Source organism: Mchenga conophoros, linkage group LG9, assembly GCF_057382185.1.
Source record: "Mchenga conophoros isolate Kocher_MC1m ecotype Shallow Benthic linkage group LG9, M_conophoros_male_GT1.1, whole genome shotgun sequence".
NCBI lineage: Eukaryota > Metazoa > Chordata > Actinopteri > Cichliformes > Cichlidae > Mchenga > Mchenga conophoros.
Window position 1 is genome coordinate 29095465 of NC_140534.1, and position 122284 is coordinate 29217748.

General features: G+C 41.0%; 3 protein-coding genes and 1 non-coding gene across 10 annotated transcripts in view; 1 reads left to right on the forward strand and 3 right to left on the reverse strand.

The window, feature by feature from the left end:
- Positions 1–590: 590 nt before the first annotated feature.
- LOC146567504 (uncharacterized) lies at positions 591–85196 on the reverse strand. Its single transcript, XM_085287415.1, has 23 exons — positions 85142–85196; positions 79319–79442; positions 77837–78016; positions 52550–52669; positions 45771–45941; positions 40825–40908; positions 40445–40609; positions 40247–40330; positions 39415–39582; positions 37301–37531; positions 36978–37208; positions 35027–35128; positions 34694–34770; positions 34231–34375; positions 32714–32951; positions 26699–26783; positions 24023–24113; positions 11459–11568; positions 11054–11128; positions 10059–10152; positions 9921–9961; positions 4747–4849; positions 591–1899 (listed from the first exon to the last, which is right to left on the reverse strand). Exons 2-23 carry the CDS (start codon positions 79421–79423, stop codon positions 1516–1518), a joined length of 3084 nt encoding a protein of 1027 aa, XP_085143541.1. The 5' UTR covers positions 79424–79442; positions 85142–85196; the 3' UTR covers positions 591–1515.
- Positions 85197–96412: 11216 nt separating this feature from the next.
- trnal-uag (transfer RNA leucine (anticodon UAG)) lies at positions 96413–96494 on the reverse strand. The gene has a single exon. It is a non-coding gene; the product is annotated as a tRNA-Leu (tRNA).
- Positions 96495–97161: 667 nt separating this feature from the next.
- On the forward strand, positions 97162–104746 carry pex2 (peroxisomal biogenesis factor 2). Of its 3 annotated transcripts, none has more exons than XM_085287416.1 (2): positions 97162–97244; positions 103198–104745. In XM_085287416.1, exons 1-2 carry the CDS (start codon positions 97241–97243, stop codon positions 104184–104186), a joined length of 993 nt encoding a protein of 330 aa, XP_085143542.1. In that variant the 5' UTR covers positions 97162–97240; the 3' UTR covers positions 104187–104745. The 3 variants fall into 3 exon arrangements, with proteins under 3 accessions (XP_085143542.1, XP_085143543.1, XP_085143544.1); XM_085287417.1 differs by having other exon boundaries at positions 97185–97244; positions 103201–104746; XM_085287418.1 differs by lacking the exon at positions 97162–97244 and adding an exon at positions 97273–97570 and having other exon boundaries at positions 103201–104745.
- Positions 104747–120730: 15984 nt separating this feature from the next.
- zfhx4 (zinc finger homeobox 4) overlaps positions 120731–122284 on the reverse strand; it is an 84532-nt gene continuing 82978 nt past the window's right edge. For all 5 annotated transcript variants that reach the window (XM_085287421.1, XM_085287423.1, XM_085287424.1 and 2 more), the window contains one exon: positions 120731–122284. This exon is cut by the window's right edge and continues 2801 nt beyond it. The gene's annotated coding sequence lies outside the window, so the exon portion shown is untranslated.

The following is a 122284-nucleotide window of genomic DNA, read 5'->3' on the forward strand; positions in this document are numbered from 1 at the left end:
GATGTGTGGGTAGGTGCACACGTGTGTGTTTGCACATAAAAAAAAGGATATTTTTGAGTGTGACACGGCAAATGAGGAAAACAAAGCTAACAAGGACATGCAGCTCCGCTCGAAATCATTAAAATGTATGACATCCTGACCAGCTATACAACCGCTATATATATATATATATATAAATATAAAGAACCAATGAAGGATAAAAAAAAAGAAAAAGTGGGTTTGGAAGACAGGAAGGTGGACACGGTGACAGAGAAAGCCAAGATGAAGAAGCTAGTTGTGGCCTGAGACCTGCTTTTCCTAGAATTCTCATTATCACAGTGTTCCCTCTTTATAACTTTGGATATGCACATGCTTCCTCTGCGAGGGTTTATTTGTGCGAATGAGAGTTGCTCTTATTCAAACACTTGAAACATGAATAGAGGAACGCGTGCCCTATAGATCTACATGTTATCCCAGGTCCCAAACTCATTTTAGATCTTTTAATGGAACGATTTTACTTCCTAGAAAGGTACTTACCCGTATCAGCGTCGATGCCTGACTCAGCAGTCGTATAATTTTTTTTACAAAAGCCTAATTAACGAGTACCACTGCCAGTTATTGTTACAGTACAAGCATCCAACTGGCAGAAATAATATATTTTTGGCACACTGACATGCAAAACAAAAGTGGGGAGGAATATAAAGCCGCTTGCAAATATGTGTTTTTATTTTGCTACCGTCACAATACGGGGCACAGAAAAAAAATCAATAAACAGTTTTGAAAGTATAAAACATAATATCAGACAGCTAATACACCCAATCACGCGAGCACGCGCTCACCCACAGTCTCTCAAAGAGACACAGAAGTACACAGACACATAATGTACTCAAACATAGAGACGCACGGCCACATTCACCGCAGCAGACGCGGGATACGTGGTGCACAGCTGGAGCATAATCAGAGGCTGCGTTACTGCCATTTACATCAACGTCTGAACCACGCCTGTGGATGGATCATGTGCTGTTTCTCATTTATCCAAGCGGGACTCATCTTCAGATCTACTGTTTAACTCTATCTACATTAAGTTTCTTGTTTTGATTAGTTCATTTGTGCATTTAAGGTGCAAAAATCTGGTTATAGCTCAAGTGAACTGTTGGGAATTTTCAAATAAGTGCATTTGAGATTTTGTGCTCACTGCTGCAGTTTTGCTGCAGAATAATATTATTAATTGAAGATGTAATTGCTTGAAGCACTGAAACATTTTTGAGGACACAGTCAGTTATCATAATTTTAAGTCTATCTAAGTAATCTGTCAGTGTGAATGTTTTCTTGGCATAAATCGTTGCATGGAACAGCAGTACCCTTATAAATATGGCTGAAGAAATTCCATTATTTTCTGTTTCCGAGCGCCCCCTTAGGCACAAAGAACTGTGGGACTTGACTTTGACCTGCAGGACATTAACCTCATCCTGGGTATGCTCCCCAGCGAGAAGCTGAAGGTCAAAAGCCATGGCAGGTCAAAGTCTTCAGGGGGCTTCATTTTGCCGGATTCCTGCTTGTCCCCTTAGACCCGGCATCTTCCACAGAGGCGGAGAAAGCGCACTTGGAAGACGGCCTAATCAAGGACGCTTTATCCGAAGCCTTGGACTCACCTGGTCTCCCTACTCCGACTGTAGTCGGCTTGGTTTGAGTCCCATTAGTGTCCCCTGTCACTGGGACTATACTCAGAAGACGGGGCAGGTCCAGGGATGAGGGAAGGGAGGCACAGATAGGAGGGCTGACACTGAGAGAGAGTGGGAGGTGGATGGTGGTTGTAGGGGGAGGAGGAAGGGGCCCACTCCTCTCCACTTGTCTATGCATGGACCTCTCTTCTTCCAGCTGCCTACGCAACCGCTTATTCTCCTGACTGAGATTGCCTAACTACAGAGAAAAAAAGAAAGAAACATACACAGAGAAGCACATGTGCAGACAAAGAGATTAATATGTTTGTGTAGCCAAAGGAACAGTGGCACATTTTTGAGAAGTTTCCAAAAAACACGGCTCTCCTTTAGCCGAAGCAGTGGAATCACACAACTCGAATCAAAGTTAGCAATAAATATCAACCATCAAAAGTGAACAGCTATCGTGCTCATCAAGTAACTGACATTCCATTATGTGATTAATTCATCATCTTTCACAGTCGCTTTCATGCCTGTTGAAACAGAAATGCAAATGGAAAATTGCAAGGGGGTGGGGGGGTGGGGTTCAGGATTGTATTGTGTTCACAGTTTGAAATGGTTGCAAGAGGGAGTCATGCGACAGTGTAAATTTCTACATGAAAACAGCCAATTTGAGCGATCATTAGAGGTCGATTTGACACAAAATCATCCGTGACACAAAACAAATCGCACATCGTCAGGACATGATTGGGCTCCCTGAAACACAATTATAGACTAGCTAAATTGAGGATTTTTTGTTTTATTTGTGTGTGTGTGTGTGTGTGACAAGGACATTTGGGTAAAGGCAGCGTGGAGTGTGAGTTAAAACATGGCTTTTAATACAAAAAATAAAAGCATTTATATTGTTGTAAAAGCTCGGTAATTATATGCAAAATGTGCCAGTCTAAAAATTGCAATAAGGTAGATAAAAGAGAGAAAAAGATATGAAATAATGTATTTTTAGCTGTGAGTACGAGTAAAATAAGAAATTAAAGGATGTAAAGACAAAAAAGACTCATCGGGTAATGACAGTTGCACTCATCCACATCTGTTTTTAAGTGTGTGCGTGTAAAAACTACGGTTAAAGAATGATGTCACATTAACATGTCTGGCCATGTGTGAGTCTGCGTGTGTGTGTGCGTGAAGGAGAGAGAAAAACACAAACGGAGATGAGACAGACACATTTCCGGATGGTTCTGCTAATATTACCCGTCCAGACATCGTACGCATGCACACAGACACAGAGAGACACACACATGCTCAATAAACTCTGAGCACGGGTCTTAGGCTTAACCCTCGAAGAACCAATGGCATGTCGACGTGTCAAACGATCATAAGATGCTTTACTATCCTCAACAGGCAAAGCTCCTGCAACACGTCCATTTTCAGTCATGCCAAAAGCAATAACAATTCTAGATGAAAAACACAGAGTCTGACATTTATAATTAACTGCACGCGACCGGTTTAATTTTTCTCATCTTTTGTGGCTCTGGATGCTTTTCTAATTGTAAGGCGGGGGGGTTGAAATTAAAAATCACAGCTTGTCTTCTCAACCTTAACTTTCCGTGGGTGAATTGGTGTGCATATATGTGGATGAAAAGGACACAAGGATGTGTATAAGTAGGGGTGAAGGGAGTTAAGCATGTGTGCGTGTGTATTTTTCCACTGTTTGTATAGTTTTAATGCAAATTATGGCAATTACAGAACTATAAAAGAGTTGCATAAAAACTGTTCAGCTGCTTAATGCCTGTTTTAATTGTCGCGTGTAGCCACGAGACAACCTGGATATCATCAGAAGAACGATACCCTGCTGCTGATCGAGTCTCGAAAAGAATCTCGATTTTTAGTCCTCTCGTGTTCGTCTTCATCTCTGTTAATTTTCTGTGACGTTTCAAAAGTTTGCATGAAATTGGCTTGACAGTCGGATGGAAATCATGCATATGTGCTCCGTATAATGCCTTTCGGCGAGTGAGAAAGCGCCGGCGTCAAACCAGTTTGTTACTATGAGTAAATACGACTGATTCAAGGAGACACAGACCTGATTTGTAACCCAACGCCTTTCATAATCTGAGTCATTCCATTCAACTTCTTTACTGATAGCTCTGTGTGCGCGCGCAAGTGCGTTCACTGCAGAGTGAGGTGTTTACATCCTCTCCTTTCCTGACTGCCTGCGTGTATGTGTGTGTGTATACTGTCCATGTTGGATCGATGTGTGTAATGATTCACACTAGAGATTAAGAGGTGCTATTACACACCTGACCTGTTCAACAACACCTCTCTCTTTCTCTCTTGTCTGAGTTCTCCTCTGCGTTTCTCCATGTTCCTCTATCCTAAACCCACAGCTAATGTCATTTGCTCTTCACTGAAACAACACTGCATTAAAACTTCAACAAGTACCAGCTTTTGTCATACCCCGTCAATCAGCAGGCCACTTCACAAACTAACAAAAGTCGGGTGAGCCGCTCCCTAGGCCCTGGAGTTTTGGAGAACTGAGGGGGCTGAGGAGTACTTTTGATTTGTCTCTTCTTTGGTGATTTGTTGACTCTTGTGAAGCTCAACACAGTAAAAAATGTCAGCATTTCCCAAGAATATTCCTCTGTGTTTTTTCCCCCACATTGTTTTATCACAGCGGGCCATTTCCCTATGCTGTCATGGAGAGATCAGCACGGCTGTATTGATATACATCTCTCTCTCAGTTTCATGAAAGGGAAATCATTTACCAGTGGAAAGGAACGTCACTGCCTTTTCCCGATACGATTTGTCCCCCCCCCCGCACACACACACACCCCACTTCCCCACACCACGTCCCTACATCCCGCACCCCACCCCGCTGCCGATTTTTCACTTTTATCGTAGGAAGAGGAAATGGATGTCTGCGTGCGCCTCTGTGTAAGTGCGCTTGTGTGTTTGAAGTTGGACGCATGAAAGCTTCCTCTTCTGTGTGAGCTCAACAGCAGGTGGGCCGGTGTGTGGGTGTGTGTTTGTATCTGTCGGGTAAAAGGACTGTCAGGACCCGGTGTGTACGTGTTCTTGTGTGTGTCTGTGTGCGTGCGTGTGGACGAGCGCTTACTTGTTGATTTAGCATTCCGATGGCCTCCAGGTTGCTTTGCAGTCTGGTCTGCATGTCCTCGATTTTGCTGAGGTTTAGAGCGACGCAGCCCTTCTTTTCCATGCTGCAACACAAGTGTATGCACACAGGCAAACAAACATACATGAAAAATAAACTCTTTAAAACAGTACAGGGAGTTTAGCGGTCTGAGAGAAAAAACAGAATAACAAAACTCTTTCCTTCTTGCAGATCCTTTAACTGCCTTGTCTGTAGTTTAGCTTAAAAAGCACATTAAGTTTACACTTGCTTCTACCTATTCTTGCACAATGACATGCATTTGCCTGACTGAACAGTTTCAGTCAAATGTCCTCGGAAATCTGCGGCATAAAGAAGTTGGCGTGCATCATCTTCATTATAACTATCTTCATTATAACTTATTACTAAACTCAAAGATGGGTGAGCAAATGGGTTCCAGAAATCATTAAATTATATAAGAAAGTGCATATAAAGCTGGGGAAAAAAAACAAAGCAGCAAAAAACAAAAACAAAACAAACGCAAGCGCAGCCAGGGAACATTAAGAGTACAAGAAGCCATTTAAGATTTTAACTGTTTATTAAAACCGTTTTGGGAAATGACAAACAAATGTTAGGGTCTCCTATCTTCAGACCGAGGGCTGTCTAAGGAATGTCTATTAAATTAACGACGGTGGATAATGGTGCTCTGTACGGGCTGAAGAGCTTGCTGCCCCCGCTTTACGCTCTTTCTTTCATGCCCCAGTGAACCTGTCCAGTTAGCATTTGGAAAAAAAAAACCTTCTAAATACTTTATTGAAGAGTTCTTAGCCCATTAAAGTACCACTGTACCTCCCCAATGTTAATTTTCTTGTAAAAGAGCAAGCTGGGATTTTCTATCAGAGCAGCGGACGGGAAGATGGTCCCATTTTGCCTCAACTGAGAAGATGCACGCACTCATTGAAACGCTAATAAATAGTCCCATTGTTCCTGTAGATCCGTGCGCACGCTCACACACACGCGGTCATAAACTTTTGCCCTTATTAGTCGCAACTGAAACCATTTAAGATGTGGAAGACACTTGAGGAAGACACAAATATTTGAATTGACATTGTTTTCGGCTCCCGTGCATTTGCAGCTAACAAAGGCAACAACAAAAACAGTAGATAGTTATAACGCTGCTTAAAAACGGTACCCAGCAATCTCTTGACTATTTCCTTCTCTGATTTTTGAATCATTTATATGGATGTAATATTATTTTGCATTTCTATGGATCATCATACAACTCTGAGTTATAGCATGTAGCTTCGAGACTGAACAAAAGAAATGGTTGCTCCAAAAAAACGACACAATTTTTTAATGGCAAAAAACAAACTACAATTATAAATATATCTAGATAACATGAATATTTTTGATAAGTTCCCCCAAATATGTGCAAGAGAAACACAAAAAAAACCAATCCATACATTCCCCAGCTGACAAAATATAATCTGAGTCCCTGCATATTAGCCAACTAACTAATTTAGCTTGGCCAATATAAGTGAGAAAACCTAATTTCCTGAAAATGACATTTATAAACTGAACATAATTGCCACTGACCCTTGCAGATCTTTTAATTTCACACCCTAATGATGATACAAAGAACATTAATAAGAGAAATGCAGAAATTTCCTTTGATCTTTCAAATTTTGAATGCCGCTTGAAAGACGAGTTCCATGAGTTTCCATTGCTACAGCGAAGGGGGAGAAAAAAAAATAACAGAAGACACAAACTTTAACCACAAGCCAATTCCATAAAATCCAAAGCGCCACATCTACACATTTTCCTCAAATGATTTAAACGCTTTCCTACGCGGTAATGTGGTCTTCAGCAGATCATGAATCATCTCCGCTGCTGAGACAACTGTGTGAGATTTATGCACTCGATGTGAGAAACCGGCGAAGTGCCGAGCGCTTGGCTTGGCGCCCGTGTAAACATGTGTTCCTGTGTTTACACGCAAACACAGATGTGTGTAATTAGCAGCCTAATCCAATCAGTGTGTGTATAATTACAGTCATTAGTGTCAAAGCCAAGCGGCCATGCTCTCTAAACCAGGCAATAAACTACGTGGTTCCTCTCCTGCTCCAGTCTCACTCATCTTTCTTATTTACTGTCCTCATTTTTGCTGTAAATTTTATGCAAGGCTCGGCTCTCTTTTCACACAGCCTCCCTCTCATCGCCGCTTTCTGCTTCTCTGTCACTTTGGTTCTCCTTGTTTGTACAAATCCTCTGCTGTGATCACTGGGTGCTCTTAATTGGAAGCACATCGTTAGCGGTGCAACTGATGAAGCCTGATGCTTTATGAGCGCTTCCCCCACATGGGTTGTGTCAGGCAGCCACTGAGTCAGTGCTGCCAGAGGCAAACAGCATCAATCTCTGTTTCCGCCACTCACTGCATATCAATGTGTACTGGTATCATATTTTCAGATATTAGCAGAAATCATTTTTGGGTTGTAATGTCTGTTGTCAGAGTTTATCCTTCTTCTTTTTCTTCTTAATAAGCATTTCTGCAGGAGAGAGGTGGGAGGGAAAGGAGGGGCAAGCAGCATCGAAACCCATCAGGCCACACGCAGCACTTTAGAGGGAGGTACAAGACACTTGTATAAGTGATTATCATGAGGGGCTTTAATGAGATTGTTAATTGACACTATGATGTTACTGCGCAACAAGAGTGTAACAAACCTTTTTAGTATCACCGATCCAGGGCATTAATTGTGCACATAACAACTCCTATCATTGTTTTTTAGTTTGAGCAATACTGCTTTTACCCGTAATGGCAAAATAGCTTTTTACTTTAACACTCGGCTACTTATTTACACAGTGGAAATGAAAGGCAAGGTGTTAGTTTGATAAGAGATGTAATTTGGTCTCCGTGGCCAAAAACCTTTGACATATGGACTGTAGATTGTACATTGTTTAGGATCAAACTCTACAATCTGTTCTATGTCCAGAGCCACACCCCTGCATTGATATTACTGTCCTCATAACAAGGTTTCTAAGGTAAACAGATAAAGTTTTGCTTACTTTTTAACTCTTTCCCCCAGAAAAATGTGGCCTTCCCTGTACCCACCAAGACGACTTTTGGCACCTCAGATGAATAATTTGACGACCATTAGAATAGTTTCCGAGTTTTTGCAAGAGTAGCTGCATAGGCAGAGACCACCCTCACTAACTTTCAATGCACACCCAGTCATTTTGTCCTATGGGGAGGCCTGAAATATAACAGAAACAGCTCGGTTCAGAAGCGTTACTCCTAGTAGGCTTTTAAGGGATTACAGTGCAAGAAAAATATATATTTGAACATCTACAATTCTACAACATCTGGAAAACAGCTGCTGACGAGGATTACAGAAACGGCTACTAAATGGATTTGGATAGACACGATGTAGTGTAAACACCGTTACACAAAAATGTCTGCTCAGACAGACATGCTTTTTGTCAAAACATCACCTTATTAACAAGCGCTTATTAGATCTGCATGTCTAAATCTAAGTTTTCCCGTCCGTTATGGCAGCAAATTGAGCTACGAGTTGGCTGATGCTTGGAGATTTCCTTATCCTTCATCCACTAGGTGGATTTTGAGCAGAAAATGCAAATAAATATGCCAATATCATTTTTGACTCTTAAGATTTATATTTGCATGTAAAAAAGCTTCAGTTTTGCGTAATTTGTTGAGTTTTACGTAATTTGTTGAGGTTGAGAAATGCAGAAAATTTCGTTTACCGAGCTAACACAATTGCGGTCCCCTCCATCAGGCCTCTCCGCGCCTCCCTGTGGGCTTTACTTTTTCACAAAATAACAAATGCAATGAAAGGCCTTCTCATTCAAGCAGCTTTATAACAGTAGGTCAGGTAATCATAATAAATTTCTTTAATAAAGGCATATCTAATGACAAAACCTTCACCCCGTGTTGACTGCTGTCAGTGATAGTGACAGCAGACAGACATTGTTAAGATACCCCCTGTCCCACTAGTAATGAAATTTACACTCTGAATGTATACGGCTGCCTTGCAATCATGACATTATCTATTGCTTTATAGAAGTGCAATTTTAACACATATGGCATTTTTTGGTAGGTGCGAGTGTGGGGGAAGGTGTGGGCATACTAATAAAATAAAATAAATTAGGAATCAACATAATGAAGGAATGGAATAAAAAAGGGGGGCAAAGGAGGAAGAGGGGCTGGATGGGGGTGACACAATGGAAGAGGCTTTCATTCACTGTTTTTATCTCGTTCCGTGTTATTATATTCGCTCAATCAAAACCCTCTCTTATGCATACATCTATATGAACTGCCTCTCTCACTCTGTCCCTCTCACTTGCTCATTCGCAATTATGAGGGAAAGACAAAGAAAAGCGATTCATCTTTCTGTCGCGGCCCCTTAATGATATCATTAAAATGACTGACAGCTTTGAATAGCACTGGAAACCTACCCCAGTCAAAACAAATCTGATCCGTTTTGGAAACAGAGTCTGGTGGTTTGTTAGGGGAGGGGTGCAACATGAGCACATGTTAAAAAAAAAAAACGGGGTGAGGTTAGAATGGGGCGTGGGCGGGGGAGCTGTTAATGAGGGGTACCTTAGGGGGGCTCACACTTGGGGTATGGGGAGAAGCGCTGCAGGCAGGTGCCCCCACAAACACCCCCTCTCCCGTATGCGCGCACCCTCTTTTCTCACTTCCATCCTACACCCAATCCCATCTGTGCCACGTTCGTTTTCATTGGCTTAATGAACATAATAAATATATCTCCTCTCTATTGATGAATGCTATTTGGCAGCCACGGGGGTTGCAAGCAGGAGAGGATGGGCACTTGATTGAAGTGTAATCATTGTTAAAGGCCCAGCATGAATAACATATTCAGATCGACGAAGAAGAAATAAAACAGCAGCACGTGTGCACACACGGGCACTGCTACGCACAGGTGGCCGGGCCCGCGGGGCGTTTCATTCACAACTTGGCACTCCTGCTGTTACTATCATCATCAGCTTTGTTCCGACCAGATTGTGTGCGAAAGAGCCAAACGTGGTGGCTTTTGTTACATGCTAAACTTTGATCAGCTGCTGAATGCAAACAAACGTATGCCTTTAAATGTGTGGTCACACACACACACATACACATGCCCACATAAATGTAGATGACTCACGTTTTCCTGTCTTGCTGTACTCCCCAGTCCCGGAGATGGGCCTGCAAACAATTATAAAAAACAAACCTGTTTATGATTGACTCGCTCTTGTATCTCCTTATTTGTAGTTCATTGCTTTTCCACTCTGCCCCTGTTCACCTTGAAGAGTTCCATGTCTTTCTCCTTCTCATCCACCGCTTCTTTCAGTCTCTTTACCTCCGCCTTCAGTGTGTCATTAGCCTCCTGAAGGCATCTGACAAAAGCAGAGAGACGCGTTAAACAGAGAAATATAAATAGAGAGGAAGAATAGCAGACACCTATTATCATCAAGAGACTCTTGTTAACATTGCTGACAAAATAGTCTTTCAAGCAACACCAGTGATGTCCGCGTTTCTCTCTTTTCCAGAGCAGCCTTTAACTAGCAGTTCAGACATCATCGCATACACGCATATACTGTAGTCCATTATAACACAATTCTTTTTGCACAGCATTTATCACTTACCCTAGTGACTATCTATTTCAGTATCTTGCTGTGCCCACCAATTTCAGACCTATTAAGAATTCTGAAATTGTTTTATTTGCAGGGGGGCGGGAAGCAGACATTTTCCGGTTAGGGAATATTGAAGGACTGTGTTCATTATGAAAAGGAACCATTGAGGGAGATGTGATTTCGACAAAGGTGTATGGAGTCTGTTATGCACAAGAGCCACATGGTAACATGACAAAAACATAAGCACACACGAGCACACATGAACGAGGACACGTGTGAGTGGAGACAGAGGAGAACATGGTTACGGTGGTGCTGGGTGGGGATTATGAACGTATGGCACTATAGCTAGACAGCTTTGATCTCTGGCATGAAGAATATGTCACGCCCATGTATGCGTGTATTTATGAGACATGACTAAACAGAAACACTGTCAGGTGTGAGTATGTCAGGGAGTCTACCTGAATCACCTCAGCATATGCACACACACACACGTACACAGACACACTTCATGCTGCCTCACTTCCAAACCACCGCCGACCATCTTCAGTCATATTCCCTAAATAAAGCGATGTACAGGGTTGAAACGCATTCATTCGAACATACTTGTCTACAAACGCAAACAAATCTAGCTACTGAAAAATATCGCTGTGCCAAATATACTTACTCTTTCTCTTTAGTGATGACAAGCAGAGCTTTGTTTTGGGCTTTAATCTGGGCAATAATGCTCTCACTGGAAGCCCTTAGTAAGGAAGACATATTTTTTAATGTAATTCTACACAAACTAACACATCAACAGTTTTTGGCTGTCCTTTAGTTGTTTGAATATAAACAAATAGATCAAAATGCACCATTAAACAGGTTTAAATATATAAAATCAATATTTTCTACAACATAAAGTATTTTGTAGATTGACCTTGAACTGTAGCTACACATAACAGTACACTATATGATACACACATATTTTATAGCATGTGCCAACTAAGAAAACATTAATAACTTCCTTTTATTTCCTTAAATCCTCTGTTTTTATTTTTTAAATTCACAAAAAACATGTTGGGAGTGTCCATACTTTTGCTCAGTGATCCAAAGGTTGACATTAGTCATGACCAGCTGGCTCTCGTGCAGAAGCTTTGCATTGTCAGACCGCGTCCCCTCCATCTCTGACCGGAGCGTGATCACCTACAGTCGATACAGTAGCCAAGAATTATCCATCAAAACTTAAGCAGTTGCAATCTTTTCAGCATTTCCTTATTGCAGATATACTGCCCCCTTTTCTATACTTTACCCAGCAGATTAGTGAAGTACACACCGATATTCACGCTAACCAAATCCCAAGTAATTTAAACAGGTTAGCAGCTTAAAGTATTTTTTTAAAATATTAACATCCTGCAGCTTCACACATTTATGGACTGCATGTCTCTGTCTTGTAAACAGACACGCCTGTGCACACGCTCAGATGCAAACATCATATTAAATATGAATGTGGGGTGGAGGGGAGCAAAGGTGTGATTAAAGAAAAGCTAAAAAGCAGGGTAAGTAATGCTTTAAATAGAGGGGGTGCAAAAAGGGTGAGACTAAATGTCAAAAATAGAGCATAATGGCAACACAAGAGAAAAATTAGGTAAATGGAGAATAATGGAGGATGAAAGAGATGGCATTTGCAGACACAGGTATAAATAGCAAGGTGAGGTATTAAGCAGGCGGGAGGGGAGATGGAGGATTTGGTGGGTGGGTGGAGGGGCAGAAGCAGACTGGAGGCGAGATTGGAGAAAGGGAAAAGATGGGTGTGGGGTTAACAGGGACTGGATGGCACTGGCCAAACTGCTGACTTTTTCATTCTGCTTATCAGTCAGGACCTTTCCAGGCCTAAACTCTGGGGACCCTGACATATTACCCTTATCGCCATAGAAACACCTTGATATGCCATACCATCTTCCCACAAAGACTTGAGCAAACACAGAAAAAGTTTCCAATATGTGGGCCGTGATTTAAGTTTATAAAAATGTCAAATGATTAACCCGAAATGTCAAAATATCAACTGCAGGTATGAGATGAATCAAGCACGGTGTGCATCTGTGTGTATATCTGCATGTGTATTTTCAATCTCACACGTGCACAAAATATATATTTTATTATTTTATATTGCCAACGTGTTTCCAGAAAGTTAAAGAAGATTTAAATTTAACACATAGATAAGACTGATTCTGTTGTTGCGAAAGAAATTGTATTCCCGAGCAATCAAACAAAGAAAAGTGATTAAGAATCATTATAATTCATTTTATCATCCAGTGACTTCAAGTGAGCATAACAGGACAAATAATGGTAGTGAAAAGTGAAGGAGGCAATGATTAGCCAACAAAAAACTATCAGCATTAAAAATAAAAGAGATTATTGTCTGTAGCGTCCAAAAACTTTCAGAACTCGGCATCTGTTTCCTGATGATTGAGCATCCATTAAATATGTTTTGCCCATATCCAGATGGGCTGCAGGAAAACAGAAAAAAACCCACACTTTTAGTTGCCTGAGGTCAAGGTTTTTAAAATATTAACGAGTTTATCTGACAGAAGTCAGTCAGCCCAGGGCTACAAACAGAGGCACCAGTTCAAAAGTTTACAACTTCTAAAGCTGATGAATTTTTCACCTGCACAAGAAAATACGAAGCAGCAGACAACACATCGGGTTTTGTTTTTCTTTCACTGTAAAAATTCAAATATGTTGCAACACAAGGAAATCCATGAGACACTCATTTGTTTAATACCTTATGCATCCACTGAAAAAAACAGAACTGACATGCATAAGAGTAAGCAATGAGGCTGTGAAGACACCAGTGACACATAATTAATAATTCAGTTTGCGTAACATGATGAAAAATTGCGCTTTTAATTAGGATTGGATTAAGGAAGGGTTGCATTTCAGCAAATAAGCGCTGAAGAGAAACCGTGGGATCGGTGAAATTACATCAAGCAAATCATTCAATTTTGAAGAATAAACTGAGTCAGGCTATCGATTGTAATTACATTAACAGTGGAGTAAATATTGTCACTGTTTGTGACTTCATCTTGTGTTTTGTCTCGTGCTCTGACGCATATTCACATGAAAAAAGTTCTGTTTAAGCCGTCTTGGCAAAACCCCCGCATATTAACACACCCATATTAATTATAAGCGCAAATATATCAAGCTATACCATTCAAAAGATCAAATAACACCCACCCACGCAACACATGGGCGCACGTACACTGGCAGGATCTGCGGCATGCTGTAATGACAGTAATTACCTGCGGTCTCACATTAACATCTCCCTCCTGACTGTCTGACTGGCTCAGCTAGTGGAGGGATGTAAATCGCAGCACAACTCTGATGTTGCGATTAGGTCTAAATTACACATCATCACTCTGTTTCCAGCAGTGTCAAGGGAGGCAGAGAGAAGGGTTTGTGAGAAAGAGGGAGGGACATTTGTAGAAAACGGATGGTGTGGGGGGGGGACAAGGAGGTGCCACTGCAACAGTGGGGAGGAGTAAGTCAGCACACCTGCTTAACATTTAGATTGGTTTTGTTGCACAAATATTTTAGCAGATGATGGGGGCTAAAAGGGGCAACAAAATGCATTTATAACCAAGTTTGGTGATACCTCTTGTCCTTTCAGCTTTATACTCCAGAATATGAGTTGACTACTCCTGCGCTGGTGAAAGATTTCAAATCTTTACAGCTGCTGTACCATTTCTTTTTTAATTAATTATTTTTTTTATTTATCCTACCAAAAAGAAAAAAGAAGAAGAAGAAAAAAAAATGCCCGAGTCGTTCCAGCCTATGCTTTTCAATAGATGCAAGCTAGACTTTGCTGGACTCCAACATTTTTTTCTGAACCTATACATCTGAATGAACTTTCATGACAAACCTGAAAGCATACCTGCAGATGGAAAATATAAAAGGAAGAAAGAAAAGAAAGAGAGCAAATGATTGTAGAGACTTTAGAAGTTAATAGATTTTCCATCTTTTCTATTCTCCATGGAGCTGTGGACCGGTATCACATTGCGCATTGGGCAAAAGTGTATTTTCACTAAAAGCCACCAAACCGTCCAAGGTCAGGGGATAAACATGCGTCAAAGCAGACTTTTCTTGGTAATGAGAGGAACATAAAAATGAGTATAAAATCAGAAACAGATAGCCTAGTTGTTGCTTCTACAACCATCAAACCGCTAGAGCCGAATATGAGCCATTACTCTGTTCCACTCAGCTCATCAGAGCACATCCTCTCATCAAATTAATGAACACATTTATTGTTAAACACGTTTTTATAAAACATTCATTCATTCTGTCTAATTAAAAGACCCAACAGGCCTGACATCACTTAAATATGCATACTTATCACTCACATGGTCTGAATTAAAGATCCACAAGTTCGTGCGGGGCTCTGTGTGTGCACTGTATGCGTGCATGTATGATGGTAAAAGAGAATGAGGCTTCCTAAGCAGGCCTTCTCACTCTAGGCTTAATGGTGGTAATCGTGGCGTGACCCAACATTAAGACAGTGTGTGCGTGTGTTTATGTGTGTCCCACTCTCCCTAATGGTGACGATGATGACATGTTCTCCATTAGACTAGTCAGTGGGCCACAGCAGATCTAGCATATTAATGATGCTGATGATGGCTTCTTTAATTACCTTCGTCTGCTGCTGCGTGGCCTGACTCCTTTTCCCCGATTCCTTTCATCACACACTCTCCTACGCATGCTGCTGGGTTGTTTATCAGTGGTTGCCATTACTGAAATCCTCTGTCTTGCATCTAGCCTGTGTGTGCACAGCTACATAACCAGCCTTGGTTGAAGTTTAACAAGCCCCTTCAGGAATCAGTAGAAAATAAGTTTAAACTTGTAAGGCATACAATGGAAATATTTTACCAAGTTCAGTCAATACGCCAGCACTAATATAATATCAAACAACATCCAACCTTAGAAATAATTCAATTTTGCACTTTTATTCCACAGATCCTGTATAAAGGAGGGTAAGCTAGTCCTTGAGGCGTAACAGGATTACTGACAAAAAAAAGAAAAAGAAATGTGCAAATATTGTCGTGCAGCGTCTAAAAAAGAAAAAGAAAAAGTCTACGTTTGATGAAAAACTCAAACAACAGAAAACTTTAAATGCGTTATGGATTGAAGGGATTCGCAATAGCACAATGAGTGGTGTTTAGTTGTCCGGCTGACCGGGTCGCACAAGTGCTTAAATAACAGCAGCAAAACAAAAGAGCAATTTTAGGGTCTGAGGTGCATCCGTGCTGTTTTGTTTCAGTGATGAGTTTGGCAAAGCACAGAGTTACGGGGAGGAGGCGCTGCCCCAAAGCATCTTGGGGGAGAGGGGAGCGGGAGATTGACAGACGGGTAGGTGTGAAGTCTGCAGTGATGCGGATGTTGTAGCGGTCCATTGTGGCGAAGAGAGAGCTGAGCAAAGAAGCGAAGCTGTTGATTTACCACTCGATCTACATTTCTACCCAAACCTACACACGTGAGCTCTAGGTAGTGACCGAGAGAATGAGATCATGGTGGTAATAAGCTTCCTCCAAGGGGTGGTTTGGATCTCCCTTAAAAATATTCTAAGAACCTCAGCATAACTCGTTCACATCGAAAGGAAACTGTTAAGGTGGGCCGGTCAACAGGCTAGGATGCTTCCTGAATGCCTTCTAGGTGATTGCTTGGAAGCCGCGGGGAAGACCGAGGCCATGCTGGAGAGATTACATCTCACAGCTGGTGTGGAAACTGGAAGAGCTGGAACATGCTGCCAAAGGTGTGTGTCTCTACTTAGGCCGCTGCCGCCATGATCTGCACCCAGATAATCGGCAGAAAATGGATGGATGGATAAATATAGCATACATTGCAGTACGTGGTTTGCTTTTTAACTGCAAGGCATTTATACATAATTCATTATGTTCTCCTGCACACGCAAACACACACACAGATCCACACACGATGACTAATAAATAAAAATGTGCCAAGGTCAATCTCCTCATGGATGCTCTTAGTCCAGTGTGGTAGCTGAAAACTCAGCGACGTGGGGCTATCACACAACACAGCTTGTAATAGAGTGACACAACACAACTCTTGGAATCTGTGAGGGCGAATTTAGCAGAGCTAAACCTTGTTGCCAAGGTGAAATAATTAGATGTTAACCTTGAATAATTGCAGTATTAGTATTTTCCCTTACTTTTATTTGATTAATTAAACACTCTCATGTTTGATTTATTTAAAAAAACCAAACTAATTTCCACTCGTTTTAAAAGTGTTGTAAATCTTGACCAAGGTGACAAACTGTTTATAAAGTAAAACATGAAATAAAATAAAAGAGCTATGACTGATGTGAGTCTGCCTATTTTGTGCTTGAACGAAAAGCTTAAGAAATCCAACACATTATCAATAAAACAAAAACCAAAGGTGACAGCAAGGAGGAGAAAAAAAACCCTTTCAATACACCTTTTTCTTATCGCCTCGTCCTTCCAGTCTGAGACTAAATTCTTCCTGCCATATGTCACCTCTATGAACCCGTCTGTACAGGAACTTTTCATGGTTTTGTACTGAGACAGAAACACAAACGTACAGCCTTCTTTGGTAAAGAAGGATATTGGGTGACAGCTAAGAAGGACGTGAAAAGTTATAGCAACAACATGCGAGGGGAAAAAACATGGTTAGTTTTCCTGCTTGACTGTCCTTTCCATCTCTCAAATGAATTACAACAGTGTAGCTTAATGAGCTGTGTGGGATGGTGATGGGACACACATGCACACACACTGTGCAAATACAAAGTCCATTCCATGGTTTAACAGTCAGACAATTGGGCAACTTCTCTTTATTCATCAACTAAACAAATGAGCTTCATTTGTCTGTCCTCATTTCGCCATGTGTGTGTATGTTTGTGTGTGAAAATGGTGATCAAGCGCAGGTCGTTCTGAGCTAATTAGTCCAGGCTTGGGGGCTTCTATCAGGTATAATGAGTGAGATCAGTGAACAGCTACAACCGTTACGGCGAACCGACATCTCAAGTGTCTCTAAAATTTGAAATACAACACGTTTGTTTTGCATCCACTTAGCCAGATTGCAAACAAAAACCACAAAGATATTTACAGGCTTGCACATACAACATGCTGTTTTGGTTTTTTTTTACAAAAATCTGGAAACAAAAAGTTACGCAGTTGAAACTAGTTTGAGTGGTCCTATTGTGACTTTTTCTGGCTCAAATGAGAAAATCTTTCCATATTGCTTTAAAAAATATTTTTTCTCATTTCCAGGATTTCAAATATGGGTGTTTTGTGAAGCCATGAATCTAAACAACCAGTCTTTGGTGCCTAGACCTTCAAATGTGGACTTTTTAAAAGAGAAACATTACTTATCCATGTCCGTCCGGTGTTGCTATGGCTGACGTGTCAAGGCACTGCCAAAGATACCTGTCCGCATTTCTGTGCCAGCAACAGAATAGCAGTATTTGTTGCCCTGGGGTGAGAACGCACGAGTACTGGATGACATGATTTGATGGAAAATTTCTATTAAGCAGTTAGGACCACAAATTTACAAAAACATATTGGCAAAAGAAATGAATAAGGCCCTAATTCTAGCAGTCGAGTCCCAGACAGTTGATTCTGTTCATCTGGATGTAGCGTTTTCAGTGGGAGAAACGTTTCCTCACTCATCCAAGTGACTTCTTCAGTCTCAGCTGACTGCAGGTTTCCCAACCTTATAAACTGTACATTTGCATAAAGCTCTTCCGTGTTAATCCAGGGGTTGTTTGTTCTCACTGAAGTATAAATCACATATAAATCAACCAAAACCATATATTAATAATTAAAACCCTTAATTTAAATATGTTTTAAAATATTATATTGCAGACAATGATGGCTGGATTGACATAAAAAGACAAAACAATGGCTTTTGGGGGAAAAACTTCCCAGACCTTCATTACAGTTATCCTATAAAATGTACCTCAACTGGATTTAGATCACATGACTGACTCTGCTAATGCAGATTATTCCAGTTCTTTACCTTTAAAAACTCCCAGGTTGCTTTTAGATTGTGTTTTGGGCCACTGTCCATCTCTCCTTTGAAATGCCATCTAGTCAACTTCGCTCCAGTACAGCTGAAACCAAGCAGATAGTGTATCCCTATACAGTTCCGTCTTCTGTCACATCATCAATAAACAGCAGTGATCCAGCGCTGCTGGAAGATATGTATGTCAGTGTGTCACACTGCTTCCACCACACTTTACAGATGAAGTTGTATGCTTCCAAGCCTTCTTCATACTCATTTTCCTGCGATTTCCATATAACTTCATCTCCAAAATAATGTTGTTGCAGAGCTGGTGTGGCTTTTATTTTCAGTGCAATATCAGCTTGGTTGATGCAGTGTTTAGCACTGTCAGCTCCCACGCTCCAAAGACATGATTGTGAGGTTAATTGGTAATTATAAATTGGCTGTAGGTGTAAATGTGAGCATGAATGGTGGTCCGTCTCTCTGAGTTAGCCCTATGAAGGACTGCGCCCACCTCTCACCCTGTGACACATCCTCATTGGTTAATACAGTTCATGCTGACTTTAGTCATACAACTATTAAAAGATTATGTTTAGGGAAATTCCAATATTACGTGGACCTAACTGCACATTATAGCGACATTCAACACACCCTTGCGCAACTTAAATTTATATTGTGCATTCACACACTGATTGGTACAAATCTACAAAGTATTTTTACACATTCAGATGCAACTTTGTATTTTACGCCCCCCCCCCCAAAAAAAAATACTTCATAACAGAATTTGTATGCAGTTAAATACTGCCTAATGATTCATTGTGGGAAAAGGTGGTAACAGGAGGTAGCAGGATGACTCTTTGTTCCCTTTTTTTTTTGGCAGTTCTATGTTTTTCTCAAGGATTTTAACAAGGGACCAGACTTCTCTCTGTAATCACTAGGCAAGCGCCCCGCTGCCTCAGAGTGATTAAAATCTACTGTCTAATTGTATTTGTACAGATGACATCAATAGTTGTAAAGATATTTGGGCAACTAAAAAAGTTTAAGAACATGAAAACATGCTTATAAACTTTGCTATCTGAAAACTTCTCTGCAAATTCTCATTAAAACTGCTTGAAATCTTTAACTTCATGCTCAAAGAAGTTGAGGTAAACACACTAATGACTATGATTGTGTGTGTTGTGTGTATGGCTGAGTAAATGTGAGGGAGAAGGAAAGAGGGATGATCTGATCAATCACAAAAACATGCCTTGTTTTTACCCTGATTGGTATTTGAACTGGACTCATGCAGAGGGACAGGACTAAGCAAAGTGTGCATGTATCTCTTCGTGTGTGTGTGTGTGTGTGTGTGTGTGTGTATGTCCTGAGCAGCATGCATGGAAGTGCAAAACTGACTAACATGCGAATCGTTAACTTGATACCAGAAAAAAGATACTAAACAAACCCAGAAAACGCAAACAAGACTCTTTCGCGCACACCTACGTAGTATACACTGTGCATACAAAGACATACATAGAGAAAAAGACAGAGCTATCTGAGGTTCAGCTTCTGTGCACCAAGGCAATTTGTAATATAGATTTCCTCTATAAGCCACTGTAGAGTACCATTTACCATTTCAAACCCTTTGATTTTTTTTCACCATTGGATAATTCATCTTCTGCCGCTCAATAACCGAGATTGGGACCTAATGAAGGAGTCATAGTCACAACGGCCATCACACAGGTGTTTAAACACAGTTTGGAGTCAAATTCACTGAAAAGCTCATTGGTTTTTGAAATGATGGAGGACACGAAGCATGCAAAGGAAAAATGCAAAGGATTGTGAACAAGGGTGGGTCAGTGAGCGCATAACATATACAAATACATACTTTTTGATGCATACAATAAAAAAGTATTAGAGTGATTAACTGAATCATTTACAACCAGATGTAATCACTGTACTTGCTCATACAGTATCTTGAACTTAAACCCAAAGGTTACTGAAACATTACAGTTACAGTTACAACAACACCGGTAGTATTGGGAGCATTTTTATTAGCTGAGCAATGTGTTTCAGCCACAAGCCAAAACATGCACATACTACTTAGGCTGCATGAACTTTTACCACTTTAGTTACTAAAGCAGAAAGCAGACTTTAGGTTCCATGCCAGAAGGCTCTACTCTGTTTCTCCTAATACTAAAAGGCCAGAGAGGAAGTCCATTATTGATATTGGCAAGATTCTGAACTCATCTAACTTGTCAGTCCATTAAGGTCACCTGATAGGGGTTTGCAGTGTCTGCTTTACTATCTTAGTCATTAGATGCTCATGGCTGTTGCTCCTTGAAAGGCTGTGATGAAATACTATGATGCGATGGGTAAGAGCTGGATGTGAACATTTCTTACACTTTCATATTAATCCATTAAATATAGGGCTATAGCCTGTTTGCTCAGCTTAGCATGAAGTATGGAAACAGAGGGAAACAGCTAGCCCAGTTCTTTGGAGGCCCTGTAGAGTCAGGCTAGCTTGTAAAGTGTGCCCACAGTTTTGCAATCCTGTGTCCACAAAGTTGTGGGATAAAAGAAAAACAAAAAAGGAACTGGAGTTTGGGATTGGATCAGCCAAGTAAGTCCACTTTAAGAAATCTTAACAGTAAAATCAAGGAGTTGACATTTCACAGCTTTCATTGTGTGTTTAATGTGTACTTCATGCCAAAAACAAAAGCTTCAATTTGAGGCAGTTTAATAACCTACAGTTCAACTAGTCCAAAAATCTGTGTGAAGACTGCAAACTCAGGCACAGATTACAACATGAGTTAGATAATGGTCTCAGAGGCCTCTATTCCCAGGCAATGGGACCTAGCTAAACAAACAGCTAAAACATGAAAGCTCGCTTAGCTCAATAAATAAATAAACATCACAAAGAAAAGTATCTTGAAAAATTACTGTATAGATAAAAACGGGAATCAATCAAAAGTAAACATGATAAAATAAGGAACTTAAATCAAAAATCAACGTGGGTACGGTCATATAAGGTGCATTGCTAGCTGTCCCCGTGGCAGCGAAGCTGAAACAGATGCTAGAGAAGGTTTTCAGCTGCATATCCAGTAAGCGGTGTACTTTCCATTAATTATCCACAGCTATTCACAACAGCCACAGTCATTTTGATGACCTCTGCATAAGCTCATCGAGGAACCCAAAAATCCAAACGGTGTGTTGATTCCAATGAGATTCAAGCAATTACAGCGCTGATGAATTCCCTTGGCAAGTATTATGGATGCATTCCAACAGCTAGCAGTTCACTATCCAAGCCACAGAAACTTTCCTTCTTAGGTAGCATATCAATCCCTCCACGTTTCTTCTAACCGCTAAGATTAATGTCTCTGTCCACACGAAAAGTCTTGAAGCCAGGTAAGGTCACACTGTGGTCCACTAAGTATGTGCACCAACATCTCACTGCAGTGCTCCAAATAGTACATGGCACAACACTCTGTGCTTTTCCTCAGAGAATGGTCTTAATCAGCTCGCCAAGCTCATCTGTATCATTGTCTAAACGCACCAAATACCCCCTGATGATCGCTGGAACAGCTCCATCATTGAAACCCCAAAGTTTCCTGTGTGGGTCCTCCAGGATTACAGGCCCTGCACTGGGCAATAGAACTGTCAGCACTATCAGCTGGTGAACAGCCCCCACTGCAAGAGTGTAAACTGAAGAAAAACCTTTAGTAGTACACTAAACTTGACTTTGCAAGACTTGCAGAACAAACACTAGATGTTTCAGCTTAGTATAAATCACAATGAGCAAAAAAAAAAACCCTAAAATGTTCCATTCATGCATCCATTTTCTTAACCGCTTATTCAATTTAGTCACAGGGATCTGGAACTTCTCCCAGCTGTCATAGGGTGAGAGGAAGAGAACACCTTGAACAGGTTGCCAGTCACATCACAGGGGGTTACACAGAGAAGCAGACAACCACGGACACACACTTACACTCCTACGGCTAATTTGGAAGCCCAGTTAACTTAACATGCATGTCTTTGGACTACCTGATGAGAACCCATGCAGGCACAGGGAGAACATGCAGCAACCTGCACATAAAAGCCCCAGCCGCCGCATTCAAACCCAGAGCCGTCTTACGGTGAGACAGCAGTCTATTTTTGAAACTGTATTTTTTAATGATGGAAAGAAAAGGAATTTACTGTATTTATTTGTGAACATTTAATTGCTAAATTTTTCCATAAGAATAAGAAAACTTCATCTTGATGGATTAAGTGCAGATAAAATTAAAACCATGGGGACTGGGAGAAGAAAAACAACTTATTTATCTTATAAGATGTTTCCATATTTTTGAGGAATTTCCCGAAACGTGTCAGCATGAGGAAAAAAAAATCCTTTAATATTGCAACTTTTATTATAGAAGAAAGAGACCTTTTTTTTTCTTGATAATTCTTGCACTAGCAGTCATTGGCACGTCTGCTTCAATCAATAGTCTGACATACCTCTGACAAATGTCATGCAAAATTTTTGATCACAGACAACAGAGAAAAGAGAGCCAGCCACGCAGCAAAGGCAGACATGAAAGAGTTTTCAACACTCGTGAAATAGATGAAGAACTCTTCGCGAGCGCTGACATGGCTTGTGACTGACCAATCAGCTGGCCTTAGTTGGTGTCTTACTGGCCCTGGGCTATCACAATTGTCAAGCCATGGTGCACTAAACAGAAGAAAGGAGAGCCGTGTTATGTGGACTGCATTATTCACAAGGACAGAGTGGAGGAAAAAAACGGAGTAAGGTGAAGGAAAGTGAGTGAAGGGGAACAAAATGAAAAGAGAAGAAAACAACAGAGCACATGAGTGAGAGAGGACAGAAAAACAAGAGTGGGAAAGAAAAGAAGGCATGAAAGAGAAAATGAAATACATAAAGAAGAAACTTGAAGGTAAAAAAAGGGAACAAAACACATAATCAAGGCATGAGAGAGCACCGTGGTGTGGGGAAGCTAACGGCTGGATTCAGAGTTTGTCAAATCTAAATGAACATCACTTCCCTACACTGGCTATGGCCCTAATTATCCATTCTGCCTTTGTACAGCGGCAGCTCAGCTCTGACAACTGCTCTCCCTTGAGATTCCCCCCAGCTCCCAGCTAGAACATTAGGGAATATCAGGGAATATTACACCTAGGAATTAACGCTCCAAATCACCTTGCTAGGTTTAGGTCCCGCATATACCCCTCCCTTTCTTGGACAAGATAATCCTGGCTCTAGCACCGGATATATGCCACTAATCATCAAAAAGGCAAGGGGTGGGGGGGTTGCAGGGAGAGAAGGAACAGCAAGGAAGATCTTCAAGGGAAAGGGAGAATAGAGGAGATCATGAGTATTAGTATTCATGTTTATGTAGTACAGTACACCTGGCTTAAATGTTTCATCCAGATGGGTCAGTGAGAAAAATCAATAGGCTGACTGGTAGAAGAGTTAGATAATCGCATTTAAATAATGAAGCGGTAAAACCTGGCATAGCTGTAATTTATGTACACACAGTATCAATTCATTTTCTTCTCAGCAAACACCTCACCTGCGTTGTGCCCCGAGCCCTTTTTAAACAAACACCTGAAATTATTTGGGAAGACTGAGGTTTGGTGCGTATTTCTTCACCTGGTCCAATGCATCCTGTTTCTCTCTCTCTGCTGTGAGTTTCTGATGGACAGCCTCTGTCAGCTCCTTCTTCAGCCCCGCAGCCATTGACCTGCGAGCGAAAACAAAACAGCCGAGCTTAGTATCATCCTAAGACGAGGCTTATCAACGAAAAACAAAACAAAAACACAGCTTAAGTGAGTAATTCGTTTTTGGTTAAACTGATTTCATTATTCAAATGTATTTTACAAATACATTATTTCCATTAGCGCAAAAACAAACAGAGACAGAAAATCCCGATCCGCGTTAGTGTTTAACGCAGGCCCCGTGAAGTGTGAGTATGTGTGTGTGGCAGCCGAGCTAAGGGAATGTGAAGGGGATCAATATGAAGGGGTCTATTCCTGCCACGCACCGTGCATCCGTGCGTGCGCGAGTCAGTCAGTGTCTACGAGTGTGTGTGTACGTGTATGCGAGCGAGATTGTGTGTGCCGGCTGCCCTGGCTACAGCCGAATCAATACGACAAATGATTACCATTTCCACAAACCTCCCTCCACAGCCTCACTTCGGCCGCTCTCGGGCCTCGACACCCCTCCGCCAACACTCCACACAGACACACACACACATATATATGTATATATGTATATATGTATATATATATATATATATATATATATATATATATATATATATATATATATATATATATATATACACACACACATAAACAACCCCCCTTCCCTCCGCTCTTGACCCATACCTCTAAATTGCCGATATAAAAATGAGAAATTGCAACTTTATGAATAGTAAAAGCATCCGGGCCTTTTACGGCCAAAAGTTTTTTGACCATAATCTGAAGTTAGCATATTATTGATTTTACAGTTAAAAAAAAGAATGACTAGGCAGGGAAAGACCACAAAGTCAGCATCTGTCTATTAGTTTTTATTGGCTTCTGTGTTAAAACGACTCATCCAAAAATATCAAAACCTTAATAGAAAGCCCAGTATTTACCCAACTAAATCTTTCTAACACTGGTGATAAATGTGATTTATACTTCATACTTAAGTTCATTAATCAGTCTATTAAGTGCTAAAAAATGCAACTTTAACTTACTACCACTTTTGTCTGTTCTGTCTACAACTTATTATTTTCATTATCGTTTAATCTGCCAATTATCTTTCATTTTTAATTATTTACACTGTCTAGAGCAGTTCCCAAGGACCCAAAACCTAAAGTGTTTTCACATGATTATAGGTTTTATCCTCTCAGAAAGACAAACCCCAAATGATAGAAGATCAAATTTTTAGATTTGAAAGGCTGGGGAAACTTGTTTTGTCATTTCAGATAATATTTGATTACTTTATAAAAAATGTCACGGATAGCTGTTGCATTAAGAGATGGCCGATAGCAGAAGGGTGACAAAAATAAGAGAGAAACAAGAAGGCGATATCTCTAGGCCACCAGTGCTCTCCTTAGACCCTACAGTTTTCCTTGGGTAAGAAGTGAATGATGAAAAAGTAATGATCAAAAAAATTATGAAATATGAAACCTTGATAGTTATGAAGGCACACCAGCAAGAGCTGGGCAATTTTAATTAATTTTCTTCTCAGATGATTAGAAGGCGATAAAATGAAGAATAAAAATCCGTATACGTTTGTATAATGAAAGGAAATCGTAGCCGACTACACTCAGAATCCCTCGCTAAATGTTCCTCAGCAACTTTAAAGCTGAGACTAATAAAGCAACTCATTGGTAGCAAAAGTTGAAGCAAAAGCCGTACAGCCAAAACAAAAGGAAGAGAAAATGTCTGACAGATCGGTCCGTAGAGAGAACATATGATAGGATGAACAGAGTGGGAGAGAGAAGGAAAGAAAGAGAGGAGGCGTCCTGTGGAGAAAGAAGGGGGATTTCCCACAGCACAGATGGAAGCCATTAGCATGGTGCTGTTGCTTAAAAACCTTTCATGTCTTTGCAGTTATTAGATAATACCCGGTTAACAGTAAACAGCATGATTCTGCAAATGGATATAATATGCAGGCACAGCGATTGTTTTACCATACAGCATCTAAAATTGGTTAAAATCTAATAAAATGTAATAATTCAGAATGTAACCTATAAAGTCTCCATACTGAGTTTTAAATTGTCAGTTGACGAGCAAAATGTTCCATGGCTCAACTTAACCAAGAAACTCCCCGAGACGGAGACCGTAGCGGTGAGGTCATGTCGAAGCCAAAGCCGCAACCACAACTATGCGTGCACAAACAGCAACACACAAACACACACTCGACTGGGTGATACATGCTTGCTGATGTCATCACCGCAGCTCTGGTGAAACAGAGAGGTCAACCAGAGGTCTCACCTCTGAACTCTGCGACCCAACATCTGCTTGCTCACCTTCTCCCATCAATACATGTTTGTATATATTTTCTCTCGCATTAATCCAGGAGCAGATAAAAGGGAAAGCAGTTCACATGTTCAGGAACAATGTAACATTTTGCTTTGCAGGCTCAAACAATGTATGCATTTAGAGCTCAGGGCTGTTCTGTTCAACACATGTTCGGTTAAAAAAAAAAAAGCCTACTGTGCGTCGCACGTAAAAAAGTCGAAATGTTTTTGATTACCGAGCTTACGCGAGGGACGGCGGGAAATGGGATGAGAACGGAAGCCGCTTTCCCTTTTTCCTTCTCTTTGCTTCTTACCTTATTTTCTCCTCTGCTAGCTTGCCTTCATTCAGACACCCCTCCATCCGCCTCACCTCCTCTGCACGGGCTGCCAACTCCTCCACTGAGCAGGAGAGAGAGAGAGGGGAGACAGAGGAAGAAGAAAAGTGTGCGATAAAGAGCAACAGTTCATTTCAGACACACTTAGTTGGGATTCATTAGAGAACAGGCCTTATTCAAATAATCACACAACCACAAAAAATGCAAAAAGAATAGTCATAAAATTGCCTCAGATAGCTCTCGATGCAGAGATGATTTTGTTTTTTGAACTGGATTAAAGAAATAACTCTCCGAGATGACTACACACTTGCACGACACTTTACATCTCCTAGCAGGCAAACGTTAACTGGATGATTTACAAAACCTGCATACGGAGGTCTTTATTGATTCTTGTCAAGTTCAGCACGAGTGGGAAAACATGAACTGCGAGTCACCTTCAAAGCGAACCAAGAACTCTGCCACAGAAGAGGCACTGAATGCCTTTCAGAGGCGGAGAGGGAAGGGAGGAACGAACACAGTGCACTGCTTACAGTTGGTCGGCGAAGCAACCTTTTGTTGAGAGACAAAAGGGGTGCTCCCTGGTTTCGTCAATAGATGGCACTCTTTACCTTGAGCAGGCCACTTGAGCTCATACCCCTGACTGCAGCCCTTCAATCACATACCCTTTTCAGCCGTCTCTTCCATCTACATGCAATAAAACCCCATTGTCCTACACTTAGTAGTTTAGCACATTGAGGGATGCATAATAAACCACTAGTCAGGTTTCTCAGCTAGGTTTGCTTTGCAGGCCCTGTTCAGTTTGAATTTAAAATTTAGGATTTGCCCCCGCACTCCCCTCTTTTTTTTGTTCTGTATGCTGTTTTGTGAGTCAATGTTTCTTCATAGCTCTTAAAACCTTTTCACTAAATTCAGTATTCATTGAATATAACATAAACTGTCAGCCATCGGTGACCAAGGCTAGTGAATATTGAGAAGGTCTGTGCGCTGAATATGAAGAGGTGTGTGCGCTCCTGAGTCTGTGTTTATGTGTGCACGTGTGTGTGCGAGTGTGGGTGTTTGTTGAATATTTACGGAGCGGACCTTGACTTTCTGAGTGTGTATTTGGGTGTGTGAAATAGAAATATAGGAAATGTGTATTTCTGTAAGCTTTTTAAGGCCACACAGAATGCTAGGATAGAAGTGGTGGGAAAGACTGAAGAGGAGGAAGCCAAAACCAATACCATAAAGGAAACAATACAGAAAAGAAAATCCACATTTAATAAAACTATGACTAATTTATGGTTTTGTTGCATCAAAACTGTTTAAACTAAAGCCCTAGGAAAATTGAAGCTGCAACTGGAATTGCTAAATATTTAACGATGCGCTTTTATTTGTGTATCTATGTGCATGCATGTGCCCTGCCTTGGCTATTTTACCGAACCTCAAGGTGAAAGTTTTGCTATGAATCTCAATAATCAATAAAGTGGAGATGTGAAAACTTGAGATGGGGATCAAATTCATATTCAAGGCATTCGCTTTTCAGGTGACCTCAGTGACACCTTCCACCAGGGGAAGCCACAGAGAGAGCAATTAACTGCATGCGCTGACCGTTTACACAAACTCTCTTATTTGTGCCTGAGCTCGCATAAATAAAGATGCGCACAAAACTGAAATACACACTGAAAATTAAGTGAAAAACAAATTTGTAGAAATACGAGGGGAAAAAATGGGCACAAAGGAAGCTGGTCCAAACACATACAAGTCCTTACTTAAATGTGGTATATATTTAGCTTGGCAAGACTTGATGACCAAATACTGACTATTTTTTTCCACATAAAATGAGGATCTGCAGAGGGGGTGTGGATTTTGACACTTCTCTCTTTATCTTAGTAAAAGCAGAACTGTGATCCATATCCTGAGGTCTGAGGCCCTTAGCAAACTGTTTTGAGTGGCTTCATGAGCTGTGTCCGTAGTTCACAATTTAAGATCTTCAGTCCTTCTCTTTCTTAGCTCTTTGATTCTTGTCTTCACAACTTACGGTGTGACATTAGGCCACAATGTAACTCTCTCCCGATCTCTCCTTCTCAGTGCCTTCGTAGGAGCTTCAAAGCCCATCATGCAGCATCAGCCTATAATCACAGATCTGCGGTCAGATTACCCTGCTCTCACCGCTAACCTTTAACATGAGAAGGATGAAAACCTTGCTAACCCTGAATCAGTGGTTGGGGCTAGGCCCGGCCCTGCCTGGCCCTCATAAAAGCTTCATAAGGCTTCATGGGAGCTTCCTTTGGCTTTGTTGGGGGATTCGGAGCCGGCTAAGGTGCTCCCGAGAGATGTCCCAAAGCCTCCCAAGACTCTTTCTCTCTCTTTCTGAAGTTTCATGGGCTTGCAACACTGCTTTTGGGTATAAGCCAAAAGGTGCAGACACACAGCCGCACACTGTCATGCACACAAATACACCACAAGAAGACCAAAAAAAAAAAAAAAAAAAAAAACACACCTCATATGCACACAACAGTGAACACTCACAAAGACAAAGACTAACACACACAAACACACACGCGTACACCCCAACACACTCCCCTCTTGCTCTCTCCTCTTCGCTTTATTTACAATCCTCTGGCAGCGGTACAAGGGCCCGGGGCTATAACACACGGCACCTAATGCTCAAACTGCCAGGTAATCTCATGTCTGACATCCCCCTTTGATAGAAACTGATCAATAGACTCTTGTAAAGGAGTCATTTTCTCTGATGTTTCTACCAACCACTTCTCTCTATCTCTAACTCTCTCTCCTTTTCACCCCCCCCCCCCCCCTTCTCTTTTATTAGCCATACATTTATAATTCATATTTCAGCGGGGCTGAGTTTGCTCTGAGACAAAGAGGGAGGGGGGGGGTAAGGGGGGGGGGGGGTATGCTTCTTTGTGTAATAAAGAACAATAGTGGTGAAATGATGGGGAGAAATGCCAGTGTTTGCTGCTGGTTCCGGTGAACAACAGTTTTGGGGATCGATAGAGTGTGAAATGGGATTATAGCTAGTAATAGAGGTGAATTGGAGGAGAGAGGCCTGTGCACGTGTGTGTCCGGGGATCCAGACTGGATAGCAGCAGCGCACACACACACACACACACACACATGCACGCACACACATTCACACGTACAAACGAGTGCACGCACAAACGTGCAATAATGATTTCATCATCTTTAGGCAGATGCACATCAGCAGCACAGAGGGGTGGTAATATCACATTTCTGTTTTGGTGGAAGTGTGGAAATAAGGATATAGTGTTTTTGTTTATGCCGTTATTTCATTTGTTGTCACACGGCATCACATTTATTTTGCATTATAACCAACCTTACAACACATCTTATTTAAGATGTAAGATGACTCTACTAGTCGGGTTTGAATATTTTAAAGATCCATCCCCGCCCGTGTTTCACGAGCAGATGCTATGAAAACACCTACTTAAGAGTACGCCACATCTGATTTTCCTGGAAAACAGATTACGAATACAATCGTCCCTTCGGTACACCTTTATGTGCATTTTCTGTAATGGCTCGTGTGCACTGTATGTTCGAAATAGTGCAATTTTCCGCATGTATCACACACGCCCCAGCCTATTCCGAGAGCCATAAGTGACAGAATGACAGTAAATTTGACACAAGCACCCATACGCCAAGTTTAAGGACTTTTTTCTATCCTTTTTAATCACTCCTTTCTTTCCAGTCTCTTCATCCTATCCTGACACAGTCTGATTGAATCCAGCTGCCTTCAGACACTTCAATCTAATCCATGTGACACTTCCCTGGTTTCCAACTCATTCTCTTTTCCTGCTTCTTTCCTTCTGTCTGGCCACAGAGACCTTTATATAATATCCATTACTCCCAAACTACATTTATATATTAAACTGTAGAAAGCATATCAACAGCATTAGAGGTAAAAATGCTTTGTTAAAAACACCAAAAATGGCAGTTTATCTCGTTAACTGTCTAAATAGCAACATCAAAAATGACTTTGGACTGATATGATTATTACTTCTGAAAACCTGATACTGGCAGCTACTGTGTTGATAATTCATTGATTTTTAATTTACCAGATGAGTAATTTTGTAATTTTACATAACAATTTACAGACGACTGGGTTATAAAAGGCTAATAAGTTATGTAGAGTAATTTAAAGCATCTTAAATATGCATTCCTTATTAAATTATTCTGGTTAGAGTCACCTCTAGCATACATTTTCTTGTTAACTCATAATTGTATACCTGTTTCTGCCTGTCCATATTTTTCTTATCATTCAAACCTGTTCACGTTCACAGTCCAGTCCATCTTAGATGAGGTCTGCTGTTATTAAGCAACAAACAAAATCATCACCACTCAATGAAATGTTTTCATAATACAGAAAGAACCTCGACGAGGGCTTCATGTTAATAAAAAGGCCCTTTGTTCATGACAGTAATTTCTCAAGCTGACTCCTCACCCAGTTTATTCAGACCACTGCTATATCCAGGTAAACAATGCCCCCTTTGTTATAATAATGCATCTTTATTCTTCTTAAGTTATTACAATAGGCTCTGCATTGCTGGATTGTATTTGCTGAAGGTAAAAGCTGAATAATATGTGGTTTTGTGTGTAGAGTAGAGTTGAGGGAATGCGTTTTGATCACAGACAAAGGCCAGGCTACACAGCGTTGTCCTTCTGTCTCTATCTTGTTAATGAGCAGTGTTCAGTGAGCAAGCCAGCCACTGTCTGCCACAGAGAGAGACCTCAGATTCATCTCTCTGCGGACAATAGGTGATTGTGTGTGTGTATGTGTGTTTGTACCTTGGAGAGCCAGTGTGTATGTGCTAATTAAAGCAGTGGGAGTTGGAAGAAATGGCTGCAAGCGTGCGCATGTGAGGTGTTTGCCTGGCGTGACCGTCGATGTGTACGTTAATTCTTAATGAGACATTTCTGTGCCCAGAGAGACCCAGCCATCACCATTCCTACACTGACGCACTACTACAAAGGCCACCATTGGCCACACGCACACATGTACAGACACACACAGAAACCAGATCATTACCATACAGCTAAAGCAGTGCACCATTAAATCAAACCTCTACCTACAGCGTGTGTGTGTGTGTCTGAGTTAACATGGTGTGCAGACAGCTAGCTACAAAATCACCACACTGCTGGCTAATTTGAGCTAACTGATTGAGCTAACAGCAGTGCGGGTGGTTCTGCAACAAAAGACAGGACAGGCTGCGTACTGTAGCTCCTCTGGTATGTGATGGGCTTCTGATCGCCAATAATGTCCAAAACCTTAGCAGCGGGGAAATGTTCATAGAGTGCTAATAATAAAGGCAGGGTGATGAATGGATCAAGCAGTGAACTGACATAAAATCTTTGCTTTTGGTCATGTTGACTTGCTTGTTAAAAAAATGTGGATGCTGAATCAAGCACTGGTGAAATACAGGTTAATTTTCACATGATACTGAGTATAGTGTTAGTTCAGGCAGGCCACAAAGTCAAGCATAGCCATATTCCTGTCAGATCAATTGATCTCCATGCTTGCCCACAGCTGGAGGCTCAACTAATGCATCTAGCTGGCAAATCTCATAAAGGCCACACTGTGTAAGTGTCTTTAGGAACCTACGGCTTCTTCTTATCTACATGCCACATTGCAACCCACTTTCATCCCCACTCTTCCTTTTCATGCTATGCTGACAGATTCATATAATGCGTGCAGTAACACTGTCATTGAACCCTACTCTGTTTTATGTTGGGGTCTGGCTCTTGCTCTCTCCGACTACAGACATCCACGAATGCGCGCCGAACAGCAGAGAAGTCCCTGAACAGTGACATAATACTGAATATTAATAGCATTCTTCTTATAAATATATTAGTCCTAACTGAAATATGTATATGTTATCAACATGAATATACGGTTGACGGAAAATTATTACTTTATGACTAACTGCATACATGGATCAGGACCAACGGCAGCTTATCAGTTTATGGACTGATTGCTACCTGTAACTTGGTGACTGCTGCGCAGCTCCTCCAGCTCTTTCCTCAGCTTTCCGATGAGAGTGCTCAGGGTCTCATTCTCTCTGATAGCACTCTGCAGCTTCTGCTGCTCCTTGTGTAACGCCTCCTGAAGCATCTGGGCCTTTCTTCTCTCCACATCCACCTCTCGGCTCTTTCTTGCAGACTCTTGTCTGGCCTCCTTCAGTTCCTCATCTGACTGCCTGAGGAGTGTCACCTGTACCTGCAGCGTACGGGCCAAAGAAACATCCAGCGTCTGTTCGGTTTAAATATGTTGCACAGTTGTGTTTATAATGTGCTGTTGCCATGTAACAGTTGCCATCAATAGACCTCTAAATATATCATCAGAAATCACTTATTATTTGCTTTGCTTGCTGCTTACATTTAAAGAATTTCCAAAATGGTATCGCATCATATTGTATGGTCCTGAATAAAAACCGAAGATAAAAGATATATATATTTCCATTTAATCTAAAGCTGGAAAAGACAGAAGGTGGTGGAAATGATGGTGGATATAATAATAATAATAATAATAATAAAACAGAAAAACATTATGAACCAATATAAATTCTGTGTTTCTGTAAAAAACACACACATTTAGCAACCCAAAAAATACACTGTCAAATACAATTTCCTTAAAAAAAATGTTTTTAGTGTTAATGGCTCTGAACTCAGCCCTTGTATGTATGACTGATCACTCATGTAAAGGATTAGACTCTTGTATAATTATGTATATATGCATAATGATAAAAGTTAATAATGTGTACATGCATTATGCATGTGATGAATGTAGATGTATACTTCAAGATATGTGTACCTACATGACACGGACTCATTATGTGGTATTCCACAGGGAAGTTGTGTGAATGAATGGGCAAGACCTGACAGCAAGAGAACCTGCCGCTGTGTGTGTTTGTGGGAGTAAATGTAAGTGTGCGAGCATATGATTTTGGTAAGAGTAACACGTGTTTTGCTAATATGTGACAAACACAAATTAACGTGCGAAATCAAATATTACCGTTTCCACCTACCCATACACGGCTAAGCAAGCGTACACACAAACGCGCGCAAACATAGACACTCACACACTCACACACATATAAATGATGTGTCCAAGACTGCCAGGAATGCTGGCGTTCTGCCAGGCTACAGTCACCACTTTGAGTAATTTGAATATTTAGTGTCCCATTGAGCTCTTAATTGGAGTCAATTTCACCAGCCTTGGCACCGTTTGGTGCTTTAATTAATGGCGAGGCAATTTGTTTCTGCCAGACAATCGCAGGACAATCACATGAGTGGTGGGTGTGTGGTGCCCGTGGAGGTGGTTGAAATACTCCTCTTTGGGAACTCAAACATGTCCTTAGATTGAAATGACTGCATCGCGAACATTTAAGGAGAATGGCAGATGCGTCTGAATTTAAAAGCAGACGGGACAAAGGTCAAATTAATATAGCTCTCACTAAATTAGAGGACAGGTCAGCAGATATGCATTATTTTAATACCTTTTGGGCGTTCGCCAGTTCAAGCTCTAAGGATGCCACTTCCTGTTTTGAACGAATCACTTCCTGTTCCAGCTGTTTTTGATTGCTCCGGTGAGTTTGCTGGGAAGCAGCGAGACTTGGTTTCAGACCCACCTTTTCCTGGACTCTAAGGTAAGGAGAGCAAAAGATAATTGCCTGAGCAAACCGGTCTGTAAAAAATGTGCTGCCCAAGTTAACACAGCGTAATAATATGTAGACCAGATAGCATATTAATGATTACTGAAATTAAAAAAAAAAGATTTCAATAGATTTTTACATTTGCCAAGTAACATAATATATCTACTGTGTGCCATTTAGTAAGCAGACTGTTGCGAAAATGAGAGCGAGTTGGGGGTGGAGACTGATGAGAAGGGCATGAAAGGAGAGACAAGGACAGAAACCGAGCAGCAGAGGAGAATGAGAGTTTTATAGACTCTGTTATTACTGTCTCTCTAGCTCTGACTTCATCTGAAGAATAGTGTTTTCACACACCGCAAGGTGTTCAACCTGTGCCGCACAGCGCTGAAACACACACACACAAAGAAAAAATGAGTGCTGGAATGTAGCAAAAACTGTTTGTCCATGTAAATATAAAACAAACTTTAAATATAAGCCTACATTTACATTTACCAGCGTTACTTCTGAATACTGGAATGTCAACAAATCTTATCTCTCAGCTGTTATCACTGAACATAACTGTGGCAGATATATTTTAATGTTTCATTATGATGATAATACACAGAATGCATAATCCCAGCAGTGCCATGCAGGATATTACCTTCTGCAGCTGCTGTCTGAGTCTTCCTAGACTCAAATACTCCTCATCAGAATGAGAATGGCTCCGACGATAGAGCTGCAGGTCGCACTCCACAGCAAGTTTCTATAAGTAACGAGAGAAAGGGCGAGTAAGTGATATAGATAGTTAGAAAAAACATTTTTTTAAGAACATCCCGCTTGTTTAAATCTTATTTTAATCGGTTCTATAACCCAAAACACACCTAAACAGAAACTTAAATAGAAACAAACCACCAAGTCAAGACACAAAAGGGCGAATGAATTGAATGAATTGCATTTCAACAGATTACACTTATTTTGGTTTACTAATAAATGGCAGTGGCATTGATGGGCCATTAAGGAAGCACATTATTTTGTGTTACACTCATTTGTGTATTGATTTGCACAGAGAAACATGACCTTGGTGTTTCAAGCACATTATACAAACTGTAAAACAACAAGTTCGAACTTAGCACGTGACTCTAGCTCATAGGAAGTACTATGAGCAATCGCGCTCATGAACATCTGCATTGTTCTCTTAATTACAAATGTATATCTCTTTGGAAAAAAGTGAAAGTGTTACACTTTGTTTTTTACTCCCGAGAGCATCGCCAGGAGTAATGCTCTCGCTTTTTTTTCATAAATTGCTTAATGTATCACTACCCTCAATCTTACCCTATTAGCTGCTGTCCTTTATACAGGCAAATTATGTAAGTAATTCAAAAGTAGACATCTTTATAGGAAAGGGAAGAAATCTTACTTATCTTCAACTGTCCATCTTTATGTTATAGTGAAATATTCTCTAGTCGAATATAAATTGACCAGTAGAGATAGAATTAAGATACTACACTCACAATTTGAGCCAGTCCATGGTTTTCTTCTCCATTTATCCCTCAAATGTGAAACGCTATAACTTCTAAACTGCTTTTATAGTCATGTTTTCTTTCATTTAAAACTGTTTCATGTTTTCCACACTGTATTTCTTCGTAAACAGGGAATAAAGGCAATGGTGATTTTAGGGTTAGCTAAGCCCAACAGTGACATGAGGTAGCGCATTAGCAGGATGTGAAGCTCCATAAGAACTCCTAACCTCTTGATAGGCGCCTTACAATCAAAGTCATTAGCCAGTGTAATAAAGGGCCTGAGATACAGCCATTCTTCAACAGCCTAACTCTTTTATAACCAACAGATTAAAGTTGATTGGATTAAAATGACATTCTGCCCGTCTGACCTTGGCGGCAGCAGTTAAGTTCATCCAAATTAAATTTCTCCGTAATAAAGATGATTCATTTGTTGCCTGACGTAGTAAATATAAAACAGAAAGGGGGGAAAAAAGAAGAAGAAAAGATTAAGTGACACACGCCAGTGCACAGATGCACAAATGCACACTAGTACACACACACATATACATGCGTGCCTACAATGACACAAGCACACAGAGCAATATATCCATGCATGCACTTGTACAGCATGATTGGAGCTGGCAAGCACCTGGGTGCACTTGCGAAAATAGAGAGACACCCATCGGAGTTAACCCCAAAAAAACAAGGCATGTATTCAAAACCTAGTTTTTAAGGAGGTGGGTGCATCCATGAAAAAATACATAGTGAGACAGTAAAGTGTGCAACAGCATTAGTTTCTTAGTTTGAAATGAAAGGCTGAACTGGTTTATGACCGAGTTTTCCACTGATCTCACAGTCAACCTCATTTGTTACGTGACATGATTACACAGAATTAGTGTATACAATGAATCACGCTGTTTTCAGATGTTTCATTAAGTGGAAGGAAAACAACTCTTTTGCAAGAAAGGTTAATACTATTTGTTACGCAAGCAAATCAGGTTGTCCACATAGATATAAAGGATTAACTATGTTCATGTATTTGTACGTGTGTTTGTGTCTGGATTTATCCTTTTGTTATTGCTGTGTCTGCATTACGTAAATGTTTTCCCAAACCTGCTGATTGAGTGTGTCCATCTGCTCCTGAAGGGATCTCATCAGGTTTTTGAAGTGCTCCAGTTTTTCTTCACTCTCTCTTAGCAGGTTGTGACTGGCCTGAAGTTCATCTGTTAGTTGGTCAAGAGCCTCCTGTGAATTCTCCCACTGGCCAACCTTTTCCTGATACCGGCGCTCCAGCTCAGCTAGCTCTTCCTTCAGCGAAGAAGCTGCTAACTGCGACTCTCTTAGCTGCCATTAAAACAGGTAGTCAGACTCAAAATTAAAGACATATTAGACAAAACGTATGTATGTATTTAAAGGCTATATCGGCCATTATTAACCTTTTCCTGTGAATATTGTAGTTCCTCCTCCAGACGTTCCACATGCTCTTGCACCCTGCGCGCCTTCTCTATTGCTGCCGTGCATTTCTGCTTAAAAATCGCAGCCGTTTCTTTCTGCTCCTGGGTGTGCAAATTGGCCTCTTTGAGCTCATCCTTGGATTCTTTCAGCTGATGATTAAGAAGTTCCACCTTCTCCTTCTCCTTATTCAGCTTCTTTTCAACTGTATCAGCCTGAGAGCAAAATCAAACAGAGTACAGATGCTGATGTTGACCTTTGTTTTTCAATAAAGATGATGAAAGCAGTCAAATTTAAAAAGACACAGTGGCACGTGTGAATGTGTGAAAAAAAAAGCAATATGAAGTAGGAAGCAATAAATAATCTTGCAAAACGTAAACTTTTATATTACATAAACTATTACAGCAGCAACCATCATCATCATTATCATTATGCTAAAATTCAAACAGTGAAACCAAAGCCATTACTCAATGCTTCGTGACTAAACGTGCCTTAAAAAGCTACTTGAACAGACCCATGCTAGTTTGTTTAACATGGTGTAATTTACTGCACTGCTCTACAGTAACCTCTGTCATAATGAAAGGGGAACTCAGGAAGTGAAACCGGGCTTAATCCTGCCGTTACACTAGGAATCCTACCGTAGCTCACCTTTCAAGGGGAGAGGTTGAGAAAGTTAAACCCGCTCTAACACTCAGCTTGAGTTCATCCACATTAATCCCGCTGTAATCTGGATCAGAACACGAGGGTTTTACGACTAATGACAGCCAACTAGTTAGATTTCAGCGGTTCACTGCAGCTCGGTTTAACCAGGGATTAACTGGGCCCGCAGGACTAACACTGGATTGAAGGTGGCACGAGAGAGAACTTGCTCATGCAAAAGGAAGAAAGAGACAAACCAGAGGAGAGGAGTCATCGACTCTTACTCTCTGTTTTAGAGTGGAAAGACTGAACAACCTGTGTAGGTGTACGGCCGCGTGCGTGGACTGCTTAAAAGCATTGACTCAGCCCATGCAGCCTCTGTTTTATCTGAGCGTGATGGTGGTGAATGGTGAATGTTTGACGAGGTTGTCTGAGGTAACAGTTTTAAAAATAATCACACGGAGAAGAACCACACGCTATAAAGTGAGACGTCGTACGTCGGCTTTACATATCAAAGCTGTATTTATTACTTGCTCTACTTGTGTCACTGTATTTCTCTCCTTTAATGAATTCACTATCCTACAGGCCAAACACTAATGGTGGACTTTGCATTTCTTTCTGTTACTGGATGAAAGGCCTCATAACAAGACTTAATGGGGACACTATGGCTTTCTTGTGACCATAATCAGGAGCGTGTGCTTTGGGGAAACAAACAACCCTCATTAAACATGATGGAAAACACATCTGACCCTCATGACCTGACAAGCCTCATTTGGCCTGATGTTTGAGTATTCACTGCCGTCACATGACTACCCAAGTTGACCCTAAGTTGATAATAACTTTATTCTTGGTCTACATTTCCCTGTCTGTATTCATGCTTAGTTCCAATTAGATGTGAGAGTTTCACAAACAGTAGAGTCATCGTGTCTTGTTTAGTAATTCAGATGATGTAGATTGGAATATATGTAAGATGACTACAAAATAAAGCTTGTCTGCCGCAAGCGAGTCGGTTTGCCGTTCCTGGCAGAAAACTCTGACTACTTGATTGTCTACCGTGATTTAGAGCGCTCGCACTCAAACGCACAAGTGCATCCGATTTTTCCTTTTATGTTCCTCATTGGATTATCGCAGTAGATGGCTTTTCGGTTGGATTATGTCTCAGCCGACAGACAAGTGAGCACACAAAAGAGTCGACTTCTGCGCCGTTATGGACCTCCGACTTAAACCGTCCTTGAGCTTTGTGACCTCCGGCTCTCGGTCTTTCAGCCTGCTGTGCATTTGGCCGAGCTCAGAGTTGTTCTGCTTCAGTCGGCTGTGAAGCACGGAGCCGGTCCCCCCTCCGGGTTACGCTTCAATTTTGTGAGCCTGTTTCACGACTTCCCGGTCAGAGTTCAACTGATCCATAGATTTCACAAGAAGTGAGCAAAGGTGAAGAGGAGAGGAGAGAGTTTCTCTTTACCTGTTGCTCCTTAATACGGAGCTGCTCTTGTAGCTGCTGTTGTTCTTTCTCCTTCTGCTCTCTAAGGTGCTCGATATCGCTGACCTTTTCGCTTAACTGACAGGCCTCTTCCTTGTGCGCTCTAATCGTGCAGTTTAAGTGTCTTACCTCTTCCTCCAGAGCTGTCACCTGAGCCAAAAGAAAGAGAAAAAAAGATGAAAATTGAAAAGGATGGAGACGAGGAAAGCTTTACGCTGGGATACTATGCACACCCAGACAGACAGAAGAGACAGTGAGGGGGTGGCAGTAACCAAAAAGTGAGTGTCAGGTTTGAGTCAGAGAGTTTCCCAGTTTAGTCTCAGGACCAGCTGGGAAAATGTAGGCACAGCATGAATGAGTAACGATTCCCTTTTCCTTAGCTCCAACTTTCGCAGAGCCTTTGAGCAAGGTGCTACACCTCCCATTGCTCTGATGGAGCTGCTCGATAGCCAACAGTAGAAGACTGCTGCTGGTTTGGGCACTTCCCTTGAGTAGATGTGTGCAACTCTGTGGGTGTAAAGCAAGGAAGTGTTGAAAAAATAGGGGTGATCACTGAACCTAGCCTCGGCATATGAAAGAAAAATAAAAAAAATTGTAGGAGAGAATTGAAAGCCCTAAGACAAATTTCAAACCCAAAAAGCAAAACATAATATAAAAAAGAAAGCGCCTTTTTCATAAAATACTGCTTAAAAACGGCCAAATATGCAGTTTTAAAGGGAAAAACATGGAGTTTCCATTTCTCCAAATTGTATTTTTTAATCTCTAAAAACTGCATGACACAACCTGAAAAGTGAACGCAGACGAGCCACCGCACCTGCTTCTGTGTTCCTCGATGCTTCTGTTCAGCTGTCTTCATTTCGGCTCTGAGCTGCAGAATTAACTCATCTCTACTTCGAACCTGAAAACAGAGAAAATTAACAAAATTAATAAAAACGTGCATTTAAATAAGTTGCACGTCCTGGCATTTTAGCCTCTCCAGTTCCTTTAATTAAACAGACAGAGAGAGATGGACCTCAAGGTGTGAGGTGTGGAGTTTGTGGCTCAGAGCCAAGTCAGCCTCCAGTTTGGCTTTGCTCCGGTCGAGGTGGGCGCACTCTTTGCTTCGGTCCTCCATCAGGATTCTCAGCTCATCCCTCTCCTCACGGAGCTTCTCCAAAGACCTGTCTTTTCGAAGCAACTGTTACATTTGCACATAAATTTGCATCCGCACCAGGGGAAAAAGCTTTAAATGTCCAAAGATAAACATGTAATGAAACAATATTAATTATAAACCCACTCAACATTATCCAACAAACAATTAAAAACAGGATGCGTTAAAAAGTGATTCCATTATCAAATTTCAGTGTGGTTAACAATAATCATGAAAAATGAAACTGATGGGGGTTTTTTTACCTCTTTTTGACACTCTGAGTGTTGTCCCTTACTTTCTGTGAGCTCCTTCATCAGTGTACAAATCTTAACCTCCCTCTTCTGTATCTGTAAGATGAAAGCATTTAATCACACATCAAACACCCATTTTTTTGTTGCTTTTGTTTTTTAAATCGCAAAGCCACAGCCGATCTCATAAGATTCGGACAAGGGAACGTCGTGTTAAGAACATTCGCTGGCGACTCTGTCACCGTTTACTGAACTCGAGATAAAATATTCGAGTTGTTGTTTTCATATTTGTGTGTTTCAGGTAATGGTGGCGGTGATGGGTGAATGACACTGCATACAGGGAAACGGTTGTTGATGCTTCTCTTGAGTATACGCTACGTCTCACAGTAGCTTGTGTTTGTCTGTTTCCTTGGTGACCTTCCCTAATTACCCACTTCTGCTCGATGCCAAATGAGTGCGTGAGCGTGTGCGTCTGCATGTCTGTGTGCGCTTTCATGTGGGTGTGATTCCTTACAAGTTTGCCTCGGGGAAATGTTTTGGACATTTTTTGTTCTCATTTTTCTTCTGTACGTGTTCACCGACTTCCTACCTCGCCACGGTCTTTTTCTCATTGAGGTTGGTGAGAACGGCCAGGTTTGGGTGTCGAGCCAAAAAGTTTCTTTTTAACTCTGGGATATTTTTGCGATGGCTTATTAACATTTTAAAGATGTTAAGTTGTTCTTTTAACCTTTCTATGACTGAAACGTGAATCTGATCATCTCCAAAACAAAAAACAAAATCAGCGGCCAGTATTTGGGAGTTGAAGACCGAGAGGAATAGGATGCTCTAAATTAATTAACCTTTTTTAAATTGACATGAAGGCAAGATTGTATTACTTGATATCTAATCCTGTCTTGTGAGTGATTTTACCACAATATCACTGACAATGCTGACAATAACAATAAGAAAGAAGAAATGCTATGTCTCGATCTAATTTTAACAGCTTATTTGTTATAGTTGAAGCAGACAAGTTTTCACTTCCAATTTGTAAGAGCCTTTCTTTTGGAATTGAGTCAAATGCTCGCTCTCCGTTTCTCTTTCCCTCCCCACCTGCTGTCTGTCATCCATGATCTAGGGATCGTTTTGACCAGAGTTGAGGGCTTGTTTGTAACTGTCCAGGGGGATTGATGGAGTTAACTTGGCTCTTTGGCCTCTCACCTCTGGCTGTCGGTGGCCAGGCTCACCAGACGCACTAAACCTGAGCTATGGCAAGTGAAGAAGAAGAAGGAAGAAAAAAAGCCCTGTGTATACACACCGCTATCCACGCACCAGTTAAATCACACAGGAGCATTCATGTAAACACTTCGACTCATACAAATAGGTAGTACCCTGGTACCGGAGTGATACCGGTGGTGTTTTGCATTCCACAGACATCAGATAAAAAAAACGTGCACACAGAAGAAGAAAAAAAAACTGACCAAAGCTTTTATTCATCTTACAAATACAAGTCATTCCACTTACCCATAGCAAACACTGCACACTCTCTTCCTGCCAATTGTTAAACCATAGCTTGATTTATCTTTGAGTGCGTGCGCGTGCATGAATTCCCAATGTGAGCGTGTGATAGGCAGAATGGATGTTGATAAACACCGGAGGACGTCGTGTCAAAACAGACAACTTGTCAAAACGACACGCTAACTAGGTCAATCACAAAGTTTAAGGAGAAACTTTGGAGTGGAGCTTTGGTTTATGCATATCTCTACCTGGATGTCTATGTGTGTGTGATAAGCTCCTGAACGAATCTGCAGGAGGGGACCTCCAATATCGAAGGTATTTTTAAATCAATGAGCTCTTAAGTGCATCCCAGTCTCAATGTGTTCACACATAACGCACGCACACAACACTCGGCGTAGATAGAATCCCCACTGACAGGCAATGACAAGATAAAGAGAGGGAGGAAAAAAAAGAGGTGCGCAGGTGGGGGGGGGACAACGACAGGAGGGGGAGAAATAATATTTGAACAGTTGGGGGTGGGTGGGGTAGTGAAGAGGGTGGTGGGGATGAAACAGAGATGTGGCAAGGCAAGAAAAGAAATGAGCAATAAGTGAGATCAAGAGAGAAAGCAAGGCGAGAGAGAGCGAGAAAAAAATCTGTAAGCTTTTCTGACAGTTGTAAAGCGCTGTGACCAGGACCCACGTCTGTCCCTGTCCAACCTTGAAGGCTCGAACAACTTTAGTCAACGCCGCTTACCTTCCACTGTACTGCTCCTACTCCGTTCTTTTGTTTGCTTTCACCTCTTTTTCCACTTTAAATAGGAGGGCATCTGAATTAGTTTTCCAAAAGTGCTTCATACACAACTTGTGCGTCCTTGCATTTTAAACTAAAGTCCAAGTGAGGAAGCTGAGGACACACTAGACAGGAGAGTTAGCAGCAGATTAAAAATAAATAGGATTATAGTGCACACATCTGTTTTGAAACACAGCTTCATTTACTGTTCTTTAGTCTCCGCGCGCATAGAGTGAGATATTTTAAGATTTAGAGTAAAGGATCTGAAAGGTCGTGCCTCACATATAGCTCTATGGCGAGATTTTGTGGCTTTTACTGTCCAGCAAAATTGAACGTGAATCCTCAAGTCAAGAAATCCCCCGTTCTGCTTCCTGTGCACATTTGTGATCTGTGATCTTTAAAGAAGAGTTTGTGTGCGTGTGTGTCTTTTGGTCCTGGGAAGGTGAAGTAGATCATTTCTACAAAAAAAGCCGCTTGTGATGTTAATGATTTTATTATTGACACAAGGTGGTGGTGATGGTGGGTGGGGAGGGGAGGGGGAGGGAGAGACAAGACTTCAACCTCATGTCTCAGTCGCAACAACATGTGGCTGTTCACATGATGTTGATGATGATGTGCGAGTTAGTTAGAAAAAAAGGATTCGGGATTAAAAAGGTAGGAAATTAAAGGGATTAAGGAGGAAGTTGTGCCCGTCCGATTCCTGACAAGCCTGGCTTCATCAAAAGGGTGTGTTTTTAATAAGGCTCTAAATTTAAGACTGGACATTTACATAAAAAAGGGCACACATCTGCTTTTATTTGACAAATTTCCTGTGTCATATATGTTGTGTTAGTCACAAAAAAATTAAAAAATACAGTAAAAAAATGTCAACAGCAAACCGTAGCTGTCCTGCAAACATCAGTATCAGTGTTTGGTGAAATGTTGTTTTAACAGAAAAAAAATGATACCGCAGGGAGAGGAAAAAAGATTTAAACAGATGTTTCAGTGGTTTCTTATATAAATCTAATATAAATGCCGTGTCCACGCTGACTTCCCAAGAATTTCGGATAATTACGATTTTAAAGTGACTAGAGTACTTGTTCTCTGCAGCGAGAGCAGACTGCGTTCTCTTTTTATTCAAAGGAAAGAAGTGCAACTGTAAGTGAGAGGGCGAGCGAGTGCAAGAGAGAGTGAATCAGCAGAGTACATTTAAGATGAAGGAGAGAGTGTTGACAGTATTTGTTCAGCTGTGCTAATGTTTGGACATTTAGAGCCGCAGCGAAAAGAAAAAAAAAACACTTAATGCAAAGTTCTCCGTTTCATTTAGATTTGAGAGGGAGCAGGGGCGCTCGCTCGCGTTCCCGCACACCTACTGCAGCCACCGTCCACACAACGACGGAATGAAGTGTGCATGAGGGAATGCAAAGCTGCAAGTGTGTGCGCCCTTGTGTGGGTGTGCGAGAGAGGGCTTGTAATACATCAGAGAAAACCAGTTTTTGTGCATAAAGCAAGGCCAGATGTGAAGCAGAAACCAGATCCCTGAGAGCTGTGGTCCATCTTTTGACTTAACCAGCACAAACATAAAAGACTTAAACACACCCACACGTATACATGTGCACACAGTTGCACGTGCACAGGTAACTGCATGAAATGTATGTGCGCGACAAAACACATGAGCACAAAACCGTTTTAGAAATTATTTAAAACTCTCCTGTATGTGACAGCTTAGCTTCGGTGACTTGTTTTTAAGGAGCTGAACTTCAGTGCAGCTGCTTTCATCGTGAAAATGAACTCCTGTGCACCCCCTAATTAAATTTCTTAAATTTACCCAAACTCCCATATAACATGAGCTACAGAGGAGCATTTTTAAATGGGCACTCTAATAAATGGCTGACTACTGTAACAATAGACTCGCGGATAGCCAGCAAAATTCTGAACTTAACCTTCACCCTAAAAAATACGTTGAAAAAGCGTATTGTCAGTGAAGAGGCATCCCAGTGACAAGGACCGAACCTCATGTGCTGTGTTCTGTTTTTTTACAATTCCGAGCCCTTGAAATTTCCCAACGGCTTTGGGAAAGGCATCTTTGCAACCTGGTTAATTGAAGGTTAAACACAAACCACTAAGCACTAACATATGCTTTTGGATTTCCCAGCTTCGCCACAATCCCAGCAGTAGTGAAGCTGAAATCCCATTTTAGCGGAACAATCAAAATTTTTGCCAAGTCTGTCTTCATCAAAAGTATGTGTTTTTAATAAGGCTCTAAATATCAGAACATCCTATTACCCATTATCTAAAACCTTATTATCAGCACTATTGTAGAAATAGACAATGCCTGTCACAGTGAATATTACATTTGAAAATTTCATATTTAAATGAATCCCTCACCTACGCGACCCATCTTATCAGTCCCATTGTGGGGAAAGACAATGCATTACATTAAAGTGAATATTATATTTAATCTCCCATCCAGTAGAAATTTCGTATCTCTAGATTAACCATTTTTCTTCCAACGTGCCCGCTTTCTGTAGAAACTCTTGCTTTAATGGTGAGGTGGAAAACTCGCCTTTAACGTACCAATTGTCAACAATTTGAGGGGGAAAAACACGCACACGCTTCGGTTTAATTGTAAAACGACAAAGTCAAACAAAGCAAAGATTTTACAAGAATTCACATTTTAATATTTGAATTAAGACCTTGGAGACGAAGCTGATTACCTTCTTTTCACTGGTGCGACGCTCGAGAGCTAATTCCAGCTGTAGACGTCCAACCTCTTTGCTCGCATGGTGCAGCTGGCCTAAGATCTTCTGTCTGTCTGCATTCAGGTTGGTGGTGGTCTGATTCAGGGCATTCGTGATATCACTTAACATACCTTCACTTATTCGTAACTGCAAGGTTAGCAGAGACAGGAAGAAAGGCAAGGATGATGATCTGAAAGTACTGTTTGAGGTTAGGACCTTTAAGCCCACCGACAGACAAAAAGAAAGCTGTGGTGGACCAAAACGCAAGGAGAAGAATGAGCGACCCATTGCAAGAAAATACAAATAAGAGAGGTGGGAGATGAAAGTAAAATTTAGAGACGTTTGCTTCTGGTTTTTCTCCGTACAAGTGAAAGGGAACATCATAAAGGCTTTGTGCCAGGCTAGGGACCCCTACAATTACCGCTTTGACTCGGGACCAATAAAACTGCTTGACTACTCGTCATAAAGTTGTAGGACGCTAACCGGAGCAGTGCTTCTAAAACCTGGAGGCAGAGCTCTCACTGTGTTGTGATCCTTTTGTATCTCCTCTACATCAGATGCATCAAAAAGCTTTTCATTAAAAGAAAAAAAAAAAAGCATCACATGATGTTTAGCTGGGCCACGGCCCCTTTTCTTTGTAACATACAAAATCACGCTGGCAACAGAAAGCAACCTGTTTATTTTCAGACACTTACTTAAACCTTTGACACCGCAAATTTTCAAACTCGGCCCCAGAACATCAGTAACATGATGAAATGAAAATACAGTGTTACACTTATCGCATTTAAGCTGCTGGCACCTTCTGAATACACCAGTGATGTCAAAAAGGTAATAAGGAAATTAAGTTAGTGTTAGAAAAGTAAGGGCATAAAGTCGGCATCTAAGGGCCCGCTGTTTTTATGTCGAATGTATTTCATTTAGCTGGCTGACAGGCACCCACCATGCTAAAACACTAAGGAGCAGACAAATGACTTGGTTTGGCCAAGGACACAGTAAATAGGTTAATTTAAGCCTAAAACACATCACTGCCACGCGCCACTCTGATATACCTAGAGGGGTGAGAGGGGGAGGAGGAAAAGAAGAAGAGAGAATGAAACAGAGAGGGAGCGAGAATAAAAATAAAGAGAGGGAGAGAGAGGACAGTGAGAGAAACCTAAAGGCCATTCCATTCATCATGCGTACGACTCTTTAATGTTCACATTCATTACCACTGATTCTCATTGGGGCAAAAGAGAGAGAGAGGCTGGACAAGGGAGATGAGAGAGGAAAAAGACAACAAAGGAAGCAAAAAAAAAAAGAATGATCTGAAGAAAAATAATTAATAGAAAAGAAAATCAAGCCAACATTTAACCCCTCCCCCCATCTTGTTCCTTCTAATGGCTAAGTGATATTCACACAAACATGCTTCTTTAATGTATGAGGCTACCCTCTGCGGAGCTAAGATGGTGGGGATGAGTTATTAAATATGGAGAGAGGGCAAGAGAGGAAAGGCGGAGGAGGAGGGGAAGAAGGACTGATGATTAACTGTGAAGGAAGTAAAAAATGAGGAGAATTCCCCGATGTACCTCGCTGGATTTGATTTAGAGAACGATGCCCAGTTCTGCTCCTTGTTTAAGAAGATCTCCTCTCCTCTGTGTGCGAGCGTGTGAAAGACAGAGCGCGCTTACCCACTGTGCTCTGCCGTGTGGCTGGGCTGTCTTTGAGGATGGCATTCTAGTTTTCTCCTTTATGACAAATGTTCTCTTCAGAGACTTCTATGTGACTCGCAAACTAACCACATCCTGGGCGAGGGGCTTCGCATGAGCCTCCTCAGCTTGGAGGTTTTCTACCTGCAAATAAAAAAGTGCTCAGAGGCACCCTTTCGCCTCAATCGAAGATTTCCCGTAGCGTTTGCGAAACTACCAACAAGATGTGGTGGTTTCAGTTACAGAAGATAAACAAGATGTTCGTTTCAAGTAGTGCTGACACTTTGTGGATTTTTATTTTTATTTTATATTTGTTTGAGCAACCGGGTCAGGATTTCTGGAAAGATTGTGCTGAGTTGTATTTCTGTAATGTATTTTTTGGCTCTTTAAGCACGACTTTTAAGTGCTGTTTGCATTCATTACATTCAAGAGAGGGCAGGCATTTCTACAGCCAATATTCCCAGTGATTGGTAACTTACACCATATAAATAGCAGTACGGGCCAGAGATGTCATGATCCCTGGCTTTTTGTGCCAGGTTTTTGAGTTGCGTCTTCTGGTTTATTATTTAGTTGGGCTTCTTTACTCTACTTAAGCGCCTACATTTTGAGTTATGATTTCCTCATTTTTGTTCTATGTATATTTATGTTTTAGCTCATTAGTTAGCATTTGTGCTTAGTTCCCACACTGTCTAATGTAGAACGTTGTGTGTTTCTTTGTGTTTAGTTTTGGGGTTGTGAATTCTTAAGTTATAGATTAATGGCAGGTTTTTCCGTTACTTTATGGTTTTAGTTCTTTCTGTATTTCATATTTTTCAGCTGTCCCTCTGTCTCGCTCTGTGTTTATGCCTTGGTCCCCTTGTGTTGCCTTTTTCTGTTCATCTTGTTAAGTAGTAATATTCAGATTAGTATTGGTCTTCTTTGGCTATTCCCTGATGTGCCTTCAGCATGTGCTCTTCTGCTTCCTTGTGTTTTCTTGTGTTGTTGTAGTTCTCTGGGTTATGTTTTCGTTTGGATGTCTAGTAGCAGGTTTGGGCTTTTATCAGCTTTTATTATTCTGCCTTGAGTCTTTTGCATTTGGATCTGCCACCTTGGATCCACCTTGGATCTGGTCAGAGGACCCGGTGGCGCCAGTGTCCGGCAGCCTCGCCTCTGTCAGTGCGCCCCAGGGTGGCTGTGGCTACAATGTAGCTTGCCATCACCAGTGTGTGAATGTGTGTGTGAATGGGTGGATGACTGGTTGTGTAAAGCGCTTTGGGGTCCTTAGGGACTAGTAAAGCGCTATACAAATACAGGCCATTTACCATTTACCTTCACACTACAATCCATAGCCTATTGTAGCACGAAGGAATTTCATCAACTTGAACTTGGGGTGAACTGTCTCTTTACCAGCAATTTATGATTTCATTCATATGGACAGCCAATTTAGGATTTAGCTAACTTACCTAGCAGGCATGTCTTTTTGACTGTGGGAAAAATCTGAATCTGAGAAACCTTGGCAAGCACCAGGAGAACATGCAAACGCCACATAGAGTTTGCATGTTCCTGGAGACCAGGAGAAGCAAAACTGCTAATCACTGCACCACAGTGCCGCTCTAAGTAACTGTTGGTGTGTGTGGTGTGCGTTACTGCACATGAATTTGCGCTTGAGCAATTACTGATACAAAAAGACCAATAATTTCAGAGGACGCAGACAGTGGGTGAACTCCTCACCCCAAACATGAATGTGAGTGTGTGTGGGCCCGTGGTTCAGATCCCACTTAAATCAAAGCCTCTATTCATTGGGACTCTGTTAAATGGTCCTGTGTTAGATTAGCAAGGAAGCTCCGCAGAGAGTCACAGCAAACACACTTTGAGATACCATACCATACCTTTGTATGCACGTGCACGCACTAGTCGAAACGCCTGCATATTTTTATTTCTATCAAACTGGATGATATAAGATCAGGTCATAACAAGATGCAGATATAACCACAAAAAAAATATGGAGCTAAAGACACACTCAAAGTGAACACGGCCACCAGGAGCAGACTGTGGTTAGGGGCATGTGTCTTGGCGCAGTCACAACCTACCTCTGCCTCCTTAAGTGAGCCTCCCAGAAACACTTCCTAGCATTAATATGTCCCACCCAACACAGTGCAACAGTGAGTTAAAGGTGGTCATCAATGCAGTTAAATTATCTACAGCTTTGCTAATGGATGGTAACAATTATAAGCAATGGGCCACCCAGTATTATTGCAATAATGAATTAAAATCTCTCTTTTATCTGGATTATTCGCCCCAGTTTTTTGTGTGACTATTGGGAAATAAGTTTTACAAAAACTAGGACAATAACGTGTTCATTTCATCGCTTCAACCAAGTTCAACATATTACACCAGAGAGCAAAAGTTCTTTATGTTAAACCATCTACGGCGCAAGAGGGATTTCAAATGAAAAATGGACATTTGGCAAAAGAGCACATTTTTACACATTTTAAATATTATTGCCATCAATGTTAAACCAAGTAAAAGCAATAAGATCTAATTAAAAGTCAGCTTCTGTAAATGTTTTACTATACTTACTTATGACTGCAATCCGGACTGTACGACAATAGCCATATTTCACATGCAAGACACAATTAAAGGCAGTGTTCTGTGTCAGCTTAGTTACTAGACAAAGTCTTCGCTAATATCCAATATTAAAACTCGAGAAATATAACGTTTTAAAGGCTTATATACCGGTGATAGGGTGCAAAAGAAGCTTGGATTCATGGTAAAGTGCCCAGGAGCCAAAAGGAAGAGCGATGTAAAGTGACTGATAGTCTTTATTCCTGTTATCTAGTGCCAACATCATGGTGTTTTTTGCTCTTGTGAACAAGTAGAGACTGAGTATTATTTTTGCAGCAGCAATCAAGCCTTTCTTGGAAACGAAGTCACATTTACCTTGGAAAAACATCCAAATTTGAGTTACTCACAGGGCTACAAACAAGGTAATTCAAAAAGCCTATGTTGTCACATCTAATTTGTTATGAGTCTGTATAACAGGATGTTGACATTTTCTTATTCCCACTCACTGCGGGTCAGGCCTGTTGATCCAGCTAGTTAAAGATCTCAGTGTCTGCCAAAATCCCTCCTATAGCTCAAGGTCTACAGGTCTGACTTTCTCCATAATATTGTTACATAATTAATACATTAGGGTCATTTTTTCCCCATCTCCAAATCTGCCACCATCAGAGATGATTAAAAGTTCCCATGTGGTCTCTGTGAAGTCTTAATTCTCCAGCAGAGGAGTATAGGACCTTGGCTGAGAGTCCGGAAGAAAGAATATCAGATTTGTGATTTTATTTCAAATGAGTGCTTAAGCCCTGGACTTTCATATTAGTAGAGCTCCTATTGAGAGAGAACCTCAATCTGATCAAGTCTCATTACTTTAGCAATCAAAGTTTCGCCCCTGGGGTCCTCCCCTCAACTCCTGCCTCCCACCTCCTCCCGTCTCCCGTCTTTTTTTTCTCCCCCTCTGCTCGCCATCATACATTTCTGCCACCAAGGCAGAGAAGAGGAGAAAGGGAGAATGGCTTGCGCAAATCCTTGATTGGCCAAAGTCTATCCTCCATCTAGGATTACAAATAGAAATGGAACATTTGAGGACAAAGGAAGGAGGGGTAAGATGGGAAGAGACAGAGAAGGAAGAAGGAGATAGATAGTGTGTTAGGGAGAGATGTGAGTTGCAGAGTTATGGGCACAGAGAAAGACAGAGAGAGAGAGAGAGAGAGAGGGTGGCTAATATAATTGAATTAAAAAGATGGAGCGGGGCCATTTCTAAGCAGGTGGGAGTGTGGAGTGAGAAAGAGCAGGCGAGATATTAACTTCTAATAAAAGAGAGATTAGAAAGTGGCTGGGAGGACTGCTCTGTCTTTACCTGTGGGAGTGACGGCCCCCACATAACCTTTCACTGCAATATGCACACTGATATTGGCCACCATATTATGAGCATGCTACACACAGACAGACGAATACATGAGCATTCACGCGCACACGCACATTTTTTACCTGAAATAACCACACACACACACACACACACACACACACACACACACACACACACACACACAGTACATACAGTATATATACACACATATATGCAGGAATATACGACATTTGATGAGACGTACAAGCGGGCGCACACACAGAGTGCATTATCAGCTCTCAAGCAGTGATCCAACAGGCAGCAGCTATCAGATAATGAAGACGCAGCTCTTTGGGAAGCTTCTGCCATACAGACAATTAATTAACTAATTGGTCTAATGAGCTTGTTAATGCCACGCTTTTTTTTGGCAGGCTGTGTGAATACATTAACGAGGCTAATTCAATTAAACAGGTGCAGATTTCACAGCTGCCTCTCTCATGAGCATGAACGCACACGAGCGCACACACACACACAAATCCTACAGGTGTTGTGTACATGCTCGCTTCATTTGACTCTGACGTCTTTCTCAGCGAAAACCTTGGCATTCGATCAAAAGCATAATGATATGCAGATCAAGTGGTGTGTACTTGTGTGTGTGTGTGTGTGTGTGTGTGTGTACGTCAGTCAGTGCTTGTGCCTCAATGGGCCGGTGTTCCTTTGAATCAGAAGTACAGCTCAATAAGCTCTACTAGCAATGGTAATCTGTATAATTGAAAGGGTATAAAATAAGTGGGTGGAAAAGTGATTGAAGCGCTAGGATGGCGTAGTTAAATTAGCTAACAGAATCCCAGGGGTCAACCAATAATGTTAGCCAAGGGTTCACAGTGCAATGCAATTCATTTACTCAAAAGCTTTTCAGTACTGTATGTTTATTTGTGTACTTATGTGTTTGACCAAAAAAGACTATGACCCACGTGTTAAAAACACTAAGCATGTCTTCTCTTGAAGTTACTCTTTCCCATTTCTTGGCAGCCTTCGCTCACAAATGCTCTTACAGCGAAGCAGCAATTCATTATAGATAAATAGGACTCATTCATTGAAGAATCTGTAAAATGTCTTTAAATTTTATACAAACATAAAAGAAGCATTTGAAGTATGCGCTTGTGTACCCTTTGCGTGCATTTTACCTTTTGCCTCGTTCCATTCAGCTCGTCAGTTAGTTGCTTAATCCTCGTCTCTTTCTCCTCCACCATTCTCTTGAAACGATTGCGGAGCTTGTCTTTCAAATGCACCATTTTGGCCTTGGTCTGGAGCAGAAAGAACAGTATTATTTAGTCATTGTCATAAACTGGAGTCAAAGTGTTAGTCAGTTTACTTTTAACGTTGCTTCTATCGTTGTTAAAATTGATCGAGAGAAGCAGTTATGAGCAAAAGTGTTGTAGAGTTTTTAAAAAGAATCAAAATAAAGTTTTAGATTCCTGCAAAATGTCACACTATGATTTCGTCACAGTGATTTTCTTGCTCTGCACACACATTAATATGTTTATACACTTAGATTACATTATAATGTACATGCAAGCATTGAGACTGCCTCAAGGCTAAGCTCATGCACAAATGCAAACAAACATTGGAGTGCTGGACTGATGACACTGGGCTTATCTAATGTGAGGTCAACAAGCGACTGTGCTTTTCTTGTGTGTGTGCAGTGTATATGCACGCTGATTTAATGGGTTGTTACACCGATACAACAGAAGTTCCCTCACAGGAAGACTAAAGCACTAAGATTCAAGCCAGAGTACGGTTCTGAACTTACCAGTGACTAATGCATTGCTAATCATTCAATATTTAATCCATACATGAAAAGAAAGAGCAGAAAGTTTGATTCCTTTACACTACCACACGATGGGAAATCACTAATTGCTGGAATATTTTGTAACTGGCAGAAATAGTGTTAACTAAACTTGCCGGGAGATGATACCACTGATTAATTTTCTCCAGCTTCATCATATCCACCCCTTTTCCCTATACATAAGTCTGCTTTCTCTCCCTCCCCCAATCCCCTTCAGCCATTACTGAATACTAAATCAGACCCCCCCCCCCCTTTTTTTTTTTAATTTCCACACAACCTAGTTTCATTTTTCTCCTTGTGTCATTTAGCCTTGACATAGCATAGCATCTTATGCGTTAGGTATGGCTGATGTGAATTTATTGCTATTGTTATCTTTTTTCCATTTGCTGCTTGTCTGTCCAGCTGTATGCTATACATGGCTAAATCATTACCTGTGCATGTGGTACACATATTGATTCCCACCATTAGTAATTTGCAGTAAAATCTTGACAGTTCGACGTGCTAACACAGCTGTGTTTAAGAACCAAACAGCACCAAAAGTGTTCTTTTCGTCAAAGCACAAATATCGCCAGAGGTATTTTGTGTAATGTTTGTTTCTTGTAGATAATAAAGAAGTCTGTGTTTGAGAGTACACCATATGTATGTTTGTGTGTACATGTTAGCTAGGGAGAAGGGAAATAGAGGTGATTGTATACAGCTACAGTGTGTTTTCTGCTGATTTTTGCCATTGCATTCTGCTGCTTATGGACACATATTAAAGCTGTAGCTGCTACACAGTGAACTCCAAACACAGCTTGAAGTTTATACCACAAATGTAAACAAGATTCGTCTATGTACAGTAATGAATATTCCTATTATCCCTGAGTATATAAAATCCCAATGAGCAGTGATCTTAGCATCTTAGCTTTGGCTAAAACCTCTATGGGGGGGATTAAAACTTCCTTAATGCATGAAAAACCTTGTTTTGTGTGTGCAGATACTAAAGTGTCCATGTGTAACTGCAAATAAAATCTCATTCTCTTTAACAATCTCAGTAGCCCACACCAAAAAAATCTCCCTTTTTGTTCTTCTTCTTCTTCATCATCAATCCATACAACTGTTAAAAATCAAAACAACAAAAGCTGAGCAGAAACCGTAACATGCACAATTTGTGCGTGCTCACTGGGTTTTGTCAGCGCGAATAAATATTCATTTATTCTTATGTTTGTCGACAACGCTTTTCTATCCTACCACTAGGCTTCTTTGTCCTGCACTCAGAGAACTTGGGCTGCTCTAAGGTTCTGGGTTTTCTTCTCTTAAGTTGTTGTGTCTTCCTGTCATCATATTACTTCTCATCACCTGCTTGCATAGCCTGGAACCTCGCCCTGGAAACTGGAGAAGTGGGAAGTGATTTGGAAAAATGAGGGCAATAAAAAAAAAAGCACAGGGATGAATGGAGAGATGTGATATAAGGTTATATGCTAACCCAATCAGCAGGCTGCTGTTTGCCGACAGTATAATCAACATATCGGCCTAATGTCATTACAGCTATATGAGAAATAATATTGCGTGAAATGATATTGTGCGGCGCACGCGTGTCTGTGCGGCACACACATGAACTAGCTCCCACGTCCAGATGTATGTAGCCCCCAGCACTTCTTTGGCACAAAAAGACACAAAGATGCAAAATCGTGCATGAATGCAGACATGGCGCAAAAGACTGTCCTTATCGAAAAAACAATTTCAGGATGATTCATTAATTGATCACCTGATGGTTTTCATTGATTACATAAAAAAATACAATTATAATATTATTTCATCCCACTGGTAATTCATTTTTCAAGATTTTAAACAGTAAAACCAAATTTATCAGGAAAAATAGATCACTTCAAATTTAATTACTGTTTTTATTTCATGTGCACAGCATGCGCACGTGTATATATTTGTACAGTCACACAAAAAGGATGCCCACTGGCTCTGACACAAAAGGATATTAGTTAGTGTGTGGCTTCCATATCCTGAATGCATGAGCTGCTGATGGCCTCTATTGATGGACACTGGCGTGAAGCCATCACTCAAGTTATGGAGCTTTAATTGGAGACAGCATAAAACGATAAACCAAGAAACATGCATGGCTGAACAGCCCAATGTAAACCATTAATCATAGCATAGGCAAAGACAAGTGGCCGCCGCATACACACGTGTGAGCAGCTGCAGCGGTGCACGCAGACTGCTCTCGCACCACACACCTTGCATATGTGTGCATGAAACACACGCACACACACACACACACACACACACACACACACACACACACACACACACACAGAGCAGAGACAAGAGACCCAGTCACATATTCTCATGATAGATGACCCATTTAACTTTGATTTCTGAGAGAAATGAGCTTGCCAGTGATACAGGGTTACCCCACACACACACACACACACACACACACACACACACACACACACACACACACAGAGGCGCATACACTTACTCACTCATTCATGATATACATTGATACTAAACATGGGTTACATATATGAAGTCACACAATGCATTCAGTTTATATGCAAATAAGAGTTTGCTTTATTTTGCAGACCAGTGTGCAGTCCCTCTCTCCCACATGTGCGCGCGCACACACACACACACACACACACACACACACACACACACACACACACACACACACACACACTTACTCTGCCTCATATTTGCATGTAAAGCCTTATAATATGGGGCTGATTTGTGATGTAAGCAAGAAGTAAATCGTTCAGCTCTGTCTATCATACCTCTGCTCTCCTTTCAAATATGACTACTCTCTCTTACTCTCTCTCTCACACACACACATACAGAAACTAACACAAAAAGACAGACATATGATGTGTTTTCATAACATTTGATGGTGTTTTTTTAAATATTATATTATATTTTTTTACCTAACAGCTGTAATGCTTGGGAAACAAGTCACCAGTGTCAGCACTAAAAGTTAGTCCCAAACAAGTTAAACAGTGCGTCTCAAATCTTTTTAAACAGCTGAAATTGAATTGCCTTGAAGCTCTTTTATTACTTAACCGCTGCGGCTAATTAACACTGACTTCCACATGCAACCTGGCGATGAAAAATCAGAGAAATCCTGGGACAGTTACAGATCTAGGCGAGGGGGGGAGTGTTTATTAGATAGCAACGGGAGTGGGTAGAGATGTGATTAATTTGAAGAGGGAAGGCTGCATTGAGGAATTTCCTGAAAAGATGAATCCTCACATTTAAAGGGAATATGAGAAGTGACTGCTGCTCTGACTGAAGCAAGAAGGCTATTCTTCCAAATGGGAGAGAAAAGAAGAACTAAGGAAGCCCAAGGTCTCAGTGTCAGTGGGTTGATCAATTCAGTAGGCTGACATGAAACCGGAGGAAGACAGAGATGACAAATATTTCATATTTATTTCTTTTTTTAACTTAAAAAAATTGAATTATTTACCTCATGTGCCTGCTGTCAAATACTCAAACATTTCTTTCTCACCTTTTATACAATGACTAATTATCTCCTGTAAAGTTATATTGTTGCAGTCCAGGCCTTTTCACATTTGGTCCTTGATTGCAAATGCTAAAATTCGACTACACCTTACTACAGCTGCTGTCCAGTGACATATGAGACAGTGTTGATATTTAGACAGATGGATGGTATAAATAGAGGGATAAAAACCTATCAAATGCACACAAACATATAACATGTGCACACACACACACACATACACAAACGCACGTTCCATACAGCAGGCTGCAGCCCCTCAGCGCTCCTCTGTCCTCACATGCTTGGTTTCCCCATCTAATTGCTGCTATTCGTCAGTGTGTGTGCGTGTGTTTTGTGTGTGTGCACATGTGTGTGTGCGTCTGAATTCATACACTCCTGTACTTTGTGTTTTTTGTGTTCCCTTCATAATTTTGTCTGTGTGCATTTACAAACAAGCACGGTGAAAAGAGAGAAAGTAGCATCATCAGACAGACAGGTAAGACTGGGAAAAGAGAAAGGGAGAAAGACAGAAAGATACAGAGGCAGACACACACACACACACAGAGCTGTCACAGTGCCATAGGGCATACAAAACCTGTCAGCGTTTAAAACTACCGGCTTGTACCCTGCCTTGCCAATTGGAATTAGTCTCACATCATATGCCATTTTCTTTGTCAAAAGCAACAGCTATTTTATTCTTACTACAACTAAACACAACAGTTTAAATACAATCAGAATCACTTCACTAAGTACCATAAAAGTCGGCATATTTGTTATTTCCCGAGTCAGTTTTCGCATGGTTCAGAGATTAAGAATTTGATTGTGCATATAAGAAATGCCGTTGCACACAGTGAGGCACGTTAAGCAACAAGGAATAGAAAAATGCACAAATGAAACAAAAGGCCATAAATGAATACAAATCGATATTTGAGATCACTGGCTAAGAAGCTTCCAAATAATACTTGAATACTTTCTTTTTTTGATTGAAGCGAATAAAAAAAAATCGAAGTGCCTGAAACATGCTAATTGCAACGTAACTTGATATGTGATGTTGACATGTTGACATTTTTGTATATAAACAACTGAGACTGATTGCACTCCTTTGTGCAATCATGAAAATATGTGCTGAAGAGTAGAGCTGTTTATGTTCCGTATGGCCAGTGTGTGTCTGTGAAATTATATGACAGTGTCTCTCTCTCTCTCGCATGCTTTCTCTCTTTCCCTTTATATTTAATAAGAAGGTCAACATTATTATGTGTTTTTTTCCCCTTTCACGTGTGTGTGTGTGTGGGTGGGTGGGTGAGGGGGGGTGTTCAACATGATAATTTGTCAGTTTATGTTGTGAGGGGGTAAACAGATAAGCAATCCACAGCACAATCCTTCATCCTGCTCTGATTATAAATCAGCTGGAGCTCTCAAAAGCAATCAGCAAGAGCAATCTGCAGCCGGCACAGACACCTTATCAATCAGAGGGGGCCATCACACTGTCACACTCACACGCGCGCACATAAACTCCCATATTTGTACGGTCCTGCACCCGCACTCACCTACGCATACACTTCGACATAGAGACAGGTATGCCCCAATTGTAATTCTGCATCCCTACCCTGCAGTCTCTTCTTTTAAAACTTCCATCTCTGTTCTTTTACGCCTCTCGTGAAACAGGATCACAACAAGTGAGTCGCAACAAGAGTTTCATCCAGCCAGCTGCCTGGCGGCCACAGAACCGTGCCTAGCGAGACACATCACTCCTAATTACAGTCTGATATTAATAACAGAGAAAAATATTAATCTTGGAGGTAAACACTAAGCCGCTTAAAGGAAAATTGCAAATAAATCAGATTATCTTATAGGAATATCCTCCAAATAGGCCAGGGGGGTAATGAGAAACCTAGGCCCAACCTCTCCCTCGCTCCCGCCTTCTCTCTCTCTTTGTCATTTCCCACTCCCCATTCTCTTGCAGGATTGAAAAAGGTGTGACTGCGTGTACGTGTCTGGGTGTGTGTTTGTGAGCACGTCTGTGTATTTATAAAGCCGCAGTATGATCCACCGCCCCAATCCCACCCCACCAACTCCACCACCACTGGTGTCACCTGCCTTCTTCTTCTCTCTTACCGAATACTGCTGTATTCATTTTTCACCTCCAATTTTATTTGGGTTGGGGTATGGTGGGGAGGGGTGTGAGGGGGGCGCCGCCGAGCAGATTCAATTAGGTTCTGTGATTGGGCCGCTGGCATTCAACGAGGTCATGGAAAGGTTAAGGAATTCAGTGGCACAAACATGATTATAGCTCTGTAGCATTTGATCAGAAGTAAGGTTTGTCACGTCAAAGTGGAGCTCCTCTGTTTCTTGCACCGGGACCATCAGTTTAGCCAGAGTGTTATGTGAGAACGGCTCCAAGTGCTGGTTTAGCCGATTCGTCCAGTGAATGCTAATTGCATGCAGAACACGATGAATAAACAGCATGTTTGGAGATATATACAAAGATATACAGCAGGATTTATGCATAACTCTGTCTTAGAAATGCAAAAAATCCTTGAACTCAAGAAAGTTTCATTGTTCTATCCCAAATGTGAAGCATGTGAAGTATAATTTTAGGCTGTTTTGCTGCCTCGAGTACTACAGAACTTTTCATTACTGAGGGGAAAATGAAGGAAGTCCAAGTCTATCACAATATGTTACAGGATAGAGCTGCTCAACAGTTAAAGCTCAAGCTAGATGCTGGGTGAGGCAAAAGGACAAGGAAATAAATTGGCAACTTAACAGCTCAGTTTCTGAGCAGCCCACTCAGAACCAAAGCCTTGAACAATATTGTGGACAACTTCAAGTAATCTGGTCACATTGGACAAGAAAATGGCTGAGGTGAAGCATACGGTAAATAGTCCAAATGTTGTGTGGGACCCCAAACCCTGTTTTTTGTGGCTGTTGCTATACTTGGAAGTTGAACTGGTTATTAAATTTTTTTATTAAATTTTCCTTATTTACAGTGTAGCTTGATTTGTATTTATTAAACATGCCCATCAGGGATGAGTTTAAAGATGAGAACCAGTAGAATTGTTTGTGTGTTAGCACATTTGGTTTGTGTTCTTTTGGCTCAAATGAGATTCATGTCACCTTTTTGAAATGTTTTTAATGAAAGCCAGCCCATTTCAAAGGGTTCATTGTCACTGCACAAAAGTGCATGTAAGATGTCCTCCAAATAAAGATTAATATGGAATATCAATATTTGTTGCTAATGCCCCTATCATGCTTCAGATAGGACAGACCCAGGACAAACTTGAGAGGTAATGTCTCTCATCTGGACTGGGAATGCTTCTGTGTCTCCCCCAAGAAAAACAGGTGAGGTAGAGACTGAGATTGGAGCATCTCAGACTGCTGCACCAGAGACTTGGACCTGGATGGATGCATGTTCCTACTGTCTAAAATCCATTAAAGTCTTTTGGAAATGTACAGTCATGTGAAAAAAAAAGTTTTCGGGGGTAAATAGTGGCCAGGTGCATCAGTGCTTTTAGTACTCCAGTAAAGTAAAAAAGCACTACATAAGATGTGGTTCATTTACCATTTACCACTTGATTAACTGATCATCAGTTGCTTTAATAAAAACATATATTTGGGAAGTTTGCTGGTCTGGAGCACTCAGATGCATGTTAACACAAAGCTATAATCCTCCCAGCAGTGGACCTCCCAGCAAAATCACCCCAATGTCAAACCATGCAACACTCTGGAAAACAGCAAAAAACCCAAAAGCTACTTCTCTACAGGCCCCGTTTAACATGTGAAATGATAATGTTCATTTCAGTACAATAAAAAGACTGAACAAGTATGGCTTGTTTAGAAGGACTGCCAGGAGAAAGCCTCTTCTCCTGGCAGTCCTTCCATGGCAAAACATGGCAGTAGGTTTGCAAAGTTACATCTCAACAAATCACCAGACTTCTGGAACAATGTGTTTTGGACAGATGAGATCCAAGTGGAGTTGTACACAGTGCCATGTTTGGCCAAAAGCAATCAGCCTATCAGGCCAAACACCTAATAGGGGTGACCACAGGCTTTTGGCTTGTTTTGGAACCACATGATCTGGGCACCTTGCAGGTGGTAACTATGAACTCCTCTGTATTGCAATGTATTCTATAGGCAAATGTTAAGCCTTTTGTTTAATAGCTAAACCCGGGTGAAATTGAGTCATGCAACAGAACAGTGACAGCAGCAAATCTGCACAAATTGGCAGAAAAAAGGCCCAGTCAAAGTCGTCAACCTGACTAAAATGCTGTGGCAGGACCAAAACTGAGCTGTGCATAAACAAATCACTGCAAATGCACTGAAGCAACATTGTAAAGATGAATGGGCCAAAATTCATACACAATGATGTGAGAGACTAATTAAGTAACACAAAAAAACATTCATTCAAGATACATCTGATAACGGTGACTCTTCCCAGGACTTCATAGAGTACTGTGAAAACTTTTCCACGTGGCTTTGGGGGTGTTTCAACTCGGAGTCCACTCCAAGAGTAACAAGATCAGACACATTTCAGACACACCTGATTTTTGACCACTGAGACTGAAAATTGAGTTTTCTCTGGGTGCAGGTTTCATATTTACTTGCAGTTTATTGTCTTACCTTTGCTAGCTTTGGGTATTGAAAACTACTTGGTTAGGTTTAGGAAAGCTCTGCTCATCAAAAAGCGAAAGAGAGTCTCAGCACATGTGTGCACAGACGTTGCATGCTGCAAAGATAATAAGCATGAAAAGAGACAGAACGAATGTCCACAGAAACATTCATTTGCACTTTCTATTTTTTTCTGTGTGTGTGGGGGGGGGCACTCCACACACACACACACACGCGCGCACACACACACACACACACTTTCTCTCACATGCACTCACATACACATATTTAGAGAGTAGCAGAGTAATAAAGCCCACCCTTGCAGTGAAATTAAAGCTAGTCAATGACACTGCCTGCTGAGTACACACTAAATCATTTTTATACTCAGATGAAACAACCAACATAATACTAGCTCGGCACGTGTATCTAATATCACCTGGAGACTCAGAAAAAAATAAATAAAACAAACAAAAAACAAAAACAACTAATCAAATGCCATATTGGATGTGTCAGATTCATGTCAGTACAAAAGATTAATACTAAATATAGGAAATATGGTACAATGGGAGTATGAGATCTTTTTATATTCAAAATGACCAGGCAGAGAGCACATTATGAGATATTGGATTGATAAACAGGCTGTGATGCTGTTGTTCAGTGAGTATAATAGAACTATGACGCTACTCCTGGGTAACCAAAGATTGCAATATGATTTTAATGTGTTTTATAGACACAAGCCCTTCAGTGAAAGGAAATTATGTCAATAAATAAGCAGACTCACATTTTAAAACAAAGGGAATCATAGTCAGTGAAATATGTGCACATATATTATGGTGTTTGGTTATCAAATATGATACACAATACGGTCATGCGTCAACACACACACACATATTCTGACAATAGTACTTGGTGAGCTCTCAACCCTGAGGTTCTGTGAGTGTTAGCGACACATGCTTGTTTTTTATGGTCTTTACCATATGTTTGCTATTTCCATAGCTTCAACTCGAACTTATACACTGCTCAGAAAACATGAAAGGAACACTTTTTTTATCAGAGTCAGTAAAACTTCTGGGATATTGATCTGGTCAGTTAAGTAGCAGAGGGGGTTGTTAACCAGTTTGGTGTAAATACAATTAACAACATGTGCAGTTAGAGGGGCAACAATGAGACAACCCTTAAACCACAAATAGTTTTTAAAGGTCCAAGTCATTGACATTTTTTCCCTGCATCTTTTCTGACTGTTTTTTCACTACTTTTGGCTAACGTCAGTGTCACTACTGGTAACATGAGTTGGTGCCTGGACCCTACAGAGCTTGCACAGGTAGTCCAATTCCTCCAGGATGGCACGTCAATATGTGTCATAGCCACAAGGCTTGTTGTGTCTTCCAAAACGCATGTAGGAGATTCCAGGACACAGGCAGTTACTTTAGGAGCGCTGTAAAGCTTTAGAAGGTGCTTAGCCCATCAGCAGGACCGGTATCTGCTCCTTTTGTACAATGAGGAACAGGATGAGCACTGACGGAGCAACAAAGAACCTCCAGCAGCCCACTGGTGTAAATGTCTCTGACCAAACAATCAGAAACAGACCTCATGAGGGTGGCCTGGGGGTCCAATGTCCTTTAGTAGGTCCTGTGCTCACTGCCTGGCACCGTGGAACATGATTGGCATTTGCCATAGAATACCAGAATTGGCAAGTCCACCACTGGCACCCTCTAATTTTCACAGATCGAAGCACTGAATACATGTGATAGACGTGAAAGGCTCTGGAGAAGTCGTAGAGAACGTTATGCTGCCTGTTCATCGTTCAGTATGAGCGGTTTGGTGGTGAGGAATGGATGAACGCACAGATATCTACAGGTTAGACAACAGCACACTGTCTGCCATTGGGTATCGGGATGAAATCCTTAGACTCACTGTCAGACATGCTGGTGCAGTGGGTTCTGGGTTCCTCCTAGTTCACGATGCCCAGCATTATGTGGCAAGAATATGCAGGCAGTTCCTGGAGGATGAAGGAACTGATACCCTCACCTGAGCTAAATGCAGCACCTCTGGGATATTATGTTTTGGTCCATCCAACGCTGTCAGGTTGTACCTCCGACTGTCAAGGAGCTCAGTGATGCCCTGGTCCAGATCTGGGAGAAGATCCCTCAGGACAGCATCCGTCCTTTCAATAGGAGCATGGTCCAGTTTTGTCAGACATGAATACAAGCACCAATTACTGAGTACCATTTTGAGGTGCTCACAAGAAATTTCAACAAAATCGACTCACTCACTGCATCATTTTTTCACTTTGATTTTCCAGATGTTTTTGAATTCAGCCCTCTGTATGTTGATCATTTTTATTTCCATCAAACAATTGATTCTTTCATTCATAACACATTACCCAGTCCATATCAGTATAGATAACCAGCATGATCTTTCCCATTGAGATCTGATGTGTTTTCAAAGTGTTCCTTTAATTTTTTGAGCAGTGCGTATTAAACGTGTTATAGAATGAAAATGCAAAAGTAAAAAGTACATAAAAACTTCAACAGTTAATTTTTTTGATCAAACAAACTTACAGTGGTTTTCTAAACATTTACATATTTCTTTTCACTCTGACCGGATTTTGCCCAGAAATAAACATGACAGTGTGTGTCAGTTTTCTCATGTCAATCATCTGTCTCACATAAATCACTAGAAGCCACATCCCTTAGTGAGATTTCCCATCTGCTAATGTCTGTCACTTCAGGTTGCAGTCAATAGACCTGTTTGGTACACCCGTCCCTTGGTGGGGTCTAATTGCCCATTGCAACCCTCAAATGTGTCCTACACTCTGCAACTCTTGAGAACCTCCACCAGCACCACCGCCTCCACTACGAAATCCCCATTCCATTCTCAAGATGGGTATTTACATGCCCCACACCGTGGAGAGCAAACAAGCTCATTTAAAAGTTCACATGCTAATGTGTGACATTTAATCCAAACTTTACACGGGGAAAAGGACACGCTACAATAGATTTTGATTCCTTTCTTGTCCCTGAATCTCATCATCTTTTGCCTTCCATATTTATGAGTTGAAAAGGCGGGACACCTTGGTGGAGAGTAGGGGAAGGGATAGGGAGTTGACTGTTTGAAAAGTGGGCTGGGTTAGTGGTGATAATCCAGAGTTCTTTGTTGATAGTGCTCATATGCACAATTTATTGACTGCTCATCCTACTTAAAGCCACAGTTTATAAATCCACCAAATAGCTCCTAAGTTTCCTGCTTCATGTGTATGTGATATTTAATAACTGCAATATTACTAATTAAATCTATTTAATTAATGATTTAATTAATTTTTCATCAGCGTTAGGTGTCTACAGGTTTCTAATTTTTAGCGAGCAACTCCTTGGTTTAACTAATCGCAGTGACAACTGTTTGTAATATCGGCTTATCGAGTTAATTCCATAAATTGGCCAAGTCACAAAGTGAAACTGTTAGAAGTTGTCTGGTAAATGTACTCTGAGAGGAAGCGTCTGCACACTCAGCCAAAAACAATTTTCAAGAGATACACCACTCTGTGCTGTTTTGATATTTCAAAGGGGTGGAAAGAGTGGAAAGTGGAAAAACCAAATGGTTAGCCAAAGGGGCTGCGACTAAGAGGGGTAGTAGTTTCCGCGTATGCGTGTGTGAGCTACATTCTTGGTTCCACCAGCTGGCTGGCTGACACACATCCACATGCACTCGATATTACTGTACATTCCCATGAAGATTTATGACTAATCTAGATTTTATTTGTAGATGCTGAGTATTTAAATCTTAAATCCCGAGTTAGTTCCTCTGTGTGTGTGTGTGTGTGTGTGTGTGTGTGTGTGTGTGTGTGTGTGTGTGTGTGTGTGTGTGTGTGTGTGTATGTGTTGTGTGCACGTGCATGCATGTGTGTGTCTGTTTATGATTTCACAGAAGTGGGTCAAGTGAGCAGAAAGACCTAAAGACACAAATGGATCTAAAATGTGAATTTTCTGAGGCAGACAAAAAGATTTGTGATGTCCAAATAGTCCGCTCGTTTTTGTGTGAGTGCATGCGGATGTCTCTTTCTCTCTCTTTCTCCCACACACGCACTCACACACACATACTCGGATCGACCCGGACAGGCCAGGGATGAGCACACCCCATCTGATCTGTGGCCCGTTCATTCATTAGACCCATGCTCTCCCCTATTGATTTCAGCTTAAGTAATGAGAAAGCTTATCCAAAAATCTTTAGCATTTGGGCTCCAACTTAAGGGAATCAATGGGGCCATTTCCCATTTTGAACAGCACATACGCAGGGGTTTTATGTATGGTGAACGGGACAAATCCTGATGCTGATAAATCAATAAGCCTTTTTGTCAATGGACGGGCATGCTTGCACTCACACATACATGCATATGCGGACACACTTGGCTGATAAATGGTATTTTTGAGGCAATTAAAGTGAGCTGTAAACATATGAAGGCCAATCAATTGGTCAGTGAGGTCTATTATCAAGGCTTTAACACTGATTTAGAAGGGGCTTTAAGTGTGGCACAGTCACTTGTGCAGATCAGCACCTGCATAGATCAGTGCTGCTCTGTGCTAAGCTGCTCATACAACAAGAAAGTATGTGGCTCACCTCTAAAGACTGAAATAAAGAGAAAGAGGAGACTTAGCATTGCTGTATGACATGCAAAATACTTTTTTTTTGTTTTGCTGCTTATGAAGTATTTTAAAGAAATGCCACAGTCAAGTAACACCCTAATTGTAACCCTCACTTTGCACTTTCCCTCTCTTTAAAAATTGGATCTTGCATCGTATTGAAATAAGATAAGTGGAGAGGAGTAGCTGTTTGCTTAACAATTCTATTTTAGCAGGGACAGAGAAGCTTGTTAGGAAGAAAACTAACACATCAGCGCTGCCCCTCAACAACCCATCCCCCAATGCTTCTACTGCGGTAAAGGTGAGACACACGTGTTAGCAAAGTTAACCTACAGACAACATTTCTCTGAGGTAATTGGTTCTGCATTAATATTCATTTGACTTTGCATTTAGTGACTATGGCTCCCTTCACTGCTTTGATGCACTGTGCCTATGTCCCCTGGTACATCACACAACATTAACCCTATAGCTCTGATTATGATTTCAGCCATATATGCATATTTATCCTTGCTACCTGAAATGCAAGCGATTCGATGCTCGACCAAAACCCCTCTTTTCTTCCAGCGTGCACTGGACCTGTCTCTTAATTTATAATTTGAAGTGTATAACATGTCCAGTTCTTTTATCCCCCCCACTTTTTCACTGTGGTTGATCGGGTGCGTGTGCATGCGTTTTGCTGAGGCATGACATTTCAATTGTGCATCCAATCAAATTGGAAAAGAGGCGGTAAGGAAGGTTGGGGAATGATAAGGGGTGCGGGGGTGTAGTGAGGGTTGCAGACCAACCGTTACCATGGTGAATCATTTCTGTCAAAACCACCAAGGTCACAACTGCTGACCTGCAGCGTTATGGGACTTTGGAATAGCATACTGTAAATGGACACAAGGATTTCTCTCTTTCTTTCCTTCTTTACACATTTTGTCCTTACTTTGCATTTTTTCTCTCTCATTATCTTTGTGTACATTTCTCCTTTTCTTTTTCTTTTTTTGCTACTTGAAAAAAAACAAAAAGGCTTCTTGTTTTGCCTTTCTTTATTACTTTCATATTTAAGATTGACTAATTGTACCATTATGAGACTTTTGGTGTTACTGAATCCATTATGCATGGCCTGTGCTGGCAGTGGGTCTGAACACAGCCTGTTTTCAGTCATTATAATTCAGTTTGCTAACACACAGGCATTGTGCTAGTGTAGGGTTAGGGGAGATGGTATGATAAAATATTGAGGGCGAGCAAGGCAGCTGCAGATGCTAGCTGTCATGTGTGAGCGAATGAATGTTATGACAAGCATGTTTAAACATTCATGCGGGGAGGATAGTTTAGGAGGGCTTTTCATTAACACCAATATGTCTTCGTCTCCCCGGTGCAGACACTGCTGGTGGAAGCATGACAACAACAGGGAGGAGAGGAATTAACATCTCGAGAGGAAACTGCCACATATACAGAGAGAAGTAGAAACAATCAGTCCTGTGCGAGAGCACACACAGGCATACACATTTAACACTGGCTGACTCAACCAACTCTAACAGACAACTTTCTCTTATTTACCAGGACAGCTGTGTAACTGTAACATCGTGTTCAGGGCTGATCAAGTAGGTGGAAAACTTCAGTAGTTTCTCACATCAACCACAACAACAGAAATTATTTTGTTCAAATTAAGACTGAGAACGAGGGGGGAGTCCGCTAGGGGGCGCGTTATGGAGTAGACGCGCAAACCACGAGGTCCCATTTATCTGTTAAATTACTTTATGGTTCACCTATTGTGGCCCAATTCAGAGATTTCTTAAGCTCTATTAAGAAAGTCATCAATGTTTTAGCTGTTGTTCTTTCCGTCTTTTTGACTTATCTCGAAGTGAAATGCCTCCTAAGCAGTCTGCTAAAGGAGTGCAGGCTAGCTGCTCAGGGACCGCTAGCAAAACTACCGTTGACCCAGCGACACTGCTAGCTTTCCGCGACATTGTCAAAGAAGTGATTCAAGAGGAAAATGACAACCTACGGGACGAAATTAAACGAGCCATTTCGCCCATCCAAACCACTCTTGACGAATGTACTGAGAAGTTGGGCGAACACGAAGAAGGCTTGAATAATCTGGACAAGCGGTTAGAAGTTATGGAGACATGTTTCGCAGATCTGAGTAACCAATACAAGAAGTTGCTGCTGAAAACTGACGACTTGGAGAATCGGGGAAGACGATGCAACTTGCGTATATTAGGAGTGCCGGAGGGAGCCGAACAAGGGAATCCCACTAAATTTGTTGCTGATCTGTTGCACGTTGTACTGGGTGGTCCCGGCGGTTTGGAGCAGGCTCCGATCCTGGACAGAGCTCACCGGGCTGCGGTTGCGCTGCCCACGGAGGGAGGGCGACCGCGGCCGTTCATTGTTCGCATTCATTACTACCAGGAGAAGGAGCGGATACAGCGCTTAGCCAGACAGAAAGGCCGGCTGGAGTTTCAAGGGAAGCAGATCTTCATCTTTCCTGACTACAGTGCCGACCTGGCCAGACGCCGGGCTGCTTTCAGCGAGGTGAAGGGACTACTACGGATAAAAGACGGAGTTCGCTACGGTCTTCTTTATCCTGCCCGGCTTCGGATCTCGTTTAATGGAGAAACACAGGTATTCGACTCTCCTAAAGCAGTGAAAGATTTCATTGACTCCAAGTTTGAGTCATCTCCCGAATGACATTTCATAAGAACCACCGGGACTTTCATACCATCGTGACTATATTTTTGTCAATCAATAAACGGACGATCTTTGGTTTAGCTTAGTTTCATGTTCAATGTTCATTTAGAAATCTCAGATGTTGGTGAGTTTGCCCTTGTTTCCTGGGAGGTTAAATATATTCCAGTACTTGTCACTTAAAAGGGACTCCGGGGTCAGCTTTGATGAGAAGTGAAACAGGTCCGTTTTTCGGTTACGGGTAAATGCGACGTGGGAGTTTTTCTCTTTCCTTCTCTTAATTATTTTACTCTATTGTGTTGGACTTTGTGACTTTCTAATTTGAATATATTTTGGACTACATGTGTGATTCATAGTTCAGATGCTTCTGCTCATGTGGGGCTGTGGTTATGAATAAGGTGAATGGGACTCTTAATAGAAGCAGGGGAGCTTTGGGAAATTGGTGTGTGTCGTTTGGGGACAACACTGAACACGGGGAGGTGGGTGGGAGGGACTTATCTACTTTTTCTTTTTCTTTTGTTTTTTTTTTTCTTTTTTGTTGTATATTATTTGCTCAGATTATTGTTAACAACAACATTTCAGTGTGCACTCATGATAGGATTGGTATTTGCGTTTGGAACCGCCTTTTTCATCATGTACTTATATGGTGATGACTTCTGTTGATGACACTTCAACTGCTGTGAGTAATGGCTGCCATGTTAACTTTATTAGTTGGAATGTGAAGGGATTGAACCACCCAGTGAAACGAAATAAGGTACTCTCTCATCTTCTTTATCTTAAAGTACATGTAGCGTTTCTTCAAGAAACACACCTTAAGCATACAGATCATGCCAGATTAAGACGAAATTGGGTTGGACAAATTTTTCATTCCAAATTCAATGGTAAAGCCAGAGGTGCAGCAATTTTGATTAATAAGAATACTCCGTTTATAGTCTCTCACACAATAGCTGACCCAAATGGTCGCTATGTAGTTGTGACAGGGTCCCTGTTTAATACTTCACTTATTTTAGCAAAAGTATATGCTCCGAATTGGAATGACTCAACTTTTTTCAATGACTTTCTTAATTCCCTTCCACAGATCAATACACACCAATTGATCCTTGGAGGGGACATGAATATTGTTATGGATCCAGTACTAGATCGCTCCTCAGATAAAAGACTTCCACTCCCTAAATCCTCATTAGTGTTACAGTCTTATTTACAAACCTATGGGGCTGTTGATGCGTGGCGATTTCTCTACCCCTCCACTAAACAATATTCCTTTTTTTCTGCAGTGCATCAAACGTATTCTCGTATAGACTACTTTTTTGTTGACAAAAAATTGCTTCCCAATATCAAGACTTGTAAATACAATAGCATAGTAATATCTGATCACAGTCCTCTTGTTTTGGAACTCAGCTTCCCGGATGAACCCTTTGTGTACTCCTGGAGACTCAATCCTCTTTCTTTGTCGGATAAGGAGTTTGTGGAATATCTTTCCAAACAAATTGATATCTTTATAAGAACAAACATTACGCCTGGCATGGCCTATAGTACGGTTTGGGAAAGCTTAAAAGCATTCTTACGGGGCCATATTATATCATACTGTTCATATACTAGAAAACAGAAACAGAAACGTCTTTCTGAATTGATACACCTTATTTCGCAATTGGATGAGCAACACTCTACAACCCCCTCTCCAGATTTGTATAAACAAAGACTAACGTTACAGACTGAATTTAATTTAATCTCAACCCAGCAGTCAGAGTCTATGATTCTTAAATCTAGAGGAAGATGGTATGAGCACGGAGAAAAAGCATCTAAAATTTTAGCACATCAGCTTCGTAAATCAGAAGCAACTCGTATAATCCCTGAAATTAGGACTGAATCTGGACATGTCACCACTACACCACAAGAAATAAATGAGAGTTTCAAAATATTCTATTCCAGTCTCTATGATTCTGAATCTTTAAACACGCCTGGACTGTTTGAGGCTTTTTTTGATGGAATGACAGTTCCGACTTTAACCTCGGCATTCAGAGACCAATTGGAGGAGCAAATTACAGTGGAAGAAATTAAATTGGCGATTAGCTCAATGCAGAATGGCAAATCCCCGGGTCCGGATGGGTATCCGGTTGAATTTTACAAGACCTTTAAAGACAGTTTATCACCTTTATTATGAGACATGTTCATTGAGTCATTGGTTTCAAAATGTCTTCCCCTAACGCTTCGACAAGCGACCATCTCACTCCTATTGAAGCCAAATAAGGATCCATTAGAGTGTTCATCATATCGTCCTATATCACTCTTAAATGTAGATTTAAAAATACTGTCAAAAACACTTGCTTTCAGGCTAGAGCAATACCTACCATTGTTAATTTCTCCAGATCAGACAGGTTTCGTGAAGGGTAGGCATGGTTTTTTCAACCTGCGCAGGTTTTTAAACATATTACACACCAAGTCAACTACAACCCCTGAAATTGCCTTATTACTCGATGCTGAGAAGGCATTTGACCGGGTGGAGTGGGATTATCTGTTTTATACTCTGCATAAATTTGGATTTGGCCCTAATTTCATTTCATGGATTCAGTTACTTTACTCTTCACCTATGGCACGTGTTAGAACAAATTCGTTATTCTCTTCTTATTTCCCACTTCTCCGTGGTACGAGACAAGGTTGTCCCTTATCCCCTCTTCTTTTTGCATTATCAATTGAACCACTGGCGATTAAACTGCGAGCTGACAGTTGCATTAAGGGCATCTTCAGAGGTGACCAGGAGCACAAAATATCCTTATATGCTGACGACCTCCTACTGTATATGTCAGAGCCTTTATGCTCTCTTCCCCGTGCTCTTGCCATTTTTGAATGTTTTGGTAATATTTCAGGTTACAAGTTGAACCTGCATAAAAGTGAACTTCTCTGTGTCAACTCTATAGCCAGAAAGATTTCATTTTCAGATTTTCAATTTAACGTTAAATCAGGGTATGTGACCTATCTGGGGGTTAAGGTTACCCACTCATACAAAGATCTTTATGAAAGAAACTTTGTCCCGCTGCTTAAAAATACTGAGACAGATCTTCAGAGATGGAACAATTTACCACTGTCATTAATTGGCCGCATCAATTCTATCAAAATGAACATACTACCCAAGTTCCTTTATTTATTTCAATGTATCCCATGCTACTTACCCAATAAGTATTTTATAACACTGAATAAGCATATCTCTGCATTTATTTGGAATGGCAAAAGTCCACGAATTCGTAAAGATTTCATGCAGAGGACTAGGCCAATGGGTGGATTAGCCATGCCAAACTTTCAGTCTTATTATTGGGCAGCAAATATTCGTAATATGCTGTACTGGATGAGTAATGTTACTACAGAGACTCCAGCTTGGCTCCAAATTGAGTCATCCAATTGTGGCAAAATTTGCCTATCAGCTTTGTTGAGTTCAGCTCTCCCATTAGAACTATACACCTATAAACGTAACCCTTTGTTGTATGACTCGCTCAGAATCTGGGTGCAATGTAGGAAAAGGTTGGGGTTACACTTAATGTCAATTAAAGCACCTATCTGCTCAAATCATATGTTCCCACCCTCCATGATGGACTCTGCCTTTAAAATATGGGAAACTAATGGCCTTAGAAATATCAAAGACCTTTTTGTAGATGGGATTTTTGCCTCATTCACGCAGCTCCTGAAGCAGTTTAATGTTCCTCGGCAACATTTTTTCCGCTATTTACAAATTCGTCACTTTGTAAAGAGTCGATTTCCTTCATTTCCAGAACTACCTGAGGAAACTTCTTTGGATAAAATTATTAATATAAACGTTCATAAGAGAGGGGCGATTAAAGAAATCTATGCTATACTATTAGATCTTCAATCTCCTTCTCTCTTCATCCTTAAAGCACAGTGGGAGAAAGACCTTGGGATGACTATAACAGATGAGCTCTGGCAATCTTTTCTCCAGAGGGTACACTCTTCTTCGATATGTGCCAGGCATGGGCTCCTTCAATTTAAGGTCCTACACCGATTACATATCTCCAAGGAAAAGTTAGCCAAGTTCTATCCAGGAGCTGACCCTCTGTGTAACAGATGTAAAGCAGAAACAGGTTCGCTCCTTCATACCTTTTGGACATGCCCCAATCTTCATACCTATTGGGTGTCTATATTTAACACTCTGTCAGAGATGTATAACGTTAAATATGATCCTTCTGCTCTAACGGCTATCTTTGGGGTGATACCTCAAGACATCACTTTGCCAAAACACTATTCGAATTCTATTGCCTTTGCTTCACTTATCGCGAGGCGCCTTATACTTTTAAGATGGAAGCAGGAAGCTCCTCCCACACATGAACAGTGGCTTGCGGAGCTCATGAGGTTTTTACATTTAGAAAAGATGAGATATACACTGGCAGGTTCAACCACCAAATTTCTTAAGGAATGGCGGCCATTCCTGATGTACATGGAAACATTTAAAATGACCACCTTATCATGACCGGATGCCATATCTCTATATCACTATCATAGTTAACTGTACGCTGAATGTCCCTTATACATTTTATTTTTGTATTTGTTTGTTTTTTTGTTGTTTTGTAGGGGTTTCTTTGGTTTGTTTGTTTGTTTTTTCCTTCTCTATTTCTGTTATCTTTTGGGGTATTGTAAATACTGAACAGCGAACTACTGTATGTTCAATGTTTTGTTGTTAACATGCTGCTGTGACTGAAAATAAAATTTATTTTAAAAAAAAGACTGAGAACGAGGGAGATTTCTGTGCCAAATGTGCCCCGCCACCCATGCTGTTAGGTTGTCAGGAGATTTGACCAGGCAGAAACAGTGCAAGTTCTTGATGCTTTCTGGAGACTGGAGAGAAGTAAAGCTATTTGTGGTAATTTCTTGGGAGCGAAGCAACATCTAATCTGTTTACATAACCTTGATGAAGTGAGATCAAGGAACAATTACAGGTGATAAATAGGGATTTAAGCTAATGCTGCTCTGGTGTATAGGGTCCACAATGTGTCCGCGCAGAAATTAATTATCTTTTTTTTTTCTTATTATCAAGCTTATTTAACAAATTTCCCACGTGTGGGACTAATAAAGGTTATCTTATCTTAAGCTATTTGAAGTATCTCTGGAGCTAGTGATTAAAAAAAGGCCCAGATATAACAATGCCGTAAAACAGTTCAACAACACTCTCTTGTTACTTAGGCATGGTATTATGAAAAGACGAGACACATTGTAGCAAACTCAAACTCCATTTAATGGAGTGCAAAATCAATACTTATGCTGATGATCTCATGACGTCAAATCAAGGCGAAGGAGGGAAAAAAGGAGCATCATGCATTCTCAACATAAGTGGCTTTGACTTGCAAAATGTGTTTGCATAACATGAGCTTTAGTTAATGTCATAAATGGCTCTAAATGCTGCAAGGTGCATTAAAAATATGCACAGTCATCCGTTTTACCTACACCTTGATGCAAACATTTTGAATTAATCTAGTTTTCACTGGTCAAGCAATTCCATTTTGATATTCAAATTTGGTGCGCATGTGTGCCTGTGCACGTCTGTGCATGACTGATCTAATCAGTCTTAAATCAGTTAATAAGCCAAGGACACAGAGGAGATGACTCAGCTGATGTGAGCCCGAGCTAATATTAGCATCTCGCCCCCCGTTCTAGACCTGCAATGCATGGAGTAGCTTCTACTGTTTGGGCTTCCCATTACAAAAGTGCACATTTTGGACATTAAGACCAGCAGTTAAGCGCACCGCAGTGAATTCCATTAGCACATTAGCAAAGGTGCCACGACCTAATGCTAAGGTTGGGTGCCGCATTTAAGACCTTACAGTATTTGTTCTCTAAAGCAGCTTAAGTCAAATGTGAGGGTAGCCCTGAAACTGTTCTTAAAACTAAAAGCAAGGCTAATCCAAAAGACAGGCCTGTATATGTGAAAATGTCATTGTTGCCACTCTTCTAAGGGCCCTAAACAAAGTATAAATCTAATGCAAAATTATTCGGAAGCTGTTGTTCTAATTAAACGTCTCCCAATGTCAGATGCAGAGGCCAAACTGGAAGACAGGATGAGTACTGTTCTGTCAAAACTAATAGTCATTTCCAAACCACACATGCTCAACTACATGGCTAAATGTTCAAAAACAGGCACATGCCACAGAGGCAAACAGATACATATACATGAATGCTGCCTATTAATTAAAAGCCAGAGCATGAAGTTGACTTGGGGTAGGCGGTTTGTGACACCACAAATCTAGGAGACTTCCTGTAAGACATAAATCTGTTGTGCTCTCACTCTCTCTATGGCACAGGCACAACAAAGACAGTCTTGTCCGGGTCCCCCCCACCCCCACCCCCATCCATTCATTAGAAGCACAAGCAGCTGCGGCCAGGTTCAGAGACAATCTACATTCTCTCTCTTTCAGTCACTCATTAATTCCCTCTGTCTTTTTCTCTCCGGTTCGCTCTTATTTTTAGCCCTTTTCTCCCTCTCCCTCCATTTCTTGCTGTCCTTCTCCAGGTCCCCCTCTCTTCTCTCTAAACATTGTCTCTTCCACATGGCCCGGATAATGAGTGGTGGAGCTAAACGAGAGGAAACACGGCTCACTATTAGGAGGGGAACGCTGACTGAAGGTTTTAAATAAACGGAGAGAACTTGAGGCCAAATTGTATTTCCAAGGACATAAACTAATGGAACAGCCAGACATTCTCTGAACAAATACACACTCTGTTTAAACAACCATAATAGTTGTAAAAATATACATGTCAATGTAGATCTAACTGAGAGACAGGCTGGCAGAAGGCAAAGAGAAATACATATAAATGCAGATATCCCCCATATATGAAAGCCCAAAAACAAACACTGTTCAATCCTTCTTTTCTTTAGTTTGGAAAGCTTAATATCCTGCATTTAACTGCAGAACAATAAGGACATGAAAAAAGCATAAACGCTCGTCTCTGAAAAGTAATTAGGCAAACGTGTTTTCTTAAGTGTCTCTGATATGCTCTCAGGCACATAAATCCACACCCACACATAAACACACACAGAGAGGAGCCCACCCTGCCTCGCTGTGGGGTTAATTGGGTTATCTAGTCTGATTAGCATAACTAATTAGGATCCTTGTTAACGGAGGAGTGCTATTTATTCAATTAGCGCTCTGTGTGTATGGATCCCCTTCATCGCTGGTATAAGTTCAAATAAAAACGAGGCAAAGCTAAGTAGGCATGAAGGGAGACCTGTGGGCGCCTGTGCGCGTGTTGATTTCATCATTTATCTGTTCGACACACAGATGCTCACCATCAGGTGCCAGGCACTTCAGCCCCACCAGCCCCCCCACCCCTCACTACCACCCCCACCAACACACACAAACACTCCAAGCTTGCTATGCTGTGGCTCTTAAACCCCCTCATCATCATCATTAGGTTTCTGATTAGCATAATTAGCACTGTTAACCAGATGAGCTTGAGTGGAGCCAGGCTGTGCCAGTCGGGGCAGCTGACAAATGTCAAGCTCCTCGCACTTTTCCAGGTTGCGGAGGGGGCTACTTGTTCCTCATCAGGTGGGTTTATGGCACATTTCCATACCCTTAGTGATTGCTAACTGATAACAAATGGTCTTTCCAGCACATTTTGATGCAATGTGCACACACACACACACACACATTAAAAAAAAAGTCAGAGGGGGATGATTTCTCTCTCAAGGCAAGCAGCCCTGTAAAAGTGACACAGCTCTTGAAGTTATATCAGTTAATAGAACAATGCTGAGCTCATACCACCAATTTATTCATTCGTGTTTGCAAATGCAGATGCTGTCTTTTGTTTGTGATGCTCAACATGCGCTTAAAGCCGACAGTAAACACAGAAGAAGCAAATCAACAGCACTCCTCCGGTCGTCAGCAAGTGAAAACTCACAAACACAATCCAGCACTCACAAATAACCAGAGAGAGGGAAATGAAACAGAGAGAAAGAGAGAAGGAGCGCTACATTTACTGAAATTAAACATTTTCTCATCAGCCTGAGGGTGCAGCAGGCCCACTAATGTATTATTCATCCCCACTTCACAAAGGAACATTAATCAATTATGAAGATATGAGGATCTTAAAGTATAGAGGAGAGACGAAGAGCGGCTTGTTCGTATTAATATGCGGCCGCAATCGTGCGCCTCCACCCCCCCACCCCCTTGGTCCTCAAATCAATATTTTGCAGATTAATTTGGAGCGGTTGTGGCGAGATGGCAGGATGGAAGGAGGGGGGGGGAGAGGAGAGAGTGTCTGAGGTCTGAATTAAGGTGAAGTGTTTTGTTGGGGTTTTTTTCTAGGACTTTGTGTGTGTATGTGCATACGCGTAAATATGCTATCTGCTGTACTGTTTTTGGTAAACATATTAAGTCTGCTCAATAAAGGGATGTCCATCATCCAAAAAAAAGTCTTAACATTGAAACACTAAGTTAGGATTTTGATATAAACGTGTATAAAATTGTAAAGAGAGAAACTTCATGTAAATCATATCACTGATCAAAAGAATCTAATCATCCTGAAACTTGATGAAGGTGTGTAACTTCTTATTGGCAACCCAGTTTGCAGTTTTACCCGCTGATGAGTAGTTCTTGTTAAGTTACAGAGTGCATTAATACACTCACCTCAGAATTCAAAACAGCTGCCTTCTTAGCGCACTTTTAAACAGCCCGGATATAGTCTTTTCCATCTTCCTCAAACCCCCTCTTCCACTCTTTATCCACTCCTCTGTCTTCAGTTGCTCCTGCCTTCTCCTCTCATCTGTTTTTCTTAACGCTCCTTTTTTATCTTTTATTTTCTCCTCATCCTCCCTCTACCTCCATAGCACCTCTTTTCTTCTTTAACTCCTCCTGCAGCTCATTTGTTCTTACATTCAGCTTGGAGAGCTGAAGTCAGACAGGAGAAGAAAAGAAAAAAAGAAATGTGCAGGCAGTCACATCTCTGCAATCTGTGGAACAAATGAGGTACCAGTCACATAATCTAAAAAAACTAATCTGAAACATCAAGAGACCCATCGCAACACAACATCCTGCAAGGCAGTAAAAGAAAAAGTGGGTCATGCAAAAAAGATGGCTAAATTGACTGGCACTAAGTGAGCGAATGTATGTTTTATCACACCACACGTTAATAGCTGTTGCATGTGCAATATGCGTGGCACATGCATGTGTATGTGTGCAAACAGCAGTCCCGAATAGTACACGTGTAAGCCTTTGCACACCTGAGCAAGCGTGTCAGCCCCCTCCTGTTGCAGGAGCTGAATGTTAGCTTGCAGTTTGGTGATGCAGATGTCTTTCTCAGCAATCTCCTTCATGTTGTCTTCGTGGATCCGCCGCAGACAAGACAGCTCGCTCTGCAGGTGCACCAGCCTCTCACCGCTTTCCAGCACCTGCGTCGCAGTCTTCGCCAGAAAGGAATTAAAATTTGATTTCCCCCCCCCCAAAAAGAGACAAAGGTTTATTTTCATTGAGAATTATTCACTGGCTAATACTCCTCATACAATTTTTCCAAATTGCTTTTGATTACTTTTTCATAAATGTCTCGCAATAATCTGAAATGAATTGGAATGAATAAAATTACATTTTTATATCAATTCTTAATGTCTCATTTTAAAATAGAAGTCCATGTAATTACAACTGTAAGAGCCTGAGCGATAATTGCCTGGGTTGTGTAAGACAAATTCATAGTTAGAAGTTCACATACTGCAGATTAAAATACAACGTATACTGTAAATATATATCATTTATAGTTTAATTTGGCCACGTGTTCTAGAAAGCTGTTCATTTGATAGTGTCGTCGTGCTAACAAACAGTATTTTTTTAAGTTATGGCGCTCACATGTACCAAGGCTCCGTGTGTGTTTGTGTGTCCTGTAGATCTGTTTGCGCATCTGCATTGCAGAAGCACCAGCTAAACAGAAACACAAGTGGAATAGAAAATATATAGCCATTTGTTGAAAATGTGATTAACAGAACAAGCTCCAGTTACTCTACTTGTTTCTCTACGGATCTGTCTGTAATCACACAAACCACTAATTAGCGGCAGTGCAAATGAGTCAACTCACAAGCAGCATAAACAAACAGTAACCAGCCAACACACACATAAACAACCAACAAGCCTGGGTTTACCACAAGCACAAATGCATGTGTGTATTTCTGCAAGCCTGTGTGTGTTTACGTGTGCCTTAACCATAAGCCACAGAAGACAGTAAAACAGCAGTGGGTATAATTTAGTGACACCCTGTAAGGAGGTGTGGGAAGGTTGTAAAAATCTCTCCCTTTTAATCCCGAACGGCGATGCCATGTTTGTTACCCAGGGCTCTGAGATATGCTGGTAATTCATCACACACGCCATGGCTTCCTGTTAAACCTGACTGCACATGGAGAGCTTGTAGCACAGCTGCCAAACCAATATCGTAAAAAAAAATTAAAAAAAGACTCCTCCACCTTTTAAACAGCCTTCTCAACAAATGCTGCAAAAAAAAGAAACAATTTCTTAGCAAATCATTTAATTGTTTCAACCTTACAATTGCTATGAGAAAAAAAAAGAGATTTGTTTACATTGTCTTGCTTTTTTTGGGGAACTATCTTGAGTCCAGACAATTACGTGCAAACGACAGAATGTCTTGTTTGCATTTTTGTGGCGTGATCCCGGTAGCTCATTCTTTGGAATGTGCTAAAATCAAGTCAAGTCAAGTCGGTTACCTTTTGCTTTCCTTGTATATTCTCTGTGAGCTCCCTCTCCAGATCCGAGATGATCATGTCCTTGGTTTGCAGCTGGATTTTCACATCTTCCGTCTCAGACGTCATCTGGTCCACGGAATCACTGCTATAGCGGAAAAGCATAAGGAAGAGGAAGGAAATCGTGAACTACTGAACAAGCAGATAGATGTAAAACATAGAAGGAAAATATCTCTTTTCAGGTTTATAGTGAGTACAGAGTGCATTATTAAGTGATGTGAATTACAGAGATGAAAGCCACAGCATATTGCAGTGTATATAATTGTTTCCATCACAATGTATAAGCTTTGATCCTTAATCAAATTGTTTTAACAACTGATGCAGGATAAAACAGGAATGTGTAAGCAACATGCAGCACATGTATAAGGTGTAAAATTCAAAAACATCTCATTCAAAAGCAGCAAAGAGATGCTGAGCCTGTTGAAATTTGTGCTAGATGACAGCAACCAGAGCTGATATGTGTTTCTCTCCGTCAGTGTGTGTGTGTGTGTGTGTGCGCACGCGTGTGCATGCATGTGTATAAGTCTGTGTGTCTCCCAGCGGTGAAAATACGTTAACTCTGCCCAGACACCTTTCTGAGTCACCAGTGACAGCTGTCACACACCCAAGATGGAAAGAGAGAGAAAAAAAACCCAGATCATACGGCACTGTGTGGTACTGTTCACAAACACACGGGCACGTACAAAGACACACGCAGGCACACGCACGCACACACAGTTTCATATTTACCAGCCTCATGAGATGAGCTATTCTGATGAAACTTTGCACAGATTAAAAATGTTAAACTCACATTTGATCAAGCGTGTCTACACTTTCACACCAAGTGGAGAAGGAAAGGCAAGACTTGACAAAAGTGACATGTGAGTGGATAGAGAGCGCTGAGAGTTAAATCTTTCACTTTGGCAAAAAAAAAAAACAAAAAAAAAACTTTTCAGTCAAATGGAGTAAAAGCCACAGAGGAAACAGTGAAAGCTGACTTTAGATTATAGTCTGGTTCTGCCTCGATAGGAGAATGGGAACGTGTATGTTCTGCTGTTATTAATCCACTTGATGTCTTTTTATTTAATCGTAAGTAGAGTTTTCCTCTGTTGTAAATAATCACCGAGCTAAGGTGATAATTTACAACACACAACCCGTGATATAGAAGCCTAAGTAACACATAGGTATGTGTAGAAGGATGGTTTTTGGCCCAAAACATGTCATTTAAGACCAAAAGGAAAAGAAATGCTAACATTTATTATAAGATGACTTCTTTAGGTCCTTTTAGTCAGAGGTGCAAAACTTAGGTGTAAAAACAAGCTAATTTAAAACCTATTTTCCTATAGAAGGAAGACACTTGGAAAATGGATGTGAGTGCGTGCAAGCATATGCTCGCTGCAAAAACAAAGATTTTTTTTAAAACCACACTGTTCTTATCTTGTCCAAGAACTCATGAACACACAACTAATGCAGAGTCAAAGGATTAAAAAAAAACAAAAATAATAAAATAACTATAATTTGTGTTACTTAATGACACATAAGCCTCTATTTTCTGCACCATTAATGGATGGAACTGAATTTATTAAGGAGAGGAGGATCCTTCATTTCCAACAGTTTTGCTTCTTTTGGGAAAATCAAAATGAAAACATGCAGCAAATCCTGATCTGCAACAAGTCAACATGCAAATTTATTCATGCCATTCAAGTGCGTACGTATCTGCGTGCGTGTGTGCATAATATTGCAGGTCATTATTATGCATGCAACAAATAAGGCTGCACGGCTTGTTATATTGCAATATACAATAAGTACTTGTGGTAAACAAATGACACAATGTCACACCACCAGAGGAACAGAGAATTCCTATTAAAAGCATTAAGTGTTGTTATGATTACTGTGTGGACAGAGTGAGCAGGTTGAGTGAATGTGACTGAATTGTGCGTGTGTGTGTGTGTGTGTATAACTGTGACTGTATGTGATATTAAAGCAGGCTCTCGATTTCTCAACCTGTCATTCAGCCCTATTAAGCAAGGCTAACAAAATTAGTCATGAATATGCAGTAATAACAAATGCAAATTGCCACCACTCCCCCCCAACACGCTGTGCATGTGGGTGTGTGAGCGTGTATACATATGTGTTTGCCCCCAGGGCTATAGACATTGGCTCTGTAAACCCAATTCTTTCTACATCATTACAGCAACAAGGCATAATTCATAAGAATAATCTGAACATCTATGTAACCTGGCACGCAAAAAAAGGACACAAGTCCTCCTTGAGACTCTCTTCACACGATGGGGTTCACATATAGTACAGCGGGTTCACTTTAACCTTTTTATGTTGTGGGGGAAAAAAGGCTGGGGGTTTCCCGCTCCGCGTTTTATGCTTGAGACACAAGCGCGCACGTGTCGGTGCATGTACACACACCAACATGTAGATAGTCTGTTGCCTCCGTGTCCCCAGGGTGGTGTTTGACACAGCCTGGGCGCTGCCACAGCAATTAACCTCCCCCGTTAATGAGAGGAGTTCTGTCAAGCAGCCAGATGGCACTGCCTGGCACGCTGCCATGCAAAGACACATATGCTCATATGCCCACACAGCTTCATTCACACACACACACATACACACCCAGAGACATGCACATATACACATTTAGGAACATGCACACGCAATGCAATCATGCCCCCCACCGCCCCACCTCACTGTACATCTAACTGTTGCTGCTTGTCAGCATCCCTCACCCCTTCCCCACCCCCCCCCCCCCTTCTTCACCCATCTCCTGCATTGTCTTCTCTCCATCATTCCTCCCTAGCTCCATCTCTGGCAGCTGCTTATCCATGTCGCAGCGCTGCAGATGTCACAACTCATCAGCTGGGAGAACAGCAGGGGAGGAGAAGAGAGAAGATTTTTTAGAGGAGAGGAGGAGTTTTCTTGCATCTCAGTATTTGACAGAAAAGCAACCAACTGGATGAAGTTTCATATATTCGCACACGACTGACTAATCAATGTGCTCATTTCGTGACTTTTGTTAATGTCGGCGACTTTTTCATACATGTAGAAATGTTAGCCGTGGCTTTAATAATCAGCTGTATCGTTAAGAAGTGTGTGTGCTTATATTTGGAAATGGGTAGATACGAGCGCTGCGCGTGTTCTGCTTTGTGTGTTTGTTTGTTAATTAGCGTGGCACTTGGCCGCGGCACGGCCCGCTGTGTGTGCATGTCTGCATGTCCGTACAGCAGCCCACCAGGCCTTCGTATTGATCAGTTAGCTTGGCCTAATAGGAGAAGAGGAGCCTGACCTGGGAAAGTCAATATGGAGAAAAAGAGACATATCCTCCTCCCGTCCTGAGAGAGAAGTGGGAGAGAGAGAGAACGAAAGAGAAGAGATAGATACAGAGGTAGAGAGTCTACTGTACACTGTCAGTGCTGAAGAAAATGGTGAAGAGTGTGTAGCTTTTTGGAAAACCAGCTGGACAACAGAAAAACAACCAGCGCCAGAAGAAAATAATAATATAACAATGATGAACCCACCCCCCTAGTCTCTTGAAGCCCATGTATCTCATCACTCTGTTAACAGAGAAAAGTTTGAGTTTTGAATTAGAACAGTCTCACTGAGGGATACCGCCTAAGTTTCACATAAGTGAAGTTCCTACCTTTCCCAAATGAGAATCAGGATATTCTGTCAGAGCTTTTTTCCTCTCTCTTTCCTAACTAACTTTCAGCATTTGACTGCTTTTGGCAAAGGAAAACAGCACTCAAGTTAACTCCTGTGTAAGAAAAAACTGCTGGAGATTATACTAAGGGGAAATAATTTAAAAAATAATTGGGATAAAAACTGACACTCACTCACACATTAATACACCGATAGATCAATGTGTGTGGGGGTTTATGGGTGTGTGTGTGTGTGTGTGTGTGGGTGGGTGGGTATGTGTGTCGGGGGTGTCTGTGTGTGTGTTATGTACACCATTTCAACTGAAATATATAAATAAATTTGTAGATAAACAAAAAAAACAGAGAAAACGGAAAAGTAGATAAAAGACTTAGGTTTCACCACGCACACGCATACATACACAAACACACACACACACACACACCTGGCTGAGTGATGCTACCCTGGAGGGTGGCTTCAATCTGATGCGTTTAATGTTGACGCTGGTGGCAAGAAACACACACACTCACCCGCTGTTTCAACCTGCCTGTCATTTCATTTCAGGAGACCTGATTTACTCATTTCATTTATTTAATTTTTTTTATTATTATTATATGTGCAGCCATTTAAAACGCTCAAGGTGTGATGCAAAGCCCCACATCTCTGACAGCAAGTACGCTGACTGAGGATCCATCACACCCTTCAGTGCCTTTTACAGGAATGGCATAGAAACCCCGTATAGCCACAAACTCGGCTGTGCCACATTGTGCCAGACCACTGATTCCTGCTTAGCTGGGTGCTTTAATTGGCTGCGCTGCAGGCTGTCAAACCACCGACTGTCACTTTTGACCATATTTGGATGTGTTTTTTTAGCTATTATATGACAGCTTGTGAAAAATAAATATCAACTGCAATAATACCCATGTGTTTGGAAATTAACTGTTTTTCTTTTAGGTCAGTAAATATTATATTGTCACCTTTGATGACAAAGGCATTACTTGTCAGCAGGGGTTGTACTGGAGTTTGAGAGGAGGAGGAGCTCTTGTGTAGTGAGGTCAGGAACACATGATCTACTGCAGGCAGTAGAAACGGGGACAATGTCTTTAGTTAAAATTTGGGCAGATTATTCACTTTTTTTTGTAATTTCAATGACATAATCAATACATTTCAATAACTCTACAGCATACATCATTGCTTTTTAAAATCAGACCACTTCCTGCAATAATCACTTGATACACCATGAAAACATATTGGCATTCTCTAGATGAAACTAACCTATATTTTGACTCTTCTGCTGCGGATAAAAATGCTGACTTCATTCTAAGCATAACTGCTCTGTTGCCAAAGGGTAACTATGAATTTGTGCACAGCAGCTCAGCTGCTTGCTTGGAGAAAAGCATTTGGGTTAATACCTAAGATCACAATGGCATGTCAGAAGATATAAATAATTAATGAAATTACTGCTGCTGCTGTGCCACCTGCGTAACTTGCAGACGGCCAATCTCTTAGTGTCGGGACATCGAGAGATTGAGTTGTATTGTAGCATCAAACAGCTGTGTGATGCTACAGCAGCTGTTTTATAAAGGCAAAGAACAAAACAATGATATGTACAGCACGAGACAAGGTGTAATTTGAATGAGTTTTTATTTGGATGGTTGTTTAAATTGTCCAAATTATCCAAATGCTTCTCAATTGATTTTCCTATCAAACTTCTTACTGGTCAAGTGAGTCCATGTGCCTAGCTGGCAATGAAAAAGTGTGAACTAGATAAATATGTATGAGCACAAAGATTCAAAAATGCTACTTTCATTAGTTTTGTCAGAATGTAAAAATAAAAATCTATCTCTCTGGGAAGATCTAACGTCAAAACAGAACACGTCTTTAGGGGCTTTGGAGCATTGCATGGTGGGAAATATCATATAGGGATTTGCATATTGCCATGGGGACAGTGGTGTTGCAGTGACTCCCTAAAGAGTTCAAGCTCCCTCAGGATAGACACAGTCCCTGAGGCCAGCTCTGCTACCTTTCTCAACAGTGGGGTACCTGTGCATGTGTGTGAGTGAGTTTGTGTGGTCGAATCATGAAATTAATCATTATTTCAGTCAAAAGTAAACTTCTCCGAAGAAAAAAACTGCCTAGCTGATGAGAAGCGAAGGTAATACAAACCTGCGTGGGATGTGAGCCACAGGTCCAGTGACCTCATCCAGCAACAAAGGCTTCAACCCAGCCTCAGACACCTAGGATACACAGAAAATGACATCCTGATTATTTATTTCTGTTTAGTGTATTTGTAGTAACTGCAGCATTATAATGCAGTACCATACACCTTGAAATGAATTTTAATGCTAAAGTAGTACACCCAAGAAATAATACGTTCTCTCTGAACTCTAACATATCCAAATAGTTCAATATTCACTTTAGTACAACCTAAATTTCTGTTTATTAGATATACACTGCTAAATAAAGGAAAATAGTTTTGTAGAAACTGATTTTCTCGGGTGTAAACCGTGATGAAGTCCGACAGCGCCCAGGGGTAAAGGTGTGAAGTGTATCACCCCTGACTAATTGCTAAGAATTTGCATCTTGTTGACCGCAGCAGCATGATAATATTATCATGAGGAAAGAAGACATTAATATACAGCAACTGCATAAATAAAATTGAAGGAAAACAATCATTCCTCATTTTCAAACCCAGAATCCAAGATTAAAATGGAGATAGAACTGATTTAATAATTCGACTTCCCTCCTGAGAGATTTTTTTTTTAAAGAACATCTTTAAAGCAATACAGTAGTGTGGGAAGTCAAGTGCATTGAAAGGAGGACAGAGAAAGCAAGACAGAGCATATGCAGACAAAAGCTTATGCACAAACACAGACAGACACACAATTCTCAGATATAGTTTCAATTCAAAATACCCCTTGCCATTATCCTGTCTGCATGTCTTTTTTTTTTCAAATGAAAATTTGTAAGGACGAGTGAAAAATGTGTCAGCACAGTTATTGTGAGGTCAATTCACACTGTGCAAAAAAGAGAACAGCATAGAAGGGGGGCAAAGGAATTAACTGAGTTCAAAAGAAAAGTAAATAGTTCTGATTGTCCAGCGTTTTTTATTAGGCCAGACTATTAAAAAGAGGGAAGAAATAGACAGGACAGGGCCAAATTAACAAGGGCAATAAGCAACAGCTGAAAAGAGCAAAGAAAAGGACTGCCAGAGAAGGAGAGAGCGGCAGGAGGCTCCACGGAAACAGAGAGGCCCGGCACCGCTGGTAAAATATCGGCCACTCTATCGCCGTGGTGACAGGGGTCACTCCGGGAAAAGGAAATCAATGCTGACAGCAATGACTCACAGGTCAACACATATCCCCCGTGTGTGAGTTAATGTGTGTCTGTTCGTTTGCTTTTGGCCATGAGTGTGTGCGTGCATGTGTGTTTTTCAATTATGCATATGTTAAGTGTGTTTATGTGTATAACCATGCGTTTGTGTGCATGCGAGATAAGATATGGAGCAGTAGAGCACATATGGAGTGCATAAAATATCAAGTTAAACCATCTAAAAAAAGGATCTGAAGCATGTGTAAAGATAAGATTCAGTTCATTTAATGTGTAGTATTTAAGGCCTAATGGTAAAAGACAATTATACAGGTCACCTTTGCTGTTTTAAAGGAGACTAATCATTAAATAACACACAGAGTCTGGATCTTCCATTTTTGCCACCACTTTACTATGAACTTGAAGAAAACTTTAAATTAAGGACATTGATTGGTGAATGATGATTACAGAAAAGGTGTTCACTCACATATTAGTGCAATTTAACCTGCTGGCAGTATTTATGTATGGGGACTCCTCCTGTGTGATGGCACGTTTGAATATTATGTTGTATAATACCAGCATAGCATTACTGGTCTATAAGAAAGTAATATAAAAAGCCAAGCTGTCCGTCCTCTAAGTAATCAATCTGTTTACCAAACCACATCTATAAAAATATACATTTAAACACACACACACACACAAAAGCCACACACGATCATAAAATATTCATATTCTAATGCACCTGCAATGTGACAATGAGAGGACCTGGAAAACGTAGAGGTCAGCGGCTAATATAGGTAGGCTATGTGTGTTTAGGAGTGTGTGCGACTGTGCGTGCAGGCCTTATATATACCCTTGGGTTAGCAGGAGTTACGACCTGCTTACATTATTAAGGTGAGTAGTAGGCTGTGTTATGTATGCCTAAAAAGCCAGTCAATTCATTACTGATGCAATCCCCTAAGTACATGAATAAGCGTGCGGCTTTCTCCTTTTCTCTGCCTCTCTGAACTGTAAAGGAGACAAAATATTGGTGCGATGCAGGGGGCTTTAGATAAATCAGAAACAGGAGGAAATTAATAATAAGAAATAAAACAACATTAGCTGATTAAGTATGTATGAGTGTGTGTGTGTGTGTGTGTGTGTGTGTGTGTGTGTGTGTGTGTGTGTGTGTGTGTGTGTGTGTGTGTGTGTGTGTGTGTCCATCGTTAGTAATCCGTCACCTGTGGTCTCAGCTTTATGAAAAGGCCTGCAATCTATGATAATGAGCCCTGTGAAGGTTATGACCACAGTAAACTCATTTGTTAGCAGTAGGTATATATGTGTGTGTCTGTCTGGCTGGCTGGCTGTTTTATGTATAATATAGCAATGTCATAAAGGAGTGGCGAGGAAAAATACTTTTAAAGTATTGGTGAAAATCATCAGCGACGGGGAGTGAGAGAAAAAGAGGCAAGCAGGAAAGAAAAAGAGAGCACATTACACAGATGTTGCATCACATCAATTAGCTTCCTTGGGCAGTTATTAAAAACACAGAGAGGACTTATACAATATATTCTTCTGCGCGGTGTCCTCGGCATAACAAGCAAAACTAACTTCAAATGTTGTGTCACAATTTCTTATTAGGAAGGCAAACGTCCTATTTTTTTTTTTTTTATCTTTATTTATTTTATCTTCATCACTACAGGTCCTTTCCCTGTTATGCACAGGGAAAAATTGTATTAGATACGATGTAAAGAGATTGCACTTGTAGTTGCAGTATGGCTGGTAAGTACCAAAAATGGTCAACAGTAGGACTTCTACTGTAAGAAATACAAGGAAAGCGCAAAATAGCAACAGTCATTCCCAGACTGATTTCCTTCTTCTCCACTGTCACTCTTCCTCTTTTTGCCTCAATTTTCCTTCATTTCTTTTTCTTTGTTTTCAGCCTCAAACCTCATCACAGTCTCTTGTCCCCTCCTGTCTCAATCATTTGCCCCTAACATACTCCCCCCCTCCCCCCAACACACACACACTTCCCCTTTCTTGTTTCCTTTTCTGTCTGAAAATAGTCATCAATTTTCTCCCGAGCTTTGTCAACTAAAAGCAACAGAGGAGAAAAAAGACAAGAAACAAGCAAAGCGGGAACGTGTGCTCATGAGTCACCAGATCACAACACAAAGCGAAGGCTGAATAAAATAGAATCAAGCAACTCAAGCCAATTGTGACTGGAAGGAGCACGCCAGCATCTAGTTCTGCTACGTCACGACCTGCATGTTCAGAATGAGCGTAGACAAAAAAAAAGAAAGAAAAAGTTTACTTTAATTTTGCTTGAGCCTAATTCAAATGATGCAACGACAGCATACAGGCAAAAGCACATGTCTGCTGCCTTACTGAACATGTTATTGACGAGATACAGTGTGGCATCAAACGTACTGGCAGAGCCTATCCAATATACTGTATGTGCCGAGACGTCCCTTTATAAGATTTTGCCTTCAATTCTATAATCTTTCAAATATAAAATGTCCTATTTTGCCAATTTGTTGCAAAAAGACTGGGAGAGTAAGCTTTATTCCTAATTAGTGAAGTGGCACTGTTGTAAACCTTCCCTCTGCCCAATGGAAGAAGACTAAACTGTAGCAAATCACATTCATACAAAAAGTTGCTGATTTTAATTTTGGCTTGCCCAACCATGAAAGTTGCGTTGACTAAACTTACCGGTTGCTCTTAAAGTAAAACCCAAGTAGAATCATTTCTACACAGTTCAGAAAGCCACTGTCGTCTCCCTGCATCAGACGGACTTGTTACAGTTCCATCCTGTGGCTGATATATTAACAAAGGTTTACAAGGGCAGAGCACTACATATGTAAGTTTGGCCTTATGGCTGACCTTACAATGCACTTAGTATCCTGTACAGGGAGTAATGCTGCAGCCACTCCTACAAGCCATTTATTCCAGCTAACGACCGTCAAGCACTCATAAATCAGCATTAGGAACCTCTTTCGCCTTCTCTCTCTCGTTTAGTCCCCCTTCTCTGTGGCTCCCTCCACTCCTCCGATATTTTCTGCCCCTTCTTGCATGCATTTTTTTTTTACAATTTACCTTTTCAAACCTGTCACTCATTCTCATTCAAATTCAATGTTTTTCATTCTTCTTCCTTTTAACTACATCCACACTGGCAAAGTTGATAACACCATTTGAAAAACGCTTAAATAAACGCATATTCCTTGACCAAACAGACGCATATAATTTGTTATCCAAGTTTAATTTAACACTTCTAGTTAAAGCTGAAGTCTTTGTCTTCTTATGGGCAAGGATTGTGTGCTTTGTGCATGACACAAGGGATGGACACACGGTGACTGCAGGCTGCAAACATGGGCGTTGACATCGCTGTTTCCAAAACTCCATCTGTAAACTAAAACTGGGTCATTGCGGATCTGTTTTATGGGTCCTAAAATACCAAAGCAGTGTAGGTCTACAGGTGTAAACATAACAGCATTGATGTAGTGTGCATATGGCCTTATACTGTGTATCTGTCTACCTGTCAGTCCTCCTCATCATCATCTCTTTATTTATTATGTGTGGCCCCTCTACCCCCTGCCATCCATCCTGTTTCACCCTCTCTTTCTGAAAACCCCTTCTCCTGCAGATAGAGATGGCGTCCCTGAAAGGTCTAACCTGGTATTGGCACCTATATTGATTTTAATTAAGCTAATTAGTTCATTATTCCAAGGATCAAACAGGGGCATCCATTACTGCATAGACAGAGAGAAAGAGAGACTTAGGGCTCTTGGGTGTGGAGGGGTGCTATGGAGTTAATATGGTAATGAAGACAATAAATTATCACTCACAGCAAAGTCATTAACAACAGCATTAGCATAGTCAACCACCGTGACCCCCGTGACCTCCCCTGCTCTGTCTTTCTCACTTTCACTGCCTTGTTCCCTCAGAGCACCTGCCACAAACGCGAATGCTGAAGCGTGTGTGAGGTGCGTGCATGTGTGCATGTATTTGTTGGGGGAAGTGGAGTTTGGGGGGGTTGATAAAGGTCACAGAGATCATAGACTGTTTTTAATGCTAACCTGAATTAGGTTTCAGCAGTCACTGCAATGTAGGGTTGGACAGGTGTTCTTTGAAACGCTTCTACTGCACCAAGTTTGCAGCATGAATCATATACAAGCTAACCACAGCTTAATCAGTTAGGAAGCACGCTACATCAGTACTTCTATTACAATCATTTTCTTCAACATATTTTTGACAGATAGTCTTAATGCACCGGTATGTATGTATTTTCAAGTAGACCAGATGTCAGAACTCTAAAGTTGTGGTCATCCTTAATGCAGGGCTGATATGCGCTGTAGCCTGCATACTTACATGTTTCATTTACATGTAACTACAACCCAGGAAGAAAACTGGGCCTTGAGAGTCCTGCTATGAAGAAAGCTCCACATGACAAGAAAAATTGTGCTCTCATTAGCAAAAATTAAGTCATGAGACCAATTTTATCATTTGGTTCCCAGGCTTTAAGATTTTAATAGCCCCTGTTCTGTGGTTTATGGGAATGTCATAAATAGTCGCTTTGTGAATCACACACACACACACACACACACACACACACACACACACACACACACACACACACACACACACACAGCTGGAGACATTGCTGGCATTCAGTGAGCAAATTTGTTGTCATCACTTGTTGTAACTGGTTTTGCTCTCTCCTCCGATACAAATAACACAAAGAAAATCCTTTGTCAACCACCGTTTATAAAGATTAACAAGCATGGCCGATGGGAGACTTCCAGTTTAGGCAACCGCAAAAGAAGACTGCAGGGGTTCCAATGCAGGCTATTGAACTGTTTGTCCTATCATGTGGGTGTTTTTTTTTATCTATGATTGTAGGAACATTTTGGGGGCGACGGTGTTCAAATTTTGTCATGACGAGCTGAGTGGATGCCAGCTGATTCCAATTTACCTCTTCTGATCTGTACTTACTAACAAATACATGTCTCAAATTAAAGACATGTCTGTCACTGCAGATGTTTTCCTAGTACAGTTTAACCTTCCTGCCTTCTTGGGACCTTTTTGTGCCACTGCTATGTGTTAAATGGCTGCCATTTCCACTGTGTTCAGTGGAATATAACCAAACTTGCCACAGGATAGTTTTTACCTGTCAATGTTAATATTCCAGTGTGAATTCCTTAAATCAGCCTAAAATGGCTGAGCAGCAGAAATCCCCACACCCATCACCCTGGGGACCATTTTCTGCCCATTGACTTCCATTATAAACGCTATTTTTCAACCCCAAATTATCATCATATGATTTTATTTTTTCTTCTTTTCTTGGATGTCAATGAAGACTCAGGGCCTTGAAGTTTTAATTTTTAAATTGCAAAAAAAATGCAAAAAAAATAATGGCAGGTCAAAATGTATGTTGGTGCCAATCTTTGGTCCATCTAAAGGCCTACTTATAATGACAATCACATATTACTTCAACTGGTTTTTTGTGGAAATATTTAGTTTCGTTTTTTGGTTTTTGGGGCTTATAACACAGGGCGCTCATGTAATAACACTGGGATTTGAAGGGTTAAAACAACGAAAATATAATTAAAACTTTACATGAATATTTCAGGGAGAAGTAGTTTTACAAGGTTGGCTAATTTAAAGTGGAATAAAATATGGATATATGGTCTTTTTATGGCATGGCTGAGAATGGTCCCTAGGGTGATGGGTGTGAGTTTTTTAAAGGATGGCAGGAGGGTTAAGTAAGGTTCAAAACATTAAAAAAAAGACTATTTCTTCTTTATCTAAAATCCTGGGTTGTCCTATAACCCCTTCAGTTAAAACAGGTGTTCAAGTACAGTACAAGTTTGTATTGCATGCAAGGGACATGTCCATCTGTCTGTAGATGGCACAGACCAAAGGCTAATTGTAACAGTCTAGAACCCAGAATACAATCCTTGAATTTTATGATATTATGGCCACAAAACAAACTCTGTTTAGTGTCCATTAGAGTTCAGCCCTATTGTGTATCAACAAGACCATACACTACGATTCAATCAGACGTTAGCCAAGCTCCTATTACAGAGCTCATTGCATCGTTTACATTGTGGAACGGTCCATAAGTAGCTCTAAATGCTCCTCATTTGATTGGATTTCGCATTATGGACATCAGAGCAGAAACACACTGACTATCCTGTCCCCTGACTATCCTAATAGACTGTTGAGTGAGACGCTCCATTTGTTTGTATTTGTTTACTGATGTAGACCCTGAAAACATACAAAGTAGCATAAACAGACAGTGAGAGCATCGTGTAAGACGGGTGAAAATGGAGATTCAAAGGCTCAGAAGATGGGTCGATAGCGGCAACAAACTATTATGTTCCCTCACAGCGTGTCTCTTTTGCTGCCAAACGAAGCTGCTGTTATCACAAACAATAGCAAAACTATGACTGGATGGACTGAAGGACTCTCAGCAACTAAGTGAATGTCACTTTAATAGATTTTACAAATTGTTCTTCACCTTTTCCCTTTAAGCTGTATGTTTTTAATCAGCTTGAGAAATGGAAAAATAAATTAGTAAAGTTCCTAAAATTCCATTACTGATAATAAATGTGAAAATTAACAAATGTCTTTGCTTTTCAAACTATCCTGTAGGCATGTATTGTGCTATAATATGCAAGAAAGACATATATTGTAGAACTTATTCAATAAAGGAATCTGAGAAAGTGCTATGGAAGAAAAACGGCAGAGATGCCGGTATTTGTGTTGCTTAAGCAATGTCAGTGAAGAGAATTAAGTTTTAAAATGATGAAAGTTAAAATTGGGCAGCTTTGAATGCTCAAAAATGCAAAGCATTATGTTAGCGTGACCTTTGTAGTAACGGTGTAGAGAGCACACAAAGCTAGCCCTCTGACCTTCTACATAATGGCAGATAAGTACTTTGATGTATAATAAGCCATAATTACTTTTCTGTGTGTAAAATCCACTCAGAGGAGAGAATATTGATAGAAGCCTGGCCGTAACTAAAATGGAACAATGACTTAAGGTCACTACATCAAGTGGTGGTGATGTTGTTAGTTCCTCCTATAATAAAGTTTTCCTTTTTTAGGCAGTTTTTCCAAAGACCCAAAAGCAATAGTTCATTATCTGTCTCAAGGATAGATTCTAATTCACATTAAGGAAGAAAAGAACACTGTAAAATCGCTAAAATTACAGAAGATATATATTAAAAACAAAGACAAGAGGCCTTTTCATGTGCAGAGGAATTTTTGGCAACCAGAGGAGGTTTAAGTCAGCCACAAAAAGAGCCCTCCAACCCTTGATCATGTAATAAAATTATTTTCTGAGAGGTTTTTGGTCTTTTTTAGTCAGGCATAATAGCATTTTTGTTGATCGAATGAACAGAAATAAGAGAAAAATGCATCGATTTTTGTCAAATAAGGTAACAAGGTAACTTTGCCTTCAGAGTACGCAGATCAGTCATGCTTACTGCCATGGCTAGTCACCTCTTGTAAGCCCATTCTGAGCCAGGAAAAAAAAAGCACTGGGCGCAGTTACATCTGTGTCAAGATGAAGCCATTTATAAAATCTTACAGCCAAAACACGATCATGGTTCTGTCCAGCTCCCCTTTGCAAATCCTCAATGGTCTGAACAAGCACCTGGATGTGGTCTGTGAGGTCATTCACGTAAGACTGCAGGAAGTCCACTTTCTTCTGTAAGAGCAACAGTACAACAGGATAAGATAGTGGTTAATTATTGTGGTTTAATAAGCTGACAGTTTATATGTTTAATTAGTTGCTGAGTACAGATTATGGTAATTGTTAGGCCCCGGTCATACAGGCCTAGAGACTCTCTGGGACAATGTGAATACTGTAACAGATTAGTGAGTGGCTGGCCTGAGTTGGTGGCCATAAACAGGGCAGAGTAAGATTATTATTAAAATATCCAATAATAAAAAGTTCATTAAAAGTCAAAATGATGAATCCCAATATGGGAGTGTGCACAAACACTAACCACAGTGCAGTTAAGCAACATATAGCCCCTCAATCCAGCATGTCACTTATAAATGTAGTACTCCTTCTTGATGTTAAAACAGGGACTATATCCCCAGTGACACCTCACAGGAAAGGCAAGAGATCCAGGCAAACACAAAATAATAATGTGTTTCTTATTTAGTTGCATCTTACCCGTCTTTAGAGCAGATGAAGAATCTGATTTAGCATTGAAACACATTAAATGATGATCAATTGTATGGCCGGGCAGGTTGGGGGTCTCTGTAACTTTCTGACAAACTGAAGAAAATACATCTAAAGACAACAAGTGCAAAACATGTTGGTGGTGAGATGTCCACAGGCTCTCATTCTATCCCAACAAGTACCCGAGACATATAAAACAGTCGAAGAACGAGCCAAAATACAACAGTTTATAAAAGAGAATAAGAAACAGAGAGATCGTCAAAAGCCACCAGTGACTATTTTGATTCTACTTACATTAAGTCAGTAAGCCTTATTGTTATTATGGCACTGTTTGAGTATCTAAATCCTTGACATATTTTATTCACTGAGCTGGTTGTGACATTTAAAACTTTTTTTTTCTTTTTCATTTTCCAAAACCTTTATATAATGCTGAATACGCCAGACAAAGAGGCCAGATCCTTGTGGCTTTCACACAGAAGCCCACCTAAGATTCACAATAGATGACCTCTGCCCTCTATCACAGGAAAAGGAATACTTAGTGATCATGCACTCAAAGTGTAGGGAAGACTCAAGAAGGCATTTCAATGTTCAGATTTTATTACTTACAAAAACTGATAACCTAACCGTATTCTTTATTTTCTTATTCCAGGTTAAAAAAAAAAAAGAAGCCTGTGCACTTAGCTTAAGGAGCTTTTGCAGTTTTCCAGATACCCTACACATACAATGATTGTCCCTCCGATAAAAGGAAGTGCCACAAACCTAAGAAGTATATTGCCTTAGAGGACCACCTGTACATCTGTGCTGAAAAACATCTGTCCCCTACAGCCAAAAGTAAATAAGCAGTTTATACTGTCCCCTGATGCATAACATTATACTGATGTTTAGCTTCAGGGAAAGTAACTTTACAAAGATGGCAAATGTGACAGTACGGTAACATTCTAGGGTTGACATTGTTTGTTTGTTGTTGTTGTTGTTGTTTCTTACTTACTTTTCACTTTTGGAAAAGCTAGCTATGATAAGTGCCCTAAAGCATAAGAAAAAAAATGAATTCTTGAACTGGCAGGTTGCTCAAACATTTCAACATTTTAAGAAACATCATAAACCTAAAATGGGTTCATGCAATAATGGATGTTGTATTTTCAGCGGACACGCTTTATGATTAAGTGTCCCCATCAACCTTTAGGACTTGGGAGCTCCTGGGTTCTGAACATCATAACCTTGTTAAGCTGGCCCTTGACTGGGGCCGGCTGACCATAACCTATTCTGAAACCTTGTTATTTTTCCTTTGATGCACAGTCCAGCTCACACGAGCTACATTCTGTTGCTAAAAGATGTTACATGACGATCCCGATGATTAGAAACCTCTCTTTTTTAAATATGAGTGTGGCTCTGTGTTCCTGATCTCTGCCGCTCAGATGGAAACATAATGCAATTTGCCACCTGTTACAAGTGCTGCGGCTTTATGAAAGCACCGCTGCGCTTCCTCCTGTCATTTGTCTGACAAGACAGAGGTCATCTTCTGATGTTAGAGTCAAGGTGGACAGGATGCTGTATGATTTGTAATGGATGGATTATAGCCTAATGACAATAGATGTTAGCCTAAATCTAAACATGCTGTAGAGACTGTGTCTGCTAACCCGTACTTTATGCAATTGTCTGAACCCATAAAAACAATCTTTCACAATCCAGGGTCCAGACTACTGGAAGGGCGTGTGCAGAATCGTCATTAAGACGACTAGCATTTGTTTCCAATGTTAATAGGAAAAAACACGATACTATTAAGGAGCTCTTTATTTTAAATAAATGGGTTGGATTCGTGTGTTTCAACGTAGCTGTATAAAGTGCGAACAGAAAGTCTGGATTTATTATTTCCCTCAAGAAATCTGATGCTACACTTCTTAACTTTGTCCTTTAGTTACCGTAAACCGGATGTTACGCCAGGACTAACAATAATGGCAGCGGTGGGATTCGAACCCACGCCTCCAGAGAGACTGGAGCCTAAATCCAGCGCCTTAGACCGCTCGGCCACGCTACCCACAACGTGCGTTTCACATGTGGCACAACAACTACTCACCTGTGGTAGTTCTCCCCTTCTACTGGTGTCCTCCTCCAAGCATCTTAACTTCAGCTCGTGAAGCCCTCTGAACTCGTTTAGTAGTTCTTTAATAATGTTTAGCTCTGTTTCGGGACTCTGATTGGCTACTATGAGCTCTTTTTCACCTGAGCAAGAAGACAGGTGAGAAGCGTGACTAAGCGTTTCCGACAATGTTGAGCTTTTCCTTGGCTGTGCGCAAGCTGCACGCATTGCTCCAAGAAGTTCCTGCAACCTATTTCCTAAGTCAACTGCATAAAGGCTTGCAAAAAGCTAGCTAAAAACAGTCATAATCTCGGTTTGGTAAAATCTTATAGTTTAGGCAAGTACACGGTAACCTGGAAAAAACAAATCAAATCAAGATCCCGGCACTTTGAATGAACTTGACATTTAAGACTGAGTAAATAATTGCCGTGGCTTTTCTTAACAAGTTGGTCGCTATGTATCGTTGCTACAACTGAGGAGTTTGAATTATTTTTCCCCAGACGGTATGCAGGTTTTAACAAGTGCTTTGGCGCTACGCTGTGCGATTGGCTCATTTTGATCACGGGTTTCTAAAACGTGACGTACACACCCGCTACTGGTGAGTTTTCTTTAGGAGGCGGGATAACGATGTACAACCCGGAAATACAAGTGCTGTTGACATTTCAGGGAAGACTGGGTTACATTGAGTTCGACCCCGAGAAGCGATGGGTAAATATATGAATATATGACTTCATTACCCTGCTGAAAAAACATAAGCCTGCATTATTTTCTTCTATGCCCACATGAAGCTCAATAGCGGCATGTCTGCTTTTTTCCCCGAGCTGTTAAGGCTCGTCGTCACATGTTATCAGCTCCTCGCTGCTGTATCAGTATTTTGTCTGTGTTAGCCGCTTGCTTGTCCCCCCTCTTTTCCTGCACGCTTTCATTTAAAATCGTATCGATTGTTGATGGCTGTTGATGAGTATAGTGACCACTGCATAGTGTTCAATCAGCCAGCCGTTTTTGAATTAGTATTCATCGGGAGTCTGGTTCAGGTGTGTATACCAGCTGAAACTTTGGATGGTAACCTTGTGACTGTGTGCACCTTCAAGAGTATGTTGTGCAACTCCGCACATAATTCCATTATTCCCCTAAATAATCAGTGCCAGAGATCAAAACCTTCCACATTGAGATTCAAGGCAAAGTTGATCTTATTGATTTTCAGGAGACTACTCACTTCATTTCTCTCATCCCAATCATCACTGCTCTACTCTTATCTGTCTCTTGGTTATATCTCTCTTTTCCAGTGGCTTTGACTGTATGGCTCTCACACTCTCTGCCAAAACCTAATCCCTCCTGTGATTATCACATAATGCTCTTGCCTTATTATCAAAATGGAGCAGATTTGGGTTTTGTTGTTGTTGTTAAAGACTGATGGGCTCAAGCTTAAAAAAATGTTTAAAAAAAATTAAGCAGACAACGCTATTATGAGGAGAATGTGGACCGGCTGATTGCATGAGATTGTGGTGTGGTGTGATGTGGTGTGTGTGCCTCTGGAGCCAAACACTTACTTTGATGAGTGTGTTTTTTAAGGCAGTCGCACAAGTTAAACTAGGCTGTGATCTCACTCTGGGGTCATAAGGTTATTTTATACAGTTTCCAGATGAAGGCAAGTCTTAAAGGCACTATAATTATCAGTGCATATTTGGAGGGGGGAAAAAATCAATCCAACATTAATTTATTCCACAGTCTAAAAGCTACAATGTATAGTGTCAATCCTTTTAATGAATTTTGGAAAAAGAATGTTCATATTTGCAATTTAAAGTAATAAAAGATTAGCATTACTGTTCAATCTAAATTTTACAAGGTCAAATAGACTAAAAGGAACTGGAAGGCACAAAGATTTCCATTTTTTACATATGTGTTGCTGGAGCTCCAGCATGCTAATCTAACTATAATATAGTCTATATTTCATGTTTAGTTGTCTGATAATAATATATAATGTGTAAATTACTAGAAGGTATTTTGTGTTACTTTTGAAGGAAATCAACCAATCACACTTTGAATTAGACATGCCGAATGAACTCTTACATGTAGCCCCAGCACCATGAGTTTGATTGACAAACACATCCTGCAGTAGCCCTCGCATTCCTGTAGATTTTATTGGCTTGTCCTCAGTTAACCATCACATTTTTTTCCCTTTTTGTTTTTTTAAAAAGCTAAAATGTTTACTCTTTTATTGTCTGTGTTTTTTCATGCATAAAGAGAGGTCAAGAAATGTGCAGATCAAATATTCCTGAGGATAACACTTTTTATTTGCATGAGTTGCTCTCTCATTGACTCCTCTGAAAGACACAACTTTGGTTCTCTCATTTATTAGCCATTCTGCTTTTTTTTTTTTTTTCGCATTCATTGTGCCTCTCTCTGTGCTCTAAATGTTTCATGACTTTTTAAGTTGTTTTTCTGCAAACCCTTGAACTTATTACTCATACAGCCTTAGCATACTCAACCTTGTACTCATGAAATCAATTAATTCTCTTAAATAATTCACCTTCTGAGCAAACCAGATTAAGCGGAGCACATTTTTTGTGTGTCAGATGTGGTGTTCTAACTGATGTGTAATTTTTTATTTTATTTTTTTTCCTCTCCTTTTTTTTTTTTGTATTCAGGCATTAACTTGGCTCCTACCCCAATGGCTTGGAGTTTTGGGTGATTAGAGAAAGAGGAGAGCCTTGATAAAGCATTAGTGTGTGACGCACACACAGCCCTAAGACCCCTCTGTGCATCTGCACACATTCATTTTTCATGAAACAGACTCATAACAATTAGTCTGGTTACCGCCTGGGTAATCTTAGTGTCCCCGTAATGCCTGTGGTCTGCTGTATGACATCACTCTCTTAAAAGTTCTAAATCTGACATTCTCATCCGTTTTCATAGTGAGGACATTAGCAAGCCTCGGCTAATAGGCCCCGCACTTGTTTCTGGCGAAAGAAGGGCAATAAAGCGAGGGAACGAGAAGGGGGGGGGACTGACTGACTGGAGCGCTCAGAGAAATAGGTTTTATCCACCAGAGCTTTTACACAAATTAATTTACATGAGCGAGAGAATAAAATGTAAAGTTGTAATCCAGCATGCTTTGCCAATGCATAGCCTATTTCTCGCTACAAGCATCATAGAAAGCCAAGTGAACATTTATGCATTATTTCAGCAAATACATTATACTAACAACCACAGCTAAGTGGTTAGGAATCTCAGCGCTACACCACACGAGGGGCTACATCCAGACTTCTAGCTGTGCATTTTCCAACCGGTGTGCAATGAGCACAGAAAAAGCAAAGTGCAATCCCCAAGAGACGTTCACCTTCCCAGCATCCCCCCCACAGCCTTTGGTCCCCTTGTCCTAAACAGTCTCACACCTCCCTAGACACCAAAGCCAAGGTCAAGAAGAAAGTGAGGCCTTCCTCTGTCTATAGGGTATTCCCTGGATGCCCACACCTCAGTAGGGCTGAACCACGTATGCTTCAGAAATGTTCCCTCCTCCATGATTGTGTCTGTCTCAAGGTCAGCTCCTAGGGAGAGGTTTGAGCTTATCTGCCCACCTACCCACGCTTTATTTTCCCTCTTTGGCTATCGTTTCCCCAAGTTTTTTTTTTTCTTTCACTATATCAGTAGACATTAGCTCACAGTTCCCAGTTGGCGGTTTCATGACGCTTTGTCTGACGTATCCATCTTTGTCTGTGTCTTTGCCTATCCGTCTTTTTTTTCGTTGGGTAGCTGTCATTACAGCCCATTGTCTAGTTTTCAGAGGACCCACTGCAGCTGCAAGGCTTCAGACTGATGCGCTGTATGCTTTTGTTGCCTCATCTCTCCTTCCTCACACTGGTCATGGCCCCTTTTGCCTTGAAGCAGTGTTGCACTGTGTTCCGTGTTAGATTGGATATTGTTGTTGTTGTTGTTGTGGTTGTCTGTAAGCTATGGCAGTCAGCCTTGAGTCAGTGCGCTATCTTTGTCTGAACAAGATGCACAAGCTATGGAAACAAGGGGAAGGGAAAAAATAAAATAAACGCTCATATGACCTGAATCAAAATACCCTTTAACATACCCCGGAAAATGTTTTGAAAACATTTTTCACTGCTCTGATAGAACAGCAAGACCTCAGAAATATCAGGTGATTTTTTTTAAATTTTTATTTTTTCTGTTGTTTTTTTTCAACGACCTCTTCTAACTTGCCTTCTGACTCTCTTGGTTGTCAGTTATCAACTCTCCAAAAGAGGGCATTTAGTCTCATAGTTAGTTGGATGGCTGACCCACAAGAGAATTATAAAGTCAATATATCATTGTGTGTGTGTGGGTGTGTGTGTGTGTGAATACATCATGGAAGGAGTCTCTTTGCTCATATCCTTGTATATTTTTTCCTTGTGCGTGCAAATGCTGCGCTGTCTGTCCTCTCACCCACACCGTGTCATTACTCTGTAAACACTGGCATTGACTGTGACTTTTGACTATTACATAAGGAACATGGATTTCCAGCTGTCCGCGGTAAAAGCCCTGTAAATTCAAATGCTTAATTTTTATAGGCAGCCCGGCATTGACTGAAGTGTCTGCTTGTTATATATTTGGCAAGTGCTGCAAGTCTGAAGGGAAGCTGTCAATAGCAATCCCAGCTATTGATATGGCAGTGGGCAGGAGATGTTACTTGGCCCCCAACTCCAGCATCCCTCTGATCCCTCTACATCATAATTACATTAATATTGACAGACCCTTGACAATAGTCACATTACTATTGATAGGTGGTTGTCAATACTGTGTTTCCCCAAATAAAACATATTCATTCATAACTTGTAAACTGCTCGATAAAAGGCTTTGAAAAGACTATTGGACCCGGCCGGGTTTACTCTCCTGAGAGAGCTGCTGCTGTGACGGGGATTTCCACCACCTGGCGGTATATTTGCGTGCGTGTGTGTGTGTATATGTGTAACGGTGGGCTGATAGATTAAGTTTGCGCTGCATTAGAGCTCTGCATAGATCAAGGCTATGCTTGACATACATACATAGTCTCTCACACACACATGAGGACACATAATCTGCTCATTTTCTCCCATCAAGGGAAAAAACTTTCAGATTAGGCTAAACAAATAGTGCCTGTTTACTGGTTAGCAAACACACTCAGACTACGTCTCTTGCTCTTTCCCTTTTTTCTTCTTCTTCTTTTTTTAATCCAAACTCTATTCCCGTCACAGGCGAGGTTCTAGTCACCAAACATGGCAGCATTTCAAATACAGCTCAATGAATTTGTCATACCTGCTTACTTTAGCGTGAATTCACTCCTTTCATTCATTTGCTAATTCTAACTTAGTTGGACCGTGTATCCTAGCCCTATTGAAACATCTTGAATACACAGATGGTTGTGTGCACCACCACAATAAACCCAAGATTTGCCTGCGCACGTTAGAATTTTATTTTTTTCACCTCCTCAAAACGTCTAAAGTGACCATCATCTCTCTCCTTCTGTCAAAACTGCCATATTTACCCGGCTGAAATCTCTTTTAAAGCCTCGTGACAAATCCTGTTCGGCGAGACACAAAAGTCACTGTCAAAAAAAGGCCTCTCTGTCTCTCTCTCCCTCTCTCTCTGTGGCCTTCTTGCTCTGTCTCTCCCTGCATTAGTTAGTCTTTCACTTCTTTAAGTATTTCATTTGAGGAAATGGCAGATAAAACTGGAGAACTGTGAGCGGTTTGGAAACGTATGCAGCACTAAATAGCCCTCATGTCACAATGGCGAGATCCCATATGGAGTCGAATCGAGGGGAGAGAAAATTGTTCCACATTTGGCAGATGTTTACGGTGTACCAGAGACTGTGCCGTTAGCCTAATCCCTAGTGATGTGATTTGTACACACACCCCTATCTCTAGAGGGAGCGGGCACCAGGAGCCCCTGGGCTTCTGCTCCTGTGTGTGTGTGTGTGTGTGTGTGTGTGTGTGTGTGTGCAGGGGGGATTGTGTGTTTATATGCAGGGGAAAGCAGTCTAAGACCCCCTGCTCCTCTGCATGGCAAGGCTCTAAGGTTGCATTAAGGACGGGTTTTACATGTGAAAAGTGATTTCCCTTCCTGTGTATAAAGACAAAATGACCTTCCTAACAGGATGGGCTTCACCTCCGGAGCCTCAGCCCTCCCAATGACCGAGTTGTCCTTTTAATGGTTGAGCCTTGGTGTATATTATGTTCATGATTTGAATACATTAAATATGCTATTGTTTATACATTAATAACGTATTAACTGATGTAAATGCTTTAAACATTTATCAGTGTTGGGGGGAAATGGCCTTAATAAACGACTGTTTTTTGTGGGGTTTTTGGCTTTTTATCTGATTTCGGCCTGTATTACATTCAGTCCTTTTTTTTATTCTTCCATTTCTGTTTTTAAAGCATGTCTAACCATTTGCGTGTGGCTGTCCTTGTTCACTCCAGGAAAATGTCATTTTCACAAAGTTTGCTTTGTCAGAGTAATATTTGGTGAATCATAGTATCATAATATCTAAGACGGATGGGCCAACATGAACAGAAACTACATTCAGGCTGCAACAAGAGCAGCTTGTCTTTTTTTCTACTGATTAAAATATTGAAAAGAACATGTTGATATGTCCTTACTGTTTTCTGTTTTTTGGGTGTTTGTGTTTTTTCAGCAGGGTTGGGAAGTGAGAATGACCAGAAAAAGACTGCTAGAAGTCACGGCCCCCACTTTGATATGAACCCACAGACCCCGGTACTGCGTATCAGTCAGCTGGATGCCCTCGAGCTAGACTCAGCCCTTGAGCAGCTAGTGTGGACTCAGTTCTCGCTGTGCTTCCAAAACTGCCGCCCAGGCTTCCTCACTCCTCTGGAGCCTGAACTGAGGGTTTTGCTTCATTTGCTCCTATGGAGGTTCACACTCTATTCTAACAGTGCCACGGTGGGGCAATCTTTACTGAGCCTGCGCTACCACAGCAAATTTTCCCTGTCTCCCCGTTACAGGCCTTTATCCCCCAGGCAGAAGTTAGGTCTGGCCGTGCTCACTGCAGGGCCCCTCTGGCTCCAAGAGCGTTCCCACAGGCTGCTGCCGTACTTGGGTTTGAGTTCACAAGGATCTGGGTCTGAAAGAGAGAGCGGTTTGCTCCATCAGGGTCTCCGTAATGCGCTGACGCTTGTTGCTGGTATTGTTAAGTTCACAAATCTGATCAACTTCCTTGTGTTCCTAAGGAATGGCCGGCATCCCATCCTCGCTGAAAGAATCACAGGAGCTCAGGCGGTTTTCAGTAAGCCAAATGTGGCCCGGGAGGTAAACTACAAGTTCATGAACCGAGAACTACTTTGGCATGGCTTTGCAGAGTTTCTCATCTTCCTGTTCCCACTGATCAATACAAAGAAACTGAAGGCAACAATACTGTCTGCTGTGTTTGGGGGGGAAAGTGCAAGCGGGGAGGGAGCAAGGGAAGGGCAAGAGTTGTGGAAAGAGTGTGGACTGTGCGGAGAGTGGCCAACCATGCCTCATACGGTGGGATGCCAGCACGTTTTCTGCTACTACTGCATTAAAAGCCACAGCATTGCCGACCCTTATCTCACTTGTCCCAAGTGCGGGGCAGAAGCAGGGCAGCCCAAGCTGGTCAAGCTGGAGGTGGAGATGACTGACAGGTGATAATCATCTCACACACAGAAGAAATGAAATGAAGTTGCTATGAAATTTCAGCTGGCTTTTGTTTGGTTTTGTTTTTAAAGGTTTTGTCATGTACAAGTTTATAATTGGACTTATCTCCATGATGTCTTTTCTGAACACGCATCAGCCTGTGATGTTTAATGTATATGTGCACATATTGACAGTCTGCTGCCCCTTCTGTTTTTCCAACTGGACTTTGGAAGGAACTATTTGTCTTTGGTGCACTGGACAGACTGCAGAGAACGACACAGAGCATATATTTGATGAGTGAACGTGTTGATTTATGCTCCAAATTGGCTCTGTGCTGACGTGTGTGTATGTATGAGTGTGTGTGTGTTTGTTGAAATGGGAATATTTGTTCTGATGAAAAATGCAAAAAGTCAGCTGAATAAATAATGGGAGGAATTTCTGATGCCTCTCATCATGGCCAAATTAGCATTTGTTGTGTATTTTGTGCCTAAATTGTATTTCAACATCATTAAAATTGATAGAGTGCTACCTCTTGGGTGTTTATTTAGTTAAGTGGAGGAGAGAGAGATGAGGGAAAGTTATAACAATCAGCACACTTCTCTCTAGACAGGCCGGTCGTTCTAACTCCCATTATCCGTTTTCACAGCACCCCAACATGCTCAAGATCAAGGGGGCAGCCGGGGGCTTGGATTGACTCACGCACACACACTTGACAGCCAGCCTCTCTTTTCCCTTGGCCTTTCTCTCTTTTGCTGCATTTCCATCTCTCTCTTTCTGTAATCTCCAGGGCCCTCGCCCCTATAAGACTGTAGTAAACTGTACCAAAACCCTGGCAGTCGTCTCCTTCCTCGCAGGCGAATTACTCTCTAATCCCTGTAATGAGTCCAAAGATGCTTATTTATGCTGGAGTTAACCTCTACCAGTGAGCCCAGCCCCGGGCCAAACTCACCCCAGCTGAGTGAAGCCTTTCCTGGGCTGACAAGACAGGAGCGGGGTGGGGAGGCTACCTCCTAACTCTCCTTCCCACCCCCTCCTCCCTTCCCAGGCTCTGATCACTAGTACTTAATTGCTGATTGCTGAGACGATCAATCGGAACTGCAGGCGTGATAGAAAGCCTATTGCCAAGGAGCTCGTCTCAAATCTACCAGCTCAGAAAGACATTTGCACTCAGATGAGGTTAATGTTTCCCTTGGACAGAGAGGGTAAACTTAAATATCTGTCCTTGTGTGGTATATGAATTCCCTGAAGAATACTAGCTGGTTGCACTGGAAGGGCTCATTTTAAATTATTTATTACTGACCAATGTGATTTTGATTTCTCCCAGTGTTTCAGCAGGCCTTTAGAGTATATGTCCTTGGTGGTAATGCAAGGCCAAAATTAATTATTTTTGTATGTGTTTGTGTGGTTTGGTTTGGTTTTTTTTAGAGCACCTACAGAAATACTGAGGTAGCCCTTCACCAGAATAAAATAAAATGTACACCTTGGAGGAGGGGGGGCACGTTCTACATGATTAGTTTGACATTATGTAAAAAACACAGGGCTCATCACATGGATACTTGAAAGTCCTACTTTACATCAAGGACATTTTGACTAATGAATCCAACACTAATGCATATAAAGTCAGGGACAGGAGAGAGTTGTCAATATTTTATGCACTGCATTACATTAATGTGCAGCAAGTCCCAGGAAGTGAGATTAAGGAGATGTTTGAGATTAAGGATGCATATATGATCAACCTTAATGCCACTGGGACACCGGGTCATTGTCTTTACATTCAGACATACTTAAAATCCCAACCTTTTCACTGACATTACTCTACAACTCTAATTGAAGTCCCCCAATCCCCAGGAAAGTGAAAAGATAAAGAAGAAACACTGTATTAAAGTCTATTAATTGAGTTAGGCCATGGATTGCATTAGTTGGAAGTTGGAACAGGGCTCTGGACTTACGGAAGGTAGCTTGGGCTCAGTTAAGCCTATCTGTCTTTGGATCTCTTCTAATTCACAGGCTCCATGTGGAGAAGAAAAAGAGGAAGAAGCCCAGATTCCCAGCGGCTATGCAAAGCAATCTGCACATTCACACGCAGCCATTTAGGGAGCAAATTGGCCCTGTGCCCCCTCTGACGATGGTTTTAAGAGAAAGGGAATTAGGGCGTTGAATCCCTAACTAGATCTTCTCCTTTGATGAGCCTCTTCATCCGCCTGTCCCTCATCTCCATTTCTTTGATGTGAGGCGTTGATTTTCCTGATTAAATAGTTTTTAAAGTAAAAAGCTCTTCTCTGGGCTCTGTAATACTGGGTACTTTACTTTACCTATTGTAGGTCCGTTTGTGTGCATGCTTGTTGAATGGTCCATCTGTGGTATTCTTTAATTGGAACAGAGCCCTTGGCTTGCAGATAATAATAAGGGTAGTACATGCATATTTTTCTCTGAGAAAGAATGTTATCATTTAAGCTTATGTCTGGCTTTTACCTCTTCATTTGAAATGGCTAGAAGGACTCATCGAGCCCTCTGAATTGCTAATTAAATTAAAGAGTAAAAACACATGTGCTTTTTCACTTGAGCTGAATTCCATCTCTGATCCCTATGCTGCTGCTGGTGAAAGCTTTTACCTGCTTTTCAACAGGTAAGGGAATTACATCCCTCTTGTATTGGGAGATATTTCCAACAACTGACAATGCTTTTAAAGAGTGAATGACATTATTTTCATGCCAAGAAAAGATGAAACAAAGCTGCAGCATTTATTTGATTTTTGACACCTGTGTTTTTTTTTATATTTGTTGTTGTTTTTTTCTCGTGGCATGTCCAATATGTCAATAGGAGTTACAAGTATCTCATATTTCATCTATTCAATAAAAGACATGCCAAACATAAAACAGCAAAATTCCTCCAAGGTAGTGAAATCCTAGGTGTGCTGAAGTTCAGGGCTGCAGCCGCTGCAGGTACCTGTATTATGAGAGTTCTTTCAACACCTGCCGGGCTTTGGATACCACCGGGCCCAATTATCTTAGTCTGCCTCTTCTTCTTAACCACCTCTTCAGTCTAACAGGTCAGGGGGACAATCAATCACACCTAAAATAAGGAAGTAATTTCCTGAGCTTTTATCATGGTGTTGAGGTTTTGTCGGGTTGCATTTCACACCTAAAGAAAGACGAGGCAGCTCTGCTTTGGGAATATATATATATTTATAAAATTGGCCTTTTGTTTTTGGTTCTGAAGACCCAGGATAATTTGGGTTTTATATATATATATGACGTATATGTACAAACCAATACTTACTGCACAGAAGAGCAAATGCAAAGATCAAGAAAATACACAAAAAAGTATTCTATCTTATGATGCATGTCGATAAAGGTTGTGCTACTTTATTACTTTAAAAAGCTGTATCCTCCTCCACTGCATCAGAAATGCGCATCTTGCTCAGAGCATGCATGCAGACAGTCAGGGATGTGGTGGGTGTGTTCTTGTAAACTCAATATTACATGCTTTGATATACTGCGTATCTTTTTTTTTTTTTTTTAAATCTACCTTCTTCTTTTTTTAAAGTTGGACATTTTGTGCTCATACTGTAATTAATATATTTTTTCAAATATTCTCCAAGCTAATTGTGCTCTGGCATACATTACAAGCCCAGTATTTTCTTTCTTTTCTTTTGAAGGACAAATATTAAACTGCAGTGGTTTAAACCGATCAGAGACTTATATTTGAGATTCAAATATAACAACCAAGTAATTCGAATTTTCTGGATTATATTTTACATCCACTTACTTAAAAAAAGATCAAAGCAACCTTACCGTACCTGTCCTGTGATTGGATGCTGGGACAGGTGTAGCAGAGATCTGGACAAATGACCTGAGGGTCTCATAATGGGGGATTATACTCTGGTGTGTTGTGTGCCTGCGGTAGCATCTTTCAAAACCAAGCCCGTTTTTATGTTTGTGTGCGTGTGTGTGTGTGTGTGTGTGTGTGTGTATATACATCTTCTAGGCTGTGCATGCGTGCTTGGGCCATCTCTGTCCTCCTACTGATGTCTAGAACAGACTAAATGGGCAATAATCTGCACACATCCCTCCAGATGTCCCAGTGAATTTCCTGTGGCTTAAGGCACCAGCTGAGCTCTTTGGAAGTCTCGATAACTTCTGCAAATGTGATTGAACCTCTGCTTCTTCAGGAATTTGTTGCAGGACACATTGTGCTTATTCCAATTTCCCCTCAAAGGGATGAAAAAGTGGGAATGTGCTTACTTCGAGTACTAGATCACCTATTGGTGCAATATTTCTCTTTTTAACAGGAATTCTACAGCAGGATGTTGAGTATGTGGTGTGGTTTTGAGGTTGGACTGAAAACTATTCCTTTAATTATAAGATGGATATAATGTTTAGACTTGATTGATCTCTGGTAGAGATTGTTAAAACTAAGACTATACATGTGTTTCCATTAATATCCTCTTTTGTTTTTTGTTTTAGTTGCAGATGTTAGCTGTCAGCAATAAAACAACATGGTGAGGTGAAAAAAGAGCTTTCCCCTCAAATGTCAATCAAATTTAATACTCAAGGCCCTAAATAGGAACCACCAAACACATGGTGCAAAAACAGCATGAATATCTGATCATGTCCTGCAAGCCTAACTAGATATTTAAAATCACTGGGCTAGATCTTGAGCCTAGTTAAAGAGGAAAATATGCAAAAACACAACAGTATAAGCATTTTCCTGGAAAGGAGTCTGATGTGGGGAAAGAGAAATCATGTAAAGATGGAGTTTCTGTCTGGGGGGAAGGTAACAAGAGGAATTTCTAAATTACATGTGTAGGCAACACTGAACAATGAGACAACAGCAGGCAGAAAAAGCCTAGCCCTGTTAAGTATGAGGCAGCCAGGTAATGACAATGTATTTGTGCATTTCAGCATCTCGGAATCTCCAGCTTGCCGGGGGAAGAAGGAAATATAATTTTTGTGGTTGCCATGGATACCTGCGTATGAAGGTTTTGCTGCGAGTCCCGACTCCTCGTGGAGATCAGTGAACCGCATGTGTCAGCCAGCATTAACCTGCTATGTCCAACAGATGCGCAGAGACACACATGCTCAAGACGGAATAATAAACACGCACAAACATGCGCATTAGGTTCCTCATCTCAGCATAAAGTACAATGCGAACTGCAGCCAGCTAGGCGCGCGCACACGGCTGCGAGCAGAGCTGTGCATTGTCAGAGCCGGTCTGGTGCTAGATACTCTTGAGTGAGCAGGGAGCAGTAAGCAGAAGAAGAAACACATGTAATGCTGTTCTGTTGTACTACATGAGGTGCAAGCGTCCGCTGTGGAGGGGTTTCTGTGTGTGATGTTGTCTAGCTCGTTTTTCACCGCTGTAATAACACTTACCTGCCATGCTTTCATGCCATACAATTCCCTGAATTTTTGGTAAAGTGCACTGATGATTTAATCATTGTTATGTGTTCATGTATGATGCTTTAGCTTTAAATTTAGAGTAGTCTTATGTGAACTAAATAAAGTACTGCTATTATTCCATTATAAATACTTGTAAAGCAAGAGTTCATTCTGGGGTGGCATGACTGTTAGGTTGCAGTGCAAGACCACTAATGTGAAGGTTGGTGGTTCAGTCCCTGGCTTCTCTAATATGTGTGTCTGCTGGCAAGATACTGAACCCTGTGTGTGTGTGTGTGTGTGTGTGTGTGTGTGTGTGATAACAAAATGTACTAAAAAGTAACGAGTGTGACTTTAGTGTATATAAAAACACCTTGAATGGTCAAAAAACCTAGAAGGCTGTTGGTCTGTACCTTGTAATGTGGGGTTTTAGTTGTTTGTTTGAATAACTTCAACTGAATCCTTGAAATAAAACTTGTGTTTACAAGCTGTTGGCTTTCCAAAAATAAGACTTTTGTGGTTTTTTGTGGCGCTAACAGATTACTAATACTAGATTGTTTTATAAGTAGATTGTTTTTAAATGAAAGTAAGGGGCATAAATTAGGATCACAGGTTTCCAAAATTCCAGCTAAGAATCAGCATCACAGCATTTCTGTTGCTTCCCAAACACGGCACACTTTTCTCTGCAGGCCCCCTACCAGACACTCTGGGCTCGTTGTCAAGTATTATGTTCTCAAGCGTTTGTGTTCGTCTTCTAAGCCAAGCTGCTGGAGTCCTCTTTGCCCCATCCGCAAAGGCCTACACAACGTTCAGCAGTCATATCTCTCCTTGTCTATCTGGGAGCCTGGCTTGTTTTCCCTCAAAGTCAAATTAAAAAGGTATGCCAGAAAAGAGAGCATATCTGCAATTCAGAACACATTTTTCTATCAGACAGGAGATATATTGCCGACTAAGTATTGTCAGATGTTGGCAAATTCCACATATTTTTCATATCCGGCCCCCTGAAACTTGGGGCCGCTTTAAGACTCAAGGCATATCATGGACAAAGACTGCGTTTGACCTTAGGAGCACAGGCAGGAATGAACCAAATATTCATTCTGTTTTCTGCGAAAATATTTTCTCTGATCTAAATGCAATATCACCAGCCATAAATCATTTAGGAACTCATTTGGAAATCATTTGGAAAACACATTTATTCGGGGGGAGGTGTTCATCAATAAATGTGGCTCCTGTGGAAAGTTTTATTTATATATTCAAGTATTCTGTAGATTCAGTTATTCATGTATTCACTCATTCACAAGGCCCAGTCAGTGGATTTGCTTTTGTCACCGTGTGTGTGTGTGTTTGTGTGAGAATGTGTGCGTGTGTACGAGAGACCTGAGGCATAGCCCTGCTCTGGTGCATGGCTAGTGCTGTTCCCCAGGGGGCTCTCATCTTTTACTGAGCCTTGACAGAAGATGGAGGCTGGGAGAGGGGTCCGCTGCATTAAAAAGCCTTTACCTAGTTCTGATTTATCACCCCTGCCTCACACACTCACAGACACACACGTGCACACAAACACACAAACCCCGCTTGCCAGCCCCACACCATCTCACCATTCCTCGTCGCAGCTCAAATCTACACTCTATCAAACGCATGGACATATAGATGCATGAGCGCGCACAATCACATGCACAGAGTCCAAGGGACACACATTTGCACACCATCAAACACATACTCATTCCATCATAAGATGGCTGCCTTGGAGAAAAAGTGAGGGTGCAAGGCGCCGCACTGCACCGCAGTGGTGATTTTGCATTTTAATGGTACCCCCCCTCTTCCGCCCCTCTCTCCCCTCAGTTGGTAATTCTGGTGAGTCGCAGGCTGGTAGGCAGCAAGCCACCAGCTACCTCATCACAGGAAGACAGAGTGACACAATTACAGGACAGCATTTCCCAGGTACGTCACCTGCAAATGGTTACATTTGATTGTGACCGCCTCTGAGGAGGCAGCGCAGGAGAGCAGGAAAAGATGGGTTTTTTGCTTGCGTGTGCACCGGGGGATGAAGTAGATTGTAATTATGCAACAAAAAGAAAGCACAGAGTCTGTAGAGGACACCTATCAAGCATGAGCCTTTAACTGCGCATGAAGATAGGCACAAATAAAACAAAAATCTCACTCAATGCAATAAGTGAGACATGGACAAAGGTAAACACTGTGTTTAGCTGCATTACAAGCAGCGCAAAAAGATGCAGAAGTAAAACATGCACGCATGCACACACACAAACACACACATAGAAAGCATAGCACTATGTCCTTGAGAGGGTCCAAGACATGGTAATCATATTCATTCATTCGTTCATACATATGGGTGGAATACATTTGCTCCATCTCTCCGCTCGAGTTATTGCATGAGTGCTGATAAAAACTCAGGACAAAGAGGAAAAAAAGAGAAAAGACACAGGGAATGAATTTGATCACTGAATAAAGACTTTTTCCCTCTAAACACACATTTACATGAGCTGACTGCACAAGAAGCTGCATATTTAGCGCTGCTAATTTTTATCATTGTGCTTTTTTGGTAAACCATAGTGAAATCGTCATCTCTACAGTCACGTTTCACCACAAACAAGACAGATAAGAGAGTTTTGGATTTTTGTCTGTGCAGATTTTCTGTTTCCAAGGCCCACAGTGTAGCCATTCACATAACAGAAAATATTTTGGGGGCTGCAAAGGTGTGAAGAGGCCAGCAGAGAAAATGGTAAAGCTGAAGTCCTTTGCCTTGTTGACGTTAATGTTAAGGATGTCTTATAGGCTTTGTCCATGTGTGTGCGATTAAAAGAGGCATCTGACGCTCGTTGCTGTGAAATTTATATTTGAAGCAAGGTCTTCCTCTTTCATGCGCAGGCTGTGTGTGTCTAATACTACATGCACATATTTGTGGAAGGAAACGAAGGAGGAGGAGGGGAGAGGTGGCTGGTAATGGAATAATTTCTCATTTCTTGCAATAGAGGCTGCTGGTATTAGAGAAATTATGATAAGTTCAGCCTGAAAATGGGAAGAAGTCATTTGTTTAACTTCTAGGTCTATGGATTTTTGAAATAGGTTAACATAACAACAATATGACAAAGAGAAACCTTTTTTTTGTCTGTGAAGATCAGCTGTCTGTCACCTCCACCACCCCGGTTCACGTTTTAATCTATGTTTTTATGTGAATTTGTCTGATTTACAGGATGCGTCAAGCCATTTAAAAGCAGTGACATTAGCGCTGGTGAATTGTGCCGTGTGTGTTCCAGTGTTTGTGCATATGCTGAGGAAATGGAGGGTGAGAGGAAGGCTGCTGCAGCTGTTGCCTCCAAAAAAAAACCCAGTAATTCATTGTTGGTCATGCTACAATCTAGATTACATTTCTCGTGGCTTAAAAGTGTATTTCCCCATAAATAGCAATCTACGACTCATAAAAATTCATTCTGCTTCAGCATAAACAATCCTCTCGTCCTCTCACCCTTGCATATGTGTATGGGTGTATATGTGTGTGTGTGTATTCATGCATTTGTCTGCACGGCATAAACAATCCCTTTTAAACTCCCGTCAGGAACACAGAGTGATCCATCAGTTTCTCCACAGAAAACCAATTTCACTGGAGATGTTCAGTTTTTCTCCGACACACCACCTATCGTCGCAGAGAGACAAAAAAAGGGGGGGAGGATGAGAGAAGGACACTCACATACACAGAGTAGAGGCAGATAAAGAAGAAAAAGAATGGCGAGGAAATGAAAAAGGGAAAAGAGGTAGGAACTGAGCAAAACTGTAATGAAAAGATGGAGGAGTGAAAGGAAATATGAAAGACTCATCTCGATGTGTTTAATCGGACAGCCTGGTATTTGCCTTCTCATCAGTTCAATATAGTATGTTTAAACCGCTCATCTGTTGCTCTACACTCATATGCACTAGAAATTGACACATAGTGCCTGTCAAATAGATTTTTATATGAATGCTGCGGGAGGAAAAAAGTGACACAGTTTCAGTTTCTAAACAGTTGTGTTATAATAATACACAAAAGAAAAGACGAAAGACTGCAAAAAAAAAAAAAAAGAAATCCTCGCTTTTGACTTTGAGAGCTTGAAGTGTGGAATTATGAGCGAGGAACAAGGCATGCTTTGGCGGCCCAGTTTTCCCCGTGTTGAAGCGGGCAGATGACAGCATAATTACAGAGAGACATCTCATAACATGTGATTAAGCAAACAATGCATTTTGTCTCCTCCTAAGGTCCCAGTTTCTCTTTTGTCTTTATGCGTGTGTTTGTTGAATAGCTGTGTCGCATGCGTGTTTTTATGCCCACAGGAAGGAAAAGGCAGTGAATCCATACGCATACGCGAACATCTATATGTGGGCATAGTCGGAGGTATCGCATGCAGCCAAACAAGAAATGGACAACAGGCTAATGCATCTTTGCAGTAATGGGCCTAAGTTAAAACAAGATGAGAAAGGCCTTCATTTTAGAGGAGCTGCATTGGTACTAATGACTAGAGGGCCTCCAACTGCCATCTCAGCCTATTATAACTTGGAGATAGCTCTTCTGTGTTTTTAAAGATGAATGCAAATTAAAAAGCATTAGGCTACATTCATTTGCGGTCTTTGGCATATAGGCCACTTTTGGTCCGAGGGCCACTTAAGACTGCCTTATTTCTTCAAATGACCTTGAAATCAAAGAAAGAGCAAGTTTTAATGATTTAGAGGGCTCTTAAAGACTCGAAAGGAAAAGCAACACAGGGTCTCATTAAAAATTTCATTTAAACATTAAAAAAGCTTTTTGTTACAAATGTCCCTGCCAGGATGCTGAGTTGATACACAAAGAGGCCCTTAATAATAGCCAGCATCTGAGCCAATTTGATGTCAACGCATCTCCTCAACTGTTTGGCGGCGATTCCATAAATAACAAGGCATTCTCATTTGGTTGTTTTATCATTTTCTTTGTGCGACTCTGCGAGCTGTGGTGCATTGTGATTTTAAGAGCAGGGCATGTGAATGACCTGGGGATTGCACGGTGTCACTTCACATTTAGCTTCTATTTCCTCACCACCAGCTCGTCCACTGCACATGCTATGATTTCAGTTTGTGCGCGACCGTGAACAAAAAAAAGTGAGACATATTCCATCACCCCCTTAAAATTCCTTCATTCCCTCCTCCATTGCTCCCTTATTTCCCCAATGACTCAGCGTGCCTTGTAAAAACCTTAGCCTGGCAGCTCAGCACCCTTTAAAATGTAAAGTAATATAACAAAGCCTGACACAATGATCTCTATTACTGTGCTATTGTTTTAGAGGTCCGGTGAATGCAAAGAGAGCCGTGGCTGTCTGAAATTAAGCAGGCCTGCGCCACAATGTTCACATTACCACTCTGAATGAAAATATGTAGAAATGCGATGAGAGGACTGTAATACTGTTTGTTTGTTACAGGTGTTAAAGCACTATAAGTGCCAAAAAAAGGAAAATGTGTCACATATTTTTCAGTTTTTGGCATGTGGATCCAACCCCTCCATAACTTCACATCTCATGTGTTTAGTTATTTACAGCCCTGACAACAAAAAGCCTTGAACTGTTCGGCAAACTACACAGCACCCTTTGTGTCACAGGCAAAACAGGAAATCAGGCTTTTGTCCGCTCGAGATGGCATCAAAAAACACCTTGTTTCATCTGTCTTAAGCAATCCCATCTTGACGCCTTCACACATCCCCATGTGGGGCTGTGCAGCTCCTCAGAACAGATTGGGAAACGGCACGATCTGCCGGGAAAGTCCCAGCGGGCTGCCATAACATGCTCGTTTGCCGACGTACCTCAGTTGCACTGAGCCCATGTTTGATTTCTCTCAGGTCGCCCCTCCTTTTCTTTCTCTCCTGCTCTCACTCTCAGTTTACTTCTATCACTTGCTCATTTCGCTGTCTATATCACCTACTTTCTTTCTTCCATTCTCTCTGTTCGTCTTTTGTCCCTGACACTCGGTCTCTGTCAACCTGTTGGCCTGTCTGTCTGCGTCTCTTTATTTTTCTCCTGGGCCTCCCTCGCGTCTTCTCTCACACCTCCCTCTCCTTCTCTTTCGCTTAAAAAAAAAAACGTGTTAGTTGGCTGCGCGTTTTGTAGAAATGCCAGCAGTGATTGTATCCTTCATCCACATTGCAATAATAAGGCAGGTGTACTCCTGCCCCCTCCATTTTCCTCACCTTCTTTCTTCCCTTTTGTACCTCAGAAATAAGGTATTGCAGCAGTAAACACTACAGGCAACAAGGCCAAAGGAAAGATATAGAGAAAAAAGATTAGATTGCCTTTTTTTTTTCATATGTTAGTTTCTGCGAGGCTTTTGTTGACACCTGGCTAAATCCAGACAAAATGCTGCTGTTTTTTTTTTTTTACTTTAAAGAATGCATTGCTACACGAATCAGGCCTTTTGTCGCCTCTTTCAATGTCCTCCTCCCCACTGATGCAGCCCTGCCAACTGTATAAATAGCATTTATATGTTTATTTGCAAAAAAAAAAACCCATCCCACTGAATCCCACCCCCCTGTGGGTTAAACATAGCAAAGTTTTGCAGAATCAGTTCTTGAATAAGTCTAAAAAGTTGTATTACACCTGTTACCGAGAAAACAAGTTTTTGTTTTGGTGCATACCCCGAAATACAGCTAGCAATAAATAATAAGATTTCATGTTGAGTATTTGTGCACAGGGGACAATGGTTTCCTGATTTCTCAGGTGTAATGCTTCTGTGGATGAATCGCAGGTGTAGGAGATATTGTGTGGTGGATAGAACCCAGGTGCGGGAGTTATTTCCAGTCTGTGCAGTTAATCACCAACCTGACGCTGAAATATGGCTTGCATTTTAGCGGTTTTAAAATAGAGTTCCCTTGACTGCATGTACTTAGGTAGGGAAATACTAATAATAAGGGCAAGATAAAGTCAAGAGACTATGAGAATGTTTCATATGTCTGTGCTGCAAAATGTGCTCTATTTTATCAGCAAGTCTGGCCTCAAAGTATGCAACGTAATAAGGACTAAAAAAAGAACCGTCTGCATGATAATAACTTGATAGTTTCAACTGCTATGCAGCAATCAGGGCTTTGATGTAAGGAGCTGATTAATAGCTAACCTCACAAATTCCTGTTAAAGGATTTGATGTGCAAATGCAGTCTTCTGAGTAAAAAGAACAAATGAGAGACGACAAACAACAGAGGTTAACTTTTCCTTGTTTTTGAAGGCCCAAACGCAACGTAGGGACTTGGAAAATGTGGAAATGTACACATGCGGTATAGATTTGAATTCGACAGATGCTACATGAACATATTTATTCAACAAACAAACCGAAATTTGACGGGTTTATTGTAAAACACGCTCCCTCTGTCTTCATTTTGGTTATGATCTCTCGAAAAGTCAAAATGTCACAAAGGTTTACATCAGAAACAGACTGTCTAAATATCCGATTATAAGCTGTTTATCCTCATTAAATGATGACAACATAGCAACGCCAATGTGCAAGTGGCCTTAGATGTGGTGCTGGTCAATATCTATTGACAGACAAATCATTGTTGTTGTTCTTTCGTTTCATCATTGTCCAGGCCCAATGCATGAGGGGGCTAAACTGCGACTGAATGTGATTGGATTTTCAGTCTCCATCATTAAATTCCCATGCGGGGAATACTAATTCCAGTATTTAGTGCGGTGATGCTAGGGCTTGCTTTCATCTTAAACTGATTCCAGTCTAATTAGATTGGGCATGTGGGGGGTGGTGGATGTATCCGTCTGGACTAATCCCTGCCTCTCTGTCCCAAACATTGTATTATCCAGAGAAAATCCATTGGCTGCAGGCTATTCAAAGCCAGATCTGCCTCCACTGCAGCCTCTGTACTGTATCATCTGGAAAGCTGTGGCTAGAAGGGTGCACTGTGCAGTGAGGGTGGAACCTAATGGTCATGAGTGATCTATGGGTTTCAGAAAACGCCATTTAGAATTTACAGTAAACCTTTTATCGTGTATTCATTGCAAGAGCGCTCACTGCTGTGGCCTCTTTAGCAAAGCTGTGTCTAAACTACTCTGAACTACCCTTCAATTCAGTGGGCCTCTTCATTCTGGGACAGTGCAGTTAGGTAGTCGGTTTGGGTGGCCCCTTTATGGTCACATCAAAATTCTGCTTTAAGGCTTTATGCTTTGTTTGGCCTATAAAAAGTAAACAATAACACACTTGTGTATATCCTCAGTACTGCAAACACACACACACATGTTACTGTGCACAGATTACCCTGTCATCCTGCCTGTGAATTACTGGCAGACTACAGTGAAAACACAATGTAAAGAGGTCCTTCTTCTAGGCGCTGAGAAGGCCAGAAAAATGAAAGGCCTTCAGCCATTGTTCTCCACAAAGGTCAAACGCAATTCAATCCCATAATATGGAAGCGGGGTGGGCTAAATCGGCAACCGCCTGCGCTTTAAGGGTGAGCAACAGGAAAGGGCCATTCAGCAGAACAGTTGCACCCTGTGAGCTGAGCACATTCGTCAAGGGCGAGGGGTGAAGTCAGAAGGGGGAGAACAGGGAGGGTGGGGGAGAGAAACGCTGTTTTTCAGGCTTTTACATGTTGCGGCTCTTTCAACTGATTCTGACTGAAAAGATCCCCATCTTCCCCGTTCATTTTTGCCGCCCTTGTGAAATTTCATTAGGTGGATTTAACAACTTGTGAATGTCGGCTTTCTCCGTGACCCTGACACTGATGGCCGACACGTCTCGCTGGCAGGGTGTGATATATTGTGTTGAGGTGTTCCCGAGGTGCAATTTTTAATATGACAGCTTCTGTTGACCTCACATCTAAAAAAAAAGAAAGGCACCCAGTCTGACACTGGTATCCATTTTACTTTTTAATATTATTTTAGAAAAGAATATATCCACCCACCCAGACATCAAAGCTAAAAAATGTCTCTCTTAGATTCTCTTCTCTAATTGTTAATGTTTCAAACTGAAGGGGATCAACCTGAACTCCCCAGGTAAAAAAAAATGGCATTCTTTTGTGGCTGCACATCTTTTAATCGATCGTCATGATTGGGGTTTGAGAACAGCACCTGACCAAATCCAGATTACCAGACACTTCCAGTATAATCCCCCACATCTGCTTAGAGTCAGATTATAACAAATAGCATAATGACAGGAAATATCCTTGATATGATTTTGGATTTTGGTCAGTGACTGGAATGATGACGATTCTTGCTGGGATGGTGACGCAACACATCAAGTCTTAAAATTCATTTGAACAGCAGTGTATGACATATCACACTGTGTCATTATTCGTTTAACAAAAACTAAGCCAGAATGCAGAAACAGTGTCTAAAAAATGAAGTGCACGCCCATGATTCAGTGGCTTGTAGAACTACGTTTAGCAGCAACAGCTTGAAGTAACTGCTGTCTGTACGACTTTATCAGTCTCTTGCATTGTTATGAAGGCATTTTGGTCCACTCTTCAGTTCACTGAGGTTTGCAGGAATTTATTTATACGCAGCTCTCTTAAGGTGCCGAAACAGCATTTCAATCAGGTTTAGTTCAGGACTTTGACCGGGCCATTTCAAAACTTTGATTCCTCTCTTTTCTAGCCATTCTGAAATGGCTGAAATAGCCATTTCAGCGATTGTAGATTTGCTGCTGTATGACCCAATTTCAGCCATGCTGTCAGAGAGATGGTCTCACATTTGACTCTAGAATACTGACAAGTTCATGGTCGACCCAGTGACAGACAGGTAACCAGGTCCTGTGGCTGCAAAACAAGCCAAATCATCACCCCTCTGCTACTGTGCCTGACAGTTGGTATGAGGTCTTTGTGCTGTGTTTGGTTTTCAGCAATAATAATGCTGTGCATTATGGACAAACATCTCCACTTTGGTCTTATCCATCCAGAGGAAATTGTTCAAGAAATCTTGTGGTTTGTTCAGAGACAACTTTGCAAACATAAGCATGCTGCCATGTTCTTTCTAGACAAAAGAGCCTTTCTCCTGGAAACCCTTCAAAACAAGCAATATTTGTTCAGTGTTTTCTCTAATTGTGCTGTCATGAACTTGAAAATTCAACATGGTAAGTGAGCCCTGCAGAGTCTAAAATCTAGCTCTTGTGCTTTTTTTTTGTGCGATTCTTTGAGCCTTGCAGTGGTTGACACTGTGGTGAAATTCCTGGGATATAAACTCCTGGAAAGATTGGCAAGTGTGTGAATGCTTTCAATCTGGGTCACTGTAGAATAGTGGACTTCGAAAATGGGCTTAAAACCCTTCCCAGGTTGATGTGCAGCAAAAATGCCTCAGACCAAGAAACTACTAAAACTCTTATACAGATGTCCACACATGCTGATGATTCCATTCATTAGATTAAAAGTGCCCAGCTGCTAAATAACCTCTTAATTCCTATGGAAGCAGTAAGGGTATACTTAATTTTTAACACAATGCTCCTATATTTTGGCTTAGCTTTTGTTAAATGAATAATGCATATATATATATGCTATGTAATGCAAGTGCAGGTGAGTTTTGAGAAATGTGTATTTTAATATATTATGAAACCTGGATTACAAACCTGTTACAAAATGTGTGGTAAATCAGTTGTTTTGTTCTAAATTGCTACATGCATCTAGAACTGCCCAAGAAATTTTAGAGAAAATAATTTTATATAAAACTGTAACAATAATAGCTAAAAGACTCTTCCAATTTACCTTTCCAATCCTATAACAAATGATATTCAAAGCACTATATCCATCCATCAGCTTCCTCTTATCCAGTTCAGGGTTGCAGGGTGGATGGAGCACATACCCAGCTGCTACAAGGCAAGAGATGGAGTACACCCTGGATAGGTCGCCATCCACTCACATCCACAGCTGTAGACATTTTAGAATCACCAATTAACCTAGTCTGAATACCTGGAGAGCATGTGCAAACGCCACATGGATGGGGGATTCAAACCCAACACACCCTTTGTAATATAATCCAACTGAAAAAAAAAAGACACAAGTACAGTGATGAAGACTAAAGAAATTCTAGTCTGGCAACACGTGACGTTTTGTTTTTTGCATTTGAGTTCAGTTTAAAAAACGTGTAATGTAACTGAATAAAATTAAAGGGACGACATTAACACAACAAAACCACAAAAGCGTTCTTAGTGAAGATGAAATAATATTTGATGAGACCAAACTGGTTTGCAGATACAGTTTTTAATGTATCACAACAATGAGCAACAAACATACTTGATGAACTATTTCCAGAAGTTGTTCAAATACCATCTACAATAAACGTCATTTCAACTATGACAACAGGTCTGTGACAAAATAAAAAAAAGGTTTCAAAACCATGTTATTACCGTGATACGGTACAGTTGAGACCTCAAACAGTACAGTAACAAAAACTAATGCGACTACTCTCTATATATAAAACATCAATAACATTTTTGGTTTAGTTTATTTAAAGTTTTAGCCATAGGGGCTTCTTCTTATTAAAACCTCAGGGTGCATTTCCTATGTAACCCAGATGTTGAAGAGTACATATTGTGTAGGATATGATTGCGCCATGAAAATCCCTTTGACATCCAAAAGAACAATTCCAATTTCAACCTTTTGAAGGCTGTCCCCATAAACATGACACAATCCATCCATTTTTTTTAAAAAGTTCTTTTTTTTTTTTCTTTTTTGGCTGCTGTGCAGTTGCAATATCTATGTACAGTTGTATTGTTGGACCATCCTTTTTGTTGGTTTGTTAGCTTTTACCAGTCCTTGGTGTGGAAAGCGTCCTGTCTGATGCTAGCATCTTAGCACATGATGCCAGCTGACAGTTCAGTCTTATAATGCTGAGCCACAGAGTGGGGAAAGGCAAAAAGCCAGAGTTGAGAAAGCCTTTGGAATCAGGACAGTCGCTCATGTTTGTACAATGGCAGAATTGCACCTTGGGAGGCCAGGATGTCTCTTATGAAACACAATCGAAAAGTGTCTTCAGGAATAAAGTAAATGTAAAATACTAAAAATCCAAATAATGACATTTAAAAAGCTCACACAGAAAATTAAAAACTGACATTTTGCTTTAAAACTTTGAAACAAAAAACAAAAACACCTTTACAATAATAAAACATAAGAGGAAATGTTACTTGATTTCATTGTTTGAAACAATAACTAAGCATGATTTGATTTAACCTGTCAAACAGTTGCATTACATGCTACTTGCTCATCTCAGAATAGGAAATACCAAAAGCAATACATTTTTGCATTTCTTCATATTAATAAATTTGTACCATGCACAGCCAACTACGAATATGTACAACAGCTTAGCTTTCTTTGTTCACAAGCCTTTTTCTTTCATACAAATAGCCTTCTGTTACTTTGGAATGAATCACACTGGTTACCAAACTAGAAAGTGATTCGTTAAAAAATTGAACACCCTTTGACAGCTTTCACATTCTTAGTTCCACAGCAAAAGAAAAAAAAAAGTAGCAAAGCAAAGCAAAGCAAGTAATGGATCAGTATTTTGTCTGGTAGAAGGTTGAGAGAATTTATGGCAGGCAAATTAACATTACACAGTAGCAGCAAAATGATGTAAGGTAATACTTTGCAATGTTGAAGTCACTAAATATGGAAAACAAAAAATGAAATGCTGACTTTAAGTGTAAATCATCAGAAGTGCCCAGAGAATTGATGGGAGGACGTTAACCTACATGCTCAATGGCTGCGTATAGGTGTAACACTGTTTTAAGTCCTACAAG

Bases quoted from the DNA above. Each gene is read 5' to 3' on its own strand.
- LOC146567504 (XM_085287415.1), bottom strand. From the start codon at position 79,423: ATGACGTCTGAGACGGAAGATGTGAAAATCCAGCTGCAAACCAAGGAC. The intron at 45,942-52,549 runs GTAAAATGCACG...CTAACCTTGCAG, and splicing joins TGAATGGAACGAGGCAAAAG to TTACGAATAAGTGAAGGTAT. The intron at 39,583-40,246 runs GTGCGGTGGCTC...CTTTTGGCTCAG, and splicing joins ATCGAGGAACACAGAAGCAG to GTGACAGCTCTGGAGGAAGA.